This window comes from Gopherus evgoodei, chromosome 9, assembly GCF_007399415.2.
Source record: "Gopherus evgoodei ecotype Sinaloan lineage chromosome 9, rGopEvg1_v1.p, whole genome shotgun sequence".
NCBI lineage: Eukaryota > Metazoa > Chordata > Testudines > Testudinidae > Gopherus > Gopherus evgoodei.
This window is the reverse complement of record NC_044330.1, coordinates 5485274-5626499: the sequence shown is the minus strand read 5'-3', so window position 1 is coordinate 5626499 and position 141226 is coordinate 5485274. Positions and strand designations below refer to the sequence as shown.

The following is a 141226-nucleotide window of genomic DNA, read 5'->3' as shown; positions in this document are numbered from 1 at the left end:
ATAGTGTCTGTAAATCAAGGCTTTTAAAAACATGCTCAAAGAGAAGTTCTGGACTTGAGGCAGGAATTACTGGTTGAGGTCCTATGGCTTGTGCTCTATGGGAGGTCAGAATGGACGGTCACAGTGGCCTTAAAAGGTCTGAATCTGTTAGTGTGCCTGCGTGTGCCGGTGTGTGCCTGCGTGTGCCTGTGTGTGGGGTACATAGAGAAGCCAGGTGTGTGTGGCTGTGACTCTTAGTAAAAATGCTCCCTTCTGTTGTTTGCGTGGCAGAAAGAACAGGTGACGACTTACACGGTGGATTATGGCGTGTTGGAATTCCAGCAGGATGAGCACACAGACGCTCCCGTGGAGAGTTACCCACCTGACAACACAGAATATGCTGTCATCGTGTTCCCTGAAGAGAAGCCGGTCACCCCAGAAAGGGGGAAGAAAACGAAACAGCAGAAGACCTGTCAAATCTGAGCGCAGCCCCGCTGATGGGTCAGGAGCCCAGTCGTGCTTCTCCTTCTGTTTTGTCGTCTCTCTACAGCTTTCTCAGAGACTTTCGGGCAGGAAGGCCTGGCGGCAGCATCTGCACTAATTGTACACGCTGCGCCTGGTTGTATGCCAGCCCCAACTCTCCTTCTTCTCCGTATCAAACAGCCACTCAAATGACTGACATTTTATGCAGCCTTCCTCGGGGTCCTTCCCTCCTCCAGCAGGTTGCAAGCAATTGTTTGCTGCTAAGGAAGGCGTTCAGTCAGAAGACACTTGAGGGTCTGGACTAATGGACATGTGGTTTGAGCCCTGTGCTGCAGTGGTGGAGAGCCACATTCATTCCCGGTCCTTAGTTTCTTGCGCTGCAGGAGGCAGCATGATCCATCCCTTGGGGGTGGGGTCGGGGGGAAAGAGGTAGAGTCGTGTGTCACTCAGCAGTTACCCTATTGGCCGGTGATGCTGGGCTCCAAAGAGAAGCCTTGCCAGTCCTCCTTATTCGTTAGGATGGTGATGGCAAAGCTGGGTCTAAAGGATGGGAGAGGGTAAACCGGTGGGAAAGGATGGGATCTTTAGGGCTAGAAGGTGGATGTAGGGGCACCTGCTGGAAGATGCTACCACAGACCGTTAGAGCCCAGTTCTGCCTTGCTTACGGGCTAGGGATACAAGCTGCCACCTCACAGATAAACTAATGCAGCACTGATATTTCAGTCCTTGGGCTCCCCAGCCATGCCAAACGGAGCACAAACCTGCCTCTTTTGACTTCCTGCTGGGTTTGACCCTACTAAGAAATCTTAACATTGGGAGAAATTTGTGAATGCATGCCAGTGGCTGCAGTGTAAAAGGATACTATGAAACAGATTGCAGCTCTGATGGGTTCTAATTGCCACAAGAGCTGTAGCACCCAGCTGAAATCAGCAGGTCCTCTTGGGTGCAGTGGACAGGAGAAGGTTGCTCCTTCTGTACTGTACGAGGTAGGGGCTTCTCCTAGCTTTGTGTGAGAAGCTGCGTTGCATGTAAGTGTGTATTTAAAAAGACTAATGGGAAATGTACTGTAATGTGTTTTTTTCCTTCTGTAGTGTCACATATTTGCACTTGAAATTTAAGAGCTCCGGGTAGATGGAGCCGGATTGAAACCAAATCAGGTGGAAATCCGACCCGTGCATGGGTGGAGGAGATAGCAAGAACGCTGAGCGATTCTAGTGAGGCACAGAGACTGTGAAGCTCTGACGCGCACTCTGGAGCACCTTACTTCTCGACCAGCCCTGCCAGAATCAATGGGGCTGTCGGAGCAGGAAGGTGTCGCTCCTGGGTTTCATGATCAACCTGAGGGCTTGATCTTGTTGAGTGGATGCTTTGCCCTTAGCTTCGGCAACATGGGGATCAGGCCCCAGGAGTTTACACTGAAGTGGTTGAAGGTCTTTGTGAATAAAAAGAAGCTTTAACTCTATCTTCAGTTTTGTTTATTGCTTCTGGACTAATACAGGAACTCCTCACTTAACATTGTCGTTCTGTTCCTGAAAAATGCGACTTTAAGCGAAACAATGTTAAGCGAATCTAATTTCTCCATAAGAATTAATGTAAATGAGGGGGTTAGGTTCCAGGGAATTTTTTTTTCACCACACAAAAGAATATATATAACAATCATCATCACTGTGTACCAGTATTATATATATGTATATAAGTATATACTACTGGTACCCAGTGATGATGATTCTGAAGCTTGGTTGAGGTGGAGGAGTCAGAGGGTGGGATATTTCCCAGGGAATGCTTTACTGCTAAATGAACTAGCAATTGACTGAGCCTTCAAGGGTTAACTCTCACACTCTATAAGGCAGCAGGAAAGGAGGGAGGGCAGACAGAGACACACACTCTGTGTGTGAGAGAAAAAACGAGCATTTCCCCTTTAAGTAGCTGACACCAGGCTTAAGTACACTGCCTTGTTAATTAAATCAGCTTGCTGAGACCTCTTGAGACCGCAGCTATGTCGTGTGTCTCCCCTGCTCTATGGAAGATGGGGTAAGTGGGGTGCAGGAGCAGGGGCAGACACCCTGACATTAGCCCTCCTCTTCCCCCCTTTCCCTGTACGGCAAGCAGGAATCTCAGTAAGCAGCTCCAAGGCAGAGGGCAGGAGCAGCACATGGCAGTGAGGGGAGGGACACAGCTGATCTGCAGGCAGCTGCTGCACAGGGAGTTTAGGGGAGCAGGGAGCTGATAGGGGGGCCACCAGCTAGCTGCAATGGGCTGCTCTCAGGGCTGGTGCAACCATTTAGGCAAGCTAGGCGGTCGCCTAGGGCTCTAGGATTTGGGGGGCGGCATTTTCTTCGGCAGCGACTGCGGCAGCCGGATCTTCGACCGCCCCGGTCGCCGCCGGCATTTAGGCGGAGGCAGCTGGGGCAGGGGAGCGTGGGGAAGGCCGCCTGCATCAAGTAAGGGGGGGGCACGCAAGGCAACTCCCTGCCCCAGCTCACCCCTGCCCTGCCTCCTCCCCGAGCACGCCGTGGCTGTGTCACTTCTCCCACCTCCCAGGCTTGCAGCGCCTAAGCTGATCCTCTTTAGAACAGCCCTTAACATATTTGAAGACTATCAGGTCCCCCATCAGTCTTCTTTTCTCAAGACTAAACATGCCCTGTTTTCTTAACCTTTCCTCATAAATCAGCTTTTCTAAATCTTCTATCATTTGTGTTGCTCTTCTCTGGACTCTTTCCAATTTAACCACATCTTTCTGAAAGTGTGGTATCCAGAAATGAACACAGTACCCCAGCTGGGACCTCCCCAGTCCTGAGTACAGCAGGACAATTACTCCTGTGTCTTACATAATACTCCTGTTAATACACCTCAGAATGATACTAGCCTTTCTCACTACTGCATCACACCGTTGACTCATATTCAATCTGGGATCCACTAGAACCCCAGTTAGTCCCTATTTTGTAGCTGTGTATTTGCTTTTTCCTTTCTAAGTGCACTTGTCTCCATTGAATTCCATCTAGATGAATTCAGACCAATTCTCTGATTTGTCAAGATCATTTTGAATCCTGAGCCTGTCCTCCAAAGTGCCTGCAACATTGTGTGATCTGATCTCAAACCGGATTGAGGACGCTGCTTCTCTCCCACTTGAGTGTGTGTGAACAGCCTCCTTGAAGCCAAGCCATGAAGGGCTTCTTGCATGAGCTAAGCTTTGTAGGCTCAGACCCGAAGACTGTACAGCAAGTGGGCTGGGGCCAAGTCACCAAACTGAAAGATCTCTGATAAGCATCAGCCATTTGCTTTTAATAGTGAGCCCAGGCAATATTTGCTGAGTGCATCAGAACAGCACAGAAGACATGTAGGCAGTGGGGGTGAAGTGCGAACTCAGTCAGCAGTTTTGTTTTTCGCTTTCCCGTAAGACCTGACACTTTCTAGATGCAGCCTCGGGACTGGTTCACTTTTTCCACTCTGCCTCCATAGCAGAGAGAGGAATCGGAGCTTCAAGGTGTCACTGGCCACGCAGTCGCAAGTCGTGTGCTGCGGTTTGCTGAGCACACACGTGTGTTTGTGGATGGACCCTGCCAGGTGCTTGTTTACGTCTCACTGTGCGTTCTGCCTGCCAATTAAACACAGCCTGGGGGGGGCTAAGGCCAGAAAGAAATGGCCTCCTGGAAAACAAGGGTGTTTGGCAAGAGCTCAGGGGTAGTTTAAGGAAGTTTGAGCCATATTCTGGGCACAAGGAATGAATTGCTAGTATCATGGCTCCCCTGACGCTAAAAGCACAAGCCTCAACTACTTCAGCTAAGGGAGAAACTCCATTAGTAATAGCAGTAGTAGGCTCTTATCCTTTTTACAGACAAGCCACTAGCGTGGGACAGGACAGTGGGCTTGTGTGGCTTTCAGCAGCAGCGGAACAGGGGGTGTGCACCACATAAAGCCTTATAGAAATATGCTTATGAATGTATATATGAGATAACTGGAGTATGTTTTAGGCTACATATGCCATGTAACATCTCTCTGTAAAGGTTATGATCTACTGAATCTATTCATCCTATTTGTATGCGTGTATCATTGTTGTATTCGAAGTTATGAAGATTGGCTGTGTACTTGCTTGATTTTTAAGTAGCCTTAGTAAAGCATTTGGTCAGCTTCCTGAGAAAGGAATGTGCAAATCAAGTGCCCAGTCAAGAAAATACTTAACGAACAATGGATCTTGGAAGGCTCCAATCCACGTAAGAAGTCTTCCTGGAGACATTCAAGATAGCTGCTGCCTGTAAAAACGGAGTCATGCAGGGACACGTGACTTGCCCATGTGACTCCAAAACTCCATCTTGGAGCTGAACTTTGCATAGGAGAGAGGAGGGGGTCTCCACCCACAAGAGAAAGTCTATTTAAGGCCGTAGGAGACCCCTCCATTTTGTCTTCAGCTGGCTCAAGAGATAGCAGCTCCACCCCAAAGGATACCCAGGGATCTCAAATGACCACGAGGGCCACGTGAGGACTAGTGCATCGGCCCGAGGGCCGCATATCTGAGACACATACCCCAGCTGCCCCCGGCCCCGCCCTCACTCTACCCCTTCTATGAGGCCCTGCCCTGCTTCGCCTCTTCTCACCCCTTCCCTGCCCCCATTCCAACACTTTCCCCAAATCCCTGCCCCTGCCCCGCCTCCGCCCCGAGCACGCAGCTCCCCGCTCCTCCCTCCTGGAAAGTGCTAAGCGCTGCCAAACATCTGTTTGGCAGCGGGAAGCACCTGGAGTAGGCAGAGGAGCGGGGACGCGGCACGCTGCGGGGGGAGGGGTGGCAGGTGAGAGGAGCTTGGTGGCCACAAGAAATAACTCGGGCAGGGGACTGTAGGGTGCTTGGCAGGCCACAGCAAATAACCCCATGGGCTGCATGCAGCCTGCGAGCCGCGTGTTTGAGTCCCCTGCCTGAAAGAAACTGGAACAAAGGGCAGTAACTACAGGGGGGTGCGAGTGATTGCTGGACCCAGACTAGAAGGAGACTAGTCTGTAAAAGGAAGCTTACTGGAGCACCTCTGAGGGTAAGATTTTATCTGTATTCAGTTTTCTTACTGTATTAGGCATTTAGACTTGCGTGTTTTATTTTGCTTGGTAATTCACTTTGTTCTGTCTGGTATTACATGGAACCACTTAAATCCTACTTTCTGTATTTCATAAAATCACTTTTTACTTATTAATTAACCCAGAGTATGTACTGATACCTAGGGGCGAAGGGGGGGGGCAACAGCTGTGCATATCTATCAGTGTTACAGAGGGTGAACAATTTATGAGTTTACCTGGTATAAGCTTTATGCAGGGTAAAATGGATTTATTTGGGGTTTGGACCCCTTTGGGAGCTGGGCATGTGAGTGTTAAAGACAGGAACACTTCTTAAGCTGCTTTCAATTAAGCCTACAGCTGTTAGGGGGATGTGGTTCAGACCTGGGTCTGGGTTTGCAGCAGGCTAGCGGGTCTGGCTCAAACCAGGCAGGGCACTGAAGTTCTAAGTTGCCAGAGCAGGAAAGCAGGGGCAGAAGTAGTCTTGGCACATCAATTGGCAGCCCCAAGGCGATTTCTGTGATCCAACCCATCACAGGGGGTTCCTCAGCCAACCTGCTTGCACAAGGCAGGATGGCGTAAGACAGCCAAGGAGGCAAAGTCCTGCAGTGCTCCTTGCTGTGATTCACAGCAGCGGTCTCTCCTTTCCAGAACCTGCTGCCGGTAGCAGCATCTTTGCTGGAGGTCTGGCCATGGCCTCATCTTTTGGCTATGGAGATATGGAGAACCAGGAGGTGCATAGCTGACACCCCACCCCAGTGGTAACCCAATGGAGCATGATTCTACTCTGCCAAAGCCAACGATATAACTCCCAGTGACGTCAGCAGGAGCAGGGAGGTTAAACCCGTAGGTCCTTTGTTGTCCCTGCTCTTGTGCCGTTGCACTGGGGAGGGGTGGGGAAGGGTCTTTCCCCCCCATTTTCGCCTCATCACACCTGGAGGAGGCTGGCCAGGATTTTCCCATCAGCTGGGCACCACATTCTGGCTGAGGAAGGGTGGATGCAGCGGGGGTGGGTACATGGCTGGTCGCGGCATTGGGAATACAGGGCTGTGATTCCCAGGCATCAGACCTTTGGGAGCCAGGTGTCAGCAAATGATGCTTGTCCCAGCAGTGCCTCTGAGACAGTTCCCAGCATGCTGGACCCAGTGCGGTCTGGTGTGGAGAGGAGGGAGCCCCCCCATGATGCTGCAAAGCAATGAACAGAGAGGGGAAGCAGAGAGGAGGGGACAGACCATGCGTGGGGAGGGCACAAAGAACCTTCCCCTCTTGTGCCCCCCCAATACCAGGGCCAGGCACTATTGCAGCCCTGAGCTCAGGGAATGGTCCTTCTGAGTGTGGGAAGGAGCCAGGTCTGTCCAGCACCCAGCAAAACGTGGCCTTCCATCCCAGCTGGCACCTGGAAACACCAAAGTCAAAGAAATAGGAAAGGGCAGGGAAGAAACAAGGCCACAGGCCCCTCCCATCCGCACCAGCCAGCAGAGCCTGCAGGATGTGCAGTAGAGAGCAGGTGGAGTTCTCAAGGCGTGTCAGTGGGCGAGCTCGTGGGATGTCTGGGAGCTCAGAAGGGCTGCCAATGGGGTAATCTCTCCCAGAGCTCCCCTGGGCCGGTGCGGCTCTGTGCCTGACACAGGCCACACACAATCTGACCCTATGCTTTCACCCAGACTTGATCTCCACTCAAGCTGAGTGCGGGTGTGCATTGTGTGCATAATCTTCCTTCCCAGGCCATGGGCTGCACCTGCAGTTGGGCATTGAGGCTGTGAAGGAAACAAGAGAAAGAGGAAGGGAAGGAAAGGCCGAGGCGGTGGAAGGGGGTTGTGGGGACGGGGCTTTGCTCGTTCCCAGAACAGGACCAGGCCCCCTCGTTGTGGGGAGGATGTTAGTTCAGGCAGTTCCAGTTCCACTTCACACGAAACTGAGAAAATCAGTGTGGTAGGTTCAGGCATACTGTCATTTTCCATGCGGGCTCCCCAGGGCCAGGGGCCATTGGTCTGCAGAGCTGCTGGCTGTTCATGGCTCTTCAGCGGGAGGTTCCACACCAAACATCTCTTTGGAGAGCCTGCAACCGCAGCACAGGTGGGGCACCTGAAGACAAGGAGCAGAACTCTGCTGATGCTCCTCAGCACCCCTTGCTGGTCCAATCCTGGACCTCTGCAGCTCTGCCCTTGCACGATAGACCCGCAGCCCCCAGCGCTAGCCTAGTCCTGTGGTCCTCACGCCTGACCTGCAGTGCCCCCTGCCGTTCCAGTTCTGCAGGTCTTTATAGTACAGGCTGCCAATGGTATTGAAACACCAGGTAATAGTTGCAGTGTCCACCCTCCACTAAGCTGAGCCCTAACAAACTCATTTTCACTTGTGATCCTAAGGCAAGCTTGGTTGTGGATCCTCCAGAGGGGAAAGGCTAATGCTGCAAAGCCACCTCCCCACCCCCGTTTACCAGCTTGGCTTTCCCAGGGGACAGAAGCTGCCTACAGACCATGCAAAGGTCGAAGATGCCAGCAGGCTGCAGTCTGGTAGCAGGGAGACCTGTAGCCTTTCAGGAAAGTTCACTTTTCTGAACTGGCTGGTTGGTCTTTCTAGGAATAGAGATAAGAGAGGGTGGGCTCTGTGGTTTTGGTGGGATTAGGTTTCGGCTGTGGAGAAAGAGTTTTTCATCTAGAATGACTAACCCGAGTCATCACTGCACCGACCTTCAGCTCTGTGAGGTGTCACCTCACGGATTTCAGCGGCGTTCCAGCCGGGCTGGAGGCTGGCCTCACTGCAGTTTTACAGTGGTGTCGCTGCACTGCTCCTGAGAAATTATGCCCAACCCACAGTGATGTAAGTCAAGTGAGAGGATTGTTGGGCCCACCAATATTAAATTACAGGTAGGGACAACGCAGTGGATTTAATTGTCCATTGTGCTAGCGTAAGGGATCTCAAAGTTCATTGCACCACAACCCCCTTCTGCTAACAAAAAATCACCGTGTGCCTGAGGCAACCTGAGCCCCTCCGCCCCGGGTTGGGGGGCAAAGCCAAACCTGAGCCCCTCCGCCCCAGGTCAGGGGGGCCAAAGTCAAACCTGAGCCCCTCCGCCTCGGGTCGGGGGGGCCAAAGCCAAACCTGAGCTCCTCTGCCCCGGGTTGGGGGTAGACAGGGGGCAAAGCCAAACCTGAGCCCCTCCACCCCGGGTCGGGGGGCCAAAGCCAAACCTGAGCCCCTCCGCCCCGGGTCGAGGGGGGTGGGGGGCAAAGCCAAACCTGAGCCCCTGCACCCTGGGTCGGGGGGGGGGGGGCAAAGCTGAAGCCTAAGGGCTTCGGCCCCAGACGTGGGGTGTGTAACCTGAGCCCTGCCACCCAGAGCTGAAACTCTCAGGCTTCAGCTTCAGCTCTGGGTGATGGGGGTTGGGCTTCGGCTCCAGGCCCAGCAAGTCTAAGGGCAGCCCTGGTGACCCCATTAAAACAGGGTTATGCCCACTTTGGAGTCCACACCCACAGTTGGAGAACTACTGCCACTAGCGCCTTGAGTCAACATTTATACCTGCTCTCAGTCTAGTATCTACCGTAAAGGTAGGCAACCTATGGCACGCGAGCTGATTTTCAGTGGCACTCACACTGCCCAGGTCCTGGCCACCGGTCCGGGGGGCTCTGCATTTTAATTTAATTTTAAATGAAGCTTCTTAAACATTTTAAAAACCTTATTTACTTTATATACAACAATAGTTTAGTTAGATATTATAGACTTATAGAAAGAGACTTTTGTGACGAAGTTCCTCCTCTACCTTGATGGGTCCTGCACTTATTGGCGGATTTGCTCACTTCAGAGATTCACCATGTGGGTCAGGAAACAGCCCAGAGACCTTCCCCTCTGGTAGAAGCCACAGTCCAGGTCAATTCCTCCTGTGTCTAATCAGGAGTCAGGAGGTTTGGGGGGAACCCAGGCCCACCTTCTATTTCGGGTTCCAGCCCCGGGGCCCTGTGGACTGCAGCTGTCTAGAGTGCCTCCTGGTACAGCTGCGTAACAGCTACAACTCCCTGGGCTATTTCCCCATGGCCTCCTCCAAACACCTTCTTTATCCTCACCACAGGACCTTCCTCCTGATGTGTGATAACACTTGTACCTTTCAGTCCTCCAGCAATGCACCTTCTCACTCTCAGCTCCTAGTGCCTCTTGCTTCCAGTTCCTCACATACACACTACAAACTAAAGTGAGGTCCTTTTTAACTCAGGTGCCCTGATTAGCTAGCCTGTCTTAATTGATTCTAGCAGTTTCTTAATTGGCTCTAGGTGTCCTAATTAGCCTGCCTGCCTTAGTAGGTTCCAGCAAGTTCCTGCTTGTTCTGGAACTGCACCTGTTACCTTACCCAGGGAAAAGGGACCTACTTAATCTGGGACTAATATATCTGCCTTCTAACACTCTGCTGTAGCCATCTGGCCTGACCCTATCACACCTTCTAAAAATGTTGAAATGTATTACTGGCACGCGAAACCTTAAATTACACTGAATAAATGAAGACTTGGCACAGCACACCTGAAAGGTTGCCGAACCCTGGTCTACAGAAAGGTACATCCAGTACTTAATTTGTAATGACAGAAGTGCCGCGGCTCAGGCAGTTTTTTACTTGCATAACTGACATGACAAGCCCAGAGGTGCCAGGGCTATGAACTGCCAAGCCCAGAGGTACATTAAGCACAGGGTACATCAGTTGGGAATCAGGCCCCATTGAATTCACTCCAGCCCATGCCAGTAGCTAAAGCAAAACTGTGCCTGACCAGTGCTTAATTTTGCCAAGACTTGCCAGGACAGAACCCCGGCATCTTTGGGCCTGGCAGTTCATAGTTCCAGCAACTCTGGGCCTGGCAGTTCAGAGTCCCGGCGCCTCTGGGCCTGGCAGTTCATAGTCCCAGCAAATCTGGGCCTGGCAGTTCAGAGCCCCGGCACCTCTGGGCCTGGCAGTTCATAGTCCCAGCAACTCTGGGCCTGGCAGTTCATAGTCCCGGCAACTCTGGGCCTGGCAGTTCATAGTCCCGGCAACTCTGGGCTTGCCGTGTCAGTTATGAAAATAAAAAAATTGCTTGAGCACTGGCACCTCCTTCTTTACAAATTAAGCCCTGCTCCTGACTGTATCTTCTCCAGTGCACAGGAGGAGATGGGATTCCACCACTTCCCAAGGGCGACTATTGCACAGCCTAATAACACACACACACTCACCCACCAGAAAGCTGCTGGTGTCCCTGTGCTGGCCAGCGGGTCACTGGAGCTGTACATGGCTACTCCTGTTTCCTGCAGTGCTCCACTCCCCAGTAGGAAAGGAATGTCAAGGGGAGCAGGGAAAGAGGAAGCAGGTCAGGCTTGCAGGGGGAGAATAGGACCAACTGCTGGGAAGCACGTCCAAGGTAGAAGGGAAAGAAGTGTGGGGAGAGGTGGTGATGACCACGTAGTGGAATATCACGTTGATGGGAGCAGAGGGAGAAAGGCTGATGACTTGAGGTTCCCAGGGGCTCAGTGTTCACCGAACCAGGGTTGGGAGAATGTTGTTTGCAAGTGGCTTGCTCAAATGGCAGATGGGGGCTGGGGTAAGTGATCAGGTATCTGCTGGCTGTGGAACTTTGTTGAGCTGAGGCCAGGACCACAGACAGTGATTGGTGAAATAGGGTGGTAATGGAGACAGGGCTACCAAACTTCTGAATGAGGAAAGAGAGAAATCTGGGGAGTTTCCTCCGATCACTATGAAAGTCTGCTCACTGTGGACACTGGTAAACCCACATGGGTACAGCTCAGTGAGAAAAATGGGGGCCCGAGGGAGCTGTGTATGGCAATACAAATAGTCTTGCAGAGGTGTGTGATCAAAATGAAAACTGTCTCTGAGATTCAGTACTGGGTTTACTATGGACCAGTGCCACTGCCACACCAGCCCCATGCTCACAAGGGCTCACAACACTACATGGGGGCCCACAAATATGTTTGGTGCTGGGCCCACAAAAGATTAATCTGGCCCTGGCTCCGCATAGGGTCATGGCAGGCTTGGTTCTTCCTCTCGCTGATTGCCATGCAGGCTTGCATCAGTGTGGTAAGTGTGGTCTCCAGAGCAGCTCTCCTTTTCCTGTGTACTTTGGGCTGTCAGTTAGAGCAACCACTTCCGACCACCAATACCTGACGCCGCTCTGACAACTGGGCCAGTTCCAGGCACACTCAGCCTTGCTGTGTCATTGTCCCACCGGCTGGAATAAACACCTTTCCCCAGCTAGGTCTGAGCTCACAGGTTCACTGCAATGAAGACCCCTCGAACTTCCCTCTTCTCCTTGGCCAAACACAAGTCGAGACTTTGTTAAGAGACTCCCCCTCCCCTTTCCAACATGACCCCAGTCTCCTCCCCGCATTTTTCCCACCTTCAGTTTTTCCTACATTGGTAGGTCTCAGGAGGAGCCATCACACCCATCTCCAGTACAGGGGGTCTCCTCTACGGGGTGACCAAATTGCCTGCTCCTCTCCTTTGGCTCTTGTTGTCTGGCTGGGCGACCCGTCTCCGACTTCAGCAGAGTTATTCCTGATTAGATGGGTCTGAAACAAGGGGCTTTCAGTTCGTTTAGAAGTTTCCATGTCTTCCAAATTTGCTTTCATCCTGATTGGAAATCTGCTGTCGTGTGCCGGTGAACAGCGGTGGTCATGATACGTCCCTGCTCAAGTGGGTATTGTGAGCCTTCGTTAATGTTTCTAAAGGACTTTGAGATCCCTGGATGGAAGGACAAAGTAGGCATCCTGGGACCATTGGGATCCGAAGCTGGGCCTGTCCCTAGGTGGCTAAGCATGAGCCATGGACCGGAGGGTCTCACTGGGATAATGATTGAAGGCCACTTGGGCTTATGATGATGACCTAGAGTTGAGAAATAGGCTTTCATCCCTGCATCCGGACAAGCAGTAAACTGGAAGGCCCTATGCAGTAATAATCAGTGGATCTATGGATATGTTCACCTTCATGCTGTCAGCAGGCATCTCCTAACCAGTTTCCCTCTGTCCGAAAGTCTCCTCCATCTTTTCCCCATTTGAGAACTTTGGCTGCCTTTCACTGAGCATGCCTCATGGCTACATTCAGTCTGCATTTCCTCCCTGTTGACTAGTTTTGCTTTGAGTTTGCTCTGGCATCTCGTTGTTCTGTGGCTTCCTCCCTTCCTAAGTATAGAGGAATCAGCCTGCACGTGGCTGGATTGAATTGGGCCAGCAGTATCCTCTCCTGGAAATACACCCGCTTCCAGGGGTTGGAAACAAAGTCTCAGTGGGGTGTCCCCCAGGGAGGGAGCATCTCATAGGGGTGCTGCCTTTGAGGGAGCAGCCAGATTCCTACTTTCCTAGAGGAGGCACTAATGTTTATCTTTGTGGGTGTCGCTTGTAGGGTTCCCATACCAGAAGTGCACAGCTTTCTATTCCCCCCTTTACATCGGTCCCCCCCCCCTTCTGTTTCCTTTCTAGAACCTCAAGGATCATTTCATCTCTGCAGTTCAGCAAGTGCCCACCCCCTACCTCCTTTAGAGTTCAAATCCCACACAGTTTGGGGGAAGTGGATGGCTTACAGGGTTGGCAGAACCTTTTTCCATGGTCACAGATATGAATTTAGCCTGGCTCGGTGGTGAGCTGGTAGCTGTTCCCTGCCCAATGTTTTATGAGGCCAGCGGTCCTGTTCTGATATCTACATCACAGCTGGAATGTCTCCTCGGATCTCAACAAGGAGGACTGAAGGACCATGCAGATCTAGCTACTTAATGGTCCCCCTCTGGGCTCTTCACAGTCATAGAATATCAGGGTTGGAAGGAACCTCAGGAGGTATCTAGTCCAACCCCCTGCTCAAAGCAGGACCAATCCCCAGACAGATTTTTATCCTAGTTCCCTAAGTGGCCCCCTCAAGGGCTGAACTCACAACCCTGGGTTTAGCAGGCCAATGCGCAAACCACTGAGCTATCCCTCCCCTGGTCATTAATATATTCATCCTCCCAATGTCTCTGGGAGGAACCAAGGCACAGCGAGACTAGGGGACTTGCCCAAGGTCACACAGGCATCAGTGGCAGAGCAGGGAATTGCTAGGGTGTGTACCCTACACGGCTCTCTACATGCCCAGTCCATGCTTCCCATGTCTACACTGCTATTTTTAGCAGCTTGCTGTGCGGTTGCCTCCCCACTGCCAAAGCCTTTCCCTGCGGCGTGTAGCTACATGTGTACTGCCTGCACTCTACACCTCCCCTCGTAGAGGTAGCTTCGGATGGAGACATGGGTGGGGTGATCCTTGAAAACTGGATGTGAGGCATAGCTGGGGCAGAGTGTGTTTGCAGGTAGCTTGCAGCTCATACCACAGCCCCAGAGAGGATGGGTGATGTGAACTGTGTGTCTGGGACAGAGAACTTCTGGGTCCTGCATGGCGGGGAAGTGGTCACAAAGAGAGAGAGGGAGCTGGAGGTGACAGGCAGAGGGGAAGATTGTTGGGGGCTGTGGGCTGCTATACCCCCAGGCCAAGGGGAGGACAGATAAGAGAGAAGGAAGAAACGGTGGGGTGAGGTGAAGACAAGAGGCCCAGCTCCACCCAGTCAGTTAGGATGCCTGCCTCATTAATAGAGCTCAGGTTAGATTAATGTGGACGGTTAGTTTAAGCACAAACAGCTCCAGGGGATGTGAATGAGGCAGGGGAGCTACACACGGCTGTGCCGCCTTAAAAATCTCTCTTTATTCTGATGAGCAGCCATCACAGAGGTGTGGGTGTGGCATCCTACCAGCCAAGGCGCTGGTACTGTAGGGCACCCTTTCATTTCCACGGTGACTGTTGGGAAGAGGCAGGGTGCCCGGACAGGGCTGGTAGATGTGTGTATGCAATGGAATAGGACGTCAGCGCACTTTCAGGCTCGGGGGTGGTAACGGGAAAGTCCCTTTCAGTAATAGCAAATCAGAGACTTTAATAAAGGGAGCAGAGCCCAGCGATGATGCCGGAGTCTGAGAACTTGAGGAGTTGTGATCTGAGTATTGTTACCATGATACAGTGATGGCTGATTTCCATGACACCAGCTTTTCTAAGGCAGGGCACATTTCAGATGCAGGGGCTAGAAAGAGATCTTGTTTTACTATACATCTGCTACAGGCACATTTCTCATGATTGGTTTGGAGATGAGAGGGCATTCGGGACCAGCTAGCTACCTGAGGAGGGAAATAATAGACTCGATTACCAGGCTCCTTACTCCACGGCTTCGCATGACGGTAGGAGGAAAGGCTATTCTGTTCGTACCACATCTGCTCCTGCTGAAGGGGCTGGTCTGTATGGGCACAAGGAAGAAAAGTTACAATGCACCGATGACTGGCTAACTTCACAGGCGTTTCACTCCTATTCAAACTGGACCGAGATTTTTCATCCATCCTAGAGGATTTGAGCACATCTGCCATTAAAATAAATGGAAGGCATGTGCCTAAATCCCCTAGCCTGCTATGAAATTCTCAACCAGTAACGCGGAAGGAAAATGGGCAGGTACCATAACAAAGTGACCACATGCTCTGAGTGCTGGAGCCCATGTCTTTACCCATCCTCTCCTCCCATTAATGACACCAACTCATGTCTGCATCTGACACAATGGGGCCCGAAGCCATAATCGGGGTTCCCAGGTGCATTGCTAGCATAATAATTAATTAATTAATTAACAACAATAATTAATAATCAATACATAAATAATGTTGTGTATAAAGTTAGCCTGCAAGCACTTTTGGGCAGGGACTATGTCTTTGTTTAGCAAAGTATCTAGCACAATATATGGCACCGTATACACGTTATATAAATACTAATGCTAATCTATGGCAGTCTAAAATCCTGTACGTGACTGATCAGCGAAAGAAATGAACAGGTGACTGGTGTTTTAATGTTGCCAGTTCTCTTTTCTCATCCTTATGGGGCCGGGGCTTTCGTTCCCCATGATTCGATCGCTCCATGGTTCACTAGGAGACCATTGGCCCATGGTTCTGCCGCTAGGATCAGGAATGGAAATTCATGTCCCGGGCTCGACCCTTGCTGAGTTGTGGGTTCTGCTCTGGGCACAGCTGAAGGCAGGCTCTCTTCCCTGGGAGAGGGGCTCTGTGTGGGGCTTCCACAGGGACCATGGATAACCAGCCAGCACTCTCATCCAAATGCCGTTGAGCCCATCCACCTGCAAAGGCAAGTCCATTCAGTATCTGCTTCCCTAGTATGTTCTCAGCATTAAAACTATGGCCTGGGTATTGCCTGGCTAAGCTCAGGCGGCTTCAGAGTGAGAGGTGACTAAAGTTCTCACCCAGACACAACGAGCTTTAACTTCAAGAGAACATCAGTTTCCACTGTAGGAGGAAGAAGCATCTGTCTGGGGCTTGCACCCGGCTGCAAAGGTCACGCTACTTTGCTGATCTGCCGTGGAAGTTTGGATCCAGTGGGTAAGTGCTCACTAAGGCAGACACAGCCCATCTTTGCACCCCGTTCACCGTTTGGTAACGGGGTCTGAGCTCCAATGGAAGAGTCCTCTGGTGGCTCATGAAAATGACCTGTCACCGGCACCTCTGGTATTTTACACTCCACTGTCTAAGCCAAGTTCTGATCTCAGTGACAACTCCAGAGCAATCCATGGAGTCTCCCCAGACTGCGGCGGGGGGCTGGGGCTGGGGTGGAAGATGGGAATGTCACCCTATGTCATTGTGAATTTAAGGAACATGCTGAGCAGCGGGGGTGGGGTGGGAGGTGTGTGTGTGTTTGTCTGGCCTGGAGTGGAAACAAAGGGAGAACGAAAGCAGCCCACAAACGGCTCTGCCCCTGCTGTAAACGTGGAAAGTCTGTTTCAGTGCAGCTCCCTTGAAAAACAGCTCAGGAACTAGATGTAACCACACGAAAAGGCTCTGGCAGCCAATGAGTGAGAGCAGGGAGAGCGGCAGTAGCAGGTAGTTTTTCACACAGAGGGTTAACAGGCTCTGCCTGAGCAGAGAAAACACTGCAGCTCCCTGCCCCAGCTATGGAGATTGCTAGGCTGATCGCTCAGCCAGGGAGACTGGGGTAAGCACAAGTGGAGCTGGTTACTGATCCCCATGGTGGTTAGCTTTGCCCCATAGCAGCTGGGAAATGCCCTGAAGCAAGCAGTCATGCACCCCTTCCCTCACCTTCACCTGAGCGAGCCCCAAAGAAGCCCCACTTCTGTTTCCCACAACAGCTCCCATGCTGCCAGATGCAGCTTGTCCCAGGCCTCCAACTCTCAAAACAAAATCTCCCAGCTCCTTTTCTTCCCCCCACAAGAGCAGGGCATTTCCCAACGTGGAGCTCTCAAGAAAGAGTCAGAGAGGGGAGGGGATGTAGGTGCATTGCAGGCACCCCTGTATCATTCATTGGAGGTGGTTATAGCAATCCCAAAGCTGAGCATTAGGCAGGATTGGTCAGACGGTTTACTGAACAAATTCCTTCCACCAGTTTGAGTGAATAATTACTGGTTACAGTTTTTTCACTGAGGATAGTTCAATATTATTTGTTGTTGTGACACATGGCTAGAAAGGGTTAAACATCCCACAAAATAAATAACCCTCAAAAGACACATGGGGAGATAGTGTTTGTGTTTTTGTGTATTTACATATGTATGAGTAGGGTAGACAATGTAATCAACAGTCCCTGTCTATGCTGTTCTCTGATAATTCAGAGGTCAAAAGAACATCCTATCATTTAAATGTCATTTAAAAATGCCCTGCTGCTGGCATGTCTCCGTGTGCCCCTGTCATTGAGGACCCTAGGGTGACCAGACAGCAAATGTGAAAAATCAGGACGGGGGTGGGGTGTAATTGGCGACTATATAAGAAAAAGCCTCAAATAACAAGGACTGCATTGTTTGTTTCATGGTAAATCCGCCTCTGGTCATAAGTGCGGTTATCCATGAGCAGTGATGGGTATGGCGGAGGGAGGCTGTTAGCCAGATGCTAGGTGGAGGGGTAATTACCAGCTAGATTGACCATCAGACACACATTATGATGAATTATTGTTATGTATATGATGGTAGTGCCCACAGGCCTCCGTCAGGATTGTGGCCTGGTTGTGCTAGGCGCTGCTGAGACAGAGATGGACATGGTCCCTGCCCTGAAGAGTTTACAACCTAAGAAACAATCTGGCTCAAGCTGATCATAACAGAGCAGGGGCAAGGGAATTCTCTCCTTCTGTAACTAAAGGAGACATTGCTTTGTTTACAGAACCTCTCCCCTGCTTTAAGCTGCCTTGGCTGGCTAGGAGACTGGCAAGATCAAAACTGTGGCATCAGGAGGAGAGGGGCTGCTGGGGAAATGAACATGAGATGCAAACAACACTCTTATACGAAACTTTGCAATGCATTTTTGCTGGGCGCGCGAAAAGATCCTAAGAAGTTGTGGGAGGAAGACTGTGGCTATAGGGAGGGGACATCACAGGGGGAAATGTTGAGAGATGGACCCAAAGGGCTAGTATTTGCCTATGGACAAACACTATAAACCCTAGCTTGGGGTGAACAAACACATAGGAACTGGCTTAAAGCACCATGAAAATAGCAAGGAAGGAGGTGAATTGCGTTTCCTGAATCCTCCTCTGCATGATGTTTGTCTAGACTGCAAACGCTTTGGAGCAGAGAACTGTCTTTGCTCTATGTTTGGGAGGTGGGATGGGGGCTAGACACATCCTGATACTAGTTTAATCATGATCATTTGAACCCCCCAAATGACAACACTCCCGAGGACACTTCCTAAGCACACCCAGACTGGCTGGAGTGCTGGGTTGGCGTGGGAGACGCACAGAGACACTGACAGACAGAGCCACCCGCGTGCATGGCCACTAATTCCCCCCCACCCCCAGCCCACAGGTGCAAAACCAGGGGGGTTCCTTTGGGAGAGTTGCTCTGTATTGTGTTGTGGCCAAATTCTACCCTGGCTGGCAGCGCCTGGAGTGCCCACAGACTCAGCAAAGTCATTCTGGGTGTGACTCAGTGCAGAGACTTTGTCTGGAAGCAAAGGTCCAGCTTTACAAACACAAAACTTGGTTCGATGCCAGAGGGTGGCACCTGTTGCTGGGGAAAGAAAAGCAACCTGCAAAGGTCTCTTCCCCAGCCACAGCCATGGAAGTCACAAGCCAGGAGACTCAAATTTCAGTCTGGATCCCTCCAGCAGGTCACGGTCACAGTCCAGAAACGAAACCACCTCCAAAGGCAGATGAGTTGGGACCATGGAGATATGGCAGCAAATATTTTCTCAGAAGATTGGGCAGATGAAACCAGGAGACAGGTGGACTCTGAAGGCGGATTATAACCTTCAGTCCAACGACCTGGACCCTGGATGGAAGCAATTCCTACAACAACATGCATTTGCCAGGTGAGGGGTAGGTAGCAGGAGAACGGGGTTAGCAAAGGGCTTTGTGAGCAGCAGCATCTTCCTTGCATAGCACTACCACAGACTGTTAAGGGCTGGTTGAATAGTAAAGGAAGAACTAATGCACAAAGCATCGGGCTGGTGGCAAATCTTCCTCCTAAATGATTAGTCAAAGGGAAACGGCTTTTTGGATCGCATGGAAATTTTCATGAAAAACAGTTGGTTTTTAAAAAAAACTTTGGGGTTTCCCCCCTTAAACCCCAAATGGAAAATGTTTTGGTTTTTCGACATCCCCCTCAAAATTTTTCATGGGGAGTGGGGAAGGGAGGAATCACTTATCAGCTCTAACAAAGAGATATTTACGGACAACTTTTGTGCATTTTTTGCACCATTTTTGTTGACATTTTTGAACTTCCAGGCAAGCTCTATTCACTAATATTCTTGTGAATACAGACTCCAAGTTCCGTTTCCTGTGACGAGTGAGATCATATTATTCTATATTCGTAAATATCTGCACAACTAGTGGGCACTTGTCAAAATGTGTGCGAAACCCAGGAGTTCCACGAAATGGAGCAGCAGCGATTGATTCATTGCCTGAAAATTCACACCTGAACTCCATCGTTCGTTAGCCTCTGCTTCAGAATGCTCGTCATCCAATCAGGGCGCAGAAGCAATACCATGTGACTCAGGTGACCAGTTAGAGATCCCAGCTTGGCAACAATTGAAGAAGGGGAAGGCCACTAGCCCAAAGTATTTGGTGAATCCTTACAAATAGCAAGCCCATGAAGAAATGTAGACTTAGTTGATGTCTGATTCCTTGACCAGAAAATAGGGCTCAATCATTGCAACTAATCTTAAGGAATAATTTGACCAGTTCTAACAATGTTTAGTTACCTGCATATTTCCAGTGTGACCATCATTGTAGTGTCTGGGCGCTGGATTTTTATGATAATATTGATTGCTCTGGAGCATTTTAGAGCTGTCACAGACCACAGAAAGCCATGGGCTGGGAGGGAGAAGTGGCTGGAAAGTACCAGCAGGGAGGGAGATGGTGACAGAAGAGGAGGGGGAGGAAGAGGGAGTGGGGAGAGACCAAGAGGCTGACCCGGAAGGAGGGAGATAAGGCCGAGGGGTAGATTGGGGGTGGGTGAGTGAGGGACCAGGCAATGCAGGGGTGGCCGTGGAAGGCTGGGTCATGCACATGGACGGGGCTGGGGGAAGCAGTGAATTACACCCACCTCAGTTCTTCTAGACATTGTCAGTGTCATCTCGAAATCTGACCCAGTGCCGCCGCCCACTCATTCTGCTGATTTTCATCCCTGGTGTTTATTTCCCCACCCCAGGGCTCCAGGCCTGCAGCTTTATTGCTGCTGAATTATGCTGAGCTCGCTCTCCTTGGAGATGTCTCTGGAGCCACCATGCCCAAACTGGCTCGGTTTTGCTGCTGGCCCTTTACTTCTCTAGGGTCGCCCCTTTGTTCTTCGCCTGCATTTCCAGGCAGCAGGGCCAGTCCTGGCTCGAACGGAGAGGAAGACTCCAAGAGTCAGCCCGGATCTATATAACAATGGAAAGATCAGCTGGAGCCAGGGGCTGGTTGCGGTGGACAGGCAGCAGCCTAGGAGTGGCTTGCAGAAGGGATTCTGGGAGCAAATATGGATGCAATAGCAGCTAAATCTATACCTCGTTCTCCTGAACATTGGATGATTGTTATATGTTACTTATGGAGCACTGTGGGGCTGTCCAGTACAGTGAAAGTGAGATTCCCTGCCCCAAAGAGTTTACAATCTCAGTTAAGAAGGGGATGGAGGAGCCAGGAAAGGGAGAGAGGAGGGAGAGGACAGTATGAGCGTTTGGTCACTTGGGAAGCTATCACATACGATGTACAATTATTTGGATGGTGATAGGACCCAAAGGCCTCTGTCGGCTTGCTCTCCCTTGGGCTAGGCATTCTCAGCCATAGAGCAACGAATCTCTGCCCCTAGAAAGCTTTAACTCTCAACAGATGGGGCCAAAGGGGATTTTTATGACCATGACCATTATTATTTTGAAACCTCTGAGGGGGTACAGCTCGGAAGCCTTCTTGAAGCAGTAGGTTTGGAGGAGGGGTGTGAAGGTGGCTGAGGGGAGCTGTGGTGTTCGACGCAGTGAGGACATGGCATGTGGGGGGCCTGGGAACTGACTGGTCTTTGATTCCTGGCCCTTGTCACCGCACCTGGGTCAATGTTACAGAAAGCCGTGTGTTGGGTCAGTATCCGATAGCTGCTGCTGCAGATCAGGAAGGAATTCTAGGCATCGGGGAAGCATGAGAGATGGTCCGGCGGTCACTAGAGTCCATAACTATTTGAATGTCAAACATCTGTAGCCAAAACCAGCTCTCAATAGCCATCGTACAGAGGAGCAGAAGCCATCCTGTTTAGAGTGGACTCGTGCCGGAAACCATTTGCAAGGCAAAACAACGACAACTGTATTGAACCTAGTAACTAATAAACAGTCCTATACAATCTTCAGTGCTAGTAGATGGCGCTTCATAGAGTAATAACTACCTACATCTCTCGATCTCCACCGCCCGTGTACAGCGCTCAGGAACCCATCCTGCGGGACGGAGACTAAGTTCTCAGATTAGCTAGCAGCTGCAGCCAGTTGAGGGCTTTGAATCTGGGTTAAGTTTTACTTGTCTCCTGCTTTCTCCTGTTAGGTTTCAGAGCTCACAGTGCTGGCACACCTGGCCCTAGGCGCAGGTGAACATTCTCTTCCACGTGCACCTGGACCGGAAGCAGAGACAGGGCCAGGTGAAGATGAAAATCTTCAGACAAGAGTGCAAGAAATGCCTCGTGCCGAAACTGGAACAGCCTGAATTCAGTCAGGAGAACGTTGAGAGAGTCCTGGAGAACCTGATGCTGAAGATTCGCGGGAAATGCTACAGAGAGGCCATCAATCCCCACGACCTTTCCAAGATCATCGTGGAAGCTCAGACAATGGGGCCACATGACAGCTCCCACTGTGATGCCGGCTGGGCATCTGTTGCATGAAATATGAAGCCCAAGCACCAGGCAGCACCTTCTTTAGGCCTGCTTCTCTGTTGCCGCGCATCTTTCCTGCCCAGGAGGAATGGAGAGAAGAAGAGACGGGGAGCGGCTGTGACTGGGGGAGCAGCTGTGACTGGTGGCGCTGCTGTTGCTACAGTTGTTGTTTGGTCATATTTTTGGCTGTGCTCATTTTTGTTCTGCTTTATTTCAAAACCAAGTAGTGGAAATTTGACACTCGTACTTGTCCCGAATGTAACTGAACTGTAATAACCTGAGTAGTCTGTATCCACAATCTGTCAGTCTTTAAGGTGCCACCGGACTCCTTGTTGTTTTTGTAATAATCTGAGTAATAACTGGGCTTGGAAAGATTAAATTTTTATCTGTAAATGTCAGTAAATGTCAGTGTTCACCGCACACTATAAACCAACATCAGTGATTGAAATTTACCGATAGGTCAAGTAAGAAAAATACTGCTTTGGGCCTCCTTAGCCCTGGATTTCAACATATTTCCTTGGTATATTCTGACAGTTTGCTCTTTAACGGTTATAAAGCTTTAATTTTTTGAATCGCAACATTGTCCGTCATGAAATAATTATTGTCTGACCCCCCCCCCCACTCCCAATTGCCTGACTGCCTCCTAATTTCCCACAACTATGAACATTTAAATCAATAAACATTTGGGGGAAAAAAGCCTAACCTGTTTTTTTTTTTTGCAGCGGTGAAAATTTACAGAGATAAAAAATTTAAAAAATCCTTAAAAATAACCATGGATATTTTCTGTTAGAATTATAGAAGTAATCAAATTCTCTCAAGCCTAGTAATAATAGAAAATGCACCTGTATATGTAGAGTTTAATGCGTGCACTGGGCTGAGAGCTAGAAAAAATGTCTTTCTATTGGCCAGCTGAGCAGATTTCATCTAGGAGCCACTGACGGGTGGTAGCTACGGACCCCTAAATGCCCCTTTTGCGTGGTCAGTTTTCAGAGTAGAACTGCCATTTAATCGTGGCATATATAATCTTTCCCAGGATCCAGCCCTGGATAAGCCGAGCAATAGAACAGAAAGATGTACGTCAGGCAAAAGACCTTTGAATTTGCTCACCTGACCCTAGGGAGTTCAAAGGAGTGTTTAGGGCTTCACTGATTCTTGAGTGGGTGGAACCCCTGCCCCAGACAGCGATCTTGGGCATGATTTTCTAAGCTGCCTGAGAACAGACAGCCTCCTGTTTAAATATCTATGTAGCTGCAATTGAGTCGGGAGGAGGCTAGATACCCTCCATGATGCCTGTAATTTTAGGGCCTGTAGACAGGACGTTTCCCACTCGCACTTGGGAGGCTGTTTCACAACCTCAGGCCCTTTGTCTGTCAGGCTGGTTGGCCAGGCCTTGAGCTCTGTACATTCAACGAAGGTTTGATGTGTTCCCATGAAACATCCTGGAAACCTCTCCGTCCCACGGGCCAGCTGTCGCTAGGGCGACCAGACAGCAAGTGTGAAAAATCGCTACAGGGAGTGGGAGGTAATAGGAGCCTATATAAGAAAAAGACCCAAAAATCAGGACTGTCCCTATAAAATTGGGACATCTGGTCACCCTAGCTGTTGCCTGCCTGTGACAAAATGCTTGGAAAGTCTGCCGCAAACCCCTGGCAAGTTCTCCTCTGTGTCCTTTTCTTTAAAGGGTGGTGTTACAAGTGCAACCGGGCAGCACTGGCTGTGTGGAGAGCTGGTGAGTCCCAGGCCTGCAGGCAGGGTTCCCCCTGAGAACTGGCCTCTAGGGACCTGAAAGCAAGATCCTCAGCTGGGCTTTTCCATCTCCACTGATAATTCCCAGTTTATAGAGTTTTTCTGGGAAACTTCCCCAGCCAGACTGAGTTCGCCCTCCAGTTGCCTAGGTGAGCCCAGTCCCCACACGGTCAGCTCTGCTCTGGCTGTTAGTCCAGGGCTGCTGCCTGCTGTGAGTGTGTCTGGACGCTGAGCTAGGAGGCTACAGTTTGGATGTTACTGTAGTTGTGTAACTTGCACCTTGAGCCCTGCACTCCTTTGTGGTGAGGGGAAATCCTGGGATCGAAACAGCCTGACTCCTGCCTGCAGAGATCAGCCCCTCTGCAGTGACCAAAGAGTCCAGCTCTGAAGCTGGGGATCATTCATGGAGTTTGTGAGGGCACCATCTTTTAGTCAGTCATTCAGGGAAATTGTTTTGGGGACCCCCTACTCCCTGAACTGTGTCCTCAAGCCTGGGAGTGAGAGTTTGGGGATTTTATAACCTGCTGCATATTAAACCTGTGGAGCGATTTATCACCTTCTCCCATTTGTGAGTCCTTTGGGCTGTACTGAACCCAGTCCCTGCTAAACCACTGCAGAGAGGATCTCGTGGTCATAGGTCATCAAGGGTCCCTACAAAGTATGTGTACCAATGGGACACTGATCTTACATATGCTACATCAGGTCACTTGACTGAGGAAAGTCATAGGTATTATCAGTGTGGGCACCAGTGACTCTAAGAATAGTGTTTTACCCGTTATGTTATATTTGTCTCCTGTTTAAAATAATTACTGTGCTGAAGAGATTGGATGTGTTTATGTTATTTCTTGGGGGTCTCTAATGATCTGGCAAGTAAGTGAGGGTTACCCTGTGGTTAAAATTTTCCTCCCAAGCTGCCCTGGTGACCCTGCCAGGAAGGAGCGAGGGGGTATCCTCATAGGGAACAATAAAGAAGATGCACCCTGCTGAGTGGGTGGCGGGATCCAGAAGAACACAGACCTGTCCATCAACACCTGTAAGCAGATTGGCAATAAGAAGGTAACCGAGTGGAGAGGGGGCGCTACCCCAGACTACGCGGTGTGTGTAGATCTGGAAGTCACTGTTAGAGAAGGTGCTGCTAGACAGCACTCAAGAATATATTGTTCCTGGGGTTTGTAGGACCAACAGAACATCTTGTGCCCTGCAAATGGCTTCTTGTGTGTGGGTTTTTACACGGCTCTTCCCAGGAGGGATTTGCAGCCTTTTGCAGGGCGAAGAGAGGGCTAAGGCCTGTTTCCCGAGGATGGCTGAATGGCAGAGAGGGTAAAAACGTTGATCCAGAGTCTGTTTGCCCTGGCTGCAAGCCCCTCCCCTTTCTCCCTGAAGCAGCGACCCCTGGTGGCAGCATCACCCTATGGAAAGGGAGGTGGATGCCTAAAGGAGGGAGCCAGTGCTGCAAAGTTCACTGGGATACAGCGGGGGTCTGCTGCCAACGCGGAGCCCTGTCCACGTGGGGTGGTGTGTGCAGGGCCGGTGCAACCATTTAGGTGACCTAGGCGGTCGCCTAGGGCGCTAGGATTTGGGGGGCAGCATTTTCTTCGGCAGCGACCGTGGCGGCCAGATCTTCGGCTGCCCTGGTCGCCACCGGCATTTAGGTGGAGGGAGCTGGGGCAGGGGAGCGCGGGGAGGGCCGCCTGCAGCAAGTAGGGGGGACGGCACGCAGGGGAACTCCCTGCCCCAGCTCACCCCTGCCCTGCCTCCTTCCCGAGTACGCCGTGGCTGCTTCACTTCTCCCGTCTCCCAGGCTTGCGGAGCCTAAGTTGATTGGTGCCGCAAGCCTGGGAGATGGGAGAAGTGAAGCAGCGATGGCATGCTCGGGGAGGAGATGGAGCAGGGGTAAGCTGGGGGCGGGGGGGTGCTTGAGGGTGGGCGGTGGGGAGCTGCTGCAGGGGGGGCACCTCAGGGAGGAGGGGGGGGAGCTGCTTCAGGGGGGGGTGCCTCAGGGCGGGGGCTCGGGTATGGGGGAGGGAGCAAGGTAGAAGTTTCGCTTAGGGTGTGAAACATCCTTGCACCGGCCCTGGCTGTGTGTGCATGAGGGCACGAGGACGCTGCGGAGTTCCAGCAGGAATGTGTGGTCCCCGGGCTGAATGTGTCCCAGGGTGAATACCCTGGAGTTGATGCCTGTGGGCAGGGCAGTCCTGCACAGAAGCAGCATGTTAGCTCCACTTTCAGTTTCGTTTCTCACGAGCCCTGAGCTTGGTTCCACACCCAGGGGCCTGAGTCCGTAGCAAGGAGGCAAAGGAGCCCACCTGCCCGAGACTGTTCCTCAGGGAGGGAGGGGATGGTTGCAGACCCAGGAGCCCCTCTCGCCCCTTAAATAAGTCACATTCCTGGTTCAGACAATAAATGCTGCTGCTCAAGAGAGGCTGTAAGGGGAAGGTGAGAACATGAAAACCTGGCAGTGGAGGTTTCACCAGAAGATGGAATGGGAGAAGCCAAATGACACCTGGTCTCTCACCATGGAGGATGACCTCAGTCCTCAAAACCCAGAACGCCCATAGCACCTCTACCAGCAAAGAAAAGCATTTGCCAGGTGAGGGAGAGCAGACAAACCGGGCAGTGAATGATGCGCGAAGGCATGGACGGAGCGTGAACCCTGCCTTTGGGGAGGCTAGCCTCCCCTCCCTTCCACCTCCCTTGCCTGCCAGAGCCCTGAGCCCCCTCCTCCCCCCCGTGGCCAGAGAAGCCCTGGCCATACAGTCTTGAGCCCTGGCCACCAGCCCAAGCTGAGCCCTCACCGGCTTTGGGGCAGAGGGGGAGCAAGGATGGGGCTTGGGGTGGAGCGTGGGGGAAGCCACAGCCTGGGTAAGGGGAGGCTTAGCCTCCCCTGGCCTATGATACCAGCTGCCCATGCTCCAAGGTGATTTTCTCCTGGGGCACAGAGCCATGGTACTAGTGTTAGTGGGGAAGGAAGCAGGGAGGGCAGGTGAGAGATTTGGGAATAGCTGCGACTGAATGATCGATTGGGCTAGTCCTTGTGTTCGCTGCACACACGTGTAAAAGGGATCTAGGCATTAGTGCTGATGAGTCACCGTGATGGCACTAAATATTTGCCTCCTGTTAATTAGCATTTTCCACCACTGTAAAAGTTTGTAGAGCAGGAAAGTGTGACTCCCCGCTCCCAGAAGTGGAAATGATGTCATCGTTAGAGCAAGACAGCACATTTAAACAAATTCCCTTGAATTTCCATCAGTAGTTTAGCAAACAAGCAGAAAGCTGGCGGAAGCAGTGAATTTACTATTGCAGGATATATGCATCTTTCAATTTCATAACTGACCACACGTCTTCACTCCAGATACCGTCAACTAAGAGCTATGCTCATCCAATCCGGGAACAGAGACGGCTCATGTGATATACATGGCAAGTCAACACTGATCACATTTCAAATGTCAAATACTCACTAAGGGTCAGTTGGCCAAGAATTATTCACAGAGATTATCCCTCTAATAATATATTATTATCACTACATATTTGTATTACCAGAGCACCTAGGAGACCCACTCAGGACCTCATTGTGCTAGGTGCTGTACAAACACAGAACGAAGACAGTCCTTGCCCCAAAGAGTTTACCGTCTACGTATAAGACAAGACAACACTTTGCTGCATGATCCTTCAGGGTGGCAGGTGAATGTGACTTAATGCTATTAGGACTATGCCATATGGGCACTGGATCCTGCAGAGCACTGAGTGCTGCTGGGAGGAGCTTGGGTGGACAGCAACAGGGTTTGGAGGTGCTCAGCACCTTGCAGGATCAAGCCCAATGTCAGTGGATGAGTCTCTCTCAGCATTGAGTTTGGGGGCTGGCGTGGGCACCGGGTTAAATGTACCTTCCTTCACCCCCGTAGGTTTCAGTGCTCATGCTGCACTTGTCGCTGGCCATTGACTCAAGTGCTTATTTTCTTCCACATGCACCTGGATCGGAGTCAGCGCCAGGGGCAGGTAAAGATGAGGGTCTGTGGGCAGAAGTGTGGGAAGTGCCATGGAGCGAAGTTTGAGACGCCCATGTTCAGCCAGGAGAACATTGGGAGGATCTTGGACAACTTGGTGCTGAAAATCCGTGAGAAATGCTACTGAGAGTCCATCACAAACCGTGATTTAGCTGACTCCATAGTCGAAGAAGATGTGGAAGGGCCACATGACAAGACCTGTTGTGAGGCATGTGCTCTGGGGATCTGTTATCTGTCTGCCTACAGATTCGTTATTCCTGCTTCTCTGGCTGCAGCTTCTCAGCTTGGCCAGCTGGCTTGGCGGGGAGCAGACACAGAGAGCGACTGGAAGCTCTTGCGTTTTGTGGTTGTTTTGCTCATCTTTGCTGTACTTCTTAGTGGGAAGTAGGAAATTCAGTGCTCAGAATGGTTCCTTAATATTATCCACATGGGTTGCTAATGCACCTTCTCTTTTTCATGGAGAACAAAAAATCTGGCCTGAGCCATTTGCTAGGAAATCACCATATGCTTAATGTTACCATGAAATGCTTTAGAGAGACTGACCATGCCTATTCGTAATGCACCAGGGTGATAAACAGGGGCTGTAAAAAACAGACCTTCTCAAAAGCAAGAGGGCACATTGTGCCCCTTCTTGTCGGCACCTGTGCCCCCCCTTGGGTCTAATCCAGCGCCCAGTGGAATGAATGGAAAGACTCCCCTGACTCCAGTGGGCATTAGATTGGGTCCTCTGCCCCTGTCAAATCCTCATACTCCATCTCTATGCCTTGTACCCCCCCTGAGAGTGTAAGGGTAGGACCCCAGAGGGGGCTTCGCCGCCCCAGAAGAGGCTGGACTTGAGAGTAGCTGCTCTTGTATGCAAGATGCATCCTGGATCATCTGCACAACTAGAGGGCCACTCTCGCATCCCTTCTGGGGTGGCGGGAGGGATAAATGCCAGGAGCCAGAGCCACGTAGCTCCACTGGCTGCAGTGAAGCTATGCTGATTTCACTAGCTGAGGATTTGGCCCGAGGAGTTAATCTATCCCTGGATAACTTGTCGCCTTCCATGGGAGTGGAGCTGATTTGAGTAGAGTCCCCAGTGGAGGAGCTTGGCGCTGGGGCAGGCCAGAAGCAGGGACCATGTTCACCGGACAGCGAGTTCAGGTCCTTAATTACAGCCCTCTTGGGCATTGTATACCTGGGTGTTTGCATGGCAGGAAACACCCAGGTATACATTCTCGTCAGTCATTGGTCACATCCTGCTTTGCACTGTGCTCTTCTGTCTCAAAACAGAATCCTGGGCAGAGCAGCGATCTGAAGATGAAGGAGTTTCTTGGCTTGGTTTATATGTAACAAGGAAAAGCCAACTCTGTCTGTGTCCCTGTAGACGTGTGGACTCACCACTGTGGTGCTTCCTGCTGGTGACTTCTGGGAATTAACTCGTTCCAGCTCCGGAGCACCCTCTGCAGACCGGTGATCCACCTGTCCTCTGGCCCCTGTGGCCTTCTCTGGACCCAGTGCCCTTTTAGCTGTGGTGCTGCCCCCTGGCAGTAACCCCTCAGTCTTAAGGTCTCCCCTCCCTGGGGAACACCCACCCACTATTCCCACCTCGCCTCAGTATATGGCTACTGCCAGTCATCGTCTAGCCCCACGCCCTGGGGCATACTGCAGTATCAGCCACTCATTACTGGCAAGGAAGGTTTGGACCTGCTGCCTTGGCCTACCCCTGGGCTGCCCTCTGCAACCCCCAGTACCCCTTGGCCTTATGCTAGGCCGCAGCCTGGGGCTTTCCAGGCAGGAGCTCCCCAGCCTGACCCCAGCCCTGCTCCACTCAGGTACCCTGTCTCTAGCATCCTGCAGCCAGGCCCTTCTCTCTGAATGCAGAGAGAGAGTTCTTCTGGGCCTCTCGCTCACAGCCTTTTACAGAGACCAGCTGTGGCCGGACTGGGGGGTGGCCCAGCTGCAGCCACTTCCCAATCAGCCCAGCTAAAGCAGCTCCCAGCCACAACCTTCCCCCAGGGCTGTTTTAAGCCCTTCAGGGCAGGAGCGGGGTAATCACCCCACTACACGGCCCCTGCTGAATTTTAGTGCCTCTGCAATACCGTATAAAGACCTGTACTGGATAAAGCAGTTCCTTTTCCTGCTCCCTGTATTTTTCACGTTACTAGACCAAGACTTGGCTTTGGTATTTTGTCCTTATTGTATCAGTTCAATAAAGCATCACATTTAAATTGAAATATCAGGGGAACCAGGGGAGCTTCCCTCCCTGCTGGGGTGTTGTATGAACCCTACATCCTTTGGGGAGGCAGGAGTTCACCCAGCATTTGCCCTGGTGCACAGATCTATCCTAGTACCTTTATTAGCAGGGGCAGCACCACGGGTCATTGTGAACAGTGGGAGTGTCACAGAAATCCCAGATGCCTAAGAGGAAGCTCTGCGTCCATCTAACACTCAAAGTCTTCACGACCCCTCCAGCATCAGTGCCTCAGTCCCGGGCTAGGGTGCAGTGCAGGGTGACGAGGCGACATGCTCAGGCTGCACCCTGGGCTTGCCCTGCCGTCCATCCCAGATCAGGCTCTGGTTGGGCTGGCTTTGTCCAGCCAGCACACTCCCTCTCCTGCAGCCTGGAATGGCAAACCCACTGCGGCAGACGACTGTCACACTCACCCTCCAATCAGAGGAGAGCTGGCAGCGGGATGTAGGGGAAGGATGTCTTAGCAGGTCTCTAGCCAGCCAAGGCTGGGTGTGTGGGGAGATGCTTCTCCTGCGTGCCTGTCCTTTAGCCAATCATGGTTCGGTGGCAGGGTTTGCCTTCACAGCACTGCTGCTGATCTGGGGTGTGGGGACTCCATAAATCCATGTCACATCTACACCGTAATAGCTAAAGTCTGGAACTAAAGCTATTGGCCTAACAGCACGCTGAGGTCTATTAACTGCTAAGCTACCCACTGGAGAACAAGTGAAGGGTCCCCATTGTGTATAGCATGTATCTGTCCCATCGTGTCCCACCAGCACATGAAAACGTCATTCCCAATATCTGTCCATAGGGCTGTATTCTTAATGCGTTAACTGCCTGATTAAATTTGACCAGGAGTAAGTTCTTGAAATAGCTACCATGATGGCTGTTGGTGGGATCACGATGCCTTCCAATTTTAGCAAGGAGTATCTTGATTTGATGGAGTAAGAGATACCAGCCCAGTTAGTGCTCTGGGGTCTATACAACACGTGGGTGTTGGGATGCAGAGCTGTTGTAAGTGGAGGTAATTCCATTGAGGGAGGAGGAGGAGGAATTGCAAAAGGAGATGCTGAAGAACAACCACAGAACAAAGTAGTAGCAGCAGTTCAGAACTGGAGGACTAAGTGACAGAATGGCCCAGTCCTGCAGGGCTGAGTGCTGGAGAAAGACTTTCATGGAGGAGTTCTTGACCAGGGACTGGTTGACTGGTCATGCTTCCATGGGTCTGTCCCACGTCATGCTAGTGTAGCAGCCATGGGCAATGAAGGAGCCCATCTTTTCTCCAGATGTCATGACATTTGCATGCTGACACAATGACATGGAAAAAACCTAGGCCCTGGGATGAAGTTGTCCCGTTTTCTTCTCTGCCTGTTTCAGTGTTCACATGGCCGCGGCTCTGCTGAATCTGAATGCCAATGGGGAAAACAAAGCCAGTCCAGCTTTTTATTTGAGTGACTATTCACACACATCGTTTGGAGGCATTCACCCATCTTGGAAATACAGTCCTTATCGTATACCCCAGGCAGAAACTGGAGAACCAGATTGTGGAACTCGAATCCCCACCCTGCCGCTCAGCAGGTGATGAGATAGAAGTGGGAAGTAAACAATCGAAACTCCATTTGTAACTCAGCACACTTTGGAGTGTCCTCACGAACAGTCAGGAGGGATGAAGAAGCTGAACATGGATTCTTGGAGAGAAATGTTTTATGAGAAGATAGAGGAGGTGAAGCCACAAGACCACTGGGACCTAAAGATGGACCAGAACCTTGATTACAATGACTTGGGACCTGGTTGGAAACAATCACTGCAAGAACATTCATTTGCCAGGTGAGAAGCAGCAGCTGATCGGGCAGCTGGAGATTACTTTAGGACTTCACATATATCACCACCTCCTTAGTCATCGACAAATGATCTATTTTTAGTGAGGGATGCAGTGTGTGTGTGTGTGTGTGTGCGGGGGTGTAGTAGCATATATACAATTGCTTTAATTATGCCTTTAAATGCATCCCTCACTTTCAAAAATGTTTCTTCTTTTTTAGAAAAAAGAACAGGAGTACTTGTGGCACCTTAGAGACTAACACATTTATTTTAATAAATATTTATTTTAATAAATGTGTTAGTCTCTAAGGTGCCACAAGTACTCCTGTTCTTTTTGCAGATACAGACTAACACGGCTGCTACTCTGAAACCCCTTTTTAGAGGCATTTTCTGTTCCAGCCATCGTACGCCCCTCCCTCCCCCTGCTTCTGCAAAAGCTGCTGCTACACCTCTTGTTTTAGAAGTTTAGTTTTTTGTTTGAGTTTTATACAGTCTCTCTCTTATGCTATTTGAAAGTTGTTGGACATGGAGATGGCACCTGGACAGCAACCTGAGCCAGTGTTTAATTTGTAATGAAAGTGGTGCTGGGCTTCCACCTCGGCAAGCCCCAGCACAAATTAAGCACTGGCTGGGCGGGTGGAAAGTGGTGGCTGCTGGCCAGGCCCCCAGCTCTGAAGGCAGCCTAGAAGTGCGGCAAGCCCTAGCACAAATTAGGGACTGTCCCTAGGGCCTAGTGAGGCGGTGCTCCTTCTAATGCTTCAGTAGTTATGGCACTATCATAAGGTTTGGGGGATCTGGGTTCAAGTCCCCACCTAGCTGAATAGATCTGATGATCTGGGTCTTAGCCTCTCTGTGCATCAGTTTCCCATCTGTAAAATGGGGGTGAGAGAACTGCCCTGCTTCACAGGGGTATTGTGGGCATAAATGCTTTAAAGATTGTGAGGTGTCCAGATACTATAGTGATAAGAGCCAGGGGTTTTCAAACTTTTTTTCTGGTGACCTAGTTGAAGAAAATTGTTGATGCCCGTGACCCAGTGGAGCTGGGGATGAGGGGTTTGGGATGTGGGAAGGGCTCAGAGCTGGGGCAGAAGGTTGGAATGTAGCAGTGAGGGCTGCAGGGTTGGGCTGGGGATGAGGGGCTTGGGGTGCAGGAGGGGCTCTGGGTTTGAGGGGGCTCAGGGCTGGGGCAGGGGTTGGGGTTCAGGAGGGGGTCAGGGCTCTGGGCTGGGGGTGCAGGCTTTGGGGTGGGGCTGGGGATGAGGGGTTTGGTGTGCAGGAAGGGTCTCTGGGTTTGTGGGGGGGGCAGGGGATTGGGGCGTGGGTTGGGGCATGGTCTTACATCGGGCGGCTCATGGTCAGCGGCGCAGCTGGGGTGCAGAGGCAGGAGTCCTGCTTGTCCTGGCACCGCGGACCACGCTGTGCCCCGGAAGCAGGCAGCAGCAGGTCTGGCCCCTAGGCAGAGGCGCACAAGCAGCTTCATGCAGCTTTCGCCCGCAGGTGCTGTTCCCAGTTCCTGGCCAGTGGGAGTGCGGAGCTGGTGTGTGGGCTGGGGGCAGTGTGTGGAGCCCCGTGGCCCCCCGCCTAGGAGCTGGACCTGCTGCTGGCCACTTCGGGGGCACAGTGCGGTGTCAGAACAGGTAGGGACTAGCCTGATCCTCAGCTACTGTAAATCAGAGTAGTTCCTTTGGGTGCCCTGGAGCTAGGTCAGTTTACACCAGCTGAGGATTCGGCCATCAAGGAGATACAGTATGAATATGGATAGATAGCTATCCAGTTGGCTGGTAGTCAGGGCAATCCCGCCCCAAAGGCATGTATTGTTGTGAAAGCCTCTGGTACATTTAGTGCTGCTGTAAGGTGCTGGACTGACATCGATGGTGCCTGATTCAAGGTGCTACTCTGGTTTTACCTCATTGTAAAAAGGTTTGGGAGGGGTGGTGAATAATCTGCTGTATGTGAGGCCAAAAGCGCTAATCCAACCCAGGGACGCATAAACAGGAGAATCTCATGTAGGAGCAGAGAGATTATTTTAGCTCTGAATTTGGCATTGGAGCAAGCGCTGCTGGAATCCTGCATCCGGTTGTGGTGCCCATAATTCAAGAAGCAAGGTGATAAATTGGAGAGGGTTCAAAGAAGAGCCATGAGAATGAATAAAGGGTTAGAAACCATGTCTTATAGCAGTAGACTGAAAGAGCTCCAGCTATTTAACAAAGTGAAGGTTAAGAGGTGACTTGATGACAGTCTGTAACTATCTACATGGGGAACAAATATTGAATAATGGGCTTTCAATCTAGAAGAGAAAGGTCTAAGAGGACCTAATGGCTAGAAGTTGAAGCTAGAGAAATTAAGGCTAGAAATAAGGTGTAAATTTTTAACAGTGAGAGTAATTAACCATTAGAACAACTTACCAAGGGTCATGGTGGATTCTTCATCAGTGGCCATTTTAAAATCAAGACTGGATGTTTTTCTAAAAGCTCTGCTCTAGGAATTATTTTAGGGCAGTTCTCTGGCCTGTGTTACGCAGGAGATCAGACTCGATGATCACAATGGTCCCTTTTGGCCTTAGAATCTATGAATCTGTAATTACATTGAAATGCATTAAAATAAGGCAAGGCAGTGGTGGACTCTGCATGGTGAGCATTACACCTGCTTACACTGGATCTGGGGTTGGCCCCATGTCTTTAATTAGCCTGCACTGCTGGTTGGTTACTGTAATGGGATCTACAAACCCCATACTGAGCTGAGGCAGGAGCGGGAGTGGAGCCTCTCCTGTCTGCAGGCAAGCAGCCCAGCCACACCTACAGGCAGCTACTGGAGCTGCCAATCATGGAGACACTCTTTTTGGAGTGGCGGAGGCAATAATTGCCTATATAAGACAAAGCCTCTATTATTGAGATGGTCCTGATAATATCGGGACATCTGGTCACCTATGCATGCTATGTCTCTTTCCTCTTTTTAGCTTCCAGTGCTCAAGGTGCCAGCATTTCTGGTCATCAGTTCAAGTGGTTATTCTGTTCCACATGTACCTGGACCAGCACAGGAGAAAAGGTTGGGTGAAGATGAGAGTCTTTAGACAAGAATGTTATGAGTGCTCCGAGGGTAAGTTAGAAGAGCCAAATTTCAAGGAGGAAAGTGTCCAGAGGGTCTTGGAGAGCTTGGTCATCAGCATTAGGGAGAAATGCTATGGAGAGTATGTGGCCCAGTTATCTGAGGTTACAGTGATAGGACGGCACTATGGACCACATCGGAGTGACCATTGTGAGGCTTGTCTGTTGGGAATACATCAGAGGCCCAAACATACAATGTATTATGGAAGACCCAAAGACACATTGTACCATGGGACATCCAAACACACAATGCCACCAGTTCGGCTACCATCACATGATTTACCCCAGGACACGAGTTCCTGTGATTTCAAGTTTTGCTGTGTTTTCTGTATTATTTGCATTTTAATTTTTATTTGTATGAGCAGTTGGAACATAAAGCTATTCAAATATTGGGGGTAACCCCCCCCCCGATTCATGAATAATTGCAAATACAGTCAGCTAGTTTGGTTTGCTCTGACTGGTGAGCTTGTATTACTTATTTTACCTGAGTGTGTAGATAATTGCTAGGGATTCAACAACATTTTCGAAAGTCCCCCAAAACTTCATGAATTCTGGTGGGAATGATTCCGAGTCGGAAAATTCCAACCAGAACTACATCAGTCATCCCTCGCTTTTCTCTAGTTATTGTTCTCCTGTTTGAAAACTTCCAGGTGGCTAATCAAGGAGCAGAAACGATACCACATGACTTAGGTCACCACCCACACACCAGGAGTAATGAATGGCTAAAACGAACAGTTTGTGAACAGCCCCAGAGACTGAAATTATTTGTCTGGACTATTTGGCAAATCCAATAACCAACACGTTGGATCCATGAACCCAGAAAGAAGCTACTTTAATAATGAATATGATTTGTGATGACTGATGTAGCTGGTTCTATCTGTTACCTTCCTGCTTTTTAAGGCATTTGACATTGAAAACTGAACAACAGGAGAGAAACTGGATTTAACAACTGAACTATTTGAGGAAAGATGGGCTAAGGAAATGAACTAATTCAAAAGAGAATCATAGCAATGTCAGGCTGGAGGGAAACTCAAGAGGTCATCTAGTCCACCACCCACCATGCCAAGGCAGGATAAAATAAACCTAGACCATCCCGGATAGAAGTTTGTCTCCCCTGCTTTCAAACACGTTCAGCGATGGAGATTCCACAGCCTCACTTGGTAACCTGTTCCACTGCCTAGCTATCCCTGAAGTTTTTTCTGATATCCAGCCTAAATCACCATTGCTGCAAACAAAGCCCATTGCTTGTTGTCCTACCCTTGGTGGACATGGAGAATAGTTGATCACTGTCCTCTTGCCTTGGACGTAGTTGAAGAGAGTTATCACATCCTCCCTCAGCCTCCTCTTCTTTAGAGTAAACATGCCCAAAATCGTGGATCCAACTGTTACAAAAATCATATGTATCCCTAATGCAACTCATAACACCGACTGCTTCGCTGTGATGTAGTCAGTTACCTTTTGTGTTTGTCACCCTTTTTTCCCCTTGTGCAGGAAATGAATTGTCCCGTCAATAACTGTGTGTCTCTAAAAAAAAGGAAGTAACTGAAAAAGCCAAGGTGATGGGGAAGCTTAGTTGCTGTCTCTTTAAATGCCCTAATTCAGGTTGGGTAGTTACAAAGCCACATGTGTAATGTTGTGGTTAACAGTGAAGCAACTCTTTGGTTTGCCCTTGAAATGAGTTGTTCCTGTTAACTAATATACACTGACTAGCATGCTTACATTTTATGCTGGTAATAGATCCCTAAATGGCCCCCTAAAGGATTGAGCTCACAACCCTGGGTTTAGTAGGCCAATGCTCAAACCACTGAGTTATCCCTACCCCCTTTGCTCTAGGCCATATTAATAAACTCAAGTGACATTGATTATTCAGTCTCCAGTATATTTCATAATGAACCAAAGGCGGCTGAAGCAGCTGACCAGGCAATTTACCCACAATTCTAAGGATTCTTTTGTAGCCTGGATTCAGTGGTTGCTCTCCCTTGGCTGGGGAGTGGGGGCATGGCATAGGTTCACCCATTACAGTACCAACTTCTGCACCAAATGAGGCAGGGGCTATCTAGCCTTATTCGCTTCTCAGCCCTGCGTCATTCCCGAGAACCACCTGTCTTGTGCACTGAAAGAAGCAGAGGTCCTGGGGAAAATATGGCACTCGATCATGTAAATTACCTTATCAGAATTCATAGGCACAAGGGAGCTGAATTAAAGCTGCACGGGCAACCTTAGTACTGGCATTGCCGGAATTCAGGATGTTGCAATCTTAATGTTTCGAAGCTCCCGCTCTGTCCATCTCGCTCTTGTGGCCGAGGGGCAGCGCTGACTTGCCTCAGGGAAGTGTTTGAGTTACACACATCAAGTGGGCACAGATAATCCTCACTTGTAACCATTCCCTGCTACAGGCAATCAGAGATGCTGCTGCGTGGCCTTGCTTGGTACAACTGTGCAATGCTCCCACAACATGCTCTTCTGGTGAGTTTCCTGCCCCCTCCCCGGCAAGCCCCCATTCCTACCCCCCCATTCGGCTGGGTATGAAAGGGAATCTCTGTCCTGAACCCAGAAGAGAGAGGCATCAACCGAAGTGTTGCACTGAGCCTGTGCCTGCAGATGGCGCCCTGCACCCTTAGCCTGAGATTTGATTCCTCCCAGACAACATTTTTAACCACCTATTGCCTTTCGGCTGCAATGATTGACTCAGGGGCAGAAGTAGCCTAGAGAAGCCTGGTTGGGTTAAATCTCCGTCGGGGTCTGTGCTGTTGAAGTGCAATGCAATGAATGTTCCTCCTCTCATCTCGTTTTGCCCCTTCTGCCTAACCGACCCCTCCAAACTAAAGCCATATCGAAATTAATAAAATCTAAACAAATGTAAACCCCACCCGAGGTTTTTACCCTGCAAAGGGAGAAGTGCCATAAAATCCACTCTGGGCTTTGCTGTTCCTATTGATGGTACTTGGAAAGTGATTGGCTGCTGCGATGGTGGGCAGTACTATAAAACTCTATTAGATAGCTAGATCCTCAGAAATAAGTTGCTGTGACTGAGAGTTAATTATTCTGCTTGCTTTATACTAAACCCAGGGCACACCGCTGGGCGTTCTAACGAAGTTGAATTCATTTGTGGCTCTGTCTTTCAAGCCAAAGTGGCTTTTTGGCTGCTAAAAAGTGGCCAGGGACTTCCCACCAGGCCTGTGTTTGTTTACACTGTTTCTTAGCTATTGAACTTTGAAAATACACATCCAGTGAAACATAACAGGCCAAAGTAACCCCTGATGAAAGGCCACTGGTGCCAATGATTTCAGCTCTTCCACTGCGACCGAGGGCACAAGCCAGCCCCATGTTGGCAGTGGGGACTTTTCTGAGCTTTTTTTTTTAGGGAGGAGCAGCTGTGTTCCTTGTTTCCATGAATAACGTGTTTCCTGTTGCCTTTGCAGGTGTGACTGGATGTCTCCTGACAGCTCCTGCCCGTCCAGGTACACATGCACACTCACACTCTCTCTCTCACACACGGGCACATTGTTCATATACGTGCAGATGAGACTGAAATGAAATGACACACTAAGAGCTCTGACCTGAGGCCCCTCTGACTTTAGGAGCCTCCCTGGGGTTCCTCAGTGGAAGAAAGGGCTTGGAGCGGGTGCTGATTTCAGCCACTCTCACCTTCCATCCCCGCCTTTGCTGCACCAGGCACAGGTGGTGACCAAACGCCACACCCCACCATTTGCGCTCGAGTCTTCATTCCCACTGGCGGGGAAAGGCCAGGAAAGCCCCACACCCCATACCAGGGGGTTGGCTGCTGGAACAACGTCTGGGACTGAACGGCTTCAGAGGCCAGGAACGGCCGACCCCCTCACTCAGAACAATGCTGGGTGCTGTGCCTGAGATGCTCCATTCCAGTCAATAGGAGAGGGACTTCCACAGTCCCCTGGCAAAGCAGACCGCCCAGGGGTTTGCTCCAGCTCCGATGTCGTGGGGTTTGTGCTGCAACCCTTCCCCCCTTCTGAGGCGAGCGTGTGTGTGTGTATGTGTGTGGGGTATGACAGCATTGTCCAGCGCTAGTTGTGATGCTCCTTGTCTCCATTGGGAACGCCCTGTCTGTTCCAAAGAAACACACTGACAGTTGGTTTCCATTGTGCACCAGCCCCGAGTCTAATCACGCCGTGCCCAATGGCATTCCTGGGACCGATGCTATAGAAACGTACTGGGCCTCATTTGCTAAAAAAAAGTTTCTTCAAATAAAAAGGAGATTTTTTAAAAATAAACCTGTTGTAGCTTCTCTGCCACAGACTCCTGGTGTGACCCTGGCATGTCACTTACTCTCTCTGGGGAAAGGAGGATGAAGATCATTGCTTTGTCCCATTGTTTGTCTGGCTAGACTGAAAGCTCTTCAGGACAGGGCCTGGCTCTTGCTACGTGTTTGGACAGTTCCCGTCACAAACTGGAATACAGATGATACAATTCTGAACTCAGCAGCAACAGCGGCAACCTAATCTACCCTCACAGTGGTTTTCTGTCTAATTTAATTGCTCTGTCTGTAGGCATTTTTAGGGCAGTATCTTTGTGCCACTGACTTCATCTGAGTAACTCTATCATTACGTGGGGGAGGGATAGCTCAGTTCTTTGAGCATTAGCCTGATAGACTTCCAGTTCTGAGTTCAGTCCTTGAGGGGCCATTTCAGAAGCTGTGGCAAAAATCTGTCTGGGGGTTGGTCCTGCTATGAACAGGGGGTTGGACTAGATCACCTCCTGGCATCACTTCTAACCCTGATACTCTATGAATCTATCCTGGTGTCTATGAGATCAGAACCTGGTTCTAAGTCCTGCTTAAAAATCTTCCTTAGTCATTCTCCTTCCTTGACTGAGTTTACACAATAATTGATCAGTGAAAGGAAAGCTCCAGGGATTCATTCCAGTCTCAGGTACTACAGCTGGCTTACTGACCAGTAGGCATTAGGAGAAATCATTAGATCAGAGTTTAAATAATATTATTGAGCAGTTATATTTTTGGAGCACAGGGCAAGCATTCCTGGACCATTGTTACCTCCATTTTGCAGATGGAGAAACTGAGGCACGCAGCAGTAATGTGATGTAGCACAGAAAGGCTGGGATTTAGTCTCAGTTCTTGGTGGAGGTGGAGCTCCAGAGCTGAATTTTGCAGCAGATCCATGCTGTTACCTAGCTCCTCTGTGATGGCCAAGTTACAGCGCGTGTGCGTGCGTGTGTGCGTGTGTGTAAGAATCAGTTACTGCAGCTGGCCATTCCCCCCAGGCCAGCAAGGTGGGAAAGCAAGGGAACACTGAGATTCTCCTCCTGAGGCTAGGTCTGTAGTAGCCCACCGTAGTGCCCTGTATCCCAGTGTCTCTGGGCCAATATTTCTCTGGCAAGCTGGGTGCCCCCTGGCAGTTTTTGCATGGTACGCACCGCTGACCCATTCTCCCTTACTTGTCCTTGTTGTAGCTGGTCTGGAAGCTGCCACTGAGTGAGTTCAGTGGGCAGAACACAGGGGCCTGCCCGTGGTACACACCGTGCATAAGGCATGTGCAGCTGCGGGTGCCCGACCCCTTGTTGGTCACAGAGTCAGTGAGTGGACATGCGCCATCCGAGTGACCTTGTCCTCGTCCTTGGATGCAGCAGCCAGACTCTGCCTGCCTTGTGCTCTCCACAGAATCAGCCAGCCTCTGGCTGCAGAACAGGGCTTGTGCCACCCACAGGTCAAGAGGTGCCAGCAAAGGTGGCGTCCGTCATTGCTTTTTCTTTTCTCTTCTGCGCCCTGTTTTCTAGCCCTCTGCTGCAAGGATCAGCTGCTGGGTGAGCACAGAGGGGCCAAAGCCCAGCACAGCACCTCTGTGCATTTAATGAACAGAGGGAAGTGAGGCCAGATGGGCTCCGGGTCCAGCACCAGTGATAAACTGCAGAGCTATCAAAGGAGAGAAACGTTTCTTGTAGTAGCGATTCATCAACTCTGGCTGGGTGATAGCCACTCTGGAGCTGTTAAAGTGTGGATCCTGGGGGCAGGGGTTGATGCTACAGGAGCCAGACTTTGATTTTGCCCTGTCCTAAGAAAAAAAGTCTTCCATTTCCTTTAGCTTCCAAACTAGGATTTTCAGGCCTGTGAAAGACACTCTATGGCAGTAGTTCTCACAGCCTGTCTGCTGCTTGTTCAGGGAAAGCCCCTGGCAGGCTGGTCCGGTTTGTTTACCTGCTGTGTCCGCAGGTTCGGCTGATCAGGGCTCCCACTGGTCGTGGTTTGCTGCTCCAGGCCAATGGGGGCTGTGGGAAGTGGCACGGGCTGAGGGATGTGCTGGCCGCCCTTGTGTGTGTGTGTGTGTGTGAGTCTCACCTTCTTGGGGTTTTGCCTGGCTGAGCTGGGATCTCTCACCCCACAACAGGTCACCCCATTTTCCCCTTCCACTGTGTTTTCTGGGAAGTGACCCAATAACCTTCTACCTGCCATTCTCTATATATCTCACCCATCCTGCCTTCCTCAGGGGAGAAAAACAGTCAGTCAGGGTGTATCACCAGGGTCTCCCAGAAGTCAATGTCTGGCCCACTCCCCATTCTATGGCAGACAGCTGCCCCCTCAACTCAAGCCATAGCAGGAAAGTAGAGGCACTGATTGGTTTTCAGCTAGTTTGATGTGAAATGTACTTTTTGGGGGCGGTTTACTACTTGCCCAGCCACATTGTTAATTTCTGTGTAACCCCTTTGGGGTTTAGAGAGCATGGCCCCTTTAAATCTTTCTCCCAGGGCAGAGGGGAAAAGTAAGAAAAAAGGAGGGAAACTCCAGGGGGGCAGTGCTGGAGCTCCAGGAAGAGGGGGCGGTTGGCAGGCCCTGGAGAAGTGAAGCAGGGAGAACCTGCCTGAGGCCGGAGCAGGACAGATCCGATCAGGGACAGCCCAGGACAGGAGCCAAGAGGAGCCCCGTGCCGGGGGGAATTGCCTGAGAAGGACAGGCCGGAGCTGGGCTGCCCAGAGCTCGTGGGGCTGGGAGTACTGGGGCTGGTGACTCTGCATTGGGAACAAGAAGGGAGGCTGTAGCTAGTTAAGTGGGGAGGGGGTCGCTCCGTGGGCTTTGCAGCGAGCGACAGAAGAGGGCACTGGAGGGGTTTGTTGGGGAAAAGTTTCACTGGCACCGAAGATGACCAGGAGCCTCCAAGACTCACCACTGGACTGGAACTTTGCTCAGGACTCCTGAACTCTGTGTGCAGACACACTGCTCAGTGTCTGCCCCTCCAGACTGTGCATCCACAGGGCCTGTGGGGCCAGTTCTACTGTCCCCCCTATATTTCCCCTTGTTGTTTTTCTCCTCTCATCCCTCTGTAAATAAATATCTCCTTTTCTTATATCCATTGTACTTTTCCGGTGGGTGGGTGTGTTCACTCTGGGGGGTTTGGAACAGGTGCCCCTGGGGTGGAAGGGATTTCTCCTGCTGCATTCCTACGCGTGCCTTCTCTTGGCCAGAGCTGCCTGCAGAGCAGACTCCATCTTGGCCACGAGGGCACTAAAGTTACATCTGTTAGTCTCTCTGTTCTCAGGCTATGTGCAGCTACCTCCCTGCCAGCTGCCGAGTGCTTTTTTAAGGCTCTTACAAGGTTATAAATAATAGAACTGCAAGGCACAAGCCATAGTCATTTTTAACAAACTCTATTCACCTGCAGTTGTAGAGACCTGTTTCCAAGCTTCCTTCCTGAGTGATGCTAGAAGAGCAATAGCTAAATGGCGGCCCTTACGGTAGCTCAAATGCAAGAGAGAATACAAGCCCAAGTATTACACAGGTCGCGTTGGAGTGCTGCACATGCTCTGTGTTTCCTACATGTTGCATACATCTTCTATGTGCTTGACGTGTTTTTTGCATGTGTTACATGTTGCATCTTGCAAGGATCATTGTGTTTGGCTTGCCGGGCTGTGGACTGACTGAGGCAACCAGGTCTAGTGGATCTTTCAGGCCATGCCAACGAAGCCAGGAAAAGCAGATGTTGAAGCTGGCAGAGTTGACAGAACAGTGAGCCTTACTGTGTGATCACTGCCGCCTCCTGGTACCTGACTGGTGAGCATCACCCAGCAGGAGCAATGGTGACCTAGGCCTGATTCAAAGCCCATTGAAATTTGCTTCTGTCTATTGAGTTCAGTGAGCTTTGGATAGATCCTGTGGGCACCATTTGTCTCAGCATCACCTTATTTTAATAGGCTTTAATTAGAGTATCAGCCATGGAACTCCTCAAGTGCAAAAGCTAGATGCCACCAGCAGGCCTGTGTATCCCAGTAGGCAGTGGGGCTGACCCGGCTGCTGCTCTGCTCAGGGGGAGTTTTGTTACTGGTTTCAAGGGGGGCAGGATCAGGGCATCGATTTGGACAAAGTTCCGCTCGCTGTAAACCCTCCTCTCCTTTCCTTTGGTATGAATATTGGTTGTTGACAGAATAACATTGTTTTACCTGTGGGTTACTGAGACGCAGCTGCCTACTGGAGATAACAAAGTCATTGGCAAAGGGAATGGAGAAGTTACACTGGCAAATTTAGAGCCCATCTAATAGTACACTGAGGAAAGAACTTGAAACATCCAAGGGTCCAGGATCCTTTTGCTCTGGCAGATCCTGAATTCAGAGCGGCTGCATGTTTTGAAAGACATTCTTCTGCCTAGGTAAAGTTCACCCCTGGGCAGAGCCGGACATGCCACCTAAGTCCCACTTATGACTTAAATGTGATATAGGTCTTGTGTTGGCTTTACACAGAGGGGTGACGTTCATCCACTCTATTCCCAGAAGCAGAGGAGTATCTTTCTCAGGCTTGTGTCTGAAGAAATGTTTTTTAATCCCGGAAAGCTTGTGCCCAAATAAATCTGTTAATCTTTAAGGTGCCACCAGACTTCTTGTTGTTCTTGTGGATACAGACTAACACGGCTGCCCCCCTGATACTATCTTTTCCAGGGTTGATCCTGGAAATATTACTGGGTGTAGTACACCTCTACCCCATTATAATGCCATCCAATATAACATGAATTCGGACATAACGCAGTAAAACAGTGCTCCGGGGGGGCGGGGCTTTGCACTCCGGTGGATCAAAGCAAGTTCGATATAACGCGGTTTCACCTATAACACGGTAAGATTTTTTGGCTCCCAAGGACAGTGTTATATCGAGGTAGAGGTGTACTTTGAATGCTCTTATTAACATCACAGTAAGGAATACTTCAGTATTTGCAGCCTTGGGCCCTTTGCTTGCATAGCATAGGCTGCCAATTAATTAGAAGCACTTTACAAATATTCAGTGGTCTTAAAGATAATTGGTTTAAGGAGCAAACTTTCCTTTGCAATGGTTCATAACAGAGAAGTTTTGCAAAACCCCAGCTTTTTTTATTTTTTTTTTAAGTCTCACCGTCTTTGTAAACCCCAAACTCTAGCAGGGTTCCCCCCAGGCTAGATCATTAGTATTGATTATGGCATCGGGTTTATCCTGTCCTTTCCTGGTAAGTGCACAGTTACAAGAAATTGCACAGCTGCCCGTGGCTGGCTGGAAATCAAGGGGAAATTGACTTATCCCCGGAGGATCGGCTGCAGAGATGGGCTCAGGTCACAGGTCAGTTCAGGTAGGTGTAGGAATCCAGTCTTTCCTGCCACTATATGCTGAGGGAATTTACACTCTGAGGCATCCAAGGCATCTCCCTGAGGTGGCTTTTTTTGGCAGAAATTGGAACAACCCATTTATGTATCACTGACTTCATTGTCTGCTGCTGAACTGGCAAACTTGCCGCACCTCCCAGCTGTTCTCACCTAGCCTGGGGTTGTGAGCAGGCCAGAGAAATTCAATATTCCACCCCAGTGACCTGCTTAATCCAGGCCAAGCTCTTGGACACACTGGAGTACACTCCATACCGATTGTTCTGCCCGCATCCATCTCCCCAGGACACCGTGCCAATCAGCTGCCAGTGGTTATCCTGGTTGCTTAATGTGACCATGGGCCCCCCTGAATCTCCACTACAAGCATCTTTTCCTCCTGCGGGAAGAAGAGAAGAGTGGTCATTGCTGGGGTGCCCAAGGGACCCAAACATGCCGCAGACTTTGCAAATTGCTACTCCAACATTACGGACAGGGTTAGCCACGTGCCCCCACTAAAATGCAGCCACCTCTGAGTGGCGAACGTGACAACTATTTACCACACAGCAAGGCTGAGAAACGATTTAAGATGGGAAGGGAGGAAGAATTCTGGACCTAGTTGAAACTAAAGGAGAAATAGAGGGAGGCAGAATGACCCAACCTAAAATTTGGCCAGGACATCAGAGTTAACACTCTGATATGGAAAGTTGTGTAGAACTTTTAGTGACTACATGTGGCCAGGACCTTGGTTTGATAGTTCATGCAAAGTAGGGTGACCAGATGTCCCAGATTTATAGGGACAGTCCTGATGTTTGTGGCTTTGTCTTATATAAGCACCTATTACTTCTCATCCCATCCTGATTTTTCACACTTGGTATCTGGTCACCCCAACCCAAAGACATCCATCACAGGAGAAAATATGGGTTAACTCCTCAAGCTAGTTTCAAGGAGATGTGAAAACCAGATGTTACCGCATCTTATCAGGAAACAGGACCTAGCATTGTATGGGCGAATTTATCTGTCCGGAACCAAACCGGATGCTGCGTCCCCTTTGAATCCCCTGCAGGAGCTACACGGAGTAAACCTCTATCCATACACCCATCCCCACTGCGGAACTTCCCAGAGCTCGTGGCTGTAAGGCCAGATGGTGAGCATCCGTTCTGATATCCTGGCCGATGCAGGCCAGGGGAGCTCACCCAGGAATTCCTGACAACAGCCCAATAACTTTTGGTTGCATTAGAAGGAAGGATAGCTCACTGGTTTGAGTATTGGCCTGCTAAACCCATGGTTATGAGTTCAGTTTTTGAGGGGGGCATTTAGAGATCTGGGGCAAAACTGTGTCAGGGATGGTACTTGGTCCTGCTGTGAAGGAAGGGGACTGGACTCAATGACCTTTCAAGGTCCCTTCCACTTCTATGATTTTATGACCGGACAGGGCTGCGCTGAAGGGCCAGGGTCAGCAGAGGGATCTGTCCAGATGGGAAGCAGGAGGGGCTCTGTGTAGGCAGTCTCGGCTGCCAGGATCAGGCTCCCCCCTGGCTGCAGCCACAAGGTGCAGTCACCCTCCTCTTCTGGACGGGCAGACACGGACTCTGAGTAGGGGGCTGCTGGCTGCACCCTGGGAGTACTGCTCTTTCCCTGCCAGACAGAGCCCCTTGCTGGCCCCAGCCCTCAGCACAGCCTCAGGGCACAGAGCCCCAGCCACATCCCCTGATGGATAGAGCCTGTGCAGGGGAAGCAGACGGGGCCATGCTGATGGGTCACACCATGCAGTGGGGCAGCACAAGGGCTGTGCATCTCTTCAATCCACTGTAAGCCCTGCTGGGTGGTGCGTAAGCCTCGTGCTGGCCTCTGCACAGGGTGACATGCCCCCTGCCCCCACTTCGGACTAGGAGTTGGTAAAGAGCTTTGACCCCCTTAGAGTTCACCCCCTAGCCAGGTGTCTAACAGGCAGCATGAGGGTGAGACCTTCCCACCGGGGCATATGGAAGGACACACTTGCACTAAAGCTTGTTTGGATAGAATGGAGCTGCACCTTCTTGCTCTCCAGCGCAGATCATATCGTCCGTCACCTTTTTCTGCAGCCTCGCATAGGCTTCCTGGCACAACGCGTGGTCAGTGAGTGGGATCTCAATCTGCAAGACGGGGAAACCAGGTAGTTACCAGGTGCCCATTGCCTAGCGGCGGCCCCTGCTGTACCTACGCAGGCTTGGAAGGATCAGATTTGTAGTGGTAAATGTCACTAAATCTCACACACCGTATCCTGTAGACACACAAACCTCACACACACAAACCAACGGAAAAATATTTCTGTCATGAGCAACTGAAATTGACACATCGCTCAAGTCAGAAAAATGCTGCTTGAGAACTTGTGAGCATTTGAGTCGAGGCTAAAATTTTGACATCTGATGGTTGCAGTGTGCATGGTAATGGTTTATAAAGCTTTAACTTTTTGAATGTCAGCCTCAACGGGCATGAAATAATTATCCGAGCCCCACCTTTGCTTGAACCTCCCAGGATTTCCCACACCTATGAATACTGAAATGGATAAATATTGGGGAAAAAAACATATAAATAAACATCGATATTATCCACTGAAATGATAAAGAAAATACAAATTGAGTTTGCAAGCACCTCCCCCACCTTCTCTTTCTAATATCCTGGAACTGACACAGCTACAGCTACAGAAGCCCAAACATCCTTTATTCTTTGTTATATGCACCCTTGGCAGGGGGTGGGAAGCAGGGATTGAACTGGAACATCTGGATCCCAAAGCAAAAGTGTCGATGGCTTGAGCCAAAGAAGCCTTCCCCCCCAGTCAATGCTGTAGCAGGTATCTTAATTGCTACGTGGCCGAGCCGCTGTCAGAGGCATCAGACCACCATAACAAGCCGGCGTGGGGCATACACCTGTAACCACATCAGTTAACCTATAAAAATCAGAGATGGAGAAGACCCAGCTCCTTGTGTACACTGACCCAGCTCCTTATGTACAGCTTCCTTGTCATGTCCTACTAGAAGAGGGCAGGAGTGGGCGTTCACACCGAATGCCATCACGCAAAGGGTCTAGTCCTGCCGTCAGATATGTGTCTGCAGTTCCCGTTCACACTCCGGTGTTTGACCACAGAGTCTGGCCCAAAGCACGATGGAACAGGGAGCTAGCTGGAAAAGCCGCCGGTGTTAGTAAATCCAGCAACGGAAGGGATGAACACAGCTTAGGTGCAAGAAGGGACATGAGGACACAGCAGCTCTCGCTAAGCAGAGGTGGTGGGATGAGGAAGTGGACGTGGGGCTCCTAGGTGCTAGGGGGGATGATTACAGGCTCTCCCAATATTTGCTAAAAGGTGTAATAAACTCTCTCTGAGCTGCTCTGGTCTCCACTGCATTGCTCCCTGCCCTCATCACCCCACCAGTGCCCCAGCCTCATCCATGCACTTGTCTGCTTCTCCCATACACCTCATTGCACCTTCTTCCATGCTGCTTTCCGAGAACTGATCTGCAAGGCCACCAACATGGCCTCCTTTCAGACCCACCCTTACCACGATGCCTACAAGCAACTGACCTGCTAACCATGGATCGGTTGAGGGTGGCTGTGTATTTGTGTATTTGTTCTCAAACACACACACAAATGCTACCTATTCTTGATTGTCTCCTGTGCTCTTCTTGACTTTGTAGGTTTTGTCTACACTGCGATCCCAAACGTGACTCCAGATCAGGTAGACAGACCCATGCTAGCTTTACCCATGCTAGCCTGGTGAAAAATATCAGCTGTAGGCTACAGCATGGGCTGTGTGAGCATGCCAGAAACCCTGGGAACATGCTCACACTGCTGCATTCAAACAGGAGTTATTGGTGGGATGTCCGAAGGCCTGTGTTATACAGGAGGTCTGAGTAAGTGATGACAGCGGTTCCTTCAGGCCTTGAAATCTAAAGGGTGATGGCACTCAGACCTCAGATTGCTGTGGAGACATGCCGTTAGCTCTTCAAGACAAGGACCACATGTTCCTGTGTATGTGGACAGCCCTTGACCACGTTGTGGGCACCACCATCATCCAAACAAATAATAATTATGCTCCATGGGCTAAACTGGCACCATGAGATCTGCCTGTAGGTCTCCCAGCACCTCCTGTTGGGGTTTGTCTGGGAAAAGGATGACTAGGATGAGCCATCTGGGCTGACCTGCAAACTAACATCATACTGAAGCAACAGGTGAGGCCCGGTGGGGCTCGAGTTAGTAGAATATACCATGTTCCCATCTGATGCAGCGTTGTAAAGGGAGAGAAAGCCAAGCCACTTGGATTCCATTAGCACAGCTGATATTACACATCTCTAGTCAGTGCTGAAGATTTGACCTGCTTCTCTTTTGGACTCTGCTGCTGGCAGCCTCATCCGCAATCGATGTTTTCATGAAGTGGTTGAGCAAAACGCTCATATTTGCTCATTGCTCAACACGTGTCTGTTGGTTTCTCCCAGGTCACCGGCCACGTGCAGTGAGTTTGGGGAAATGATGCTAGGCCGAGGGGTGGGTTTACTCACATTCAAGGCCTGGTGGCTGTTTGACTGCAGCGGTGTACACAACAGTCATGGAGTTTGGATCCACTCTGGCTTTAGACAGATTCATTTTTCTGCAGAGTTTTCCAGGCATGGCACCCGGCAAGGCTACCACGATTCCAGCAGCCCTTGCACTGCATCGACAGCGGCACTTCCTGCCATGTCCATGGTGCTGCTCGGCTCACAGCGCTGGACAAACCCAAACTCTCGCTCGGCTGCAGAGAAGGAGGCCAGCACCAGCCTCCTCATTTTACAGCTGCTGTAGCTGAGGCACATGAGGGGAAGTCACATGCCCGAAGTCACAGAGGAGGCCTGTGTCAGAGGCAGGACACTGGATCCCACCCCTATGCTCAGGGCCCTAGATCCTGGTATTCTCAGGTTAATAATTCTCACCTCCATCAAGGCTTCAGGGCGTTTTTGCAAGAATTCCTTCCCCCATCCGCTGACAATGACCATGGCATCTGAAAGCAAAATCAAGAAGAGTTTGCTCGCGAAGGGATACTCGGGTGTGGGAAGAAGATTCTGATATTAACCCCTGCTGAACATGGCAGTGAATCAGTCTCCGTGTTAGCATCTTTCTAAGCCATTCCTTCACTAACCCAGAACTGGCCTGTGCCCAGGCAACTGTTAGCTCCCTCAAAGCAGATTTTGTATCCAACGTGCCTGGTTTGTTTTACAAGAGGAGTCCAGGCCAGGTGTATAAATCCCTTTCATGCAGCCTGCTGCATTGTTAATCCTTAAAAGTGCATCCTTCCACTTAGCTGCTCTGATATTGGCCTGAGGCACCGATCCTAGCTTGTAAGTCCCCTCGTCTGAAACTAGGTGCAGTGAGGATTCCAGGCAAAGGAGGTCTCGGGAGGGATGGCTGCCTGGGGAGAAGTGATGCTCACACACATGGCGAGCAGTTCTTGAGACAGTCTGTGTCTGACTGTCTCGGGAAGAGGAGATGCCTTTTGGAACAGTCCTCTGTCCGCTTTGCCTAAAGGCAACGGGATAAAGGATACAGCAGCCAGGAGAACCAGAGAGAAAGGAAAAACTGGGGGTTGGATCAAAGAATCGCTTGGGTCAGAGCTGGGCACCGCTAGGTCATTTAGTCCATCCTGATCCCAAGTGAAGCTTGTCCCTATCACATATTTGCCAGCACTTTGTCCAGTGAGTGACATGAAGGCCCATCCAAACCTCCCTTGGGGAGACAATGCCATTGTCCCATAACAAACGCCTCACAGCCTGGCTGGGTGTCGTGAAAATCTTCCTAGCTTTTGGATCAGTTTTGCCCCATGGCCTCTCACTAATAGCCCCTTCAGGGACCATAAGCACTTCCTCTCCACCCTCCTTGGGGTCTCTGTCTTGCACATATCTTTTGGTTACCACCTGAGTCTGTGTTTAGCCTGGCTGTTGGGCTTTATGGCCTGCTTGCAGTGGGAGCTGCCAACCGATTGGCTCCTCTGCAAGGTCAGTTCCTGAATCTCAAGAGCCGTAGCTGGTTTTTTGTTGCCCGTTCCGGAGCTGGCCAAGAGCTGTCCCTGGGTGGGCAAGGAGAAAGAGCCAACTCTTGCCTTTGTGGTGCGAGCCATCAGGAAAGCAAATCGGCATCACGAAATCGTTCAGCACCGCCTGCTCAGACAGCTCCACCAGGCCTATGTCGTACTGCAAGGTGGCCGCCCTGTAGGAGGGGTGGATGATGACGTTCTTCGGCTGCAGCTGCTGCTCCGTGTCGTCTTGCTTTAAAGTCCGGTGTTTCCCTGTGAAGGAAGGAGGGCCAGGGAGAGGTGACTACGTGCAGTTATGGGAGGCCAACACCCTGCCTTCCCAAAGAGGAATGAATTCCCATTAAAGTCGTTCGGGGGCTTGGAGAAGCAAATAGCTCAGAGCAGGACACATTTTAGCAGATTTATGCCTGGCAGACATAACTTATCGTCATGGCACCACTAGGCAGCGAACCCCACTCAGCAGGCGGGGGCAGAGAGGAGCCACAAAGAACATCAGAGACTGGATAGTGAAGAGTTTCTGGAGGAAGTGGTGAGCCAGTGTGTGAACCAAGGACACACACAGCAGTCGCACAGGGGAATGGCATAGAGGGTGCTGGCGTGAGTCCACTTTGCCTTTAATTACCCAGGCCATGGGATCGTGGGAGATGGCCATGACCTGTCAATGCCCCATCGCCACCCCTTGGGCCAGTGTGCAGTGCGGACTGCTGGTCACTCACCCAGGATTATTCTGAATGAGGAAGGGCTGAGAACATCCGAGCTGCGGAAAACTGGGTTCTCTGGTTCCAGTTCCTGATGGAGGCAGTGAGCAGCAGTGACAATCCATTTGGTTCCTAGAACACAACAGAGTCAGCACATCTGTCCAGTCCAGCCCAGTCCCCACCCATGGGATAGCCCACAACACCCGTCCAGCCCAGTCCCCACCCATGTGATAGCCCACAACACCCGTCCAGCCCAGTCCCCACCCATGGGATAGCCCACAACACCCGTCCAGCCCAGTCCCCACCCATGGGATAGCCCACAACACTCATCCAGCCCAGTCCCCACCCATGGGATAGCCCACAACACTCATCCAGCCCAGTCCCCACCCATGGGATAGCCCACAACACCCGCCCAGCCCAGTCCCCACCCATGGGATAGCTCACAACACCCGCCCAGCCCAGTCCCCACCCATGGGATAGCCCGCAACACTGACCTCCTCTCTAACAATAACCCTGCTTATAATGTACATGGCACCTTTTATCTAAGGCTCTGCAGGCACTTTACGCAGAACAGTTACATCTCTCAGCACCTCTGCTCCATGGGGTGCACCATGCTGAGAAAACATCAGATGCCCTCCAGGCCATCTGCTGCTTTCAAAAGGTTTCTTGATCCCCAGGGCTGGGCGGTTGTGGCGTCTGAACTCCTTCCACCGAGGTGGGGATGGTGGTGTGTGTGTATCATTAACACCTGTATGTGGGGTCTGCACTAGGGCCAGACACTGCCTACGCCCAAATGGGACCAAGAATCTGTGTGCTGGACTCTGGGTTGAACTGGGGCTCACATGGGAGGTAGGCCTTGTTCTGAATTTCACCCCATGCGCAGAGGGGCTGCTCCACAGTCCTGAGGCCGGGGGCTGAGCACAAGAGAGAGGCCACCAAAGCCCACTGACCCTAAGGGTGAAGGCCAAGACCATAACAGGGTTAAAAAAAGAACTAGATAAGTTCATGGAGGATAGGTCCATCAATGACTATTAGCCAGGATGGGCAGGGATGGTGTCCCTAGCCTCTGTTTGCCAGAAGATGGGAATGAGTGACAGGGGATGGATCACTTGGTGATTCCCTGTTCTGTTCATTCCCTTTGGGGCACCTGACTCTGGCCACTGTCAGTAGACAGGACACTGGGCTAGATGGACCTTTGGTCTGACTCATTATGGCCCTTCTTATGTTCTTAAATCTCCTTGATAGCCCATCCTCCAGCAGTGCGTGTGATCAGACACCAGGGGCGTGGCTCACTTAACCGTCACTGGTGGGTTCCTGTCTTGTGTGTGGCCTCCAAACCATCCCCCTTTCTGACCCAGGGCAGCACGAGGGGGTGTCAGAGATGCCTTTTTGGAAAATTATCCCCTTTGCTGGCTGCCTGGTTGGAAGATAAAGGTCTTGTTCCACCCACAGAAAAAAATTAGTCACCCACTGGCAGCCAGCTGCCCCTTCTCCCCACCAGTGCCTCTCGCCCGCTTGCTGCCTCACCGGTCAGCGCCTCCCCCTCCCTCCTAGCACCTACCGCCTGCCACGATCAGCTGTTTCGTGGCATGCTGGAGGCTTTGGGAGGGAGGGGGAGGAGTGGGGATGGGGCACATTGGAAGGAGGGGGCAGAACTGGGCAGGAAAGAGGCAGGGCAGGAAAAGATGGTGTTATGGGGTGGGGGCAGGGCCTGGGGTGGAGCGGGGTTGAGCATGGCCCGGAGGAAGCTGGCGCTTATGTCGTGTCTGAAGAGATGAGGGGAGAACCTTGGTCTCTGATCTGAATTTCCTTCTCTCAGTAAAACAAACTCTGCTCCCCTTTGCACTTAGTGATGGCTTCATAGCCCTCCGTGGTCACTGAGCATCCAGTGTCTAACTCATGGCTTTGCAATGCACTCCGTGGTCTCTGGGAAGCATTGTGTCAAACCAGATTTGATTCCACATTGTGCCATACGAATCGCCAGTCAAGCCGGGCTTGCTCATTTTCCCACTAATTCTTCAGGCTGTTGAATCAGAGCATTAGCTTTCCAGTCATCAACTCAGATTATGCCGAGTACCAAAGAGATTCTTACCTAGCAGAGAGCCTCCGCAGAAGGGCCGTCCTCCCCTATGTAGCATGGCGATCCATGGAGATATTCCTCGCTGGGCATAGCGTCCACTGGAAATCCGGGCCAGCCAACTCCTGGAAAACTTTGGCTTCCCACACACTGAAACCGCAAGGAATAAGGTGAGACACAAGAGAGACACACACGAAACCCACCTGAGACGCCAAGTTTTCTAGTGTAGATGGAACAAATCCCCAGATCAGTTGTTTACTCCAGTTTTATTGAGAATTTGAGTAAAACTGAAGCGAAGATTGAGTCAGGACCTCTGGGTTTGGCCTAGTCAGAAGTTACTACAAGACATCACAAGAAATCATCTCCTGTTGAATTCTAAACAGTTCCCAAGAGCCCTTTCCCCTCAGTTCACCTCCCCCCCATATGATGTCATTTCTCTAAATATATCCAGCGTAAGTGTGATGGAGTTACTTGAGAGTTACTGGATTATCATGGAGCAAAATACCGTCCCTTTAGCATCGCTGAGACCCAACCAATGGGGATCCCAGGCCTCCAGAGGCTCATGGAGCAACTCACTTTGCAGCCTATATTCTGTAGATTTTGTTTTTCTTTAAATATAGAGCTGCACTTTGGGACAAGTCCCGAGTCCCTTGGCTCAGTTCTTATGCAGGCAAGTTGCCAAGGCAGCCGACGACAGTAGGCGGGAAGAGTTCCATGCTGGGCCGGCGCAACCCTTAGGCGACCTGGGCGGTTGCCTAGGGCACTGACATTTGGGGGATGGAGGGCGGCGACCACAGCGGCCGAACATCCAACTGCAGTGGTTGTCGGTGGTGTTTCAGGGAAGGGACCTTCCGCTGCCTCTGTCGGGGATGCCATTTTGGGGGCGGGACCTTCCGCCGCCTAGGGCGCCAAAAAGTCTGCAGGCGCTCCTGGTTCCAGAGGTGGCCAAGTGACTTAGAAGCACAAATAACACTGAAAGTCAATGGGACTGATGCTCGTAAATCATGGAAAGTTTGTCTTACATGACGCTGTAAACCAGGGTCTTCATAGCTCTATCATAGAGCTGTGACTCAGGTCTGCAGCTGGTCATGCTGCAGTGCAGATGCAGGCCGAGCTGCAGACCCGAGTTAGAAGGTCAGCATGGTGCAGTATAGACACGTTAGCGCGGCTGGGAGACCCAGGTCCAGTGATAGTAAACCCAGTCTTGGAAACACCAAGTCCACAAACCCAGGTCCCAGAGACCCTGGACAAGTTCATGGAGGATAGGCCCATTGATGGCTGTTGGGATGTGCAGAGATGGTGTCCCTAGGCTCTGTTTTCCAGAAGCTGGGAATGGGCGACAAGGGATGGATCACTTGGTGATTCCCTGTTCTGTTCATTCCCTCTGAGGCATCTGGCATTGGCCACTGTTGGAAGACAGGACACTGGGCTAGATGGACCATTGGTCTGACCCAGCATGGCCGCTCTTATATTTTTATAGCCTAGCACATGCAGTGTTGCACTGATCATAAATCCAGTATGTGCATGGGCCATGGTGTCCCATGGTTTGACTCTGAAGCATGTAGGTTACTCTTTCTAAAGGAAGGCACTATTCACTGGGGATGATGGGATGGGAATCAAAGGCCTGGCACTTTGCGGGGCTGAACTGCACTCAAAGAATTAGCCATGCTGGAAGATGGACCAGCACTCAAGAGTGAGGACTGGGGTGGTGGATTGGCACGGCACATGCCAGCAGCTGGGGATGGGTTGGCATGGCATGAAAAGCTGTCAAACCACTTGGAACCTTGAAAGCAACCTTCTAGTTAGCCCCTGTCCCTCTCTCGCCTTTATTAGAAGGATGTTTGCATGGAGGTATTTGCTTGTTTCCTATGAGTTCCTCTGCTCCTTCCTCTCTGCCTGAAGACATGTCACAGATGCAGAGGAATGCGTTCCCCAATCTGCAGCCTTCAGCAAGGAAAGGACACTTAGTCATTAGTAGGTTAAATCCCACTGATGCACACAGGGCTAAAGTGATTGTGGATCAGGAAGGAACTCCCCACCCAAGGGCACTCTGGTAGGACCCTGGAGTGATGTTTCACTTCCCTTTGGGAGCAGGGATTGTCTGCTGGGGTCAAATAGGTGTATCCACAAATGGCTAGTTCCCCGTGGCCACAGGGGCTGGGCGTTGGTGAGCCTCACCCGTCCCATTATTCCCCCTGCCTTGATGCATTATTTTTGTGATTGGATTAAGAAGAGGATAAAGCTAGTGGTGCCAGGGCATTGGGAGGGGATGCACATAAAGAAGAAGCCCCAAGGTTGTGGAAAGGGAGGAGCACACCAGGGTGAATGCAGGGTGCAGTCCCATGAACTTCTCCCGGTTAGAACAGTGGATTGCCAGCTAACATGCTTTGTATATACCAGGGCTTTATTTCCTTCCCGGTCAGAATGATACAGACTGTCCATACACAGCGTTCGACAACTGACAGAATAGAGTACAAAAAATATAATATCTTCTACCTACGCGGCATAGTTGGGAGTACAGGCCGTAGCATGTGTGTACAATAGACACGTTCCTTTGGTCTCTGGAGGATCTCGTTCCTCCTGCAGCAATACGCACTGCTTAAATGATTGTGGGTCAAAGCCTGAAGGTCTAGCTCAGTGTTTGCTCACCCCACACCCAGGTAAAACTCCCAAGGTCTGAGTAAAACCAAGCCAGAACAGTAAGGTTCGGCCCAACAGAAGCTACATGCATGTATCCATCGGAGAGCAGCTACCCTTCCATGTTTTACTAACCGGCATCGCTGTGGGAGTGTACGTGGGGGTTCACAAGCACACAGAGGAGACCGACCCTCATGAGAGAGACAGTTTAAACACCTAATGAGCTAGACATGCATGGAGTGGGTTTTTTTGATCTGTAAGCGTCGCTTTCGCTGAAATGGTAAATAAACGATACTTTGCTTTAAGGAGACATCTGGCCAGTGGCTACCACCGTCCTGGCCCATAGCAGGAGCTGAACATAATGGGAGTGTATCCCAGACCCACTCTGAGAGAGGGAGAATCGCCTGACTCCACCCTATGCCAGCTGACGACTTGAGGCCCGAGGTTCAGGATGGGGAAGGCGCTCAGAGAGACCAGGATGGGTCAGCAGTGCCATTTGCCCAGTAGCTGTGACATGTACCACACCCAGAAATGAGGCTCCAGTGAGCCTGGGGTTGACTTCTGCCGAAATCTGTGTCAGTTTATGGAGTCATGCTGAAGCCATCCAAACTCAGGAGTTTTATGTGGCCTCAATGTGCAATCAAGGGAAACACAGGAGGTTTGATTCAGTTTGGCTTTGGGAACCCTCCAACGCAAAGCAGAATTCAAATGGGGCATACCCTACTGGAAATGAAGTGCAAGGAAAGGATTGCAAATGCCTGCCAAGCCGCACAGTTCTGGAAGAGAAGGAAGAATATATTGCAGTGTGTGTGTAGTGTGGATGCAAGCCCCACAAATTTGCCTGGCTTTATTCTGCTTTATCCTCTGCCCGTCTCGCTCTCGGAACAAGCTGAGTTTGCCAGCAAGAGGGATTTGTCCTCTCACCAGCCATTGATGGTGTTAAGCTCCAACACATGTGCTGCAAGTCACAGCAGGACATGCTCAGCGGGGACAATGCGGCCCATGTAACTCTAGAGCAGGGGAAGGGTCATGCATAGTAAGTGCCATGAAATGCACCCAGAGTTTCCCCATCTGGGATAAAGCTCAGACCCTTGCTTGGCAGTCTGCGCTTTGTAGGGGGAAGAAGGAAAAGCCTGGGCATACTACAGTACAGAGGTCTCTCAATGGCTGCACCTCCCTGTGTTGTGCTTATAGGCTTCTCATGGCACAGGTGGAATGGTAAGAGTATCCTTATCATCGCTGAAGAACTGATGCTATTCTAGGAAAGGGAGCCTCCCAGCCCCCAGCCTAGGGCACAATGGAAGGGCGCGGGATGGGTTAAAGTTTAGCACGTGCGCAGTCTCAGCACGGAGAAGACGGAGGCGGGAACAGCTGGGAAAGCATGCACCGGGACTTTCTTGCTAATCACTGGGCTTGATTTGGAGCTGATGGTGAACATCAGTCCAGGGGTTTCTGAAGTCAGTGGAGTGACTCTGGATTTACACCAGTGTAAACGATATCAGGACCTGGCCTCAGAGGTAGGGTGACCAGATCACTACACTAAAATATCAGGACACATTGGGGTGCCATCTGCCACACCCACAGTGCACTCCCACTCACTCCAGGCTCCGCCCTCACTCTGCCCCAGGTCCTGCCCCCCCCACCGCACCCTTCCTCATCCCCTGGCCTGCTGCTGGCTTGTTGCATCCCTCCTCAGTCCCCCACCCACCGCTCGCCTCCCCCCCCGCTCGCTCGCCCGCCCACCGCTCCCCTCTTCACCCCCCCACTCAGCACTCACCCCTTCGGCGCCAACTTCCCCTCTGCCAGGTGAGTGCTTGCCCACCCTCTGCCTCTTCCTGCCCCTGCACCGCCCTCGCCCCGCCCCCATTTCACCCCCTTCCCCCAAGTCCCTCCCCCGCCCTGCCTCTTCTCCACCTCCTCCCCTGAGCGTGCTGCATCTCCACTTCTTCCCCCTCCCTCCTGGAAAGCGCTAAGTGCTGCCAAACAGCTGGAGAGGGGGAGGAGCAGGGACCCGGAGCGCTGGGCGAGGGGGAGAAGGAGGTGAGGACGGGGGAGCTTGGCTGCAATTTTTCCCTGTGGGTGCTCCAGCCCTGGAGCACCCAAAGGGTCAGAGCCTTCCTCCTGCTCACCTCCTTACCTGAATATCGGGACAAGTGGCGTCCCGATCGTACTTTGATCGGGACACGGGACAAAGGGTTAAATATCGGGACAGTCCCAATTTTATCGGGACATCTGGTCACTCTACTCTGAGGACAGAGCTGGGATATCTTGTTTCACTCTGAATTCTGGTCAGTGACCCCCCTGCCCCCAAATGCATGTCAGTTAAGGGCCTGATTCCAGATTCTGGTGCCTTGACCTAGCCAGTTCTAGCCAGAAGTCCTGGTGGAACCATGGCCTTTATTCTGGCCTGATATTAGGACACCGCTGACTGCCTGGTGCTGAAGGGAGCTCTCAGCAGGAGTTTGGTTTGAAGATAAAGCAGGATAAAGAGATAAGCAAGAATCCCCTCCCCTGTTATCGCTACCAAGGAGGTGAGCTCTTTGTCTAGAATCAGGGTGAGGGGCTTTGTGGGCCCTGTGTCACTACAGCTGGGTTTTCCTGCCTCTCCCCACCCCAGAGGAATTTCAGAAGTGGGTTAGTGCTGGTGGAATGTGCTGGCTTGACAGCCTGGATGCTGATGGCCTCTCTGCACAGCAGCAGGGCATGGCTTCCCCCGTGAGGGTACATCATCCCTGACCTGAAGGAACCATCCCCCGGCAAGTGTGAGAGTGCAAGTCAGTCTCCACAGCCCCACCCAGTCCTTGGCCCCTCTGCCGAGACGCCGGCACAGGGGCCAGGTAGCCGTGGTGGTATCTTCTGGGTGACGTGGCTGCGTGTCCTGCTAAGGAACCTGGCTGAGGCCCATCAGCTCATTTCCCATGAGGTGCCAAGCGGACGTTTCCTACGACAGTGCATGAAGGAACATGATGCCAAGCAAACCCCGTGAAATAAGGCTGGAGGGGACTGAGAGTTGCTGTTATTGGTTGCAGAAGACCAGAGTAGTGCCTGCTGGCTGGGGCGAGCTCATCTGTTCAGTTCAGGATCCAGGAATGTCCACCTGTGTGAGGATCCCATCTTCTCCTCTACCCAGTCCACGTAGTTAGACACTTTGGTGTACACTCCATACACTTGCTTGCTTCCGCACTCTTCTGGCCCACCCCACGAGACCAGGCCTTGGGCCACCCACCTCTGGGTCCTGGGGTCCTGAATGACGAAGGCTCCTCCACTGTCTCCCAGGCAGGTGTCCTTCCCCCCTTCATAATAGCCGGCACAGAACATGTTCTCAGTCACGCTGTAGTTGCCTGAGCGGGACTCGTAGCTGGTCTTGCATTCGGCATGCAGCACCACCGGCAGCTTGACGTACTGCAGGATGTCGGACAGCGTCCTCATACCTGAGCTGATGATCTCGTCCACGGTGATGTTGGGGTTGGAGATGCCCCAACCGGCCACCAGGCCCAAAGTGTTGGGGTGAGGCCCTTCCAGCTCGTGCTCAAACTGGGGCAGGCAGACTGGCATTACGTAGGCATCCATGGTCACCTTCTCCTTCAGCTTGACCAGGGCGATGTCATGGTTGTAGTTCTGGATGTCGAATCCCCCATGCAGGATGATCTCCTCCACCGTCCGGTTCACGGCATCCTTCTTGTTCCTCACGTCATGTAGGCCCAGGTAGACGGTGACGTGCTCCTTGGACACCGGGATGACGGTGTTGTCCCGGCGCTGGGAGCGGAGGACGTGAGCCGCCGTCAGCACCCAGGAGTCAGAGAGGAGGGCCCCACTGCCGAACCACTTGTCGTTGGGGACCCTGGACATGTCTTCCACCACGATCAGGGCCTGCCAAGGAAAGAAGCCGAGCTCTGCATTCCGCCCTCCAATGATGCGCTTGATTATCCCGGGCAGAGGGCGAACTGGCTGGCCACACACTGGTGAGAGAAAGGACAGGACAGTTAATCTAATAGGGGCGAGCACTTCACAGGAAACAGCAGAAAGACGATTCTCCAGTAGATTATGCCAGTGTGTATTGGTCTCTTAAGAACCAAATACTCATATTTCTGTGCCCAGGGGACAATCCTTGTTCTCGTGGACATTTGTGCTGGAAAAGACCCAACCCCAGCCGCCTCTGCAGGTTTGGTTCCTATAATATATGCACCAGGGTGACGAGCATGGCACCCCAATGCCATGTCCTGAATGGGCCCTCTCTGTTATGTCTGGTATATAAATTTTTCTACCTTGTTTGCATCCCTAAAGATAGTCACTCGCCCCATCATTTTGTACCCCCCTAGCTTGGTGGAAGGTGGAATTACTTGGGTTGGGATGGACCCTCTAGTGGAGTACCATGGTCCATTATGCTAGTGCTGTGACAGGGATGGTGATGATGGTGGTAGTGATAATAACCATAATTGCTTAGCAGTTCCAGAGCCTTATTCTGCTCCTGTTAATGTCAGTCAGGGCCTATATGGGCTTCTCCAGAGTCTGCTGAAGTCCCTGGGTCTGTCCATTGATTTCAGTGGGTTCTGGAGTAGGGCCAGGTTACTTCCATCACTCGGTCTGAGCAGCCCTGTAGACAGGGCATTGGAATGTGCCGCAGGAGACCTGGATTTTGGTCCTACCTCTACCACTGATCTCCTGGGTGACCTTGGGCAAGTCACTTTGTGCCTCAGTTTCATCTCCCCCTATTTTTCTGTCTTGTCTATTTAGACAGTGAATTGGTGGCAGAGCCGGAAAAAGAACCAGGTTCTCCTGACTCCTGCCCATGTCCTTGCCTCTAGGTCATCCTGCTTTCCCTTGGTGACCTCTGTCCTGCGCTGTCATTGATGTATTTAATTAAATGAACTATGCTTGCACTCTACTACCAACGCATAGCAGGGTTTCTGCTTGGATTTCTGACCACACAGGACAGACTCACACTGGAGGAAGGACATGCTGTAAGTAGGCAATGTGCCATATTATCAGCATCACTTAGGCGGAAAAGATAGGCCCATGGCATAATCTACCAGCAATGATGCATGTACGCTGCCTAGCATCATCCATCATTGCACCTTTGAAGCCCAGAATACCTTCACGGGGGCGGGGGAAGAGTTTGAACTCTCTCCATCCCCCTCCCAACACACACACTGAAACGAGGCTGCAAGGGTCCCACCGCCAGTGCACCTCGCCCAGAATTGGACAGTCTTCGGTTCTAGCCTAGGCTGGCAAATGAAACAGAACAAAAACAAGTTGCACCATCCCCACCCCGCCCTGGAGCTGGGATGGAAGGATTTGTGGAACTAGACCCCACCCCTGGTTTTCCATCATTGTGCCGTGCAAGTCAAGCTGGAATGCAATGCCTGTGTAGATTAAATCAAATTAATCCCAAGACCCATGGCTCAGTTAATGGGATGGACTCCTTTATACTCAGGATCCCGTATCCTTTCTTCTGCCCCACCATAGACCTTGTGACCATGTTCTGTGCCCTCAACAGACATCACTGGTCTTCTTGCAGCTCTCAAAGGAAAATCATTCAGTTTCCTTATGCATTTGATATATTACTGGGCCGATGCCAGAAGAACCTCAGAAACAGGGAGCTGAGCCCCAGCTCACTGGCACCAGTTTTGCACGGATGTAACTCAGCTGATTTTGTAGGAGTTAGGCTCTGATCCAGCAAAGCAGCTAAGCCTGTGTGTAACCTTACGTGCGTGAGGAATCCGTTGACATGAATCAGGCCTTGCTCCTGTGTTACTGAGAACAACACCAGGCCTCTGGTCTTTATCCGTGGACCATGTAGGTGGGTATCATCCCACTTATGCTAAGACCCCAAAATGCTAGGCCCGGGTTACATGTCTTCTGCAGTGTCCTAGATATGCAGGGCCGTCCCTTGTTTTTCAGTGACAAACCGGGTTGCAGTTTAAATGGCCATTCTAAAACTATGCTTTAATCGATGCTATTAACAAGACAGGTGCAAACTGATGCTAAATAAAGACCTGATCCAGCAAAATATATACAGAAATAAAAGAGGAGTAATAAATATTAACAACAGGAGGCCAAAGGTTTACTGGTCTGGTGGATGGGTGGGGGGAAATAATAGACATGATATATCTTGACTTAAATGAAACTATAGTGAGGCTTTTGACACAGTCCCACATGACATTCTCATAAGCGAACTAGGGAGCTGTGGTCTAGATGGATGCCCAAGTGGCTGGAAGACGGTGCTCAATGGTTCACCGTCAGACTGGGAGGACGTACCTAGTGGAGTCCCGCCAGGGACAGTCCTGCGTCTGGTACTGTTCAATATTTTCATTAGTGACTTGCATAGTGGAGTGGAGAGTGGGACTTTAAAATCTGCAGATGACACCAAGCTTGGGAGGGGTTGCAAGCACTTTGGAGGCCAGGATTAGAATTTAAAATGACCCTGACAAATTGGAGAACTGCTCTGAAACCAGCCAAATGACATTCAGTAAAGCAGAACGCTACGCTTAGGAAGGGAAACTCAAAGGCGCAACTACAAAACAGGGAATAACTGGCTAGATGATAGCACTGCTGAACAGGAGCTGGGGGCTATAGTGGATCACAAACTGACTGAGTCTACGATGGGATGCAGCTGCCAAAAAGGGTAATGTCATTCTGGGGTGTATTAACAGGAGTGTAATATATAGATACAGGAGGCAATTGTCCTGCTTTATGTGGCACTGGTGAGGCCTCAGTTAGAATCATAGAATATCAGGGTTGGAAGGGACCTCGGAAGGTCATCTAGTCCAATGCCCTGCCTGAAGCAGGGCCAATCCCCAGACAGATTTTTGCCCTAGATGGCCCCTCAAGAACTGAGCTTACAAGCCTGGGTTCAGTAAGCCAATAGTCAAATCATTGAGCTATCCCTCCCCTGCAGTACTAGGGCTAATTCTGGGCACCACCCTTTAGAAAAGATGTAGCTAAATTGGAGCAAGTCCAGAGGAGAGCAACAAATATGAGAAAGGGTTTGAAACCCTGACTTATGAGGGAAGGTTAAAAATACTGTGCCTGCTTAGTCTTAGTCCTTGTGGGGGGACCTGATCACAGTCTTTAAATATGTTAAGGGCTGTTATAAAGAGGATGGTGATCAATTGTTCTCCATGTCCACTGAAGGTAGGACAAGAAGTAATGGACTTCATCTGCAGCAAGGGAGATGTAGGTTGGATATTAGGAAAAGCTTTCTAACTCTAAGGGCTGGTAAGCTCTGGAACAGGCTTCTAAGAGAGGTTTTGGAATCCCCATCAGTGGAGGATTTAAAGAAGAAGTTGGCCAAACACCAGCTGGGGTTGGTGAAGGTTTACACGGTCCTGTCTCAGCACAGGGGGGTGGACCAACTGACCTCTTGAGGTCCCTTTCAGCTTCACACATCTGATTCTGCAGAAGCCTGACATTCTTGTGCAATTTTGACTCAGTCCATACTCATGCGACTCTCCCATCCAGTCAGTTCCTGCTCTCTGGGAGGCTAGGGGAACTGAACACCGACTCTCTCACCGTGCACCCCCTTTGTGGAAATGTTCTCGCTGCTGGCTCAGCTCCTTGTCCCAAGATCTGTTTGATACAAGGGTTCTTTAAGAAAACCCAGCTGATATGCGGTGGGTACACAGTGTTCTGGTGCATCCAGGACAGCTGTCTTCCCCTAATGACTCCATGAGCAGTGATTCCTCTCCAGCCCACCCCCACATTTCTGGCTACCAAACAGCCTTCCCCTTTGCCAGGCTGATGCAAGCAAATTGGTTTGGCTGCCAAGCGCTGCAGTGTAGGCTTTAAAAGTCTGATCCATAGCCCACTGTAATCAATAGGCCCCAAATTAGTCTCTCAAGAGCCCTAATAAGCTACTTCTATGCCTGTGAATTATCCTCTTAACTGTTTCTCCAATTCATTTCACTCCGCTGGGGAAGGAAAGGTGCCCACTAGAGGAAGACGGCTGGCAGTTCCGATTTCTAGCCAGGCATTCCAAGGGAGGCTGGCACGCTGGGGAACAGAGTGGAGAAGATAAAAGAAAGCAACAGGAGGACAGATCGCGGCGGTTCTGTTTGGTGCTTGGGAAAGTGGACCACGGAGCAAGCCAGGGACAGATTCAGACACTCACAGACTTCAGTGAGGGCAGCCAATAAGCAGCTAATTGGGTTGATTCATGGCTCACAGCCACATGCTCAATCCAGTGGACTGCTCTGCCTCTCCAGGAGAGGCCCCGGCGGTTAAGGAAGCACAATAATGCTTAGCTCCATAATACGGAGCAGGGACGTGATCATCTTCATTCCTCTGTGCTGCTGATTTTGTTACACCAGCATGACACTGTTCTGTCTGAAATCCAGCACTGGGGAGAGTCTGACTTGAACAGGTGAAAAAACCTCCTGGAAATGTGTGTGTGTACATGTGTGTACATGTACATGTAAGTGAGTGGGCATGTGTATGTCCGTGTGTGTGTGTGCACGTGTGTATGTGTGTATGCGTACATGTGTATGCGTACATGTGTGTGCATGCTTATGTGCGTGCACATGTACATTTGTGTATGTATTCACATGTGTATCTGTGTGTATGTGTGTGTGCATGTGTGTGTATCTGTGTGTATGTGTATGCCTGTACATGCACATGTGTATGTATGTGTGTGCATGCACATGTGTGTATGTACATGTACATGCATGTTTTTGTGTGTGTGTGTGCGTGCATGGAGGTGTATGGGAGTGTATGTGTATTTGCATATGTGTGCACATGCACAGGTGTGTATGTGCTGTGATAGACCCAAACCAGTGGGGTACAGGAGTCTGGTAGAGGGCAAATATATTGGTCACTGGATGAGTAGTTTTCTGTTCCCTGAGTGACCAGAGCAGGGGCTGCACTAGAGTAATCAGGAACCTGCTAGAATCAATTAAGGCAGATGGGCTAATTAGATCACCTGCAGCCAATCAAGGCAGGCTAATCAGGGCACCTGGGTTTAAAAAGGATCTCACTCCAGGGGAGGGGAAGAGCAAGAACTAGAGCAGAGGAAAGGAAGTGGTGTGCGTGCTGCTGGAGGATTGAGGAGTACAAGTGTTATCAGACACCAGGAGGAAGGTCCTGTGGTGAGGATAAAGAAGGTGTTTGGAGGAGGCCATGGGGAAGTTGCCCAGGGAGTTGTAGTGGTCATGCAGCTGTTACAAGAGGCACTATAGACAGCTGCGATCCACAGGGCCCTGGGCTGGAACCCGGAGTAGAAGGTGGGCCTGGGTTCCCCCCAAACCTCCCAACTCCTGATCAGACACAGGAGGAGTTGATCCAGACTGTGGGGAAGATCACTGAGGTGAGCAAATCTGCCAATAAATGCAGGACCCACCAAGGTAGAGGAGGAACTTTGTCACAGTGCATATGTGTACATGTATGTGTGTATAGGTGTACATGTGTTGTGATGGTGCAAGGCCAGATAGCTACAGTAAAGTAGTGAGGAACAGGTATGTTAGCCCCAGGCTAAACAAACCCCTGGTACCATGGTAACCAAATGGCAGTTGCTCCAGGTTAATCAAGACACCTGGGGCCAATTAAGATCCTTCAGAAGGCAGTGGAGATAGCTACATTGATTGGGACATCTGAAGCCAATCAAGGCCTGGCTGGAACTAGTTAAAAGCCTCCTACTTAGTCTGTGAGGTGTGCGTGTGAGGAGCTGGGAGCAAGAGGTGCAAGGAGCTGAGAGTGAGTAGACATATTGCTGGAGGACTGAGGAGTACAAGCATTATCAGACATCAGGAGGAAGGTCCGGTGGTGAGGATAAAGAAAGTGTTGGGAGGAAGCCATGGGGAAGTAGCTGTCATGCAGCTGTACCAGGAGGCACTCTAGACAGCTGCAGTCCACAGGGCCCTGGGCTGGAACCTGGAGTACAGGGTGGGCCTGGGTTCCCCCCAAACCTCCCAACTTCTGATCCGACACAGGAGGAGATGACCCAGACTGTGGGTTCCACCAGAGGGGAAGATCACTGAGGTGAGCAAATCTGCCAATAAGCGCAGGACTCACCAAGGTAGAGGAGGAACTTAGTCACAGTGTGTACAAATATGTATGTATGTGCATGTGTTTGTATTTGTATCTGTGTGTACATGTGTATGAATCTGTGTGTACATGTGCATGTGTACATGTGTCTGTGCATATATATGTGTGAATGAGTGTGTGCGTGTTTAGGTTCTCTGCCATGTCAAATACTGTCAGGAATATAAAATGCACTTAGCCAAACAGTTCCTGTATCCCAGCTCTGTCCAGCTGTCAGGCTGCTGGGAAGCTGCCTTTCCTCCTAAGGCGATGGGCTGCGTTTAGAGGAAGCTCTTCTAGCCAAATATTTAGTCTAATAAAAATCTAAGACACACTGAAAGCCCTGGAACTGCTCTTGCTAACGGCAGGCGGAGGGTGCAGAGCAAAGGCTGAGGGAGGGGTAGTGATGGGCACCTGGCTGGAGCCAAAGGGAGAGAGGAATCTAACCACAGCTGAACTGACGCAGATATTTGGACAGTTTTCTCCCCGCTGTCACACTTCATTACCCCTGAGTCTCTGTGTGCTCCTGGCTGCCCTCAGGGCTCAGAAGCGGGTGCACTGGAAGTGGTGCACAAAGGCTGCCTGCATCAAGTCCTTAGCCCAGACAGAAGCACCAATGACTCAAGTCCAATGTTTGTCACCGTAGGCTCCCAGTCGTGTTATCTGGAGCTGCAGCACCATGGAGGCAGGGCCGGCGCTACCGTTTAGGCGACCTAGGCAACGGCCTAGGGCGCCAGAATTTTTGGGGGGCACTATTTGCAGAGGGGGGCACGCGGGTCCAATGGACCTACCGCAGTCATTTCGGCGGACGGTGCGCTGGTCTAAAGGCTCCGGTGGACCTACCGCAGTCATGCCTGCGGCAGGTCCACCGGAGCCTTTAGACCAGCGGACCGCCCACTGGTGTGACTGCGGTAGGTCCACCGGACGCGCAGGGGCGGCGAAATTGCCATCCGCCTAGGGCGTCAGAAACCCTGGTGCCACTCCTGCATGGAAGGGGGCAAGGAGCAGCCAGAGAAGAGGAGGTTGCCACAGTCACGGCTTAGGGGGTTTTCACATCTTCCTTTGGAGCATCTGATATGGCCACTGCTAGAAACAGTTTACCAGACTAGACGGGCCAGGGGCTGAGCAGGACAGGCAATTCCCATGTCCTTGGCAGTGGTTCAGAGAGCGTAAATATGGAGCCACAATATCATTTATTCTCTGGCTTTGGCTCTAACCCTGCAATCAAACCCGTGCACCCCTCCAGAGATCTGTCCATGCAGATCCAAATGCAGGCTTGGGGCCCAAAATTGTACTTAAATACACTCACACTCACTAATCAATCCTCTTGACTCGCCGTTGGCCCTGAAACCCTTGAACCTTAGAGGTGGGGGAGAAACACACATGTTCTGGCTACTTTTATCCTTTTCCATTTAACAGTGTATGTTGTTTTTTTAAAGAAAATCAGAGTTTTATGAAGGGGGCTGAAATTAACATGACTGTCTGTTTCACCACTGAGACTGTGGTGCATAGATCAGGGAGAGAAATGCCAGTAGGCCACGAGGCACCATTTTCACCTCTAGGTCACACATCGGACCCTAGCTCAGCTGGTAGTGTGAAGTCACCACCATCTGGCTGCATTCCAGCAGCCTGGGCCCAGGATCTGATGGATCCAAAGATTCCAAACAACGGTGGGTTCCAAATCCACATGCAGAACCTCGCTTTGCAGCTTGGGCTGCCTCTCTGGATTGACCAGGTACGGCGGGTCATTGAAACTTACTACACCTGCACTCTCTTGGTTCGGTGTAATTTGCCAGCCAAGACCCATGATATTGTGTCTAGTCCTCCCTGACTAGGGGAGCTTGCAAACACCTCCCACAGGGGTGTGTGGCTCCAATGGTCCTTTTCAGTGAATAACTGAGAGCTTGGCCTGAAATTCGCTGTCCACAAACACTCCTGCCAGTGCATCCCGACCACAAAGGTTCTTGGGACAAGGCCGCTAAAGGAGTGTGGGATTCCTGAAAAAGTCCCAGCAAATATTCCCAGAAACCATGTGCTGGGATTTGTCCAGCTCCAGATCAGATCTGGGTGCATTGTGAGGCGTGGGGGAGGGTGTTTTTAAAGGGCAGACAGCTCTGTCCAGTGCTGTACGTGCTATGAGCAGAGGGGAATGTTTACCTTTTTCCTCTCTGCTGGCCTGCGGCGTCCCAGGAGATAGCGGCACGCACTGTATGGGGTGGGCGTGCAAGGCAGGGCACGTTTGGCTGGACTGCAGCTGTAGCAAGCCATATGCTTGCCACAGACTGCAGTGAGCCGTGTGTACTGATGAGAGGGAGGGTAGGAGTTGGGGTTCTCTCTTTTTCAAAGACAAAGCAGGCAGTGAGCTAGAGAAGGAGTGGAGGTGGGAGAGGAATAGAAAAATGCCTTTCCTCACCCAGGAGCCAGCTGAGGTTTTGCTGCCTTTCTCTGTGCCTCAGATTCTAGGCTCTAATTGCTCCTAAAACACTGCATCCTGGGTGCATGTACACGGAGAGAACCTGCATTAACAGCCACTGATGCTAGGCAGTGGGCCACCTAAGTGGTTTGACTGCAGGCAGGGTACCTAGGAGCTGCTGAGCCTAACTCCCTCCTCTGACAATGCCTCTCCCTGCCATCTGGGGCCAGGCCCTTACCTGCTCAGCCTCAGTGTCTCTAGCTGTAAAGTGGGGCTAGTTCTCAGCCAGGGGCCTAGTGGGGACCAATCAGTAAACATCTATGGAGCACTGTGTGTGGTTGGAGTAGATCTCAGTGGGCATAGTACAGCACCCCCCAGAGGGGACGCTGTTGGGCCATTATTTAAAGGTCCCCCCCTGCTGGGTGTCTGATTTTTGCTGGGCTCTTGGGTGGCTGCTTGAGGCAGGTTCTAAGGTGCTGGGCCAAGTTTCACCAGCGCAATTGCCTTAACACCTCTGGTGACCCCCAGGACAGGATTTGGCCACCTGGCATTAGAGATGGCCCTGAACCATCCCCCTGGAGCTCAACTCCTGTGGACTTTTGGAGTGTTCAGAATCCAGCCCCATCTTGGTGACACACAGCTGCTGCTCATTGCTCTGCCCTTTAGAGCTACATCCCCTGCATATAGCGCTGCTGATACTTACTGTCCCTGCCTGCTGCTGAGGTGTTCCTAAGGTGACGTACCTGTGGATCACAGCCTGGGGCACCGTTGGATAGTGAAGGCATCAGGCTGCCCCAGCCACGGAGTGAAGCCAGCAGAGCTGTGCTGAACAGACCCTCACCTTCCCCAGCCAGTACCAATCGTGTCCTGCTCTGTTACGCTTTGGAGAGCGAATGCTGGATTGGCTGACTCATGGCATAAGCAACCCTGCTACGAGACGGCAGCTCGTTTGGTGGTGCATCATGACAGAGTTCTCTAGGTACCTGGTCGACAAGATGGCAGCTTGGTCCCCAGCTCCTCGCTCTTCCACACCCCCTTAGCATCACAGGTGTACGTGCCTGGAAGAGAGCGAAATGTTAGCTGGGAGCATAAACCAGCTGCCTGTTGCCTATCCGAATGCAGGGTTTGCACATGCAGTGGGTGCATGCGCTGCTGGCTGTGGCTGTGGGTCAGCCACACATGTTCAGACACACAGCCGATGGGGTGTTGCCATAAATATATTCTAGGAGCCAGAGTCTATGCTGGGCTTGCGGAGGTGCCCTGAAGGTGAAATTTGGCCCTATGTGTTTGTCAGCGGGGAGATGGGTTGTGTGAAAGGCCCCCCCCACTGCCTTCCTCCCCTGAAATGACTTTGCAGGGCATGGAGAAATTAAGGATGTTACTCAGCCTGCACCGCGGGGCATCTGCATGCCGATGTTTATGGGGATTTCCGCTCCCCTACAGCCTTTTCTGAATGCTTGTGGCATGTCACTGTCCAATGTTCCAGTGCCAAATGGGGGGTGCCTGGAACCCTGCACTGCCCCAGGGCACTGTGCCCATTATGCTCCAGCTGAAGGCTCTGCTGCGAGCTGCTTCTCCCTTCCAGGCTGTTAGTCCCTGATAAAGTAGTGCAGGACAGATGTGCTGGGCTGGGCTCATCCAGGAAGCATCCAGCATGCCAAAGGTTATTGCACACTAGGCCTGGAGGCTGGCTGAGCAGCAGCAGGGTTATGCATAGGGGACTGGGATGTGAGCAAATCCTTCCAATCTCCACTCCTAGCCTGGAGCAGTGGGTCTGTTTTTCTGGAGCGGTTTGGGGCAGCCTACGAGCCGCACCCCCTGATGCCAAGGCATGCCCAGACGGTAGCCTTGAGGACCAATGTGGCTGAGGGAGGTTTTCAGTGCCACTGTGATCACTATGGAGCACTAAGAGTATTTAAAGAGGAGCCCGTGCATGCACTGACATCCTGGGGAATCAGGCACCTTGTATCCGGGCAGTTACCCTGCTCCTGGGGTAAAAGGAGTGAGAGCAGCTGACGGAGGCTGACTGAGTAGCTGGCCCCAGGTGTGACCAGCTCAATCAGGGCTGGCCTTGATAAGAGGCCTGTGAGCCAGGAGCCAGGATAGTCTCACTCCAGGGCCTGGCTGCTCGGGAGCACCGGGTACCTTGGGCAGAGCAGTGCTGGGGAAGGGAAAGAGGAGCTCCAGCTGGCAGCTCCCCAGGCTGAGGTCTGTTTCAAGGCCTACAGAGGTCCTGGGGCTGGTAGATGCAGCCCTGGCATAGGCAGAGGCAGCCTGTCCACCCCCTTTGCCAATGAATGGCCATTACAGACTGCAATCTGCCCCAGAGATAAGGGGGCTAGATGAAGACTGGCAGTAGCCACTGAAGCAAGGTGGGTATAGTGGGGTTGGGGTTCCCCCAAGGGAGGGGAGACTCAGAGTGTGGGGGCACTGTGGAGCAGCACCCTAAGTTAAGGGGTGCTGGGATCTGGGAGGGATGTGGGGCCAGAGGCGGTAGAGACAACAGGGCTGGTAGCCAAGGGAGAGAAATCAGCCAGCAGGAGGCGCTCAGAGGCTGGAAAGAGCTAATTCCCGGATGACCAGCAGGAGATGCTATGGCGGGGAGTTCCCGCCGTGTGACACACCTACATTTCTTTCAGGATCAGGGCCTGTCTCTGCAGCCTGCAGCTGCTCGGGTCCGGCTGGAAGCATTGCATGCTGGGGCCTGTTGTGGCTGCAGACCCCTCCCCATGAGAGGGGAGAGTAGCAGAGATGTTACCAGGCTATTGATGGAAGCGGAGCTCTGACCACTGTACAGTGAGGGCATTTCTACACTGCAGTCAAAGACCCAAGGCAGAAGCTGTGGCCAGCCCGGGGCAGCCGACTCTGGCTGGGGCTGCAGGGCTGTGAAATTGCAGCGTAGATGTTCAGACTCAGACTAGAGTCCGGGCTCTGGGTCCCTCCCTGTGGGGTCTCAGAGCCCAGGAGGCACATGTGAGCAGGGATCCATGGGTTCCTTTCTAAGGAAGCTGCTGAGGAGTGGGGCTGTTTAGGGAGAGGTACCAGAGTGAAGCTGGAAGGAGACGGGGGCCTGCCAAGGCAGGGAATGGCTGCTGGGAGTGAGCAGACTCCAGGCAGGGAAGGCCAGGGAGCTCCCAGTGGGACGCCAGGGAGCTCCCAGTGGGACGCCAGGGAGCTCCCAGTGGGACGCCTGGGAACACAGCCTTCACAGGGATTGGAGAACTCTATTTGGGGAATTATTTTGTTAGCGTAAGAAATCCAGGCTCAAGGAGGGGTGTGGCTGAGCTAGACATGAGTTTGTGTGGGGGGTTCTTAAAAGGCCCTGTAGAAGGGAAACAGAGGCAGAATGCTGCAGGTCCACCTCTGGCCACGAGGGGGAGCTCAGGAAGCAGCAGACCCTGTGACAATTGTATTGTGTCTCAGTGATTCCAGGGGCCTGACCTGAAGGGTGCTAGGCGCTCCCACCTCCCATTGACTTCGTCTGGAGCATTGGCCACTCAGATCTTCTGAATCAAATCCATAGGACCAGGAGAGCAGCTAGTCTGACCCTCCTGCATATCACACGCTGTTGCGTTGCCCCCAGATCCGCGGACACTGAGCCCACTAACTTTAGTTAGGCTAAAGCATTTCAATCCAGTGTTGTGAGGAAAAGACTGGTTCTTCAAACTGCCATTCTGGCAAGCACCCCTGCAGATGTGTGTGCCAGCGAGGGCTGGTTCACACGCTGCTGCAGCCCTGATTTAATGGAGTCAGTTTGGAAATCCATTTAGTTCAATCGGTGCAATCCTCTTGCATGCACACTCTGAGTCTGGCAGCCAAGTGCTTTATACTGATTGGTCTCAATGGAGGTCTCAATACCAAGAGAGGGAAAATTGCTTTTGTAGTGAACCAGCCACTCCCAGTCCCTATTCAAGCCCAAATTAATGGTGTTAAGTTTGCAAATGAATTGTAGCTCTGCGGTTTCTCTTTGAAGTCTGTTTTTGGAGGTTTTTTTGTTGCAGGATGGCTACTTTTCAATCTGTTATTGAATGTCCAGGGAGATTTTCCCTGCAATTTTCTCTCTTGGTATTGACATCTCCTCATCAATTATTGGGAGTGGACCACATCCAACCTCATTGAACTGGTCCTGTCAACATTGGTTCTCCACTTGTGAGGTAACTCCCTTCTTTTCATGTGCCAGTGTATTTATGCTTCTATCTGTAATTCTCACTCCATGCATCTGAAGAAGTGGGTTTTTTACCCACGAAAGCGTATGCCCAACCTATGGAATAGATACCTAGGTACCCACTAGATTATTATTTGCACAGTGCTCAGCAGATACGTGCTTACTATTAACACTAGCCTCTTGCACATCGACTAGCCCAGCAATGAACATGCCCCCCACTCTCCCTGTTCAGAGCCCCATTCCCACTTGCGTGGCCACAGCCTTTTCCCCCGCAGTGGATGGTCTCACCGGTGATATTTGGGGCCATCTGATAGTAGGGTCGCTGGCAGGAGTACCGGATCCCTGACTGGTATGTGGTGAGATTGTTCCTCGTGGCGAAGGTGACAGACCCATGCTCCAGCTCCACCGGTGCTTTGCAGTCAGCAACTAAAAGTCCACAAAGAAAGGAGATTTTAGTAGCCTACTAGGCTGGCAGCAGGTGGGGATGTGTGCGAGTGAGATGATTTTAGCCCTTCGGGCACTGAGGAGGGATATATCTGTCTTCAGTTCCTCATCTTTCCCTTGCCTTCCAACAGGCCCTCTCAGCCTTTCCCACTGGAATCGCTCCTTCCCTCCCCATTGAAGACTTGGCCCTGTTGAAGTCAAGGGGAATTTTGGCATTGATCTCAACAGGCCATGATTTCACGTGTTAGCCTCACTGCACACCACCTTGCAATATGCCCCCTACCAACCCTTCCCTCTGTGAGTTTGCGCACTCCATCCCTATGCAGGGCAATGGTTTCCTGTGATGAACTGTAACTCCAGTCAGTCTGTGTGCAGACATGACTCTGTTTAACCAAATCCAGTCCAGGTCACTGATGCAAAGAACTAGCCAGTGTGTATGTGCACCCTTGTGTTGCACTGAATGGAACCAGGGTTGCTCAACTGTGTGTCAGAGGCATTATACTGCTAATAGCTAAGGGAGATTCTCTTTTGGCTCCAGTGGTAGGGCCTGGCCTTTGGGATGATGAGAATGTGTGAGTTCTAGCCTTGTGGTTGCTGTCTAAATCTGAGCCACTGTGGTGTGTTAACTGAAATCACTAGGCAGCTATGGATTTATTACCGTAAAATCCCCATATATTGGTTAGGCAATGAATCCTGCACAGGTTAGTAGGTGTTATCTGGTCACACATGCATGTCAAGGAGGTTCTGATGGCACTCTGGGAATGAACTGCGAAGGGTTCGTGCCACTGCTAGACTGAGTACTGGATATGGAGCCCAGTACTTGGCCTGTGGTTGGAGTCTCAAAAGATTTGACCATGTTCAGAGCTTTGAGACACTCAGTTATTACACTTTGCCTGCTGAGCAGTCATTCCCTTCAGAGCTGGGAAAGGCAGGCATTGGTGTAATCATGACCAGCCGGGCCCAGGCAAGGAGGGATCCCATGCCAAACACGTCAGTAGCTTTATCTGACTGCACAGTAGCTGATAGACCAAGACCTAGAATTGTCCTGCAGCAAATTAATCACTAGAAGAAGCAATGCAGTCCCAGGAACGTAACAGCCAGCACCAGCACAAACACAAACTAATGATACAAACACAAGGGCAAGACGTTCCAAGGACAGGCCCTGCTCATACTAACCTCATCCAACTGCCTTTTTCAGAGGACATAAAGCCTATGAAAAAGGCCACTTGATCTTTAAAGATCCAATGGCAACTTGGTGCAGTAAGCAGGATGTGCTGCGAATGCTGATCCTCTCAATGTGCTGCTATTTATTATTTCAGCAGCACCAGCTGACACCTTAGCCCGCACTGTGCAAACACAGGGTGAGAGATGCTGCCTGCTCCCATAAGCTTACACACTGACTAGAAGACAGACAGGCACAGGGTGGGAGGTGAACAGAGGCAGGAAACGCCTGGTACAAAGTCATTCAGTAAGCCAGGTCCAAGACAGTAAGAGAGCCCACATACCCTGGATCTTAGCCCAGTGCTCTGTCCATTGACTCACATGCTGCTTGGATTCATGCTGTTACTTAAATGTGGGCTTTTGTTGTACCCCATCCCTCACTTTGTCTAGAGCTCAGCCCTGCAAGCGCTGCCAGAAACCAATGGAACGACTCCCCCAGCAAGTACCACACCAGCTAGAAAGTGTTTGAAGGATCAGAGACTTAGGTTTTGTCTCCACTGCAACCATTAGCGCCAGTAACCACCATGAAGTTAGGAGCTAGTTTAGCGTCAGCGAGAGCGGCCATGCTGCAAAATAATACTGGAGCGACACAGGGCGATTGGGTCAGCCGCTGCTGAGCTGTGTTAACACCAGCAGTAGTCCCATACCCACAGCATTATTAGATGGGGCAGCAGTAAGACTTGAATTTCCACCACCCTTGAAACGTGTCAGTTTAAAGCCCCACTGAACTTAAGCTAGAGATTTGTGTGTGTGGATGGGAGTCAGGCTAGCAGCAAGGCTCGTTATACCTCGAGCTAACACGGTGGTTAAGACAAGCCCTGCAAATTCTGCAACTTGAGAAGCGGGGAGGAATTGCTCAGTGGTTTCAGCATTGGTCAGCTAAAGTCAAGGTTGTGAGTTCAATCCTTCAGGGGGCCACTTAGGGAACTGGGATAAAAAATCTATCCAGGGATCAGTCCTGCTTCAAGCAGTGGTGAGAGTGGCTGACTCCCCTTGAGGTCCCTTCCAACCCTGATATTCTACATTAAAACTGCCCATCCTTCTGGACAAGGACATCATATATGTCTCTGAGCTGCAAAGCACATTGTTAGCTCTTTATAAATAATCAGCCAAGGAGCCACATTTTTGATGTCTGAGTCAGGCAACCAACATTCTAGGAAAAAAATAATGGATCTTCACAGTAAAACCAGACAAACCCTGCATCACTTCAAAACTTCCTCCCCTGCCATCTTATTTTCTTGCATCTTCCTGGCTGGGGCTTTCTCACATTTTAAGGTGGCAACATGGTTGGGCGGGAAATGGAGGCTTAAGTCATGACTCTGGGGCTAATCAACATCTGTGGTGAGCTTTTGACCATGAGCAGTAACACCGGGGTGTTATAGGAAAGCTCAGGGAAAACGTATGCTGATGTTGTTAATTATTATTGTTTGTATTGCGGTATCACCTAGGAACCCTAGTCACGAACGAGGGCCGCATTGTATTAGGCCCTGTACACGCACACAGCGAACAGCCTGTTGTTACTAAGCTGTACAGAACAGAACTTTCATAGACTACTGTCAAACTGGCTATGAGAACCATGGTGAGGTCTCCAAGATCAGTGCTCTCTTATCTGGTAAGCCTTGGGTACCTGATTGGGGGAGCTGAGGGCCCAGGCAGAGATGGGCACTGGCTCAGTCTTTCACACGATTGGTTTTTGGTAGAGGATCTGTGTTCCAGGTGAGCAATGAGCCTCTTGGAAAAAATTGCCAGACAAAGAGGGGTAAGGTGGTATTGTCAGAGCATCTCTCTCCAGACAGACACACTCTGCCTTCTTTCTCCGCTCTGCCTTTGCTTGTCGCACTCCTGGATGTCAAAGCCATCTGGTCTGAGACTACAGATTATGCCCTTTGTGACCAGAAAACTCTAACTCTAACCCTTTACCATCAGGCATTAGAAAGGACCCAGACAGCCCTGGCCATTCAGGCAGGGGCGGCTCGAGGTATTTTGCTGCCCCAAGCACGGCAGGCAGGCCGCCTTCGGCGGCTTGCCTGTGGGAGGTCCCTGGTCCTGCAGATTCGGCGGCATGCCTGCGAGAGGTCTGCCAAAGCCGCAGGACCAGCGGACCCTCACAGGCATGCCGCCGGAGGCAACCTGCCTGCTGCCCTCACGGCGACCAGCAGAGCGCCCCCGTGACTTGCCGCCCCAGGCACGAGCTTGGCGTGCTGGTGCCTGGAGCCGCCCCTGCATTCAGGTGTCTGTATGCAGCAGTATTATGGAGTTATCAGCGTGTATCAATCAATGCCCCCCAGAAGATGTTACCACTGGGGATGCCGGTAATGCTGTCATGCCATTCCCAGGGCCTCTGCCTTCAACTGCCAGTACATCTGGGCCTGTGCACACTCAGTTGCACCAGTCGCTGAGCCTCTGCTTCAAAACACTGCACAAGAGTTGAGTGGCTCCTGAGCAGACTTGGTTATGAGTCGTTGAGGGTGGGTTTGCAGTAGGAGACAGACTGTGGTCTCTTGAGATGGACAGCAAAAGGGGAGGGTCAGGAATAGAGAGACAATGGTTATCCAAAGATGGCAGCTGCTTCTTCTGCACCATCATCATGATCTTCCTCCTCCTTTCAGTCTCATGCTGCCCGCTGTGGGGAAAAGGCCTCCAGTTAGCAAGGTCTTTAAGCTGCCAGAGACGGGCCGGGTCACAGGCCTTCCTCATGAACGATGAGTGGTGTGCAGTGGTGCTGGCAGCAATGGCCTGAGGATGTGGCCTTCTCAGGGTGTTGAAATCTGCAGAATCTACAGCCGGGATCTAGTTCTCCTCTGCTCACCCCTCACAATGCCCACTCCCACCCTCTGCTGCCACAGTCGTTACACCCTGTGACCCAGTGGCCATTTGTACCCTTCATAAGAATGGCCTAACCTGATTCCTGGCCCTCCAGGGTGCCTGTGTTATGAAGAGAATTTGCACTGGATTATGGATGGAAAATGTCGTGCCTTGTGACTTGTACACAGAGGGTTTGCCTCAGGCCTGTCTTTGTAGGGAGGTGGTGTTTGGGTGGTATGAGGTGAAGTTAAACTCCATGGTCCTGATTCTCAGTCATGCGAAGACCCCTTTTCACTGGTCTGACACTACCCCGCTGGGGAACTCTCTGAGGCTTCACAATAATGCTGATTCCAGGCCTTAAATATTACTGAGTTTTGTGTCACAGTGTAGCCCCCAGGAACCTAAGAACAACCATGCTGGTCAGACCAATAGTCCAGCTAGCCCAGTATCTTGTCTTCCAACAGTGTCCAGTGCCAGGTGCTTCAGAGGGAAAGAGCAGAACAGAGCAATTATTGAGGGATCCAATCCTGGCGATCCAATCCCACCTTCTGGCTGTCAGAGGTTTAGGGACACTCAGAGCATAAGGTTGCATCCCTGACTGTCTTGACTAATAGCCATTAATGGGCCTATCCTCCATGAGCTTTTCAATTCTTTTTTGAACCCACTAATACTTCTGGCCATAACATTCCCTGGCAATGAGTTCCACAGGTCGACTGGGCGTTTTGTGAAGGATACTTCCTTATGCTTGTTTCAAACCTGCTGCCTATTAAGTTCATTAGGTGACCCCTGGTTCTTATGTTATGAGAAGGGGCAAATAACACTTCCTTATTCACTTTCTCCACACCAGTCGTGTTTTGATAGATCTCTATCATATCCCTGTGAGTCGTCTCTTTTCTAAGCGGAACAGTCCCAGTCTTTTTAATCTCTCCTCATATGGAAGCTATTCCAGACCCCTAATCATTTGTGTTGCCCTTCACTGTACTTTTTCTAATTCTACTATATCTCGTTTGAGATGGGTTGACTAGAACTGCACACAGTATTCAAGGTGTGGACGTTACATGGATTTATATAGTAGCATTATGATATTTTCTGTCCTATTATCAATCTCTTTCCTAATGGTTTCTAACATTCTTTCAGCAACCTAGCAGATACAGAGTCCTGGGAACAGAGCTAAGGGAATGGAGCCACAGCTGGCATGTGCAGAAGTGTGGGGCTCTCCTAGGAAGATAGATTTGACCAGGACAGTGAATTTGTCCTCAGGCGAAGGTAGTTATGAATTCTGTAGCTTTCCTTCCATGGAGGTCTACAGCTGCCATTCCCCATGGCAGGGAAGAGAAGACAGATCTGCTGGTCCTCCCACGTGGGGCAGATGAAGGGAAGCTACAGTAGAGGGAAGGGAGGCCATGACATGGCCCACAACACCAAAGAGATGGAAACATTTGCAAAACTTCAGGAGGAGTCTCCTGATAAGATTAGCCCAAATCAGCAACATTTGCCAAGGTTCATCAGTGCTGATTTGTGTTTGAGTGTCTACCCCAAGCTGTGTGTTCTTGAGAGGACAGTAGGACCAGCAAGGATTGACGTGCTGTCAGGAAAAGTGTGCACTGGGAAGACTGGGGTGATCATGTGTGTGCTTGTCTCAGTGTGTCTGGGAGAAGGCAGTGTGTGAGCACATGCTCCTACTGCTTCCCAGGCCCTGCGCTCATGTCAGCATAGCTGGTGCAACAGCCGATTGTCCTGTCATAGGGTATGGCTACAATCGAAACTTCAAAGTGCTGCCGCGGGAGCGCTTTGAAGTGTGAGTGTAGTCGCAGCGCCAGCACGCTGCACGTAAACCACATCCTCATGGGGTTTAGCTCCCAGCGCTGCGGCACTGTTTACACTGGCGCTTTACAGCGCTGTATCTTGCAGCGCTCAGGGGGGTGTTTTTTTCACACCCCTGAGCCAGACAGTTGCAGCGCTGTAAAGCGCCAGTGTAGCCATGGCCATAGATTCACAGATTCCAAAGCAGAAGGGACAGCTGTGATCTTCTATCTAGTCTGATGTCCTGTATGACACAGGCCAGAGAACTGCCCCAGAGAAATTCCTAGAGCAGAGCTTTTAGAAAAAACACCCAGACATGATTTAAAAATGGCTAGTGATGGAGAATCCCCCAGGACTCTTGGTAAATGGTTCCGGTGGTTAATCCCTCTCACCGTTAACACTTTACCATATATCCTGCCAAATGGCATCTTTCTAATTGTCACCCAGCTACTTCCAGGGAATGTAGAAATAGTTCTAGCAATCCCTTCCCCCGCTCCATGCACTCGGGGTGGAGGGGAGCGAGCTGGGGTGGGACACAGTCTCTTCATCAGCCATTGTTGTTGGTGGTGATCAAAAACTCAAGTCTAGTGCTGGCAGGCAGAAGCGAGACAGCCCTGGAGACTCAACAGATCCAGCATGGACAACGACAGGGCAGGCTTCCCCCTGTTACCCCACCAGTGTCCTGCCCCAACGGGACCATCTTAGGTTTATACTCCACGGCCCATCCAAACTTTGGCCTCTCTGCTGAGATTGAAGGCACAGGGGCCGCCCAGTGCCTGCCACAGTGACTCTGCGTTGTGTGGGTACCTTGTCCCACTCAGATCTTGACTGCAAGTCCCTCCCCTACGTGTCCTCCTTTCACCTCTCCCGCCCCCACTCCAGATCTTTGTTTTCTCCTGGCAATGCTCCGACCTGGGGAGCAGACACACAGTGCTTGGGAATGTGGGTTAGTCAGACTGCAAAGAGCCCAGCTGTAGCTGATCACCTGTCATTCCATCTGGGCTGCACTTTGGGTACAGCTACCCTGCAGCAGGGACCAAGCTTTGCTGGAGCTAGCGCACTGGGGGAGCTTGTATTGGGGCAGCTAGTCCTAGGCATGGCCAGTGCTACCCCTGGCTACATGGCTCTTTTTAAGTGCAGAGCGAGCGTGGCCCGTCTCTGAGCACCGGGTAGCACCCTCCCAGGCGCAGTGCAGACATACGCTGAGGAGCAGAAGCTACCATGCTCTGGGAGACCTCAGGGCCGTCCTGCACGTGTCCCCTGCCCTCCAGGGCTTTGTGAATGGATTCAGTCCAAGCTGCTCAGAGAATGAACCACAAACCCATGTCCACTTGCATTTAAGCTACCAAGAGATTCACCCTGGTGTGACTGTAGGGAGGAACCCCGCTTTCTGGTGCCTTGCCTGGGTCTGGTTGGGACTGTGTCCCCTGGTGATGGAGGTTGCTCTTTGGGCCCCATTTTTTGACACTAGCCCCTGGCCCCCGCTCTCAGCTGGGCCTGGTGCTGCAGCCCCTCCCTGCTCTTGGGTCCCCAGTGTTCGCTTGCCCTGGATACCAGCAACTCCACGCGGCTGGAGCCTCTTCCTGTTCTCCCGCATCAGCTGCTCCCTCTCTGTCTCCACAGCCTCTTGCTCAGTATCTGTTCTGGGTCAGCCTTTCTCCCTCTCAGCTACTAGCCCCACGCCTCTCTCCACTGCCCGGCCCTCTGCCTCGGGCCAGCCCCCTCTTGCACCTATGCTTTATTTCTGTGCCTGGCTGTGCTCGACGCCTCCAGTTCCTGTTTGCGGCTACCCACCCTCTGCCAGGCCTGGCCTCCTTTCCCCTCTCTCTGTCAGCTGCAAACCCCTCTCCTCTGCTGCCCTAAGCTGCTGACTCAGACTTTTTAGGCGTCCAGCCCTGGGAGCCCCTACTCTGATCTCTCCTTCTCCAAGGTCTGGCTCCTGCCTGAGCCCAGCATTCCTCCTCCCCAAGCCCTGCTATCCATGGGCCTGAGCCTAGATTTCCAGCAACTTCAATGGTCTCTGGCTAGCTCTGGGTATGTGGTCCCATAGCTCTCAAGAGCCCATCTTCATCCACTCTCCCCCCTCACTCCCGCTGTGGCCTACCATTTCCCTGCCCGTGGCCATCACTCCACCTAGCCCTTCCCTCACCTCTTTCTCTGCTCCTTTCTCTGGCTTGCTCAATTTCCTTCCCCCTTTCTGTCCCCAATAGCATGATACCAGCCCTTGGCCCAGTTCCTTCTAGCCAGTGCTCTCTGGCCCTGGAGGTCTCTGCCAGATCTGGGATGGGTGGCAAGGAGATGGAGCCATGAAGAGTTCAGTTGTGTCAGGGCTTTGGGCTGGCAAAAGCTGGTTAAAGAGACTTGTGATCACGGACAGCTTCCCCATGGATCTATCCTGTAAGCACCTTTTAGTCCCAAAGAGCTGGTGGCAGGGGGTTGAAATGCACTGGAACATGCTGACCCAGGCTGGCTTTTTCTGCTCCATGATATTTAGCTAGAGAAGGGTGACCAGGGAGAAAGTGCGAAAAATCGGCACAGGGGGTGGGGGGTAATAGGCACCTACATAAGAAAACGACCCAAATATCAGGACAGTCCCTATAAAATTGGGACATCTGGTCACCCTAAGCTAGAGGGAGGAACGTTTCTTATTTATTACACTGAAACAGATTCCCAGATTTACCCAGAGAGACCAGGCAGCAAAGAGTTAAATTAAACCAAGCAGACAAACCAAGCACAGACCAAGCCTCCAAGCTGTGCAGAACGACTTTCATTGCGGTGGGGAGTGGGGCTGGGATGGAGTGGGAGATGCGGGTGTGTCCATGAAGAGCGCCAGGATGTGAGCTCCCTGGTGGGTGTTCTGTCTCCCAGCAGCCTAGAGAGTTGTTTGCTTTTCCGGCGGGGGCTTGAGTGTTTGAATTCATTTCAGTTTTGCTTTTCTTTCCCTTTCCAGAGTTAAGCGCGTGCCGGGCAGGAAGGGGTAAAGAGCACAGCGCTGTATATACAGCAGTGATGGATCCCATTGTGTCCCATACAGCTCAGGCAGAGTGACGGGTGGGGACACCCTGCTGGAGCCCTAATGACTCCCTGACACATCTAAGAGACACTCTGGCCACTCTAAGGGGTGTGGCTTGATGGCACCTGGGCTCATGCTGTCGTTTGGTCCAACTCAGCTCCTCTCTCTGGCCTGGGGTCGGTTGTTTCTGCAGCTGCACCGAAAGCAGAGGAGAAAGGGGGAAAGAGGAAAGCAGAGAGAGAGAAAGCGGAATCAGTGAACGAGCAGAGAAAGTTCATGCAGGAAACACAGCCCAATAACACCAGAAATAGTTCCTGATAGGCGGTATCAATTCAGCAAGTGTGAAAGGCAGCTTGGGTTGTACACACTGACTGTGCTGTGCTCCAGAGTTTGTGCACAGGGATCCAGCTCTATTAAAAATCTATAGGCGCTACAGTGCAGTGGAATCTGCTGAAAGGGAAACCTGCCTTAGAGGAGTACAAGTCCTCTGTTGTTTCTGTGGGCTTCCTCGTTTCACACATCCTCCTTGGCCTCACTGAGCTAAATTCCTCGTTCCAAAATCTGTGTATTTACTGCCAGATGTTTTTTGGGGAAAAGTTTCATTTTTGTGCAACTTTTTCATCAATTATTTCTTTGGAGGGATTTTAATTGACAACAGTCCCCCCACTCCATTTTTTGACAACCAAAACTGTCAGTTTTGGGGGTTTCAATTTTTCAACGAAACCTTGAAAAGATTTTGATGACAATTTCTCTTTGGTCCAAAAAGCTGGTGGGGGAAAAAACGTTTGTGAGGAAACACTTCCAGCCAGTTCTAGTTTTTATTCAGTCTCCACACAAGCAGAGCTCCAAATGAAATCAGTGGGAAACTGGTATAGTAATAGGGGAATTGGAAACTCAAGGTTTGACCGAAATCAGTGGGAAACTGGTATAGTAATAGGGGAATTGGAAACTCAAGGTTTGATTGAATTAGGAGGATTCCTTTGTATTTTACAGTAATAATTGCTCCATACGCTTCAAAGACTATATTGTAAGATACAATAATGTTTAGCAATTCTAGCAGCATCACGCTTTCCATCTTCAGCGAGATTTGCAAACCAAAATGTACCCTTACAAATGCCACCATGCAGCAGGTTCTGCAGGTGTCAGTAGTAGTATTATTTTCAAATAAAGATCCCGCTCGCAGTGATATTTGCAAAGGGAAGGTTGCAGATCAGGAAAACTCCAGCCAGCAACACTTCTGGGGCCTCAGAGCTGTCCCCTGTTCCCAGGCATCACCAATACAAGAGAGGAACAAGAGCCAAAATGTGCATCTATGGCTCATAGCAAGTGCATGGATTAGCAAGAGAGTAGAATCATAGAAGCCTATCCTGGACATACGTGGGTGTGTGGAGAGAGAGTAGATGGGGGAGAGACAATATTTCCTCACAGCTACAGGATTTAGATCCATTATTCTACACAGAGGTTTGGATTTATCAGCTGAATGGGTCCCAAGACTCCAAAGATTGAATTGGGATCCAGGTCCGAGCTCCACCAAATTTCAAAGGCTGGGAGTGAACTTCCTGGGCTTGTATGGGATCAGAAGCAGATAGCCCAGCACACCCAGCCTAGCCACAGGCTGGATGCACTGGAAACCTTAGGACAGGGTCTGTGCCCGTGAGATTGTAACTGTGATTTTGAAGCCAAAAAGCTCAGGTCAACCTCCAAAATGCAGGGGCCTTCTTCGAGCTGCACTACTTTCCAGAGCCTTCTGAAGCTCCTCCATCCATAACCAACAAAACCTACCTCTGTCCTCTGGTCAGCCACCAGAGTGTTTCTTCACACAGCGCACAGCCAACCTATGGAACTCTTTGCCAGAGGATGTTGTGAAGGCCAAGACTATAACAGGGTTCAAAAAAGAACTAGATAAATTCATGGAGGATAGGTCCATCAATGGCTATTAGCCAGGATGGGCAGGGATGGTGTCCCTAGCCTCTGTTTGGGAATGGGCTGGGAATGGGCGACAGGGGATGGATCACTTGATGATTCCCTGTTCTGTTGATTCCCTCTGGGGCACCTGGCACTGGCCACTGTTGGAAGACAGGATACTGGGCTAGATGGATCTTTGGTCTGACCCAGTGTGGCCATTCTTATGTTCTCTTCTCACGTGTCTGCTTGGTTGCTAGATGAGTGATAGGGGCTAAGGGTCAAGGTTCAAAGAGTTCCACAAGGTTTTCAGGCCAGGCTGCCATTGTGCTCAGTGTGAGCAGAACATTGTGCAGTGGCTGGAAATATAACCCCTTTTACAGAACTCAAGACTTCCTGGATGGTCATTGGCAAGCGAGGGAGACCGGCTGACCTCCCCCACCCTTCCCTCTTCTCTGCTCTGGAATAGGATGTCAGCAAGTTCAATATATCGGAGCATAAAGGAGACTGTCAGTGTTTGAGGATTGGTACTGCTTTCGTGTAGACAGAGGAATTGAACTGCACAGTTCTGAACGTACTGCCCTGGAGGCCAAAGCCCTCCATTCGTCACAGATCAGCTCCAGCTTGGTGCGTTCTTCCTCAACACGGCCCAGGTGCCTCCACCCTGAGTGGGCCGGGGCTGTGTAACGGGGTGTGCAAGCCCTGCACCAGCCAGGAAGGGATCGTATAGTGGTTCTGGGCTCACTTAGCTTTGCCCGGCCATACCTGCATGGCCCATCAGGAGCGCTGTGAGCGCTCAGCAGGAGGCTGCTCTGGGACGAGGACAGACCTCAAGTCTCCAGCTCCCAGGGAGAGGCCTGAGAGAAGACAGAGGCTGCTCCCATGACCACAGAATGTCCAGGCCTCCTGAGGGGAGGGCCAGGCTATAAACAGTCACCTCAAAACCCTTTCTGGTGGCTGAGCAGAGGACATTGAGCCAGACCATGGTTTACCTAAGACTACCTGAAGGAAGAGTGGCTGGGGGCTCATCTGGGACTCGTTGGTTTAATTTTTTCTCTCTGCCTTTAATCTCAGTGGGGGTGAACTCCAGAGGAGCTCAGCCGGAGGGCTGGGTTTCCATCTTTGGGCCGGTGACGTCCACAACCTGGAGGATGAGAGCCCAAGTGAAGATGTAACCCTGGTGCACCCCAAAGGGGGGCTGCCGGGGGACCTGGCCCCTGACAGACCATCTAGAGGGGACAGAGGGGAGTTCAGACTCCAAGATGACACTGCCAACATTAGGGTGCCAGCTAATGCCAGTTGGGATGGTGTTTTTCATAATGCACACAAGTCCTCTGCTAGGAACTGGGTGGACCAGTGGTGTGCCATCTGTGTGTGCAACACATGCATTGCATGCCCCAGGACTGGCAGTGCAATTCTGTCCGGCCCTTGAGTGCGCACAGAGGATGCTGTTTTCTAGAAGAAAATGGCCTTCTCTGCACAGCATGACCTTGCATGCACCATACGTGCAAGGTCATGTTGCATAGAGGACACCATTTTGCATGCAAGTGTAGAACAGCACCCCTGCCTAAACGTGTCACTGCATGCCACTGGGGTGGACTCTGCCAGTTAATTTAACACTGGCCACTGTCAGATGATAATGCCTTTCCATTACTTCTGACCTGCGCTGGACTGGAACCGATGACCTTGAGGTCAAAGGCTCCTTACCCTGGCACTAGTTTTTTAATCTTGAACATTTCACTCAGCTGATCTTTCAGAGGAACGTTACCTTTCCTTTTTAGCTTCAACTGCAGCACAAGAGTGAGCATGGACTGCCAACCTGGTACCACCCAGTGTCCTAAAACCCTGGAATGCAGCTATTCCTATTCTGTAAGATCCAACTGTGGCTGGCATGAGAGTAGGGACATTTGGGTTTAAGCAATCTATACGTTCCCTGACATGGAAATCAGGAAGCTAATTCAAAAGGCAGACATTAGTGAGGAGAGCCATAGCTGTGCATGCTGGAGAAAAGTCAGTGGCTGCAGGAAAAAAATAATTGTGATGAAGGGTGTAAATAGTGTATTTCATTAGCTTGATTTCAGAGATGGGGGAACTGGGTCAGAAGACGTAAGAAGTGATCTGAGGCCTGGTCTACACTACAAAGTTAGGTGGACGTAAGTCGCCTTCTGTGGACCTATTTGTGCAAGTGTCTACACTCAAATTTGTCTCTGGCTGACATAAGCGCCCCGCTATGGTGATGAAATAAAACAACTTCCTCGACCGGTGCTAACCCCAGCCTGGTGAGCCCCCACCAGCTCTCCCTTGCGTGCAAGCAGCCAGGTATGCACGTGCACAAGCAGTATACTAACGTTGGCAGCTGTACACCGATGCAACTTGTGTTGACCAAAGGCTGTTGCGTAGACATAGTGTGAGTCTTCACATATTCATTTTTTTTTTTGAGGTTTGCAAAAAATATTTGGCCAACTTTTCTAATTCATTTGATGGGTCTTTGCATTGCCTAGTTCTGGGTAGAAATAGAACTACACCAAAGCTGGGGTTTTGAACACCCCCCAAACTGGCAAGAAATTCAGATCTATATTTAGGTTTTACAAACGGCCCTTATGTCTATAATGGGCAGAGTAACCACATCCATCCACCCAACTCCAGACAGCTCCCAGACTTGGGAAGTCCAGATTTACACCAGAACTCGGCAGCTGGCTCCCCGCAGCCGTGAGTAGAAGGGAAGTAGTGGAACGATCACAACAAAGACTGTTCTGGTGAAATCTCCACCCAGATTTGGTGGATGAAAGAAGTTCTGAGATGGTCTTAAGTGGCACCTGAACCTTTCCATATCCCCCCTGCCCCATTGCTAGTAGCTTTCAGGCTTGATCCAGCTCCCAGAAACGTTAACTAGAGCATTCCCGCAGATGGCAATGGGCACTGGATGACAGGCTGAAGATTTACTCAGATGAGCCAGGCTGGGGCTTACTTGGCCATCTGAGATGTGAGAAGGCTAAACAGGTTGGAAATCCAATTACATTAGGAAGTCACTCAAGGAAAAAAATAAACAGCCAACCCGTGGCATTGGGCACAAACTCTGTTCTGTTCAGGGGAGAGAGCCAACCTAGTTTTCAGAGGTATAAGTAATAGCCACCCTGGCTGGTGGGGTGCCTCTGAGCAGCAGATTGCACTCTGTGAGCCTGGCTTGGTAGCTCCATTTAGTTCAGTGGTTGCACAAAATGAGGGGAGTAGGGGGGCGGGTTTCTTACTTTTGCAGATGGGGATCTTGTTGCTCCATGTTCCATCCTTCAGACACTCGATCTGGAAGGAGTCGCTCTCCACGTTATCCTGGCAGGAAGGGCCAAGCGAAAACCATTATCCATGCAGCCAAAGGACCTCCCCCTCCCACTGCAAAGACTCATCTTCCCAATGGCCTGACCGGGCCAGGTATTCACCTTAAAGAGACATTGCTCACTGGACAAGACAGTAACAAAGAGAGTTTCCTCTTAATTAAAAACCCCTCTAGTTTATTGAGGTTGAAAGAAAATTAGAAAAGAAATGTGTTTTTTTATTTTTCCAATATGATGGCAGCGGGCACAGTATTAGAACCTAGATAGGAGGATGGAGCAGCCTATCATAGGGTATTAGTGTACTGGGATGTAGGAGTGATGCTAGAGAGAGAGAGATCATTTTATGAAGCCCCAAGATGGGGTAGGTAGAGCTGAGGACGGTTCAATACTGATTCAGAGGTAAGAATTCCACCTACTGATTCATCAGCATTTCCTTCAGTTACCAGCCACTCTATGGAAGTCACCTACCAAGGACAAGCCCTGCTTGGCTTGGGAGAGCATAGCGAGCATCACAGACAGAGCGGCACACCAGGTGCCTCTGTCTCTTGGAAAGATGCTAAGCCTCAGTAGTTAGTTTGCTGGCGATGCGTGGGCGAGAGGTTTAGCTGGTGGTTGGGGGACATGCTGTATTCTCTCTCGTCCCACTTCTTAGTGGCGAGTTTGTGGCTGTAAGTATGTCGGGCCCTTGTGGATAGTTCTGGCTCTGAGAGAGTTTGGTGGGCTTTCATTTGATTAATTTCTCACTTCCAAGCACTGTCCGAGGACGGGAAATGAGATAATGGAAGAGCCTGGTTGCCTTGAAATGAAGGGAACCTCTTAGTGAAGTAGAGCCAAATTCAGCAGAGAAGCTGGCCCAGTTAGGACAATGAAGCGGCTTGCTCGTGTAGCACTGGGGCCTTGCAGGGCGCCTGCAGCCTCCTGTGGCAATGATGCCCATCCCGGAACAGTTTCAGAGCATTTAGAGACCATCCGATCATCTAGCCTGACCTCCTGTGCCCGGTTTTTGGCTCCTTACCACAGAACACTGTAGGTGTCCTTAAATAAGGATCTGCCTCCGGCTCGAACGCCAGACACGTGGAGTGCCCTCCCTTCCCCCCCCGGTGGCCCCAGGTTTCCTCTGGTGTAAATGAGAAGAGACTCTGGCCCACCGCCCAAAACACTCAGATCAAACCCAGGGGCTCTTGTACCTTTAGCACGTTGTAGCCGGTGTTGCAGCTGACGACCACCTGGTCCTTAAAAGTGTACTTGGCCTGCGAAGGCTCGATTTTCCCGTTGAGTGGCGGCTGCACCAGTGGGCACGGGTTCCCTTCGTGGGGGGAGGGGGGAACAAAGAAAGACCAGGCTGACTGACCGGCGGGTGTGTGTGAGGGGGGAGCCCCAACCGATGGAGGCTGCTCTGAATTCCAGGACCCACAGCTGTTTATTAGGATAATAGTACCCAGCAATTCTCACTGGGCCAGACCTGCAGGCAGAGGGGTGTCTCACGGGGGGCACACTTATTGTTCCTCCCTAGTGGGTTCCCTTTGGAATCCTCCCCGAGCTGTCTTGCCCGCTCACTGGCCTGGCTATTTTCTGACGTAGCCACGTATTTTGGATGAAACGAGGACCGATGACTGCAGATGTTCCTCCCAGTGGCCCAATGCTTGGCACGGCTGCTGTTAGAGTCAGGTACATCCCGGTGGTTTCCAAGTGGCACAAAGATTTGTTGGTGGGGCCAGTTGGTCACTGTGATCATCCCTGCAGCTAAGCTAATGCCCGGGGTGCGCTGGCCTGCAATGTGATTGGCACACCATGTACCTGCCTGGGACTGGACCATCCAGCTGGTAGGTCGGGGCAAGCCACTGGGGGAAGCAAGGACCCCAGCTGTTGGCTCACCTGTGGGTGGGGCAGTGTGACACATGCACTGATTAGGTGGGGCTCAGTGACCTCTCCTGGGCAGCACCATGCAGAGGAAGAGGATTAGGGTGGGGGGGTGAAGGCTGGAGCTGGAGAAACCTTCCTCATTGCCAAAGCCTGAGTCTCTGAATGGAGGGAGCAGAGAACTCCGCAGCGGGAGAGGTGTAGAGAGACAGGCTTTACCACGGCTCAGCAAACACTCCCCCGCTGCCAGCCCAGCAGAGCTGCTGCCTTTACAACCCCACAGAGACACACCTGAGGTCAGGTCCCCCCGTGGGCCACTCCCTGCAAAGCTGAGCCCCTGGGTGAGATACCAGCAGCAGCAACTGACCCTGGGAACCTCTGGATCCAAAAGCGTAAGTCCATCCTAAGCTCAGACCAGTACCTAGCTGTGTTAGCCCAGGCTGCCGCCACCTGTTTCTGCGGGCCCGCCACCACTAGACGGGGCGAAAGAGCCGCGCTGAATGTGGGCAGGTTACACCTACAGGCCAGCAGGCTCCTGCGTGCCAGTCGGGGCTGCGCTGCCGGGCAGGCTGCAAACAGACTTCAAACTGTTCCCCAGGCCTGGCTCAAGACAGCTGTGGCAATGGCACAGAGTGATGATATTGAGGGAGGGCGCGTCATGAAATTAAAAAGGCAGCCCATTTAGCATGCAGGATTAACCTATGGAACTCGCTGCTTCAGGATATTAGTGAGGTCAATAAAGAGCTTGGTAAGGTCCAGAAAAGAGGGGTTGATGCTTGTCTGATTGGCAGTAGCATGTGCAGTGATGCTGGCTAGTGAGGATCATGGGAGATCCCTGTTCCCATGTTTGCAGAAACAGCTGTGCTCAGGGAGAAGTCCCCGTCCAAAGGACAGGATGGCTCAGTTAAATTCATTATGCAAGATCTATCCCATCTCCTGCCTGAAGTCTCGGGCCTTGGCCATTGTCAGAGACAGGGTTCTGGACCAGGTAGAGCCTTGGTCTCTATCCACAGGGTCCAGCCCGCCATGAACGGTGAAGGGAAGAAGCCAGAGCAGTTACCGATTGCCGTGTAGGATAACTTCCACCCTTGGTTCTCTCCTGAGCTGTCGCTGTGGAACAGGATCTGAACGCTGTTGCTTTGGGTTTCTAGACGTCCTGGGGATTTTTCCCCACAGAAAGGGCCAAACTCCTTCCGACCGGCTTTAATCTGCCAGGAGCAACAAGAGGAGATGGTGCAGAGATTTCGGATCCTCACTACGCCCGGGGGCTGGCGCGTGGGTCTTGCTACGCCCGGGGGCTGGTGCGTGGGTCTCACTACAGCCAGGGGCTGGCGCGTGGGTCTCACTATAACCTGAGGCTGGCGCGTGGGTCTCACTATGCCCAGGGGCTGGCGCGTGGGTCTCACTATAACCTGAGGCTGGCGCGTGGGTCTCACTATGCCCAGGGGCTGGCGCGTGGGTCTCACTATAACCTGAGGCTGGCGCGTGGGTCTCACTATGCCCAGGGGCTGATGGGTGGGTCTCACTACTCCCTGAGGCTGGCACGCGGGTCTCACTATAACCTGAGGCTGGCGCGTGGGTCTCACTATGCTCAGGAGCTGGCGTGTGGGTCTCATTACGCCCAGGGGCTGATGGGTAGGTTTCACTACCCGGAGGCCTTGCAGATATAGACCCTTAGCCCCTCTATGAAATGCCTTGGTGGGGACAAGGAAGTGCACTGCTCACTGGTCTCCAGTGAATCTTTGCCCAAGTCTCAAAGGCTTTGCAAGGTCACACACAGGCTGGGGTTGCCATGAGACGCTCAGGACTGACCCAGCCATGGTGCTGCATGATGGCTCAGGAATGGGGTGCACGGGCAAAGCTGGGGGTGTGAGGCAGGCTCCAGTGCTGGACTAGCAGGGGGTGCTGCAAATAGGGGGTGAGCTGGGGCTCCGTTTATACTCAGGGAATGGAGGGAGTTTGCTTGAGTAAAACCCGAGCAAATCTTCAGTGGTGGGCTTTTAATTTTGCAGCCAGGGCTTAAATTCAGCCAGAGCTGTCCGGAGCGGAGCTGTGGTAAATATTCAGCCCTGCTGTAGGCGGGTTCAGCTCCCACTTGGGCCTGGGTGGCGGGTGGTCCGATGAGCCAGGAGGTGAGGTAACATGGGGGGAGTCACGCCAGGATGTCTCCCAGAGATCAGCCCAGCCAGCTCACCTTGATGTAATCGTAGGGGCAGGACACCTCTGGGTGGTCCTCAATGTCGAAGCTGTCTTCGAACTGCAGGCTGATGAGGAAGCCTTCCTCCAGCTCGATGCGGTACAGGCAGTCGGAGCTCTTGGGATAGGGGCTGGGGAAGTCGGCGCTGGTGATCACCCCACTCCTCTGGGTGAAGAGGTTGCTGCTGCACTCCACTGAAAGGCACACAGGAACCCTGAGCAACCGGAAGGAGCCCAGGGTTCAAATCCGGCCCGCCGCCCCCACAGAGCAGCCGATGCTCCTGTGCACTCCATGTTGTCTCCCAGTCCTAGACCTGGCAATCTCCCCTCCGAACACCTCGACCTAACCTCGCTAACAGGGCACCTCCAGTCTGAATCCTGATCTCCCGCACACCTGCGCCCACCAGGAGCGGTGCCGCCGAGGCAATGAAATTACGTGGGTGCGAATCAGAGGGGAATCGAGTCCATTGCTGCTGAGAGGAAGCTCTCTGTGCATCCTGAGTACAAGTGCTGGATGCAGGGGGGATCCATGAAAGGACATCTCCATCCTCAGGCTGCTTTGCTGTCACAGCCCCATCGCTGCTCCAGCCCTCACGCACTCCCAGGGAGGTTGGTGGTTGGATCTGCATCATCATGGAGCCACTGTTCCTTCCCTACAGTGACCCCCGCAGGCTGCTCAGATGTAAGGAGCCCCCTTACAGGTGTGCTCCAAACAAGCATGCTGAGACCCTTGCGTGCAGCAGAGCTCTGCACGGTCACAGGAATCTGCACCGGCCAGTCCTGATGCACAATCACGGCCTAAGATAATGCACTCTTTGGGCCCAGGTCAGTCTTTATTTTGGTGTCACGCATGCCAAGAGCAGAGCTGAACTGGCCACGCTGGCCGACCACACCCACTCAGGCGCTCCAAGCAGAGAGCGCACGGCCAAGTCCCAGCTGTGGGGGCAGGCAGGGAAAGAAGACACAGGCAAGGAAGGGCAGGTTTGCCCTAAGGGCTAAAGATGCCAGCGTGGCAGAGAGCGCGGCGTGAGCCGTCCCAGCTGCCCGATGTGCAGAGCCCAGAGCTGGGCCATACCTTTGCAAGTCCTGTTGTCGGAGTGCAGGATGTAGCCAAACCGGCAGGAGCAGTAGTACCCCCCGATGTAATTGTGGCAGTTGTGGTCACAGGCCAGCTCCTCATCACTCTTTTCCAGGCACTCGTCCACATCTGCAGGGGAGTGAGCGGAGAGCAGGGCATCAGAAGGGCAGGCACCAAGATGGGAGCGCCTCCCCCCCCCCCGCGGCACTGCTCCCAAGGGGGCGTTTAGACACAGGCAACGTGGAGGAGCTAGGATGCACTCGGACCAAATGGCGACGAGGTTTTGGTCCAGATTTCATGGCTTGTCTGTAATGGGCTGAAGCAATAGCCCACATCTGACCATCCCATGATGGGTGAACATGGGGCTGACTTGTGTGAGAAAAGGAGGAGCCAGCCTGCCCTGGCAATCAGTACCGCGTAGGGGTCGGGGGCTGGAGCGTCATGATCCTACAGCCTTAAACATCCAGCGGAAAGCGAGTGTTTTGTTAGTAACAGCAACTCACTGCCTAGCAATGGAGTGCCCCTGCAGGGCAGGAATTCGACTGTTGGGACCTTGGGCTGTGTGTGCATGTGTGTTACAAGGGGTCATGCTTAGTCTGTTCCCTCTGTCTCCCAGTGCTCTGATCACTGTGTGTTGCCTTCTAAACACTTGGGGCCAGATTCTGCTCTCAGCTATGCTGGCATAATTCTGGAGTAACTGCATGATGTCACCCTGGTGTAAGAGTCTCTCAAAGCAGCAATAAAGAGAAGGAACAATTTCCTTTAAAAGTTCTCTCCACATCAACAAAATGGCAGCTGATATGCAAGGGTGGATTAAGGGTTTTGAAGCCTGGTCCCCAAAATTGAGGGCTGAGGGCAGGATAATCTCACTGGGAATTCCTTATCATATGAGAGGGAAAGGTGATGCTGGGCCAGTCTTGGAGTGTAGGAGCTGGGCTGGTATATCAGCCTGAAGCCCTGATTCTCAGAATCTGGGGGCACTTTGGAGAGTGACAGACAGCGACCTGACGATCTTCAGTTAATCTGTAGAAACTTGCCTGGAACTTGGAGGGAGGAGTAGAGGTTGCGGGGGGGGGGAAGAGTTAGGAAGAGGCACCAGCAAGTCAGTCTGTGTGCACATGGTTGGAATGCTAGCTGCAGTTGGAGCATCTCTGTAAATAGCTTTCCTAATAAAGAACCAATTTAGGTTTAGAAACATGGAGTCCCCTCGTGTTATTACCCAGCCCATGGTGCATGCAACAGACTAAATCAGAAGAGGATAAAGAAGAGAGAATGATGGAGAGCCAGGGGCTCTGCAGAGGGGCTACTTACCCACTGCTGTGTAATGGGCATCAAAGCCAGTGAAGCGCTCCTCATTGGAGAAGTCAGATCTGAACGTGAGGCCCATGTAAGGACCCGGAGACAAGACCACTTGTTGCCCAGGGGCCTGCTCCGTGTCTGTAGTCTCCCTGCCACAGAAAGTTGCCAAAACTTGGTCTTCAGCCTCAACCTATTAAAAGCCGAAGAAAGACTCCGTTAACACGATCCGTGGTTGGAGACGCACCAGTGTGCTCAGCTGAGGCAGCCAGCATAATGCACGGGATTCACAGCTGACACTCTACTCATAGGAAGGGGCTCAGGCCACCAAAGGCATCAATGAGGAGACGGGCTTGGTGTGGAAGAGCTTCCAGTGAGGTCTCTAGTCAATCCTGTATCAGGGCAAGTTAGATTTCTTCCTAAACCACCCATTTAATAGACGCTAAGACCTGAAGGGCCCACCATGTTCAGCCAGTGAGACCCCCCGCCCCATGCAGCACAAGCCACCAGACTTCACCCAGTAATTTCTGTAGCGAAGGGAATTTTTCTCCCTGACTGGGTAAGTAAACACCACTGAACCCAATCACTTGCAGCTGAACATTGAGAAAGGCGTCTCCAAGTGATGAAGAACAGATGAGCTTTGAAGCACTCCAAAGTTGGCATCTTTGCAGCTGTTCTTGGTAGCTTGCCCCATTGCCCAGATTCATCCTGCAGCTACATAAAGTCCTTCTTCCTATTTAACTTACGTTCTGTTTGCCGCAGCTTAGGCTAAGAGTCAAGTGCCATCTATTGTGACCACTTGAAATGGTTCAGCAGGTTGTCTTAATTAACAGTGCTTAAGAACAGCTGAGGAATGACTCTCTCATGAGGTATGAAAAAATAGTTTCCATAGGGTGGTTGTTTTTATTTTCATTAAAAAAGATCTATCTATATTTTAGAGAATAAAGAGCTGGCGAGACATGTCAGATTGACACTGCTGGAGACTGAAGCTCCCTCTTTATCTGCACAGCGTCTGGATGAACTTCCGCTCACTCCCAACCCTGCTAATGTACCAGGGAACAGTTTGAGAGCCCACTCCTCAGGATCCATTTGATTCTAACCTCTCCGCTGAGCCTGACAACAGGATGCCACTTACAGATTTATCCTGGAGGCACCTACTCACTTAGAAGCAGACGGAGAAACAAAGAGCTCCTTTCTCGATGGCTGCCAAAGAGCCACCAGATTGAAAGGTGCCAGATTTACATCCCTGAAGACTGAAGTCTTCTGCTTAACCACCTACCAGGCCCTGTGCTGGCAAGGATCCTGCAGACTTCCCCCATACACTGTCCCACCTATAAAGCTCATGGCTATGCATCTTTCATGACATCCTTGCAGCAAAAGCTGGCTGCTTGGTGTTAAGAAGAAGCTTCCTCTATGCGAGGTTGTTCTATCAGTATCCCTTATGGATGTTTGAAACCTCAGCTGTACTAGCCATTCTCACGGACAGCGTTAGCCGGGCCATTGATCCTAAGCAAAGTGGTAATTCCTCTGTCCCTAAGACCCAACATCGAACTGACATAACGCAACATTAGCTTGAAATAAACATGCAGGGTCAGGGACACTGCTGTATGTTCTATTCCCGGACGGAAATCAGGGGTTATTTCTGTGTCTTCCAAGTGAAAGCTTCTCTCTCTCTCTCACCCACAGCACTTGGCCTGCTAAAGATATTACCTCACCCACCTGGTCAGGCAGAGGGAGACATCCAAAAGACCTGGTAATATCAGCTACACATAACAGAGAAAAGGGGAGGTCAGTCTGCTCTGGGAGAGGGGGGAATCAGGACAGACTGGGGGGAGATAATTTGAAGGTTAGAGCCAAGGTGTGCAATTTATAGTCACAGCTGTTTGCCTCTAGAAAGTTCCCCCCACCCATCTCCTGCCTATATGCTGATCAGCTTCACAGGCACAGCTTAATCTTTCACTGCACTTTGTACTGGGAGCCTCTTCAGAACCCCAGGAGAAGGCCATGCAGAGTAACAAAGGGCGCTCCAATCGGCAAATTCAAGGGAGGCCATCAAGGAGAGGGAGCATTTAGATTTTGTTAAAAAGAAACAACCCAACCCAAAGGTTTCTACAGGCTTATTTTTAAAAATCGAATTGAGACGTGTTTGGAGTGTTGTTGGGCTGCACGCTCCCCTGCAGTGTTGGAGACCCAAATGCAACCAATTTTGTCCTATGAACCAGATCCAGAAAGTGACACTGATGAGGAACCGAAGTGAAATTGACCAGCCTAGTTTGACTGTCTCAGCTGAGCAAAGCATGATAAGTCACTGAACTGCATCAGGAGCCTTTGGAATTGCATTCAGTTTTAATATCCGAAAGAGAGATTAGGAACAGGGGCAGGGAGATTTTTTAAATAAACACATGGGACCAAGCACTGCCCCACCCCAGCCCAATCTCCAAATTTTCCCCTCTGAATTTGCATGCCTGTGTTTTTGCATTCTGGCCTCCTGGGGCCCATGTGGTATGCACAGAGATTATTAGAGCCGTCAGCAGTAGGACAATTTCATTTCACAACTGTTCCTGAGGTTTCAAAATTTGTTTGCATTATGCATCAGAACAAAACCAGAACCCGTTGAACTTTTTTCGCGAAATGGAATTGTGTCAGAATGGCACTCGCCCCCTCTCTCTCTGCTCAGAAATATTCCGAGTGCATTGGACCTCAAAACCCTTCTGAGGAAAACGTCATTGGAACCAATATGTCTCTCCAAAACATTTTGGCTTTGATGAAACAGCCTATTTCAGTGAAATTTCATTTAGCTGAATATGTTTCATATATAAGTGACTATTACGATTATTATTTATTCATAGCGTGGTCTCACATGGGCACCCCAGGCCTTGACCAGGACCCCACTGTGCAAGGCCCTGTACAAACACAGAACAGAAACGAGCTGCCCTGCCCCGCAGAGCTGACAGCCTAAATATACCGATGGATACAGGCAGAGAGAGGTGACCAAGGCCACAGTGTGACAATATTGGTCAACGTCAGAGGGAGTGATCTCAGTCCACCAGCCGCCTACCTGCCAAGAGGCTTTTTGTAGGCATCCTGGCAAAGGAGAGATGACTCTTGTGTTCTGCTCTAGCTCTGCCTTTGGCCTTGGGTAAATCGCCCTGTGCTCCTTCATCCCCCTCTATAAAATGGAGCTAATTCCTGACTCCCAGTGGGACAGGGAGGTTGAATTCATTGACGTTTGCTAAAGGCGCTGGGGTCAAGTTTTCTAACGCACCTGAAGTGACGTCCGGAGCCTGGTTCCCAATTTCAAAAGGCTTAGATGCCCCAGTCCCACTGAAAGTCCTGCAGGCCACTTTTTAAAATGGAGCTTTGGCTGCTTTGTTCCCCTTTGTGATCTCTCTGTGGAAGGGGGACAGATGAATCAGTTAAAATGATTGTCAGTCCCGGGTTTCAGTAGGTTGGTATTATTTAATTACCCGGAGATCAGCGTTGGAATAAGGTCTCATGCACCTTTGCTGGCGGTACAATTTCCATCCTGGGCAGACATACCCGTGTGAGCGCCAACGGAGCTGGTGCACAGGCTATGGGAGGGGCTCGCCACCCTGAGTATGCCCCTAGGATCTTGACCGGGGTGGCTGCCCAGGCAGATCACAGCTACACTGCTATTTTTAGCATGCTAGCTCCATCCGGCCAGTGGGAGTACGTGTACCCACGCTGGGAATGACGCTGCCAGGCCCTCAGTGAAAACCAGCGTGTGTGCAGATTGCCTGCTGTACAGAGCAGAGAGAGACCCCAGATGAATGCGGCTGCGGTAAACCCATCTGGGCCTGGTGCTGTGGTTTTCTGTTGTCAGCTTGTCCTCTCCCTCAGCTCCCAGCTCCATGCTGGCCTGTGCATTGTAACCCCTTCCAGCTACTGTTTGCAGCACCCTGCCTGCATTCCTATGAGAAGATTTGAATAGGAAGAGCCCCCCTGCTTCCCCTCGCTGGGTGGGGGGAGGTATGTTGCTTTCCTAGCTCATGCCAACGCTGCTCCCTTTCATGCCAAGTGAATTCTATTAAGGGGAGGACTAAAGAAGCCACCCCCATTGCCCAGAAGATGGATCAGCACAGGGGCGGCTCCAGGCCCCAGCACACCAAGCGCATGCCTGGGGCGGCATGCCGTGGGGAGCGCTCTGCCGGTCGCCAGGAGGGTCCACCATGCCTGCGGAGGGTCCACTGGAGCCACGGGACCGGCGACTGGCAGAGCACCCCTCGTGGCATGCTGCCATGCTTGGGGCGGCGAAATGTCTAGAGCTGCCCCTGATCAGCACTCAGACTGCCCTGATCTTCCCATCTCCCTCCCTCTGGAGGATAGTCGGGGCTTGGAACGGCTGCTCCCCATGCCCCACAGAGGAGAGGCCACTGCATGCCGGTGGGTTTGGACGATCTGGACCGTCCTGGAAATGTGAGGATGTGTGGCCAAGCAACTGAGCTCCTGTTTCTGTTGGGATACGGACAGGGGTGGGTGTGACACGGGGCCCCCACCAACCAAAAGAAGAGGTCTGAGAGTGCGACAGGTGTGAGAGAGAGGAGAGTGAGTGTGCGAGGAGTGTGTGCGTGCGAGGGAGGGAATGGGTGCGTGCGGTGATTGTGTGTGTGTGTTTGCAGAAGTCAGGGCAATGGGCGTGTGTGGGGTTGTGAGTTGGACAGGGCTGTGTTTGTACGAGTGAGGGTGTGTGGGTGGAAACCGTGAGCGTGACAGGCAGGAGGTTTCAAGATGTTCCTAACGCTCTTACCAGCATGCAGAGCTGCCAAATCTTTCCTTAGTTGCCACGCCTGCAACCCAGCGTCCTGGGGAGGGGCCAGGCTCAGAGCGGGGGCTGGGTGGCGAGCTTGGCGTGGCACCCTTTCCCCTGACATCTCTGCCTGGCCATTTCTGTTGCCTCAAGGCAGCGGCAGCCCTGGGGACTCGTGCCATCCTGTTTCCTGGGCGGGAGGATTTCACTGTGGTGCTCCCCTGGCCCAGCCTCACTTCTTTGAGCCTGGGCCTAGCTCCTCCCCTCCAAATCCCGGGTTGCAGGGCGCCCCTGTCTGTGGGACCCTGGCTCTTGGCTCACCGGCGACGTAGGCCTCCACCTTTCTGCCAGAGCCCACAGAGACAGGGGGCAGCATTTGGACCGTAACAGTTTTAGATTTCGGATTAAATGAAGGACAAATATGTAAAGGTGGAGCCGATCTACAACCCTGGCTAGATTTAACCCAGACTCCAGGCAGAGACTCCATGCTCACAGCACCAGCGCATATATCATCTCACATACTGTCAGCAGTTCTCTGCTGGCCCTGGTGTCCGCCTGATCCAAGCAACCGCCAGCTGCAAACGGGGCCCGCCGCACAAGGCAGAAAGCCATCTGCATGCAGGCAGAGGCAGCATATGGAGAATGAAAGCTCCCGGAAAACGCTCCGGCTGGTACAAAATGCAGCAGCCCATCTGCTTGCTGACACTGTGAAGGCACCACCTGAGTGCTCTTCTCTGCCTCACTTGGCCTCTGCCCCAGTACTCAAAGCCATCTGTGGGACTGACCGCAGCTACCTGGGAGACACCATCCCCTCTGCAACTGTGATCTCCCCCCACAGCTCCATTATACTGGAACAATGAATCTGTCCACCGACAGGGGGAGGGTCACACTTGTCGGAGACAGGAACCTTCCTAGGAGCTGGATGTAGCCTGGGGAACTCCCTCCCACAAGGAGACGAGAACACCAGCTGAAATGTCAGCTCAACACCTCCGCTCCCAACCGCCAGATTTAAATGATGAATGAAGATAGGTCTCCGCCAGCGGTTCTGAGCCCCAATTTTCCTCAAAGTTTCCAGGGGTGTAGATCGGCTGTTCTGCTCCTGATGCAGAGGAGAACCTCTCCTACATCCTTCAGATCTGACTTTCTGCCGAGACGGAGGGGGCTTGGGTCTCATGTCCCCACTTGGCCTCATCTCTAATATTCAGAATAATCTTTGGTAATGTTGTGAGGATCCCACATAACATGTGGCTTATTTCACGAGAAGGCTGTACACGTTAAAAGCAGAGAAGCTCTGCAGATGCTACTGAATATCCCTCTCCAATCTGTCGGTATCTCCCCGCCTGCTGTCATGTTCCCTGAGGGCCTTCAGCCCTGCCCTGGGATTGCTCTGCCTAATGACCCATTTATATACATTACAAGTGGTATGTTTTGCTCTCCTCAGTCCAATTAGCGCATTCCTGGGAGGGCAAAGGAAGCGGTGATGGCTGCGATTCTTGACTGCCTGCTTTGTGCTGTTATACTGCTGCAGATATTTCCAGTGCTGAGCGGAAAGACCAAATTCCATTTGGAGCTTACGAAATTCCATTAACTTGGGGATTTCAAAACAATCTCCAAGGTGTCATTGCCCTGTTTATCCTTCTGCCAGTGCCATACGAAGGGCGGGTCTCAGTGCTCAACAAAACAGAACTATGGTGATTGAAACGAGCTGAGGATTTGGCCTTGAATATGAAATCTGATGGAGCAGGGGCTGCATCTCTTGCTTCAGTGTGTGCCCAGGGAGACCTCATTTCTTCTGGTCCCCTCAGCAATTGTCCAAGAGGAAATGCCATGGTATGCTCATAAATCATTACCCTCCGGATGGATCTGGGTGCAAATGGCTTTGAACTACGGACCTGAGATTGACTGAATTGGAGAAGATAGTAAAAGCTGATGGCATTTTGTTGTCCAACTTTTAAGAGGATTTAACACGCAATAGAGAGAATGTCGCTGTTTTTTAAAGCAGAATTAAGTTTAGCGTATTCTTGCAGTGAATTTCTCCGCTGTAATTTGATGTTTCCCGAAGAGACATATCTTCTCTAGTGAAAATGTTGACATAATGACCCTGGACAGGGACACTCCAAACAAACAGCCAAGATTTAATTACCAGTCGGCTCTCTGGATGTAAATGATCTATGAAAAAGTATACAGTCCTCAGCAGCAGCAACAAATATTAACTGGGGAGGGCGACCTTGCTGTTTATTTTACTGCCAGAGGTCTGTCACCGCGCCATGGGCTGGAGGGGATGGAGTCCATTGCAGATAAAGAGTCGCAGATACCTTCAGTGAGGACGCTGCTCTTTTCTGCGAGCCCGGTTCTGCGGCTCTTACGTTGAGTACATGGGACTTGTCTTGAGAGAAAATGCCATTGCCTGGAAGGGTTTCAGATTCCGTCTCAATGTTTGTGTCTCTTTCCACAGAAACTTAGAAATGTCGGGCTGGAAGGGACCTCGAGAGATCGTCTCATTCAGTCCCCAGCACTGAGGCATGACCAAGCATACCTAGACCATCCCTGACAGGTGTTTGTCCAGCCTGTTCCTGAAAGCCTCCAATAATGGGGATTCTACAGCTTTCCTGGGTCACCTGTTCCAGTGCTTAACTACCCTTAGAGTTAGGAAGTGTTTAGCAGCTGCTTAATGCATTTGCTCACAGTTGTGATAGCTCCTGGGCCTGCTTTTTCCTTGCCTCTGCCCTGAACCCATCTCTGCTCCTGCTTTTCCTGACTCCAGGCTGACCCTCGGCTCCAATCCCTGGCTTCTGGCCTCTCACTACAGCTCTGAGCCTGGGCTCCAACTCCTGACTCCTGCTCTAGCCACTGGGCATGACCACCCACATCCCAGTCACTGACATAAGAACATAAGAGCGACCATATTGGGTCAGACCAATGGTCCATCTAGCTCAATATCCTGTCTTCCGACAGTGGCTGGTGCCAGGTGCTTCAGAGGGAATGAACAGAACAGGGCAATTATTGAGTGATCCATCCCTAGTACTTGGGTTATATGAAGGGGTAAATAACACCTCCCTGCTCACTTTTCTCCGCACCAGTCATGATTTTATAGACCTCTATCATACCCCACCACCCTTAGTCATCTCTTTTCTAAGGTGAACAGTCCCAGTCTTTTTAATCTCTCTCATAAGGAAGCTGTTCCCTACTCCTGAGCATTGTTGTTGCCCTTCTCTGTACGTGTTGCAATTCTAATAAATCTTTTCTGAGATGGGAGTGACCAGAGCTGCAGGCAGTATTCAGGATGTGGGCGTACCAGGGATTTATGTAGCGACATTATGATATTTTCTGTCTTATCTATCCCTTTCCGATTGGTTCCTAACATTCTGTTTGCGTTTTTACCTGCCACTGCACGTTGAACAGAGGTTTTCAGAGAACTACCCCTTGTGCCTCCTCTTGACACTCATGCTGTTAAATCTGGAGTTCCCTGACTATCACAGCGGTCACATTAGCCCAGCAGATGGTCTGAATGATGAGTCTAGGTGCACATACATCTTGTGGGCTACGTTTTCTAAATTGTCCTGAAAATATGCGTGTGATTGTGCTAAGCTGGAACTTATAGGCACTTGAGCATGCAAATGTGCACATACAAATTAGGCAGCTAGGGACAAATTCATCACTAATGTAGATGGACACAATTCCATTTCACCAGCAGTTCACTTGGCCCATCGTTTAGAAAACATTTTAAAAAAACCTCTGTCTATTGCTAGGGTCTCACTCTCGCTACAACCCCAGGTTCTCTGGACTGGCTGAGCTGTGCTCGTTGTAAGCCCAGGCTGGCAGGAATGGAGAGTGGGATGAAAGCAAAGATGTACACGCCTGGAGCCAGTAATAAAGACAGAGCAACTCTATCTTACCGAAGGCTGCCTGCCTGCCGCCCTTTCAGGGACCCCCAGGGTGGCCCCCATGGCTTGCCGCCCCAGGCACACGCTTGGAGCGCTAGTGCCTGGAGCCGCCACTGGCAGTCCCGTGGAAATGTGAAAAATGTGCCCAGGACAGGGGCACTCACTGATGCTGTCAGGAGGGCAGCGTGTGGCTTGAGCGTGGCACAAGATGTATCCATTCTGCAGTGTTATACACACTTCTAAAATCAAGCAACCAACTAGGGCACCATTTGGCCTTTCCACAGTCCAGCCCGGTCTGTGGCCTTGCAATATACTTCACTGGAGACATCTCTCAAAAGCAGGGTCTCCACCAGTTCCTTCCACTCCTTGTGGGCTAGGGACAGCAAACCTGGAGCCTGTAGCGCAGTGCCTCAAACAGCACGAGGCTGAGCCTTTGCATCCCATGCCCTGAATGCAGCAGCAGGCCTTAGGGGAATCATGTCAGTATCACAGTGCAATGGGATTAACGTAAATACTGGCTTCTTTCATGATGCCCCCTGTTGAGCAGCTTCCCTGATCCAATGTGATTAACCACCTTGTTTTTTTCCTCCAGCTGCTCCTACAAGCTCTCTTCTTTGGCTTGGCCTTTTCTGGATAATCAGCCTCTCTTGCCTCTGCATCTAGTTGTGAATGCAAAATCTGCAGCCACTTGAGACAGGCCTGATCTCAACAATGAAAAGTCTCCTGACTTTATCTTACAGTCACGCCCTCCTCTGTGTCGGTCAGTGTGACAGCACCACCCAGAAGTTCAGAGCTCCATTGTGTTGGGTGCTGCCAGGACCGGCGCTAGGGTTTTTCGCGCCCTAGGCGCACGGCCATTTCGCCACTCCCCGCGGCTCCGGTGGAGCTGCCGCAGGCATTCCTGCGGAGGGTCCGTTGGTCTGTGGCTCTGGTGAAGCTGCCGCAGGCATGCCTGCGGGCGGTCCACTGGGGCCGCGCGAGCAGCTGACCGTCCGCAGGCATGACTGCGGCAGGTCAACCGGAGCTGCCTGCCATCCACCCCGGCAAAATGCTGCCCCCTGAATAATCCTGGCTCCCTGGGCGATTGCCTACACTGCCTAAATGGTAGCGCCGGCCCTGGGTGCTGCATGAACAAACAGTATGGACTTGTCTACATGGGGAGATTGACCAGAATAGCTCTTGCAGAATAAATTTGGCAAGTGCACTAGTTATTCCCAATCCAGAGTGATTTTTATTCCGGACTAGAGTGTTCACATGGGAAGCAATTCCAGAATAGCTAGACAAGCCCTCAGAGACTCTCCTTGCCCTGTTTACATTTACACAATGTGCAACACATGGGGGTTGCAAACTGAGCCCCTAATTCCAGAAAGTACTTAAGCACATGCTAAAATCTCACTGATATCGATGGGCCTTAGGTACAAGCTTAAGTGATTTCCTGAATCACTGCCGATGCAAAGACCGGGGAAGGGAGGATGTGGGTTACATAGGCTCGTGAGGTGCAAAGTGTGATGCAATCGACTCATTCAAATGGTTGACTCTTAATTATAATAAAGAAATTACCACATTAAAATTGAAGTCAGGAACATCTAACCTCAGCCCTGATCCTGCTATTAAATCCACCGTGCTGACTCCTACCACAGAGATCCCTGTTGCGTGCATAAAACTGCAGGAATACGGCCTTAGGGTGAAATTTTCTAATCCAGGTAGGGGCTTTTGGCAGAATCCCTCCCTTGAAAGAAATGGAAGTTGTGTGTCTAGATCCCCGAGTTAGATCTGAAAACCTCAACCCAGCACAGTAAGCTCCTTGGGGATGAGGCTGTTTCTTCCCAATTTGCCCATAAAGTGCCCTGAGGTGACATAAACAATGAATATCATTCACTCTCCTTCCGGTGAATCTCAAGCTGCCCTGCCTCCAGTTCTATTACCCTGAGCTGTGTGAAGCTGCTCAGTCTGGTTTGCAAGCCATCATGCCAACCTATTGTTATTTCAGAGTCACATCCCTGGGTGCTCCACTTGGAAGTGCTGGGTCTGAGCGAGGTGAGAAATTCCACCAAAGCTGAGGCATTTCATTTAGGGATTGTCTATATGTACCGGAGGCCCAATGGGTGGCGATTGATGCATCGACCGCAGATCGCTCTCCCATCGACTCCTGTTCTTCACCTGAATGAGAAGTGCAAGTGGAGTTGACGGGAGACACTTTCCTGTCGCCATCGCGTAGTGTGGTAAATAGATCTAAGTACATCGACTTCAGCTATGTTATTCACGTAGCTGAAGTTGTGTAACTTAGATCGATCCCCCCGTAGTGTAGAGCAGGCCTAAGTCTCAGGTGGAACCATGCACAAAACCACCCCGATCAGCACTGGTTCACCTGGAACTGAGCCAGATTTTCCCAGAAGGATCACGTTCCATTAACCTCATTCCCACTGAGCAGTACCTAGGCCTTACGCTGTGATTAATCTAGTGTGGTGGAGGAAGCTGTCTGACTCGAATGCAGGGGGGACAAGAGGCAGAGCTGGGGGAGTGTGGGAGGAGAGAGTTTGGGACAGGACAGACCTGGGGTGAATCAGAGTTTTGTAGGGAAGGAGACTGTTGTTCGTAGGATCTCTGCCTCATCTGTTGCAGAAGCTGGAAGTTGTGCAGCGAAAAAGCAGGGGCCGGCTGGAAGAGAAGGGACAGATTCATGCTGGCCCTAGGGGGCTCAAATCGGCCACCCTAAATCAGTGAACACCTGTGACCTTAATGGCTCTGTGCACCACAGTTCCCCACCTGTAAAAAGGGGATATAGCACTGCCCTTACCTCATAGGCAGGCTGGAAGAACAAACCCATTAATGTCTGTGAAGCCCTTTGATATAAGCACCCTGGAAAAACCCACAAGGAAATTAATTATTCTGTCTTCAGAGCAGAGTTGGAACGGGGACCAGTAAATAAGGGCTGGGACCACCCGTTGAACAATGAGGATAAAAGAAAATATTGAGTGAGCACCATCCATCCCGGGCACTGATTAAGGCAGGGCTCCTCTGGAAAAAATCGTACGTGCTCATACATTAAAGATGGTTTCATAATGTGTACGTACAAGGGGGCCGGATTAAGATTGCACTGGAGACCTTCATTCTGGTATCTCCTAGCTTCTGAGTGCTTGAGATTGCTGCCTGAATGTTCCTTTCATGTTGTTTTGAGTGTGCGTAATTTCTCGTACTTTTCTCCTGGCCCCTCTTATATGTCTCTGTTCTAAGGGGAACAAGCCCAATCGTTTCAATCTCTCTGTAGGAGGAATTCTTCATGCCCTTGACTAATCTAATTTGCCAATTCCTTGTGAGGAGCAAGTTGTCTTTATTGTTTTGACAACAATTAATTTAAACCAGGAATGGATTTAGAGCTCCAGGAAAGTTGTTATTCACCTCTGACGAGCCAGACAGGAAGCAGAGATTTGGACATATTCTCTGATTGGCTCAGAGGTGATTCATCCTTTGCCTTGAATTCAGCAGCTGTCAATCAGGAGGCTTTGGCTGATATGACTCTTGGCCTCAGTTGTGTTGACTTCTGGGAAACAGAGGCAAATGGCCGACGCACCACATGACCTTTCCTCTTCCTGTCCCGAGCCAGGATTTTCTTCTGTGTTACAATAATGGTCACAATGGATTAGCCCAGGTGTTTGTGCAGTGGTGATGCTGTAGAGCGCATTGAACAGCGCCTTTTTGGCTGGTCCAGAATCCATCAAAATCAATGGAGAGTCTCCCATTCGATGGGCCTTTAAAGCATATGCCCCCTTCATAAAATCTGCCAATATTAATAAAAGCTTGGGAGATGAACCAGGGATGGAAATCTCCATAGATTCGCACAGCCACTTGGACGCTCTCCTGACTTTTTCTAGCCAGGTCACTTGATTCATAACTTTGTAATTATTTCATGTAAATACATATGGATAGTTTTCAGGTCACCGTCAAAACAGCCAGATGGATGTTTCTGAGCGTTTCACATAAAGATTGTAATTCCCTGGCTGAGGCTTTGCAGGCTAAATTTCAGCCTGGAGCAAATTTATACAGCTGAGATTTAAATCCTTGTGAAAAATACCAGCTTCTTATGGAAACCCAGGAGCAAGAAGAGTTCTGCTGCCAAATGGCACCAGGTGCGAATAAAAGGGATTGCTATGACAAGAACGTGAGGGTTGGGGGGAGGGAGTGAAGGGTAATGCTTGGAATTGGGGAGTTTCCAGTGAATTCTATCTTCAAGCTCATTGCTTTTTTGTAAAGTTATATATCAATGTATGTGTCTGTGACCCTTGTTCTTGGAGGAGAGCCAGGAAAAGCAGAAAGGACTAATCAAATAGCTGCAAGTGCTGTTAGTAAGGGAAGCAGTGCCAGCACGATGGAGCAGTTCAAACAACAACTAACTCAGGGCAAATCAAATACCAGCGTTTTTGTTTTGTTTTCTCAAAGCAGAATTCGAAATGAGCTGGAAACGAGAGATGGGGGCTAAGGCGTTAAAGTCAGCTACAGATCCACGCTCCTCCCATCTCAGTGATCAGTGGGTTTGGAACTGGAGGTTGGATCTGGACTCGTCTCTACTGACAACCTTTGGTAATGATAACCTATGTCCAGTCCTATAGGCCAGGGTCAGCACAGAAATGGGGAGCTAATGCCCGACGTATTGCCTTGTCTGTACTGGCTGCTCCAGTAGGTGGCGCTCCGTGGCAGCATGGCTCTGTTTGCCCCAGGATGGTAGTAAGGAAATGTGATGTGGCTGCAGATGCTATCTTTCAGAGGAGGTGTCAGCCTGAAGTCTTGGACTGCTCAGGGTTGCTACAGCTCCCACGGAGGGATGTCAACCAGAAAGTCCTACCTACAATGTTGGTGTGACGAACTGGGAAAGTTCTTAATGTTTTCTCTGAATACTGTATTGGTGCCTCAGTGTCCCCATGGCAGTTCTTAAGTATCTGGCAGAGCAATGGCCAGTGCACCTAAATGCCTGACACTCTGTCTCTTAGCAACTGATGGCCTGGGCCCCTCCCCTGCAAAGGTGCCAGCTGAAGGTGTTGGAGACAAAGGGATCAGGTGACCTCCTGGCCCGGGAAAGGGGCTGAGCAGAGAGGAGGGGCTGGGAGGGGTTGTTAGTCTGGAGCTGGCTGGGGTCAAGGGTGGAAGGGAGACCTGGGGGGTCTGGCTCACTGCCCCCCAGAATGGACCCAGCCGAGGGGTCCGGTTCGCTGTATCTACAAGCTCTGTTTTAGACCCTGTTCCTGTCATCGAATAAACCTCTGTTTTACTGGCTGGCTGAGAGTCACGTCTGACTGCAAAGTGGGGGTGCAGAACCCGGTGGCTTCCCCAGGACCCCGCTGGGGTGGACTCGCTGTGGGAAGCGCACGGAGGGGCAGAGGATGCTGAATGCTCCAAGGAGAGACCCAGGAGGTGAAGCTGTGTGAGCTTCTTGCCCTGAACAAGTCTGCTCCAAGGGAGAGGAGGCTCCCCAAAGTCCTGCCTGGCTTGGTGGGGAGCAGTTCCAGAGCATCGCCCGGTGACTCCGTGACAACTGGTGGCAGCGTCGGGACGTACTGCACCCCGTGAATGGCGCTGCTTGCAGTAAGTGACTGGGGAGCAGTAAAACAAAGGAGGGATAATGAGGACCAGGCGTGCTGAAGGCTCAGAGTGGGACGGTTTCAGGGGGCAGTTAACCTCTGGGAGTGTGTGACCAGCGAGAAGGACTGTTGGAGTAACGGGGTCCCCCTGAGGACTGCAGTGAGCAGTCTCAGGGGCGGAGGAGCTTGCCGCTCGACCCTGGGAGAGAGAAGGATTTTTGCAGTAGCAGGGTTCCCCAGGGGATTGCAGGAGCAGTCCCAGGGGCGGAGGAGTCTGCAGCTCGACCCTGGCAAAGAGGTGGTGATCACGAGAAGGGTTGGCACACCCGGGGTTCTTCCTGGAAACCATGGGGGAGCCAAGAGCACACAGGCCTGTGAGTCCAGAGCCACTTGGGAACGATGAAGTGATGGCCTATCACCATCTCCTTGAGAAGGACATTGTGATCCTGTGCACAAAGAGAGGGTTACGCATGGGGAAATTCACCAAGGCACAGTTAATCGTGCAGTTGAAGGAGAAGCACCGCTCTGAGGAGCAGATTCCTGGCCCAGATGGGGCTACAAGAGGATCTGAGAGCAGCTGGAGCATCAGCCAGGCATCCCCGGGAGTCTGGTCCCCAATCAGACGAGGGTCTTCATGATTGGGTTCCCCATCAGGAGATTGGAGACGGATGGGATGGGAGCAGAGCCCGAGAGAGCGAGAGGACCGTGAGAGAGAGCAAGAGCCCGAGGAAAAGCTGCAGGAGAAGCAGCAGCAGCGTGGACTGGTGATGGTGGAGCAGAGAGACATAGGGGGTTGCCCAGGGGTCAGTGGGGAAACACGCCTGCGAGGGCGAGACCCTGGGACAGAGAGAACTGTGGTGGTGCAGCCCCAGATGCTGAGGGACTGTGGGACCTGGGTGAAGTTCCCTGGGGTGAAGCCCCTCGCCCTGCCTATGGCCCAGATCCCTGTGCAGACCCAGAAGGGGTCGGGCTGGCTGGTAGTTGGGGTTCTCCAGGATATCGGCTGGGAGGCCCTGTTGCGGGGTGACTGTCTCCCCATGGGACAGGATCCAGGCCCCGCTCCTGTAATGGCCGAGGGTTTGAATTCAAATCCAGGGAACCAATTGGCTAGGATGGAAATGGTCAGTGAAAATGCAAATAACCTGGCTGGCAGGGGGGAGGGGCTGCTGGGCTCAGGATACCTGCCTACCTATAACCAGCCCCCTGGGGCTGAGTGGGAGGGAGAGATGCTCCCCGCTCCCCTGCACACCGGAGAGGGGGCTCACGCTGGCTCTGATGCTGGGACCAGAGCAGAGAGCTCGCTGCCTGTCCCCATTGGGACAGCAAGGGCAGCGCTGAACACGGGGGGAGCTGAGACCCCAGCTGAGTGCAGGGACACCCAGGCAGGGCAGGTCAGCTGCCAAACAGGTTTGCCTGGTCCAGACGTGCTGCTGGGAAGTGATTACACAGCAGGGAGGGAGCTACCAGGGACAGGGCTCAGGGGGGCTGTGACCCCAGGTCCAGCCAGCGAGAGGGAGCAGGTCCCACTCCCTGCCCCAGCTGCTGAATCCCAGACCGAGCTGCAGAGGGATCCCTCCTTGGAGAAGCTGAGGGAACTTGCTGGCCACAGCACTGCAAACCTCCTTGGGGAAGGCTGCAGGGACAGAGTCCTGCAGGAGAAGGGATTCCTGTACCGGGAATGGGCTCTTCAAGGGGAAGTAGAACTGGGGGGAATCGGGAGGCAGCTGGTGGTGCCCCAGGAATCCACAGGGTTCTTCCCTTTCGAGCTGCTGGATGGGAGGAGAGTGAGAGGACCCCTGAACCTGAAGAGGGAGGATTGGATGAAGAAGGGGGAAGACCCCCGGGGGGATCTCTTCCCTGAGATGGGAGCCAATCTCCCCATCAGGTGTTCCCCATTCAGAGTCACTGGGAAAGCAGCCCAGAACCTGGAGAGAGAGGTCAAGGACCTGCTGGCTTTAGATGGGATCCAGCCATTTTACAGTCCATGGGCCTCACCCGTGGGGCTGATCCCCAAGCGAGACAGGATGATCTGGTTTTATGGGGGCTCTCAGAAGCTTAAAGCCATCACAGCGTCCGATGCCGACCCCATGGCTAGGCCGGGGGAGATTCTAGACAAGCTGAGAGGGATGGAGAACTTGGCCCTGGCAGACACTGATAACATGTGCATCTTTAGCCAGACCTGGGAGGAACAGGTGTCCCAGGTGAAGAGGGGGCTGGGCTGCCTCAAGGAGGTGGGACTGACGGTAAAAGCTGAAAAGTCCAAGGGGTGACGGCAGAGGTGTTGTGTCTGGGCCACAAAGTGGGAAGCGGCTTCCCAAGCCCAGAGCTGGCCAAGGCCAAGATGGGGGCTCTTAACCAAGAGAGCCTGAATTGCAGCCCAGCGTGCTGGGAGAAGACCCCGTCCCAGTGTGAATCCCAGGGGTATTGGGGTAGCAAAAGGGTTCAAGCCGCATAAACCTTCCCACATGCGGCCTGCAAGTGCCATCAAGCACACCCGACCTAAGGGAGGGCGTAAGACTGGACTGTCCTGGTGTAACTCACACCAAGGGATGGTAGAGATGCTGGGGCATCCATGGGAACCTTGGTGGGTTCGAACTTCCCATTAGTTGTCACGGAGTCACCGGGCGATGCTCTGGAACTGCTCCCCACAAAGCCAGGCAGGACTTTGGGGAGCCTCCTCTCCCTTGGAGCAGACTTGTTCAGGGCAAGAAGCTCACACGGCTTCACCTCCTGGGTCTCTCCTTGGAGCATTCAGCATCCTCTGCCCCTCCGTGCGCTTCCCACAGCGAGTCCACCCCAGCGGGGTCCTGGGGAAGCCACCGGGTTCTGCACCCCCACTTTGCAGTCAGACGTGACTCTCAGCCAGCCAGTAAAACAGAGGTTTATTCGATGACAGGAACAGGGTCTAAAACAGAGCTTGTAGATACAGCGAACCGGACCCCTCGGCTGGGTCCATTCTGGGGGCCAGTGAGCCAGACCCCCCAGGTCTCCCTTCCACCCTTGACCCCAGCCAGCTCCAGACTAACAACCCCTCCCAGCCCCTCCTCTCTGCTCAGCCCCTTTCCCGGGCCTTTGTCTCCAACAACTTCAGCTGGCACCTTTGCAGGGGAGGGGCCCAGGCCATCAGTTGCTAAGAGACAGAGTGTCAGGCATTTAGGTGCACTGGCCATTGCTCTGCCAGATACTTAAGAACTGCCATGGGGACACTGAGGAACCAACACAGTATTCAGAGAAAACATTAAGAACTTTCCCAGTTCGTCACAGTTGGTGACTGTAAAAGACAGCCTGGAAGTCTGGATACAAACTTTAACAGCCAATCCCTGCTCCTATAATGGACCCGACAAAACCTTTGGGTCTAACGACCTTTGGGAAGTCTGGGACCAGATCCAGACTTAGCAGCCCAAGCCCATAGCTAATAACTTGAACTGGATACAGTTTGAGTTGGATACAGGATTCTTCTTCACTAGAGGGTAAGGCGGAGCCTGCAAGGATCACTTAGCATTCAAGATGTGAGGCACAGCACCTGAAAAAGCCTTTCTAAATTAAAGGTATCTTCTATGCATGGTCCCGGCCTTGGCATCATCCCTGTATTATCTTGGCCACCTGCCATGATCCTGGCACATTTGCCACCACAGGTTAGTGGGCATCACGGTGTGCTGGCATTTGGGTTCAGGTTCACACTTTGGGTCTAAGCCCTGTATCTGAGCATCCTGCCTGTCCCTGCTCACAACATATCCGTTTGCCGATAAAGAACATCACCTGATCTGCCTTGGTCCCTATTGCCATTGGCTGACAAGTGTCAACTCAACTTTCTCTTAGTTTCCTACTTGGAAAGGCAACGCTTGTGCCCTGTGAATGAAGAAAGCTCCTCGCCCATGCTGCTGCTACACTCAGCTCTCCGACATGGCCAACCCGCATGCCCTCCTGGCTCTTGGTTTGACACACTACAGCAATGGCATAGAGCAGTTCGAGCATCTCACCTTCACGTAATCATATTCACAGAGGTAGGACGATTCCAGGTCAAAATGCATGAAGTAGAGTTTGATTCTAAATCCATCCGGCACAGAAATATTCCAAGTCACTTCCGAGTCACTGGGGTAGGAATCTGGGAAGTTAGGGGACTGGATCTCCCCAAACATGTCCGTCAACTCAATGGCAGCTGTACTACCAAATAGGAAGGCACAAAGGGACCAGGCCAGAAGATACCTGCAAAACACGCATGAAGATCAGATGAATGTTTCCCCAAGCTGAAACCCATCGAGGACACAATCTACTTGGTTTGTCCCGCGTTCCAGGGTGGTTCTACTCTGAAAAGTGTCCGGGACCGGTACACTATGGCTTCAGGATGGCAAGCATGGAGTTTCTTTTCACTTTCCTATGCAGCATGGGATGTGGTTCACCTGCTCAAATCACCTGGGCATGTCTCACTTAACAATTCCCTGCCAGTGCAGGGGCCTTAGCCACCCGGTCTCTCCTGTTCCCTCCTTGTGGCATGCATTTTAGTCTCCTGTGGTAGTCCAACTGGCAGCCCATGGGCCAGATCGGGCCCAGGGGATGATTCCACCAGCCCCTGAACATGTCTGCCCCCTCAGCAGACCTGCTTTACAAAATGGTATCCCTGAGCGGCGCGACCTCCCATTCACTGTACGTGCAAGGTCATGCCTCATGAAGGCCGCCATTTTGTAGAACACACATTTCTGTATGTGGCCCATGGTGGTGCCTTGCACAACTAGCATCCAGCCAATGGCACTGGAAAGGTTGACTTGCCCTTTGAGATTAAGATAGGGGTAACCGGGTGGAATTTAACAGTCTTTCCTGGGTAGGAGGTGAGACAAGATGACCTGATGGTACCTTCTGGCCTTGAACTCTATGAAACCAGGAATGGCTCCCCCATAGGGGGATTTCCTTAGGAAGATTGTAATGACTCCAAACGGGAATTTGGTGAGATACTGGGGTGAATAATCTGACTCTGATGAGAAATGTTTAGGATTGTTAAGGAACCCAAGAGGTTTGGACCTCATCTCACCTCGCCGATGACTCACCCAGCTCACAAGCAGCACAGCGTCCTCTATCCCCATGTTGGGAGGAGGAGGGGTGTCAGTGCTGACTCAGATAATAAGGAATCAAGTGTCTGAAAGATACAGTGCAAGGTGCAATCTAGGGCTTAATATTTCCTGTCTGTGCACACAGCCTCCTCGCAAACCCAGGGTACCTAACACTTTCTTAGGAACAGACAGCAATTAATGCTGCTTTGTTCAGGACATTTTAATTTAATGGAAGAATAAACATGCAAAAGTTTAATAAAATAATGGAGCTTTCTAAATAGGCTTAATGAAAGAATCAGGTCTATAACAGCTAAACCTTATTATTATTACTTACCCTCATCTCACTAAACTTGGATCATTGAGGGCTTGTAGCCACTACCTACCTTGATGGGATGGGTTCTTTCACGAGCATGGATAATCCACCTCTCTCAGAGGCAGGCACTAGGTTGACCTAGTGCTGTCTACACAGGGGGTTAGATGGACATAACTACGTCTCTCAGAGGTGTGGATTTCTCATGTTCCTGAGAGATGTAGCTAGACCAATGTAAGTTCCCAGTGTAGACCAGCGCTGACTCTCCAAGCCTATATATCTCCATAACTGCACTGCAACAGACATATTGTGTATGTTATATAAGGAGAGGCTAAAGTTAATTTTTTATCTATTTCCCTCTTTTCTGTTGTGAGTCTTTCTTTCTTTCTTTCTTTCTTTCTTTCTTTCTTTCTTTCTTTCTTTCTTTCTTGTGGGAGGATAGGTATTATCCCCATTTTACAGATGGGGAAACTGAGGCCCAGAGAGGTTAAGGCCCAGATCCTCAAAGGCAGGCAGGCTCCTAATTTCTACTGAGATCAATGGAAGTGAGCAGCCATTTCTCAGGCGTCCTGCTGGTTCTGGGCCTAGGTGACTTGCCCAAAGTGACAACAGAGTTTGGATTCTACACCTGTCTCAGGTCCCAAGAAATTAATGCTGATAATCCAGCCATCCTGATGCCCAGGCGTGTGCATTTTTCTGGCACAAAAATCGAATATAATTAAGTTTGTTTTTTTGACAAAACTAATGAAAACAGGAGATCTGCTTGGCATAAGACATTCTGCCTCTGCTGTGCTTGAAACTGACCAGAACTTAAGCAGTTTAATTCCATTATCCAAGTGAATAAAGTGCATCAATAAAGAGACTGTGTAAAAAGTCAAATCCATTAAAACTATTATTTCAGTTTTAAAAACTAGGCACTCAGGCTTTGATGTTCAGAAGCCATTAAAGCCAACGGAACTATGTATGCACAAAGCCTGCATAAATGTTTGCAAGATGAGGGTCTGAGTTAGCCATGCCAGGGAAGAAATTAAAACTATATCTATGAATTATTTTTAACTTGACGGAGTCCTTTTAAAAGCAGGGCAGTAGCTATCTGGAGTGCTTTCATGTACCACAGTCACTTTCCTCAGCTTTTGCGGAGAAGTAGAGAAAGTTAACAAGAACTGAGAAATTTGGATCAATTTTTCTCTCAACGCAAGTGAGTTTTAACATGCAACTTTTTGATGGCTTCTTCGAAACCACAAAAATGTGCGAAGGGAAAATCTGTTTCTCTTCTGGTTGAAATACATCTTTGGGGCCAGATCTGTAGCTGGTGTAAACCGTGTAAGCCTCCTTGACTTTGATGGAGCTATGCGAATTTGCACTAGCTAAAGATTCGGCCTATTATGTCTTTGCTTTGCTTTCTCGGTAACAGAGGAGGAAAAATAAGATCAAACTTCTCTGCCATGCCAGGAAAGTCTTATCCTCAGGAAAGGGAGAAAAATGACTTTGGTGTGAACAGAGAAACAGAAACACGTACAGTATGTAACGCCTCTGCTGAAACTCACACTTTTCAGAATCCCAGCGAACGCTGTGTAAATAAAGCACTAAGTGGCAATGATATCACGCGCTTTCTTTGCAACCCCAAAAAGCCAGCCTGCATGGTGAGTCGTCCCTCAGTAAGCTAGAATTCCCGGGGACTCCGGCACGCAATCCCAGCACTGGCATGGATTTGAGACATGGGTAATGTTTTATTTGCTGCTTGCCTCACAGGCTAAGCAATCAAAAAAAAAAAAGCCATCATCAAAGTAAAGTATTTTCCAGAGGCAAATCCCCTCCCCAACCCTGCCCAAATAGTAAGGGAATCCCCTTGTCAGTTTCCCAAATGGGTGCCTACCTCATTTTGCTGCTGTTGGTGTTTTCTGATCTGCTTCGAATGAGGGTGTTTTTGGTATAGGCTGTCTTGTCCCAAACGCTCCGCTGTCTGCCTTATCTTTGTTCAACCCAGATTTGTGTGTGTGTGTGTGTGTGTGTGTGCGTGTGTGTGTGTGTGTGTGTGACTGGAGTTGTCTGGCATTCTCCATGCAGGTCACGCCTTCCTCTGCCTGCTACAGTTCTACAGACCTGACTGTGCTGAAACTGTCCTTTGCTCAGCCAGGCGGTTCTCACAGTCCCTCCTCTCACTCCACAGGGATGTCTCCTGAACTGCAACAAAAGCCACAGGGCTCAGCTAGGTTTTTGTCTCTCTAAATCTGCAAGGGCATGTGTGTGTGTGTGTTTGTGTTGTACGTTTTTTTTCCATGCTGCTGTGCCAGATGGCTAAAATTTGCTTCTCAACAGAGTGCGCTGCAGAGACACCAGCACAAGACGAGCCGGGAATGTATGAAACACAAAATTGTCCAACATAAATAACTGAAATTAGGCTTGGGCCTGGGCGCTGGAATTCAGATATGGGTTTTGGGGACCAGATTTCAGCCTCTCCCTGCCACAGCTCCAAAGTTGTTCAGAGTTTGGGGTTCCACTCTGGTTTCAGAGAAAGACTGTAATCACCACAGTCAGATCTAGTCTCAGATCCAGGTTTCCAACCCCTGCATAGCTCAGGACGGGATGGGTTCACGATTCTCATTCTAGGGCTAACAGCAACATTCAGATCTGGGTTTGGTTCTGGATTTAGAGCCCCTTAAAGCTCAAGGATGCAGGCCTTTGATCCAGACAGATCTCTAAAAGGTACAGCTAAAACCTTGAATGCTTTCCTACCCTAAATAGATTCCTTTCCCCCTTTCTCTGAACAAAATGGCTTGCCTATAACACATAATGGGAACAAAATCTATATGGGTGCAAACAAGGAGACATCAGCAGGGAATCAAAGCACCCACTCCTCTGCCAGACAAGATGCTCTTTGAGAGCTTCAGAGTAAAATTTCAATAGCTGTTTGCCGATGTCTGCTTAATCCGGTTAATGTAAATCCTGCAGACACCCAGAGGCAGGCCTGGGTACACATGCAGCATGTTAAACACACACCCAGGCAAGGAAAGCAACCAGGCAGGGCAATGAGGATGTGTTGGCACAACTTATTTTAAACAGCATGTTTCTAAAATCTCCCAGGACTTGACCAGCTCTCTAGTGCTGGGCTGGGACTCTGTAATGAGAAGGGACCTGTTGATTTAAGACCTGTACTTGTGGCTGAAAGGCCTTCATCTTCTGTAGCTCCTTGAGACCTCCAGGGTGATTCTAAATGAAAGAAGGAAAATATTTCGCTCTGCTTTTGTCCATGTTTCCTGTCAGCAGTTGATACATGTCAGTTTCACTGCTGCCCCTATTGTTTGTGTAGGATTCCGCCTCATCCGCAGGGGAAGAAATAATGTTTGTTCGTTCATTTTTTAATTAGGAAAATGTTATTGTAAAACCACAAAAAATCCAGCCGGGGGCTCTGAGGGAGGAGCTGTCGCTGCTTCCCCCTCCCCAGTCACTGTTTATTTAGGAAGTTTTACCAGGTCCTCATGACACAAGCACCCGGATTCCACGTTTACTTATAAACCCACCCAAACCCTCCCATCTTGCACTGAGGGCTGCAATACAGACCAGTGTCTGTGGGGGGTTGTGTCACCACCTGCCCTGCAGCCTGGGGTGCCTCATGATGCTTTGTAGGTTTCACCTGGGCCACTCACAACAGCCTGCTAGCAGGCAGGCCACCCCGAGTCTCTGTGTATAGCTGCAGGCCTGAGCCAGCAAGTCTGACCCCAGCAGCCTGTCAGCCACATTCTGCCTTCCACCAGCCTGGGTTACCGCCTGCAGAGTGACCTCCACACACTCCCAGTCCTGAATTTCCCCCAAAGCGGGTGTTCTGTGCTTTCCTGCCCTCTGCCGGACACGTCAGATAGTCACGGTCTGTTGCCTCCGTAAAGGGTCAATGTTCAACAGTTTGCTACTCTAACTGGAGTTCCCAATCAGTTCCCCTTAAACACAGCACTGGATTGGTCTAGGTTAAAAATAAAACAAGTTTATTGACTTCCAGAGAGGTAGCTTTTAAGTGAGTACAAGTACAAGGTATTAACGTCAGCAATGGTTACAAGAAAAATCAAGATGAAACACTGCTTAGTAGCAAAAAGCTTAACAAGCTATACTTGGTTCAAGGTAAAATCCTCATCACCAGTTCCCCACAACATGGCTGACCCCATTCTCAGGCCAGGATCTCCCCCCAAAGTCAAAGGGCTGATTCCTTTGTCTTTCTAGGTGAAAGAGAGATGAACTGGGGTATTTTGACCCTCATTTTTATAGTCCAGTCATCCTTTGAAATGCATTTTCCTGGGAGTTCCCTCAAATAAAGTTCATTACAGCTGTGAGGAAGGAGACATGGAGTCTCGTAGTGAACGAGGTTCCATATCTTTGCTAAAACTCAACTTGAGCTGTTCCTGCTCACCTTCCTTGCCAAAAAATGGCCATTGAGAGTTGATTGCCAATCAACTAGAGGTGTCAACTTGTCCATTGTCTTTGAGAAGCATGTTTACCTCTTTCCCCAGACTTGTCTGGTAAACACACTTCTGTCATGATTTCAGTTTATGTTCTGTGATAGACCCAGGCCAGCTGGGTACAGCAGAATAGCAGAAGGCAGATATACTGGCCACTGGATTAACAGTTTTCTGTTCCCTGACTGACCAGAGCAGAGAACACTTGACTCTAATTAACCTGCAAAAAGTCAGGTGAGGCCATTAAGCTAATGTGAACACCTGACTCTAATTAAGGCCCTGCTGATACTATAAAAAGGGCTCACTCCAGTCAGGCAGGGGAGAGCCAGGGAGCCGGAGAAAGGAAGTGCGGCTGAATGGCTGGTTAATGAAGACACCCTCAAACCATCATTAAGGGAGCCCTAAGGTAAGGGTGAAAAAGGGAGAAGCAGGAGAGCTGTGGGGAAGTGGCCCAGGGAAATGTAGCAACTTTGGCAGTGAAAGGTTGGCTGCCAACAGCTGCTACCATTAGGGTCCCTGGGCTGGAACCTGGAGTAGAGGGTGGGCCTGGGTTCCCCCAACCCACCACTACAGGAACATCTCCTGGGAGGGGAAGTCAGGCCCGTGTCCGGACAGGAGGCTGAACTGTTCGGGAATAAGCCCCCAGGGACAACAGAGGCTGTGGGAGTTCTCTCACCAACCTCTTTGCTGGTCTATGATGAAAAGGGCTCAGTAGATTGTAACCCTGGCCCTAGAGAGAGAAGGGCTACATGGAGGGCCACAGTGAGCCACTGAGGCTAGCATAAACTGCCTAGACGCACAGGACCCATGGGGGCAAGGTCAGAGATTTGCCACAGTTCATAACTCTTAATACACCTTTTGAACATACATGACACAACAATATTCATGAGCAGTGTGTTGGTAGTTTTCAAATGATACCTCCTTATGCATATTTTGTACAAAGATCATTACAGGAGTGTGCTCCACACTCCTCAGACCTTGTCTCCGATATCCTGGGACCAACACGTCTATAACAACACTGACCCAAGAACAATTTTGGCAGGGATATTAAACCTGCTTCAAGGTTTAAGCCAATCTGTAACTGCTGGGGATTAGTATGCAACCAAATGTCAGGGGCAAATTATCCTACATCTGCCTACTGCGAGCTTTCTTGCACCTTCAGCATGGATAAAGCCTCAGCTGGAGTATTGTGACCAGTTTGGGAAAGATGTGAAGAAATTGGAGAAAGTCCAGAGAAGAGCAAGAAGGGGAAAAAAAAAGATGAACGGGATCTAGAAAACATGATTTACGAGGAAAATTGAAAAAAAGAATTTTGTTTAGTCTGCCAAAGAGAAGACCGAGGGGGGACGTGGTAACTGTCTTTGTGTACGTAAAAGGTTCTTACAAAGAGGAGGGCAATACATTGTTTTCCTTAGCCACTGAGGACAGAAAAAGAAGCAATAGGCTTAAATTGTAGCAAGGGGGATTTAAGCTGGACATTGAGAAATACTTCCTAACTATAAGGGTAGTTAAGCATTGGAACAAATTACCTAGGGAGGTTGTGGAATCTCTGTCACTGGAAGTTTTTAAGACCAGGTTAGACAAATGCCTGGTAGGGATGGTTTAGATAATACTTTGTCCTGCCCCTTCCAGTCCTACATTTCTACAATTTGTATGAATTATCTGGTTCTGGGCACTGTCAGAACCAGGATATTGGGATAGATGGGCCTCAGGTCTGGTGCAGTCAGACAATTCTTATGTTCCTAAATTAGCCATTTTTCCTTAAATATCTTAGAAATACCAGAAACAGGGAGTCTTATTGTCCTTGTCTTGCTGGAGGACACAGATGTATTTTAGCAACTGTCTCAGCCCTTAATAGCCTGGATGACTCTTTAACAAAGAGAGCTTTCCCCCTAAGTGTTGATTGGACATTTGAGTTAAGTGATAGTCATAAAAAAGGAGCACTTGGAACAGCCTGAATATAAATCACTCCCTGTCTCGATGAAATCCTATTGAACTTCCTTGACACCTGGCACATCATAATCCTACTAGTTTCCCAATCCTCCTGCGAGCCTGCTAGAATAAACAAGATAGGTGCATTTCTCGTGTAAAAACCCATGAAGATTCCTCCATACATAGTTTTTAAACTGTCCAGGCCTTCATTACCCACCGTAAAGAAAGACAAAAATGCACAGGGCCAATCCCCCCATTTGCAAGTCTCCTTTTCCAGTTGCTGTTTAAGCAACATGTCTGAGAGCAGGAGATGCTCTTGAGATGCTTTTGGCAGCTCACATGCCTGCAAAAAAGTTTCAAACTGGATGCAAGCTTTTGAATTGACGCAGCTGTTCCGCTGTAGAAAAGCCCCGATGATGTGTCACTCCTGTGTGTAGTTAAAAGCTCATTACCCCATGACTCTGGCTTGTGGCACTTGATTCATTAAAAGGGCACCGCACTAGGCAGCTCCAAGTGCAAACGGTCTAGTAACTCCAGCTGTTCTTCCTCAGGCATTTCATTAACTCTGGGCCTGATTTTGCCCTCCCTGACAATGGTGTAAATCAGGCACACCAACGGTGTCAATCAGCTGTGGCCCAGCCCCTTTCCCTCTGCCTGTTCCCTGCTGCACCCTGGCAGTGTTCTTCTGATTGTATAGCGGGGAAGAATGAGTCACATGGCCTGATTGTTTAGACCCGGGGGGAAGAGGTGGGGGGGAGTTAGGCACCACTGTTGTTCTCAGCACGAAGAGAAGAGCATGTGTATTGTAACAGGGACATGCTTTTATTTAAACATGACGCAGCTCAGAGATGGCTGCACCCGCAGCTCCCCAATCTAACCCCTGCCCTCCAGGGTGGAAGGGGACCTCCAGACCTCTGCACCCAGCCCTGCATCCTGACCCACCAACTACCGCTGCTCCACATGCCGCGCCCATGGTCATGAGGAGGCTCCTATGCAAGAGGCCAGATTGGCAGAGGTGCCAGCTGTCTGCAGCTGCCATGGGGTGCAGCCTGACTTGGGGTGAGTTCTGGGCAAGGTGTGGCCAGGCAGCCACAGATGATCTCTTAAGGAATAACCTGGCCAAGGAGCCCCCTGGTGGTGCAGGTAGACAGCTGCGGGCTAACAAGGCCACAGAACTGAAGAGTGCGAAAATTTCCTTATTCAGCCCCCCCACGAACCCCAAGTGCTGCTCACTTCCCTGCGCTGGTGCAGGCTCCGTAATAGACTCATCGACGTCTGTACATCCAGCGAATCTGGACGTGGCTTCGTGTCAGAAGGGTGCTGATATCACTGAAGGGGCTACCAAAGTCTGGGGGGGTGGGGACCCAGCTGGGCCACTCTCTGCCCTGCTACTGTTCCGGGGGCTGGCTCCATGGGGGCCAGGTTTGTATAATTTTTGGTGGTGCCCAGAATGGGTCCCAGCAGAGCTGTCCTGTCCATAGGACGGATCAGGGTAACTTCCCCAGGCCCCATGCTTTGGGGAGGAGGAACATGCTTCAGGGGGACGTGGGGTCCAGGGCAGCCTGGAGGCTTAGCGGAGGGGCTGGTGCTGGCAGCAGAGAGCGATCCGGCCCCAGCCTGCCCTGCTCTGCTCCGCCCTGCTGGATCCTGGCATTGCTTGGGGGAGGGGTTGTAAGCCAGAAAGAGGTGGGGGCAGGGGTTTGGGGTAAGGGGTGGAATGGGACGGGGAGGGGTCAGAGCAGGGGCAGGGAAAGGTGGGGTGGGGGTGGAGCAGGGGCGGGAAGAGGCAGAGATGCTCACTGCTGCCGGGGCCCCCCAAAGCACAGGGGCCCCCCAAAGTTCATGGCCTGGGTAGAGTGTCCTGGTCCATCCTATGGATGGGATGGCTCTGAAAATATAAGCCCAAATATTGGTGGAGCCGGTCCCACGTTCCTGAATATTGGTGGAGCATAGGCACCATGGACCCATATAACTCACCACCCATGCCTGGATCCACGCTCAGGAGATGCTGCTTTGCATCCCTAGTCCAAGCAGGACACACCTGGGGCCCAGGAAAGGTTCAGAAAGGGGCAACTAAAATGATTAGGGGTTTGGAGAGGGTCCAATACGAGGAAAGATTAAAGAGGCTAGGCCTCTTCAGCTTGGAAAAGAGGAGACTAAGGGGGGATATGATAGAGGTCTATAAAATCATGAGTGATGTCGAGAAAGTGGATAAGGAAAAGTTATTTACTTATTCCCATAATACAAGAACTAGGAGTCACCAAATGAAATTAATAGGTAGCAGGTTTAAAACAAATAAAAGGAAGTTTTTCTTTACACAGTGCACAGTCAACTTGTGGAACTCCTTACCTGAGGAGGTTGTGAAGGCTGGGACTATAACAGTGTTTAAAAGGGAACTGGATAAACTCATGGTGGCTAAGTCCATAAATGGCTATTAGCCAGGAAGGGTAAAGAATGGTGTCCCTAGCCTCTGTTCATCAGAGGATGGAGATGGATGGCAGGAGAGAGATCACTTGATCATTGCTTGTTAGCTTCACTCCCTCTGGGGCACCTGGCATTGGCCGCTGTCGGTAGACAGATGCTGGGCTAGATGGACCTTTGGTCTGACCCGGTACAGCCGTTCTTATGTTCTTATGTAGGAAGGGACTGGCCCTGTCTGGGCTTGGCAGCTGGTGCAGAGTACTAGAGTGATGTGCTACCACCCAGCAGGTGGCCCATGGATCAGACCAAGGCAGAGCAGATTGCAACAGTCCATCCGGGTGGTGGTCAGCACGTGGTTCTCCATGGGTAGGTAGTATTGGAGAGGGGCAGGTGCAGCTGCTCAGCCTGGGAGATGGGGGAAAGCCTTGCTGACCATGGATACCCTCTGCTTATCTATGAGCAGTGAAAAATTCAACAGGACCCTTAGGCTTGGCCTCCCCTGGGCTGCATGGGGTGAGTTCCCCTCTGCCTGCTGGCATCATCATTTCTCCTCCTGGACTAAGCCCGACCTTGATGTTTTCCACCCTGGTGCCCCTTTCCCCTGGCACTGACACAGATGGCAGCGCCGCCTGTTGCTCCCGGAGCCACAGAGCAGGGTCATCAGCGCATTGCCCAGCGGAGCTCCTGATCTCCCCCAGCCGCAGCCCAGAGGTCCCTGCAAGTAGGCATTTGGGAGGGTCCTCTGCATGTCACAGCCCTCAGAGGAGAGAGCGAAGCCAGCCAGCATGACTCTCAAGGCACGGAGACCCCCCAGCACCACTACAAGCAGCACTGATCCTGTCTGAGCGCAGCACCGATTAAACTCCCAAAGCTCTGGCCTGGCACACCCTGGGCTCAGTGCAAAACCTCCTCGGGTGCTGTCGCTTCTCTGGTCGATCCAAAGTCCTGGTCAGGATTCCAAACGGACCTAATCGCTAACAGCGTCAAAGGCGGACGGCAGATCTAACAACATTAGCATGAGCATTCGACCTCCATCCATAGCCCTCCATCAGGATGGCCAGCACAGCCTCCATGCTGTGACGCCAGTGAACACGAGTAGCCTGGGTGAGCGGCACAGGGGCAGGATTCCAGCTCTAACCTCCTTTTCTTGTATTACGGGAGAGAGGAAGGGAGTCCTAGTGGTTAGAGAGCTAGAATAGGAATTGGTTTCAAGTCCTTGCTCTGTCCCAGGCTTCCTGGGTGAGCTGGGGCAGGTCACAAAGGCCTTGTCTTCCCTGCTAACAGCTGCATCTTTCGTATCTCGGGTAACTAACGCGCAAAACCACTGGGAAGAAAATGCACTGTTGGTGGGCAAAGAGTGCTGACCTCACCTTGTTCACCTCATGGCCGAACAAAAGGGGCCTGCCGCCTGTGAGTGTTTACCTCAGGACAGCCCGCGCACATGTTACCCTGGGGTAAAAAGGCACCTTTCTGAGCAGCACGGACAAGGCCGGTGTCTCGCCGTACCACGGGGAGAATGTCCCACCTCACAGGAGTGTGCGAGGCTTCACACACTGAAGATTGCGAGGTGCTCGGGTACTCTGGTGAAGGAGGCCAGAGTAGTGTGGTAGGCAGACGCACCCAAACTACCTTCTCGGCACAAGTCTCTCTTTATACAGCCCCCATCACTCTGAGAATCAAGCCCCAGGGCTGCCTAGCCAGCCCCTTTCACCAGACTGTTCAGATAGGAAAAGCAACCTCTTGTGTTTGGCACCATCTCTTCTGACTGTATGCAGCCAAGGGGCCAGGGACACCTCTCTGGTTGTAACTTGTCTTTGTCACTGTGGTGGGCTCTAGCCCCTCGCTGCTTTTAAAAACACCAAAAACAAGAACAGCTGCAAGGCTGCTAGTGGCATGAGGCAGTGAATTTTTTGTGATGGTGCAGGGGCTTCTTTTGCCCACTGGATGGCACTTTAATCTCTCTTTAGCAAAGCCAGGGTGTCTTCATCCTCCCTGTGCACTAGGAAAGTGAGCGTCTCGGCTAAGGGCTGCTCTGGGTCCCCCCGTTTAATGTGCCTTCTAATCGGATTGTAAAAACGTTCTCAGGGCCAAAACTCACCAGTGTCAGCCCGCCCTGGTCCGGGCTCTGGTGGGATTTCCCAGGCTGAGCAGAGGTGACACCGGTCGGCGTTCGGATGGGAGATCTGTAGGAAAAACGGAGGGGCTGGTGAATGGGACTGGGGATGCAGTGGAATTTTAAAGATGGACTGTGTAGCCGCGGGATGGTCACCCTGTTTTGGCCCTGAAAGGGTTAAAAGCCAGCGCTTGGAGAGGGTGGGGGCAGCGCCAATAAGAAAAGGCTGGGGGGGGGGGCAGACAGGGCCAGGCTGATAAAAGACGGCAAACGGTCTCTCCCTAGCTTTGCAGAGAGTCTCACTCCAGGGCCTGGATGCTCGGGAGCACTGGGTACCTTGGGCAGAGCAGTGCTGGAGCAGAGCAAGAGGAGCTGGGGAGCTCCAGCTGGCAGCTCCTCAGGCTGAGGTCTGGTTAAAGGCCTATGGAGGCCCTGAGTGCAGAAGAGACTCCGGCCAGAAGGAGGCGCTCCGGGGCTGGAAAAGAGCTAATTCCCCGACTGACCAGAAGGAGGCGCTGCGGTGGTGAGTCTCCATCTGCTACAGACTGATTGCTAGGGACCTTCCAAGTGCCAATATTTAAGCCAGGTGTTATCCCTCTTCTGGAAGGATGATTATAACAAGCAGGTCTTACAACTGAAGAGGACATCAGCTATGGGCCTTATCCTGTCCAGATTTAAATCCTTTGATGTCCATGGGATTTTTCAAGAGTTTGGAGGTGTGACCACAGTTCTGTAGATTGGGCGAAGCGTTGCTGAGGCTGTGGGCACCGCCCTCTGTTTACAATAGCTGGAGGAGACAACCCACCTCCTAAAACAAAGGCATATGGAGTTTGCCCAGGAATTTGAATTATGTGGGAGGAGGGCTTTGGCAAGGCAGGAGATAGCAAACAGAGAGACAGAGAATGAGATAGATACCACCTGGACATGGTGTGGTCCTGGGAGAAGCCAGGTCCTGGTGGTGGTGCTGTGAGCAAGGAAACTGTCTCCTGGTGTTTGGTTCCTCCTGTGTTCAGGGAAATAGAACTTCATACAGTCCTTGTAAAGAAACAAGAAAGCAGTGAAGACAGTACCTCATTCCAGTGTCAATTTCTCCTTCGAGGTGGAACAACCTGCAATACCTGGAGTTTGGCAAACTGCTCAGGTCAGCCAGGGTAAGAATAGTCATGTAAATAGCACATTTCTAAATCCCTTCCTTGCCAGGGGTATAAAGGGAGTTCCTTAGCGGTATCTGCACCATCTAGCAGGGCTCTGATTTTGCAAATGTGAGAAGCCCAGTGAAGGAAAGAGGCAATTTCAAACTCTACAAACTCTTTTGAAATGAGTGCTTTGGTAAAATACCCTCTGCAACAAAACCATGGTGGTAGGTGATGTGACGTGGAGCTTTACTCACCAGGAGTTTGGGAGGACTTTGTTATGCATGAGTGGGGCAGCTATGCGTGTCATAGGCCCTGCACTGGTAAGAGTTGAAAGGGATTCTCCTTTGCACCAAATGGTGGCCACCTATGATTTGGATCAGGAGGAGCTGAATTATTCCTGCTGCCGTGGTGCAGTACCCTGCGGTTGTGGGGGGCAGCAGATGCACTGAATGTTAGGCACTGGGGGCTGAAGATTTGTTATGGTTTGTACTTGCTGCGAAGAATCTTTGATCATGGGAATGGAGCTCATCCTGGGGTGGAAGGTGGCAGCGGCTTAACAGCACAATGCCACATGATGGCTTAGGCCAGGAAGTGAACACGAGTATGGCATTCAGGGAATAAGGAGGCAGCCTCCTCTTAGTTAAGTCTGGTCAACCACCAGTTTAACACCCCTGTCTTTCTACAGTACATGCCACCATGGGAGTAAAGCATCTCACAGTCTTCAGTGTACTATCAACCCCATTGTACAGAGGGAAAACTGAGGCACAGACCGACTCTGTGATTTGAACCCATGTCACCTAAGTCATAGGCTAGTGTTCTAACTACTAGGCAATCCTGGATTATGTCACTTTAGTTCCCTCCTGCTCTTCTAACGCAATACACGGGGCAGGCTCAATGTGTCCCACCCAGCTTCTTTCTCTTCCTTGCTGTGCACTCAGATTAATGTTGCCTTGTCTACGTTGAAGTTGTATTACTGTGAAGTGCTGGGCTGGGGGCCAGAGCCAGACGCCCCCTCCCAGCACAGCCCCATCCCTGCCCACGTCTACATCCCTTTAAAGGGAAGTGCAAAGCGCCTTAATACTTTAAGACAAGCTCAAATCATAACCATTTCCCCCAGCTGAGGAGCCATGAAATTGCGGCCGTGGAAGAGCATGGCGTGACCGATGCGATTACTCAGGTGTCAGGGGATGATAGCAAAGCCACAGCGTTTGCAAGGGCCCGACTTCCAGCTGCAGTTCATGCTGAGGCTAGCCAAACCCCTCTGCTAGTCTTTCCTTTGGCTAAGCCAGGGGCTGCAAGGAGGCCGGTTCAGTGTCCCACCGCGGGAGGGCTTGCCATTCTGAAGTCGCCTGTATGCATAATTAACATCACCTGTGTCATCGCCAGGGGCCTGAACCCTCGACCATCAGGATGGAAAGAATAGGCCTCTGCTGATGCTTGAGTTGAAGGAGTAACTTATGTCGCTGGTGGCTGTAGCAGACTTTTATCCTCGAAGTACAGCAACTAGAGAGGCACAAAGAGGCCCATTCTCTGACTGAGTTATGCCTGCGGAGGCTTAGAGAGATGTCATGGTGGCTGGGCAGCGAACAGACGAGGGAACCATCCCATCTCGTGCGCATGCAGTGGCATGGCTGCTAACCACGTGAGCTGCTAGACTCTTGACTGGACCCCGCAAGGGAAATGCTGGGAGCCTCACTCGCTGGGACATTTGAAACATTACTGGGTGAGGCCCTGAAGAACACAGGGCAGAAATCCTTCCTGGAACATGGAAAGGTTGTGCTGGGCTGGGTGAGTGTCTACTCTCCAGGACTGGGGGGCCATACTGTCCCAGTGTGGGACATGCTGCGTAGCACCATTTGATCCATCTCCAAGTCTCTGATACAGGGCTGCTTGGGAGAACTGTCTGATGGCTTCAGATGAGGAGACATGCTGGGAAAACATCATAGGTAAAGATTACGATCTAGCCGTCATGTCTGGATCTTAGCAACAAGAGGGGAGCCATTGATCCCCACAGAAGTCAACAGAGTTCCAGCAAGGCTGGGTGGGTCTGTGTGGCTTTCATACTGGCCTGAGTGGCTCATTTGCTGTTAGTCCTCAGACACCTGGGAAGTGATCACAAGCGAATAAACAGACTGCTTCAACAGGAGTGGCTCTGATGCAGGCCCTTGTCTGTGGTTTCGACGGGCAGTATATGAAATGACCGGTGGCATTTCCGAATGGCATAAGCACCTTTCAGCAAAGTGGCCGGTATGCAAAGAGACATAAAGGGGGCCAGGCACGTGGCGAAAATGTCGCTGTGACACATGGCATCAGTTTCAGGAGATGGAGCTTGGGAGGCAAACTCCCAGCACCTGAATGGTTCAGTGTTCAATCAGCCCTGCCTTTGACTCCCACTCTGGAGATGCGAGCATCACTGTCAGCATAAGTTACTCTTCACTGAGACCGGGAAGGAAAGCCCCTCTGCGACAGCAACAGTCATAACCTCCACATGTGCAGGACCTTCCATTCCGAAGTGCTTCACAAGCCCTAATCAGAGGAATCACGTCCCCTCACTTCTGAAATGCAGCCACCTCTGGGGTAGAACAGGGATGCTGTTTAACTGCAGTGCGACGTGGCAGCTTAAGACAGGAAGTTAATAAGAATACTATGTCCTGTTGAAACTGCAGAGGGAGAATGTAGCTGAGCCCTATGCCCGCCAGCGCCAGCACACCCCAATGCCCTGGGGTTAGGAATGGCCACACATGGGCAGGACTTGGCTTCATGTCTCACCTGAAAGCCTGCTCCTCAGATAACACAGCCCATTTCCTTAGCCGCATGCCGAGGCCCTGGCTTGGCTGACTTGGAGAACTGTGGAGTCAGGGATGGGAGACCCTCTGTGGATTCGGTTCTCACTGTTCAGGCATATGTCCAAAACATCTCCAGCCTAGAAATTCGTCTGGGTCACTTGTAAGCGCTTTAGTCCTCCCTAATGCACCAGGACCCCCTGCACGCCAACACTCATAATCAGCAGGGACCCTCCTCACCACAAGCTCCCAGCAGCTGAGTGGCAGGAGTAATGCCATTAGCTATGCCCAGGTAGCAGGCTCTTAGCATCACTGGGGCCAGCCACATGGGGGTGATAAGATCACGCACCCCTTAGCATATCACATATTCCCTCTGCTAGGCAGCCTAATGCCAAGCAGCTGCATTTCAAGCCTGGCTGTTGATGCGCTATGGCGACATTCATGCAGACATCAGCAGGGATTGAACCTAGGTCTTCCATCCCCTTGGAGCTGAAACCATCCGCCCGGAGCAGACATGATAATTCCTGCTGAGGAAAGGCTCAGAGTTACATCAGTAGGCGTTGGCGCAAGGTGACGCGACGGTGGCTTTGGCGGAAGGACCCTACACCCAACTCTCCTGCCATGTCTGTTCCCTTCCGGGGCAGAACCTCAGCAGAGTCTTGCAAAAGCCCATGTGTTTTCAAAGCAGATCTGCCGTCAGCGGGACTTAACGAGGTTCGCGGCCTTGCATGTGCCAGCGTTAGGGTCAGCAGCACAAACTCTAGAGTCATGGAGCTTTCAAAGGGGGCATCACGAAGCCGTCAGTGCGGGCCAGGCTGGGAGGCAGCCTGGGTTTCGAAGCCAGGGATTAAACAGCACCAGTAGCATTTATTCCCCTATTTCACCCGTCACTTATCTGCCCCTTCCCAGAAGGAGCCAGTCGTGGCAGGGGGTATCAACTACAACTCAAGAGCTAATGAGTTCTGCTAATTCCCTCCTAGTCACCAAGCCAAATTCTAGCAAAGCTGTAAAATAAACCTGATTCCCTGGCTTGTTCGTTACCTGTTGGAAGATGATTAATAGCAGGGGACAGTGAAGTCATATGTCAAATCTGAGACCATATTGCCAATCCAGGGGAGATCACCTGTCATGTGACACAGCCGTCACCTCTGAACCGAGGGGAGGAGTTCAGATCCACCCATTCATATAAGCAGAGGGGCTGGCCCAGACCCCTGAGTGCATGAGTCTCCTTATCTCCATTTACAGGTGCTGAAACATCTCCGGCTCTTCAGAGACCCATGTCTGCTGCCTCTGCTTGCATAGCAGCTGGGGGACAGTGGGTCGCCCCTCTACCCTGGGGAATCAGGCACCAGGGCCAGAGGTTCCCGGCCATTCGTGTCTCACTCAGGTTCTTGCTGTCTCTGTGCAGCACTCGCTGGTCTCATTGGCGTTCTCGGCAGAGACTCCACGGTTGCAGTTGGCCAGGTAGCCTTTGACGGGGAGGATGGTCCAGAGGTTGCAGTGTGGTCCAGGGGGCCAAGTGCTTGAGAGATTGCAGTGTCACCCCTGGCTCTGTGGCAGATTCTGTGTATGACCCTGGGCAAGCCACCAAGAGCCAGGCAGCTAGATAGACTTTCCGAAACGCCAGCCTGCACCTTTAGATGAAAATCTGGCCCTAGTTCTCTCTGTGTTTCAGCTCCCCACCTGTACCATGGGGACGGGAGCCCTGGCCTGCCTCCCAGGGGGTTGTGAGGATAAATACATTAAGGATTGTGAGGTGCTGAGCTCCTGGGGTCATGGGGGCCTGTGTACATACCTTAGATAGACAGACTGTACCCCCTGGATCAGTAGGCCGGGTCCATTTAGAACAGGGATGAGGCACATGGATGGAGGAAAATCCCCAGCTCTGCCAGTCATCGGGCAACCTTTCCTCTCTTGCTGGGCCTCCTGTCCCCTGATCTGAAATAGCAGCACTCACCCTGCTTTGAGATCTATGGCCCCAGCGGCCTGGTTAAGAGCTGAGAATCTCCGTTCCAGCTTCAAATCCTGCATGTGCAAACTCTGCTGATGCATCATAACCCTTCCGCAGAGCAACTTTTCCTAATCTGCCTTCCCAGGCTGCTCTGACCCCGCCCCTCCCCAGCCTGTGCCCGGAAACAATCTGAGAAGATTCCTCCAGTTCAATCTTTTCAGTTTACTTTTTTCCAATGTCGAACTTTCTTCCAGACCTGTCTTCAGAGTGGCTCTGAAGTGCACTTTATTTGCTCTTTACTACAGCTCCTTTGGCACCAATTGGCCAGGACTTAGTCAGCGAGGAAAGCAGAGAATCAGTGAGGTGGATGTGTTAGTGCCTTTCACAGTCAAGGTCTCCCAAATCACTTTACCCAGTAATGACTTAGATTCTGGTAATGCAGCGAGTGTACTGATGCAAAGGCAACAGCCGAGCTCTGGATGTTAGAACCTGTTTTACTAACAGAGGGAATGATCCATTTGTCTGCTCACATGGCTTTCCTCCCCAGAATGCCTGGTCCTCATCCATGGCCTTGGGAGGTAGGGCAGTGCCAGTTCACAGATGGGAAACTGAGGCTCAGAGAGACAAAGACTCAGATCTATAAGGGTATGTAGGTTCCTAATGTCCATTGACATAAAAATCTAAGTACCTTTGTGGATCTGACTGCAATGAAAGTTGAAAACCTGAATATCTTTGAGGACGTGGGCCTACATTACTGGCATGAGGTCACTCAAAATTTTTTGTAGCTTACATGGGAATAGAACCTGGGTCCCTTACACGTGGAGTCAGCCCAGGGCCCTTATCTAGTAGGGCAGCACTCTATATTGAAAGGGAAGCTAGCTGAGTGGACCTGCTGGCTTATTAGTGCTCACCATATTCAGTTAGCCAACCACCAGAGATGGCTAGGAGGGACCTCAGCTGAGCATCTCTGCAGGTCAGCACCCACAGTGCACTGCACTGTAGCAGCAGAGCTAGCTATGAACCCACAGCGGAGTTCCCATCATTTCCTGGCTCAGATAGCTAACAAGGGATATATTTAGCTAAGCCCCCAAGCCCATGTTGCTAAGTGGGAACACATTAGGGCACAGTCCTGAGATGCAGGAGAGCTTGATTTATTTTCCAGCTCTGCCATCAAGTCCTTGTGAGGCCTGAGACAAGTCACTTAATTTCAGCTTGCCTCAGTTTCCCTCTCTGTCACATGGGGATAGCAGTACTGCCCTAGCTCTGAGGATAAAGCCATTAGTGCATGGGAGATGCTCAGATAGGGCGGTGATGGAGCTAGGAAAACGCCTGCAAATAAAAATGAATCGAGAAAAATCTTTAATCACTTCTTGAATAAAGTGTGTTTTCCAGAACAGACTCCTTATAATTCTGTGAGTGGAAGAAGGCAGCTAGAGAACAACACACCCCACAGCTGGTCTGGTACCCTGGTCCTCAAAGGTAAAAGAAACTCCCTCTGTTTAATTGAATTGAATCCATTTAATCCTTAAAGAACATAAGAAGAGCTATACTGGGTCAGACCAGTGGTCCATCTAGCCCAGTATTGTATCTTCTGACAGTGGACAGTGCCAGAGCTTCATGGGCAGTGTGCAGAACAGGGAAATACTGGGAAGATTCACATTGTCTTCCCCTCCCGGCCTCTGGCAGTCAGATGTTTAGGGTTGCATCGCTGACCACCTTAGCTAATTGCCATGATTGATGCACCCATCCTCCATGAACTTATCCAGTTCTTTTTTGAACCCAGTTATATTTTTGGCCGTCACAACATCCCATGGCAATGAGTTCCACAGGTTAACCATGTGTTGCATGAAAAAGTACTTCTTCTTGTTTGTATTAAAACTCCCGCCTATTCATTTCATCGGGTGACCCCTGGGTTTTGTAGTGTGGGAAAGAATAAATAACACTTCTCTAGTCACATTTTCCACATCATTCGTAATGTATAGATCTCTATCATATCCCCCCTTTGTCATCTCTTTCCTGCACTGAACATCCCTTATGTTTTTGTCTTTCCTCACATGGAAGCTGTTCCAAACCTCAATCATCTTTGTTACCCATCTCTGGACCTTTTTCAGTTCCACTATATATGTACATATATGGGGTGACCAGAACTGCACTCAGTATTCAGGGGGTGTGGGAGCACCATGGATTTATACTGTGACATTGTGATATTTTCTATCTTATTATCTATCCCTTTCCTAATGGTTTCTAATAGTCTCTCCGTTTTTTGACTGCCGCTGTGCAGTGAGCTGAAGTTTCCAGAGCACCATCCCCAATGACACCAACAGCTCTTTCTTGCATGGCAGCAGCTAATTCAGAGCCCGTCCTTATATATGCGTCGTTGGGATTATGTTTCCAATATGCATTACTTTGCACTTACCAGCGTTGAATTTCACCTGCCATTTTGTTGCCCTGTCATCCAGTTCTGTGTGGGTAACTCTTTGCAGTCTGCTTTGGACTGAACTATCTTAAATCATTTTGTAGTGCCGGCAAATTTGCCACCTCAGTGTTCACCCTCTTTTCAGACCCTTTATGAACATACTGAACAGTACAAGACCCGCTATCTACCTCTCCCCTTTGTGAAAACTGGCCATTTATTCCTCCCTGTTGTTTCTGATCTTTTAACCGGTGACTGAGCCACGAGAGGTGTTCCCCTAGGACCACTTACTTTACTTAAGAGCCTCTGGGGAGCCTTTCACTGATTTTTTCCCCTAAAGCAACAATACAAACCCATGAAAACTGCAGGCAATGAGGGAATAGACATGGATAGGAGATGAATGAATAAAGGACAGGTCTGTACATGGACTGGAAGCCGTTCATTTTTGTCCAAGGAAGCATCATGTATTATTTCATACCCGACAGCAAATGACCATTCCTCAGATACATCACATAGGCCTTTTCGCCTGCTTGCTACTGAATATTGTCAATAAGCCATCAGCTCCTTTCTCATGAATAACCTGTTAAACGATTGCCAACCGCCTGTCATTGGAACTTGGGGCAAAATAGTGAACTGCAGCCAACGCACAACATGTTCTGGGGGGGAAAAGTTGTGTTGTGGATTCCAGAACCGATGGCAGGAGCATTGGGGTGATATTAAGGACCTATCTGCATTGATTATATTTAGGAGCAGGTAATTATTTATCGTATAGTCCCCGATGTGACGCGGTGCAGTATTTACAATCTCATTCAAGGCTTGTTGTGTCCCAGCCCCCAAAATAAAAAGCATGACATACAAATGAAACTGAAGATTAACAGTGCATCTCAGAGACAGAGAAAAACAACAAGCATGAAGGCAATAGAGTGGCTTATAGTAATAGATGATGCCCCAGGTTTATGCAGGGAGAGCGATGTTTTCACTCATCCTTCAGGAGTGAATTCGCAGTGGCACATTCCATCATAACAGAGCAATAATTTATGTTTATACAGCAGCTTTCATCTCAAAGTGATTTATACAGAAATCATTTGGCCCATCCCTGAAATGCAGCCACTTCTGAGGCAGAGCACAACAACACATGGCAGCACAGCACAGCACTTTTAAGAGAGGAGGGGAAGAAGAAAGCAGTGTCTGATGGAAAGTGAAGGGGGATGTGATGGGATCCCCAGGGTGCATCCTGGGACTGTGGGACTTCTGTTCCCCCCTGAACTCTCTCAGAATGCCTTGCTATTGATCAGCTGCAAACCCCTCCAGGTGCTGTTATCACTCAGCACAACTACATGCGGAGAGCCCACACCCAGATAGATTGCATGAATGCTCCCAGATTCACTCATGAATCACACAGAGAAAGGCAGCAGCCAAATCCCCCCAGTTCCCAGCACTGCACCTCAGGAATATACCGACTTGCACTGCTCAAGATGGGCAGTGCAGATTTATTAATTGGTTCAACGCTTTGTCAATGGAAAGTGGACCTACACCAGCCTTTGCAAAATCTGAGCAGATTTGCCATACACTTCAGGCAAACTCACTGGTAAACAGTTAAACAAATTTATTGACTACAAAAAACAGATTTTAAGTGATAGGCAAAAAGATCAGAGTTAGTTACCAACAGCAATAAGATATAAGCATGCAGTCTAAACTCTCAACCCTATTAGACTGGACAACAGCCAGACTAAGCAGTTTTTCTCACCATCCCACTGGATAGTGTAGTTCATAGTACACAGATTTCACCCTTGAAATCCAGGCAGTCCCCCTCAGTTGGAGTCTTCAGAGTGTCCTTGTTGCTTGCTGAGTAGGTGGGTGAAGGAGAAATGCCAAGCATGGGCCCCTGGTGTTTGGTTTTATATCCTCAGTCCCATGTGCTTGGGGAGCACAAGTCCAGGCATGTCTGGGGGTGTTGCTGAGTCTCCAGGCAAGGTTGAGCAATTCCCCTGTTGTGGCGTTATGCAGCTGAGTCACGGTAGCTCCCTTGCTGGACAATGGATATTGATGGGTTGTTTGACACTTTGCCTGGGCGTTGGTTACTTTCCCTGCTGTTGCCTCCAGGGAGCTAATATCTGGTTGATTCCCCAACTCACAGCATGCTTTAGTGACAACCACGCTACACAATTCTCATAACTTCATATGCATTAACGATACACATATATTGATAGAAAAATGATTTTCAGCAGATCATAACCTTTCCCTGGGTACTTTACAAGGCCTGCTTTATATGTAAAATCATGATTATATAAAAATGAAGAATATGGGGGTTACAGGACGCTCCCTAAAATTCCCCTGTGACATTCTATACTTTGGGGAAGACAGACTGTGGATGCCTGAACTGAAATGTAATCAGGGCACTGGGCTAGTCTCACCTTTGTCTTTGGGACTAGAAAGGTTAAGACTTTACTTGCACAGATCAGACAAAGGAGAGCCCGGCTCCCCCTGGGCCTATGCAGAGCTCATTACAGGATCCTGGCTTTAGTTGGAATGGTGAAATTCCCCCTGATCAGTTTCACTTTCCGTCCCTAACCCAGTTCTGCACGGCTGGGGATTTCTTGTAATGTTATGGAACTGTCCTGAGGCTGCCAGCCAGCAATCACAGGGTTAAGTCCAGCCCAGCTCTCACTCAGATATACAGGGTGGGGTAATGAGGCAGGGCTGCAGACCGGGCCCAATCAGAATGGGAACCCAGGAAGTTATATATAAACAGCTGCCTGAAGGGTAGAGGGGTTTGAGAGATCTCTGGGGGAGTGTAGGCAGTTCTGTTGTGCTGTGCTATGATGCTAGTTACAAGCTGGGAATAGAGAGCTTTGTAAGGGGGAAAAGTCTCATGTGATGGAGCCTGCCTTCTCTGTTAGTGGACTGTGTGTCCCACCTCACACCCTTCTATTGGGATTAGATTTGCATTTGAGCGAGGGGGGAATTCAGATTTCAGAGGCAACTGAACTGGCATTGCTAACTTTGCAGTGCTTGGCTTTGCTGTCTTAATGTTCTTTTAATGTAGATTTGTGTGTGCGATGTATACTTACAGCCCCTACCACAGTGGGGTATCTGGAGCCTACTGTAATACATATAGTAATTCATAAAGAAATCAAAATACATAGGCAACAGCTAGCTAATATACCCAGAAATGATACAGAGATCTTATATGAGGCTATTGACCATGTATTTTTATTATGGTTGTGTTGGTTACTCAAATGAGGATCTGAAGATTAATTAAGAAGTGAAGGTTTTAAAAAAGGAGAGGAGCAAAGGGAGAGAAGAGGATGGTGCATAAGAAACAGGCTTTGGATCCATTTTTCAGGAGGCTGGCTGCCATTTGTCAGTGGGAGTCATGGGAAAGGTTGGGTTACACTGAGCTGGCTGGGATGTTAGCAGTGCTCAGTGTGAATGCACCAGGGTTGCCTTGTCCAGTGTAGTTTGGGTTGGTCCATGGCAACTCCAGGGCATGGTGCAATTCAGAAAAGAATGTGATCTTGATAAGGCCAATGAGAACATCCAGGGAGAACTGAAAAAATACAGAATGGTGCATAGAAACCCTCATGCTTCAGGGCCTAAGGCAACCACTTACAAATGGGGGTCAGGAAGAAACTCACTCCATGGGCAGGTTATTCCAGAACTGCTGCTAGGGGGTTTCGTGCACCTTCCCCTGAAGCAGCTGACACTGACCATTCTTAGGGAGAGGTTATTAGACCGGATGAGTGTCTGCTACTGTGCTAACTATGCCTCCTGGACTCTGAGTCTGTCCCCGCTAGGTCTCAGGCCTTGGTGATCACATCTTTCTTGGGGTGGAAACACAGGCTCCTCCCACTCTCAGACCAGGTGGTGGGTGGTAGTCCCCCATGTATCAACCATGAGCACCAGAGCAGATCTGCCCTGGGCTCAGACCCTGCAGCTCCAGTCCTTCTGGGGCAAAGACAGCAGTACTTAGTGACCAAGCTGCTTCCTTAATGCAAAGGATCATTGATGTAGGACAAAAGCACATCAGTGAAAACCTCTGAAAACAATAGCGAATGCATCCCTTCTTCTTCCCTAAGGCTCACCAGCCCCTGGGGCTCCGACATCCAGGCTGTCTGTCTAGACAAGGGAAACCGCCACCCCCCTTCATCCCCTCTGAACACCTGTTTAACTCCTTAGTTGCCTTTTGCCATCTAGTTCCCAGCCCAGCTTTCTAGCATGCTGCAGACAAGATCCAGGGTCTTTGAAGCTATCAGTGAGCCCCCGCCCCCCAGCTTTCTTGTGTGTATACAGGTATTCTGGGAAGCCATTGTGTTGCCTTCTTCTACAGTTCCCAAGGGATACAAGCATTACAGGCGGATAATCGACATTCCACTAAGCACAGTCCAGGTTAGATCAATGCATTCCCACAGGAAAGTCTTAAAACCCCATATACTGACCTGGTCTCATACAGGGCCCATACCAATGTTGCATATCAATAGTCCTGGATGAAGACATAGCAATTCCTACAACATTCATAAACCTCGTGCATCTCAGCTCTGCTTCTGTCGCAATGGGCCATGGCTCTGAGCCAGTCTGTTCCGAAGATCTCCATTGTTCTGCTTTCTCTCTGGGTGATTTCATTTGCCAAAGGTTTAAACACCAGCCCACCCCCTCCCCAATTGAGTCCTGCCTTTCATCTTCCAGTCCCGCTTCAATTAATATTGATGCGGTGTTTATCTTTAATTAATATTCATGATGATAAAGAAATTACATCCATTCACTTTTAATTACATCCTCCTTTGGTAAACAACTTCGTGCAATTAAAGAGCTTCCAGTGTGTGAAAAAACAAATAAACTTCCCCTCCCTCCCCGCAGCTAGGACGGATGACACGGCTTTAGGACTTGTCGGTGCCGTTTTCTCTTGCTGTCTTCTTGCTATACATGCAGAGAGACAGGGCTCTGTAATGCCAGGCTAGGCTCAAAGGATATTAAAGACACAAGGGGCAGATTCTAATCTCAGTGAGACTGGACTGAATTGTGAGTAACCCCGCTTACTTCAACAAAGTTGCTCTAGAATGTCGGGGGAGAGAGGTCTTCTAGTTATGACATTTCACTGGGACTTGTGAACTCCGGGGTCAGGTCCAACTCTGGCACAGACTCCCAGTGTGGCTTTGGACACATCACTTGTTTGCTTGCTTTGTGCCTCAGTTTCCCCAGGGAGCTCATAATAGGTCCTTTGTCCTGTCTTCTTAGATTATACGCTCTTTGGGGCCAGGGCTCTGCCTTGCTTTGTATCTGTACAGTCCCGAGCCTGTTGGCAGCTCTGCAATACAATGAACAAGAATGAGGTAACTAAGATGAAAATCTGTCCCATATTTTCTTAACCCAGGAATACTGCAGAGGCAAAGTGCTCCGATGCTATGGTGATGAGCATGGCATCACATCGTAGGTGGATAGGTGGAGAAGGTACCATTCTCTCAATCAAACATTCCTCTACAGTTGCCTGTCAATTTATTCAGCAAAGTCAATGGGTTGTGCTGGTTATTTACATGAACAGCCTGATCACATAGAGCCCTCAATATAGGTTAGCCCAGGGATCAGCAACCTTTCAGAAGTGCTGTGCCAAGTCTTCATTTATTCACTCCAATCTAAGGTCTTGCGTTCCAGTAATACATTTTAACGTTTTTAGAAGATCTCTTTCTATAAGTCTATAATATATCACTAAACTATTGTTGTATGTAAAGTAAATAAGATTTTTAAAATGTTTAAGAAGCTTCATTTAAATTAAATTAAAATGCAGAGCCCCCTGGACTGGTGGCCAGGACCCGGGCAGTGTGAGTGCCACGGAAAATCAGCTTGCGTGCTGCCTTCGACACACATGCCGTAGGTTGTCTACTCCTGGGTTAGCTAATTGCCATCATGACTGTGTCTGGGAGACACGTGGCCACCTACCTACAGGCCCCACAATTGTCCCTGGGGATTGAACCTGGGCCCTTCTGCTCAAATACATGAGACCCTTCCACAGGAAGTAGGCTGAGGAGACAGCAAGTATGAAAAATTGGGATGGGGGTGAGGGGTAATAGGAGCCTATATAAGAAAAAGACCCAAAAATCAGGACTGTCCCTATAAAATTGGGACTTCTGGTCACCCTAACAGGAGGACTCCTTAAACTGCAAGTAAGTGGCAGGCTGTTATGGTCACTAGGGTCAGCCACTATTGGGCAACATGACTTGCAGGTTCTCATGTGTCACGGGTGCAGGAAATGGAGCAGTCAGTGCTAGCGGATCCAGTTGCATTATGGGACCAAATACAGGGTTAGGCCCAGATCTTAGTGACTCGTGATTTTAGGTGGTCCAACTTGAGCCATTTTAAGGGGCCTGGTTTTCAGAAAATGCTTCAAATCTGCCTTTGGAAAATCAGAGCCATCTGAGGTGTCCCAAGTGGGGGCCTGGAAGTTGAAGCACCCCAAATGACTAGTCAGTACGCAAACCTTGACTTTCATTTCTTATATGTTTAAGCTCTCGTTTCAGGACCTATTGCTCATCAGAGAGGGAGGATGGTCCAGGGTTAGGCACCAGTTTAGGACCAGGATTCAGTTCTCTTCTCAGCCCCAGTTTCCCCGTGTGACCTTGGGCAAGTCCCTTAGTCTCTGTGCCTCAGTTTCCCATCATTGCAATGGGGATAAGAGTTGGGCACTGTCCAACTTTCTAAGTGTGTTTGGAGGACAAAAATACATTGAAATGAGTGACTAGTGGTGTGAGATCTAGTGATGAAAAGCTGTATGATACAGCTAGGTGGGATTATTGTGTGTCCTCTAAAAACCGTAGCCCCTTCATGGGAACTGCTATTCTTTAGCAGCTTGTTTTTAACAGCAATGCTCCTTGGCGGAAAGTCTGTTAAGTGATCTTAGCGAAACACTCATTTCGTTTTTCTGTTCTAATTCCCATAGGTCACCAAGTCTACTAACAGGCTGGTCATTTTCATCTTGTAAAACAGACGTTATTACATTTCCCATCAGGGTAAAATAAATCTCGTCTGGGGCCTGATTTTTGAATCTCCCTGTGATGGGTTGGATCACAGAAACACTCTTCGGAGCTGCCACCTGATGTGCCAAGACTACTTCTACCACTGCTTTCTCTGCCAGCTCAGGACCCAGCACCCTGTCTTGCTGAGCCAGACACACCCGTCTGCTCCAACACAGACCCAGGGTCTGAATTACTTGCCCCAAAGCTGCAGGTTTACCTGAAAACAGCTCACAGAAGTGTGCTTGGGCATCTGAATGCTGAAGACAACTCCGAATGGGGTCTAAATCCAAATAAATCTATCTTACCCTGTGTAAAGCTTAAGCAGGGTAAACTCATCAATGGTTCACCCTCTGTAACACTGATAGGGAGATGCACAGCTGTTTGCTCCCCCAGGTATTAATACACACTCTGAGTTAATTAATAAGTAAAAAGTGATTTTAGTAAATACAGAAAGTAGGATTTAAGTGGTTCCAAGTAGTAACAGACAGAACAAAGTAAGTCACCAAGCAAAATAAAATAAAATGTGCAAATCTTTGTCTAATCAAACTGAATACAGATAATCTCACCTTCAGAGATGCTTCAGTAAGTTTTTTCCTCAGACTGGACACCTTCCAGACCTGGGCACAATTCTTTCCCCTGGTACAGCTCTTGTTCCAGCTCAGGTGGTAGCTAGGGGATTCTTCCTGATGACTCCTCTCCCTCTTTGTTCTGTTCCACCCCTTTATATATCTTTTGCATAAGGCGGGAATCCTTTGTCCCTCTGGTTTCCACCCACCCCTCACTGGAAAAGCACCAGGTTAAAATGGATTCCAGTTCATGTGACATGATCACATGTCCCTGTAAGACCCCAAGCCTTCACTCCTCCCAGCCTGACTCAAAGGAAGGCCTGCCTGCAAACAGAGCCATCCAATCAATTGTCCTGGTTGATGGGAGCCATTAAGATTCCAAACCACCATTAATGGCCCAGACTTTGCATAATTACAATAGGCCCTCAGGGTTATATTTCATATTTCTAGTTTCAGATACAAGAGTGATACATTTATACAAATAGGATGATCACACTCAGCAGACAATAAGCTTTGTAATGATACCTTGCAAGAGATCTTTTGCCTGAAGCATATTCCAGTTACATTATATTCACTCATTATCAATTTTTTATAAAACCATATAGACTGCAATGTCACACTCCCAACCTGCTTTAATTACTGTCCTCCTGCCTCTACGTGCGTGTGAGGAAACCGGTAAAAATTTAAACCACTCTGGGTGATGTGGGGGCCCAGACCTCACTGAAAAATTAAAAACTCTCCTGTAGAGAAGAGATCGGTGCATAAATAAAGAATGAAGCTGCCACTATGGCTAGCAGATAGTTCTCTAGTGCTGTTCGCAGGAGTTAATGCTTTAATTGTTCATCCTTTGCTGGGCCTCCTGGTGATGTGTGATTGGTAGTTTTTTATTCCAGTAGCACTCTGAGGGCTCACAGATCAGGGCTCCCATTTGGGTAGGTGCGCTACAAGAGACAGATTCGGCCCCAAAGATCTTCCCATCTAAATAGACAAGCCAGACAAAGGGCAGGGGGAGAACCAGAGAAGAAAAGCAACTTGCCCAAGGTCACAGAGTGGACTAGAGCCAGGCTTAGAAGCCAGGACTCCTGATCTTGCCTTGGCAGCTTTCTGGTCATGTCAATGGGCTTTGGATCTGGCCCCTCGTGTGGCTGCAGCTCACTGACTTTCAGCTCAGTTCAGTGGAACGACTGCTCCCTGTGGTGCCCGCGTTCCTGCTACGGGTACCCCAGCCCTTTGGCAAGAGTCAGGGAGGGGCTCTCCCAGCTCTACCATCCCAAACTGCCAGATTCTTCAGAGCTGTCTTTGCACCTTGTGTGTGGGGAAGGTGACCAGAGTGGAACATGAAGTCCTCACTGGCTGTGCTGGGAGCTTCCTTCAGTCTCCTCCTCTTTGTTCTCCAGGCCTCAGGGTTCCCTCCAAAACACCAAGGGAGGCTAGTACCATTCCTGGTGTGCCTGGAGTGTGTGCAAGAGGGAAGAGCTGCAGAGTAACACGAAGTCCTCCATCACCTCTGGGGGCGGAGAGCTCTGTCTCTAGCACTGTTGACTAGAGTCTCTTCAGCTCTAGCAAGTGGCACCCAT

At 50.9% G+C, this 141226-nt stretch overlaps 4 protein-coding genes and 1 pseudogene across 9 annotated transcripts in view; 4 read left to right on the top strand and 1 right to left on the bottom strand.

Annotated features, from left to right (window-relative positions):
* The window catches only part of PDCD1 (programmed cell death 1), a 17361-nt gene extending 15484 nt beyond the window's left edge, over positions 1-1877 (top strand). The window contains exon 5 of the mRNA XM_030575661.1: positions 271-1877. Within this exon, the coding sequence (XP_030431521.1) occupies positions 271-462 (192 nt within the window). The 3' untranslated portion in view covers positions 463-1877. The remainder of the gene's footprint in view (positions 1-270) is intronic.
* A 16739-nt stretch (positions 1878-18616) lies between these two features.
* Positions 18617-22344, top strand: LOC115657832 (receptor-transporting protein 3-like). Its single transcript, XM_030576111.1, is given in 3 exon segments — positions 18617-18831; positions 21524-21828; positions 21831-22344. Coding segments are annotated over 3 exon segments (696 nt in total). The 5' UTR covers positions 18617-18685; the 3' UTR covers positions 22076-22344.
* Positions 22345-25873: 3529 nt separating this feature from the next.
* Positions 25874-29064, top strand: LOC115657505 (annotated as a pseudogene).
* Positions 29065-31365: 2301 nt separating this feature from the next.
* LOC115657682 (receptor-transporting protein 1-like) lies at positions 31366-38985 on the top strand. Of its 4 annotated transcripts, XM_030575769.1 has the most exons (4): positions 31366-31640; positions 34588-34727; positions 37132-37201; positions 38158-38985. In XM_030575769.1, the coding sequence occupies exons 1-4, from the start codon at positions 31480-31482 to the stop codon at positions 38270-38272; spliced, it is 486 nt and encodes a 161-aa protein (XP_030431629.1). In that variant the 5' UTR covers positions 31366-31479; the 3' UTR covers positions 38273-38985. The 4 variants fall into 4 exon arrangements, 3 of the variants coding, with proteins under 3 accessions (XP_030431629.1, XP_030431630.1, XP_030431628.1); XR_004002030.1 differs by having other exon boundaries at positions 34588-37201; XM_030575770.1 differs by lacking the exon at positions 37132-37201.
* Positions 38986-44123: 5138 nt separating this feature from the next.
* On the bottom strand, positions 44124-114948 carry MASP1 (mannan binding lectin serine peptidase 1). Of its 3 annotated transcripts, XM_030576174.1 has the most exons (16): positions 114759-114948; positions 111508-111733; positions 93318-93495; positions 92004-92135; positions 90927-91123; positions 89793-89940; positions 88060-88178; positions 86792-86870; positions 72644-72781; positions 69174-69248; positions 53142-53276; positions 51068-51181; positions 50418-50603; positions 49255-49322; positions 46347-46446; positions 44124-44711 (listed from the first exon to the last, which is right to left on the bottom strand). In XM_030576174.1, exons 1-16 carry the CDS (start codon positions 114761-114763, stop codon positions 44521-44523), a joined length of 2091 nt encoding a protein of 696 aa, XP_030432034.1. In that variant the 5' UTR covers positions 114764-114948; the 3' UTR covers positions 44124-44520. The 3 variants fall into 3 exon arrangements, with proteins under 3 accessions (XP_030432034.1, XP_030432032.1, XP_030432033.1); XM_030576172.1 differs by lacking the exons at positions 44124-44711; positions 46347-46446; positions 49255-49322; ... (1 more) ...; positions 51068-51181; positions 53142-53276 and adding an exon at positions 57794-59722 and having other exon boundaries at positions 114759-114944; XM_030576173.1 differs by lacking the exons at positions 44124-44711; positions 46347-46446; positions 49255-49322; ... (3 more) ...; positions 69174-69248; positions 72644-72781 and adding an exon at positions 81395-81834 and having other exon boundaries at positions 114759-114941.
* Positions 114949-141226: the final 26278 nt, after the last annotated feature.

Bases quoted from the DNA above. Each gene is read 5' to 3' on its own strand.
- LOC115657682 (XM_030575768.1), top strand. From the start codon at position 31,480: ATGAAGAAGCTGAACATGGATTCTTGGAGAGAAATGTTTTATGAGAAG. The intron at 31,641-34,587 runs GTGAGAAGCAGC...TCCTCTTTTTAG, and splicing joins CAAGAACATTCATTTGCCAG to CTTCCAGTGCTCAAGGTGCC.
- MASP1 (XM_030576172.1), bottom strand. The intron at 88,179-89,792 runs GTAACTGCTCTG...CCCCCCACGAAG, and splicing joins GTTATCCTACACGGCAATCG to GGAACCCGTGCCCACTGGTG. The intron at 59,723-69,173 runs GTACCTAGAGAA...TTCTCTCACCAG, and splicing joins GCTGCCATCTTGTCGACCAG to TGTGTGGCCAGCCAGTTCGC.